This window comes from Littorina saxatilis, linkage group LG2 (assembly GCF_037325665.1).
Source record: "Littorina saxatilis isolate snail1 linkage group LG2, US_GU_Lsax_2.0, whole genome shotgun sequence".
NCBI lineage: Eukaryota > Metazoa > Mollusca > Gastropoda > Littorinimorpha > Littorinidae > Littorina > Littorina saxatilis.
This window is the reverse complement of record NC_090246.1, coordinates 22,761,338-22,878,837: the sequence shown is the minus strand read 5'-3', so window position 1 is coordinate 22,878,837 and position 117,500 is coordinate 22,761,338. Positions and strand designations below refer to the sequence as shown.

The 117,500-nt window shown below is 41.1% G+C and overlaps 2 protein-coding genes and 1 long non-coding RNA gene across 4 annotated transcripts; 1 reads left to right on the top strand and 2 right to left on the bottom strand.

Moving 5' to 3' along the window:
- Nucleotides 1-6,365: 6,365 nt before the first annotated feature.
- On the bottom strand, nt 6,366-8,966 carry LOC138955935 (beta-1,3-galactosyltransferase 1-like). Its single transcript, XM_070327432.1, has one exon. The coding sequence runs from the start codon at nt 7,595-7,597 to the stop codon at nt 6,425-6,427; it is 1,173 nt and encodes a 390-aa protein (XP_070183533.1). The 5' UTR covers nt 7,598-8,966; the 3' UTR covers nt 6,366-6,424.
- A 13,112-nt stretch (nt 8,967-22,078) lies between these two features.
- Nucleotides 22,079-92,082, top strand: LOC138958508 (SEC14-like protein 1). 2 transcript variants are annotated; one of them, XM_070329678.1, is made up of 16 exons: nt 22,079-22,240; nt 23,049-23,198; nt 24,066-24,197; nt 44,812-44,940; nt 64,442-64,691; nt 71,486-71,631; nt 72,359-72,548; nt 74,271-74,359; nt 75,895-75,965; nt 76,812-77,118; nt 77,613-77,753; nt 78,741-78,989; nt 79,728-79,873; nt 80,495-80,605; nt 85,282-85,302; nt 91,171-92,082. In XM_070329678.1, exons 1-16 carry the CDS (start codon nt 22,178-22,180, stop codon nt 91,184-91,186), a joined length of 2,211 nt encoding a protein of 736 aa, XP_070185779.1. In that variant the 5' UTR covers nt 22,079-22,177; the 3' UTR covers nt 91,187-92,082. The 2 variants fall into 2 exon arrangements, with proteins under 2 accessions (XP_070185779.1, XP_070185780.1); XM_070329679.1 differs by lacking the exon at nt 85,282-85,302.
- Nucleotides 92,083-113,015: 20,933 nt separating this feature from the next.
- LOC138958507 (uncharacterized) lies at nt 113,016-115,480 on the bottom strand. Its single transcript, XR_011453425.1, has 2 exons — nt 114,263-115,480; nt 113,016-113,579 (listed from the first exon to the last, which is right to left on the bottom strand). It is a non-coding gene; the product is annotated as an uncharacterized lncRNA (long non-coding RNA).
- Between the last annotated feature and the right edge of the window lie 2,020 nt (nt 115,481-117,500).

Genomic DNA, 117,500 nt, shown 5'->3' with positions numbered 1-117,500 from the left:
CCTCCCATACAATGTTTTTTCGTTTATTTTTTATTTTTAAGAAAAACAAACCAAAAACAAAGAATAACAAACAAACTGCATGCAAATGAAATAAACTCACCTTTCATATTCATCACATTGCACAGATCAAGAGGACTGAAATCCATGGGTTCGAACACAATCCCCACTGCTTTCGCCGGTTCTGTCATCACAATTTCTCATAGGACTTCTGTTCTCGGTTTTAAAAAAAAGAAGAAAGAGTGTGAATGTCTGTAGTAAATTTAGATAGTGGATAAGCAACTGTAAACTGTCTTATAGAAATCTGAATGTATCCCAACAGTAAAACTGAAAGACTCCGTAAAGCTGTTTCTTCTGCTTCGTAAGGCCGTGATTGTTTATTCCAACAGAATCTGCTTCAACTGACTCGCCTCCAATGATCGCTGGATACAAAGTGACTTTCCATTAGTCAACATGATTTTCGACACCTGCAACACTCTAAACATGTTATTATAAATAAATTAAATAAATAAATACGAGAATTTATATCGCGCACATATCTCACCACAAGGCGACTCAAGGCGCACAGTACGAAATATGAGAGAGCCCTGAAATGCCGCCGCTCGGCGCAGAAGGGACAGCACTCTATATTTCGGGGGAAGCGGCATGCTGGGTATTTTCGTGTTTCTATAACCCACCGAACTCTGACATGGATTACAGGATCTTTTCCGTGCGCACTTGGTCTTGTGCTTGCGTGTACACACGAAGGGGGTTAAGTCACTAGCACATAAGTTGACCTGGGAGATCGGAAAAATCTCCACTTTTAACCCACCAGGCGGCAGCGACCGGGATTCGAACACACGACCTTCCGATTAGGAGGCCGACGTCTTACCACCACTACGCCACTGCGCCCGTCGCCTCTAATGATCGTTGGATACAAACTGACTTTCTGTTAGTCAACATGATTTTTTTTAATCTGCAAAACTCTACACATGTTAAACCGCACGGTAACAACTCAAGTTTTCTCTCACGTTTTGTCACCAAGGCAGTGTTTTGTGTGTGCTTTTCCCCCGATGGAATCTGCTTCACTGTTTGTCTCCGCCACCAATGCTATTAGCCACTGGTCACTTACTGTCAGCACAACTCTTCGTCAGTCTACCGCCCACTAATGTGCCGTGTTAATGGATACTAATCGAGATATGCAAAGAAACCAGCGCGAAGGGATGACCAGACATGACGAAGGCTGTGACTGAGACAGAGATCAATGCATGATTGTCTTGTATTAAGCATGGGGGTCGGGGCAAATAGCCTTTTGTACTGGGGACAAAAATAGCAAATTATCTTAACACTGAGGTATGACCTGTGCTTGATCATGTGCTGACGATGGCAGTCTGGTCTGGCTTTGAACGTGAGATAGTGCAGTTAGATTATCTGCTCTTCTTTGCGTGACGGAGTGTGTGAATATCATCGAAACGGTTGCTTTTCTGCGGGTGAATACATGGAATAGAAGGACGATTCAGGGACCTGCTTCATCTTTCTTTTTATATTTAGTCAAGTTTTGACTAAATATTTTAACATCGAGGGGGAATCGAAACGAGGGTCGTGGTGTATGTGCGTGCGTGTGTGTGTGCGTGTGTGTGTGTGTGTGTCTGTGTGTGTGTGTAGAGCGATTCAGACTAAACTACTGGACCGATCTTTATGAAATTTGACATGAGAGTTCCTGGGTATGAAATCCCCGAACGTTTTTTTCATTTTTTGGATAAATGTCTTTGATGACGTCATATCCGGCTTTTCGTGAAAGTTGAGGCGGCACTGTCACGCCCTCATTTTTCAACCAAATTGGTTGAAATTTTGGTCAAGTAATCTTCGACAAAGCCCGGACTTCGGTATTGCATTTCAGCTTGGTGGCTTAAAAATTAATTAATGACTTTGGTCATTAAAAATCTGAAAATTGTAAAAAAAAATAAAAAGTTATAAAACGATCCACATTTACGTTTATCTTATTTTCCATCATTTGCTGATTCCAAAAACATATAAATATGTTATATTCGGATTAAAAACAAGCTCTGAAAATTAAATATATAAAAATTATTATCAAAATTAAATTGTCCAAATCAATTTAAAAACACTTTCATCTTATTCCTTGTCGGTTCCTGATTCCAAAAACATATAGATATGATATGTTTGGATTAAAAACACGCTCAGAAAGTTAAAACAAAGAGAGGTACAGAAAAGCGTGCTATCCTTCTTAGCGCAACTACTACCCCGCTCTTCTTGTCAATTTCACTGCCTTTGCCATGAGCGGTGGACTGACGATGCTACGAGTATACGGTCTTGCTGAAAAATGGCATTGCGTTCAGTTTCATTCTGTGAGTTCGACAGCTACTTGACTAAATATTGTATTTTCGCCTTACGCGACTTGTTATATTTAGTCAAGTTTTGACTAAATATTTTAACATCGAGGGGGAATCGAAACGAGGGTCGTGGTGTATGTGCGTGTGTGTGTGTGTGTGTGTGTGTCTGTGTGTGTGTGTGTGTGTGTAGAGCGATTCAGACTAAACTACTGGACCGATCTTTATGAAATTTGACATGAGAGTTCCTGGGTATGAAATCCCCGAACGTTTTTTTCATTTTTTGGATAAATGTCTTTGATGACGTCATATCCGGCTTTTCGTGAAAGTTGAGGCAGCACTGTCACGCCCTCATTTTTCAACCAAATTGGTTGAAATTTTGGTCAAGAAATCTTCGACGAAGCCCGGACTTCGGTATTGCATTTCAGCTTGGTGGCTTAAAAATTAATTAATGACTTTGGTCATTAAAAATCTGAAAATTGTAAAAAAAAATAAAAATTTATAAAACGATCCAAATTTACGTTTAGCTTATTCTCCATCATTTGCTGATTCCAAAAACATATAAATATGTTATATTTGGATTAAAAACAAGCTCTGAAAATTAAATATATAAAAATTATTATCAAAATTAAATTGTCCAAATCAATTTAAAAACACTTTCATCTTATTCCTTGTCGGTTCCTGATTCCAAAAACATATAGATATGATATGTTTGGATTAAAAACACGCTCAGAAAGTTAAAACAAAGAGAGGTGCAGAAAAGCGTGCTATCCTTCTTAGCGCAACTACTACCCCGCTCTTCTTGTCAATTTCACTGCCTTTGCCATGAGCGGTGGACTGACGATGCTACGAGTATACGGTCTTGCTGAAAAATGGCATTGCGTTCAGTTTCATTCTGTGAGTTCGACAGCTACTTGACTAAATATTGTATTTTCGCCTTACGCGACTTGTTCTTCTTACCATTATTATCAGTAGCAGTAGTAGTAGTCGTCGTAGTAGTCGTCATCGTCGTCGTCGACATGGTAGTAGTAGTCGTAGTCGTCGTCGTCGTCGTCGTCGTCGTCGACATGGTATTAGAAGAAGTAGTAGAAGTCATTGTCCAAAGGAAAACTGTGAGTATGTGATTACTGATGTCAAGCGATCCTGCCAATAAATGAACGCGTAAGCCCCGGTACCACACTCACACACACACACACACACACACACACACACACACACACACACACACACATAACAAAACCTTGTGTGCGTATGTGTTTTCTGCGTGTGTGTGTTTGTTAGTGGTATTGTGTGTAAATGTGTGCATGTGCGCGTGTGTGTTTAATTTTGCTCTGCTTGTTTTTCTTTCACTCAAGTGAACGTTGCGGGATTTGTGTTATAGGCATGACCACTCGCAATCACACCCACACCCCCCCCCCACACACACGAGCTATCCCACCATAAACACATACACACACACTCACAGCACGCACACACACACACACACACACACACACACACACACACCCCAACTCTGTGTTTCTGTCCACGTCTGTGTGTGTCTGCGTTAGTGTGTGTGTGTTTGTTTGTGTGTGTGTGCGTGTGTGTGTGCGGTGTGCGTGTGTGTGTGCGAGTGTGTGTATGTGTGTGTGTGCGAGTGTGTGTGTTTGTGTGTGTGTGTGTGTGTGTGTGTGTTTGTGTGTGTTTGTGTGTGTGTGTGTGTGATTGCGAGTGGGTCATGCTATATATATATATATAAAAAAAAAAGCAGCGTTCAATTAAGAAAACTGATACAAACAAGCAGATCTGATATTGCTGTTTTATATTCAGAGTAAAGAGAACCAAAAATTCAAAATACTGTAAGAAAACACACGCACCCACACACACACACACACACACACACACATACACACACACACACACACACACACACATACACACACATGCTTGACGCACGCACGCACATACACAAGCTCTCTCTCTCTCTCTCTCTCTGTCTCTGTCTCTCTCTCGCTCTCTCTCTCTCTCTCTCTCTCTCTCTCTCTCTCTCTCTCGTTTCCTCTCTCTCTCTCTCTCCATTGACAGACATACTGATACCCTGCAAGGATTGTATGAATGAACCACGTTTTGCTTAAACATAACTTTGTTGAATGTTGTTCGAGAAGCAGCAGTATAATCATCATAAGAAGGCCAAAGATAAGAAGAAACAAGTCGCGTAAGGCGAAAATACAATATTTAGTCAAGTAGCTGTCGAACTCACAGAATGAAACTGAACGCAATGCAACGCAGCAAGACCGTATACTCGTGGTCCACCGCTCACGGCATAGGCAGTGAAATTGACAAGAAGAGCGGGGTAGTGGTTACGCTATGCTGCATAGCACGCTTTTCTGTACCTCTCTTCGTTTTAACTTTCTGAGCGTGTTTTTAATCCAAACATATCATATCTATATGTTTTTGGAATCAGGAACCGACAAGGAATAAGATGAAAGTGTTTTTAAAACGATTTCGAAAAAAAAATTTTGATAATAATTTTTATATATTTAATTTTCAGAGCTTGTTTTTAATCCGAATATAACATATTTATATGTTTTTGGAATCAGCAAATGATGGAGAATAAGATAAACGTAAATTTGGATCGTTTTATAAATTTTTATTTTTTTTTACAATTTTCAGATTTTTAATGACCAAAGTCATTAATTAATTTTTAAGCCACCAAGCTGAAATGCAATACCGAACCCCGGGCTTCGTCGAAGATTACTTGACCAAAATTTCAACCAATTTGGTTGAAAAATGAGGGCGTGACAGTGCCGCCTCAACTTTCACGAAAAGCCGGATATGACGTCATCAAAGACATTTATCAAAAAAATGAAAAAAACGTTCCGAGATTTCATACCCAGGAACTCTCATGTCAAATTTCATAAAGATCGGTCCAGTAGTTTAGTCTGAATCGCTCTACACACACACACACACACACAGACACACACACAGACACACACACACACGCACACACGCACATACACCACGACCCTCGTTTCGATTCCCCCTCGATGTTAAAATATTTAGTCAAAACTTGACTAAATATAAAAAAACCAATCATTAGCTGCGAATATATCACAAGGTTTAAAAAAAACAAAAAAAAAACAAGTCGCGTAAAGCGAAATTACAACATTTAGTCAAGTAGCTGTCGAACTCACAGAATGAAACTGAACGCAATGCAACGCAGCAAGACCGTATACTCGTAGCATCGTCAGTCCACCGCTCATGGCAAAGGCAGTGAAACTGACAAGAAGAGCGGAGTAGTAGTTGCGCTGAGAAGGATAGCACGCTTTTCTGTACCTCTCTTCGTTTTAACTTTCTGAGCGTGTTTTCAATCCAAACATATCATATCTATATGTTTTTGGAATCAGGAACCGACAAGGAATAAGATGAAAGTGTTTTTAAATTGATTTCGAAAATTTAATTTTGATAATAATGTTTATATATTTAATTTTCAGAGCTTGGTTTTAATCGAAATATAAGATATTTATATGTTTTTGGAATCAGCAAATGATGGAGAATAAGATGAACGTAAATTTGGATAGTTTTATAAAAAAAAAATTTGTTACAATTTTCAGATTTTTAACGACCAAAGTCATTAATTAGCCACCAAGCTGAAATGCAATACCGAAGTCCGGGCTTCGTCGAACATTACTTGACCAACATTTCAACCAATTTGGTTAAAAAATGAGGGCGTGACAGTGCCGCCTCAACTTTCACGAAAAGCCGGATATGACGTCATCAAAGACATTTATCAAAAAAATGAAAAAAAATGTATGGGGATATCATACCCAGGAACTCTCATGTCAAATTTCATAAAGATCGGTCCAGTAGTTTGGTCTGAATCGCTCTACACGCACGCACGCACACACACACACACACATACACACACACACACACACACATCACACACACACACACACACACACACACATACACACACACACACACATACACCACGACCCTCGTCTCGATTCCCCCCTCTATGTTAAAACATTTAGTCATAACTTGACTAAATTTAAAAAAGTAACAAAGAAAAACGAACAAAACAAATAACCAACAAAAATAACAGGGTAACATCCTTATCCACACTTGGTCCAGTTTCCAGTCCGCAGAATGGCGTGAATTCCGGAGTACATGTTGTAGAACTGTTTTGACGTCATATTGACGGCGCTCAGCCGACGTCCCGTCACGACGTCACAAAACGAAGGACGTTTTGACGTCCAGAAGGCGAACCCTGGGTGTGACACATGGACCACTCCAGCTGCCCTGGCCAGAATCCCTGTGATGAAGACGTCCTCCAAATGAAGATAATCCGCCTTCAGGCTCGCCGCAAGAATGGATTCAGCGGCTGCTCTCGTCATGACGTAAGCACCACCGAACACGTAAGTGGGGTAAACGTCACTTGGGTAGTCCAGCTCGGAAACAAACCACTTATCCCCGTCCTCTCGCACCACTGGGGAATCCACGCACACGGCGCCTATGACGTAGCTGCGTGTAGCGTCACTGATGACGTTGTTGCTGCGCCGCAGCTCGTGCAGAATGTAAGGCAGGTTGAGGTAAGTGTCGTCATCCGTCTTCATGACGTAGCGCGCTGACCTCACGTGTTGTAATGCCCAGGACATTGCTGCCAGCACTTTGTACGATAAGTTTTCGTACGTGTCCATGTAGTCTGTGATTACGACGTCATTGTGTAAGGCTTGCTCGCGCTCTATGATGTCATCCCAGGCTTCGTCGTGCCCCACGAAGAACCGCACCACAACCTGGGTTTTGTCCAGTTCAAAGTCCCACGTCTTTCTAATCGCCAGACGCAGCTCCGTATTGTCAGGCTTGGAGCACACCATGACCACCAAACACGGCAAAGAAGTTCCGTTCGGCCTGGCAGCCCCCCAAGAAGGAGCAACCCCCGAGTAAACTCCCTTGGCTATGGCCGGAAGTGACGCAGCAGCAGCATAACGACCCCTGGGCACGTGCAACACGTAGTGAGAGTTATCGTTATTGATTTTCGTGTCAGCGCGAGCCACGTGACTCCCGGGGCGCTCTTTGGAGGCTGTCCAAAATGTGTCGGAGCGACGAGAGAGGGCTGACCCCGGGTCACGGGAGTGAGGAAGAGGAGGGGGATTGTTCTTGCGGTTCAAAGAGTGGTTCGCACGCTGGGCGGTGCGGAACTCGTACATTAGCTTTACGATGGAGGCGAGCAAGACTACCACACACAGAGTGTAGATCTTCCGTCGCAGTCTCGCTAGGCACGGCATCGTTGTAATCCTATAACCGTTGGTCACTTTTAACACTCTGTTTTGTCTTTTACCTTCACTACTTTGATGTCAGCCCATCTGCAGTTCAACACAGCGCCTATACAGTTCAACACCAAACCCGGCACAGGCTAATGCTGCCCGCAAAGACGGTTTTTTGTTTTGTTTTTGTTTGTTTGTTTGTCTTACATCCTCAGTTTTGACATTAACTGCACTGAGATACGTGAAACCACACACCTGAAAAACACAATTTAAGTGCTCGTTGCCTGAGTTGGTATTACGGAAATGTAGTATTCACACAATGGCACAACACATTCCAAACATAGTGTCCTGGTGGTCCTTCAGTCGACGATCACGTAATGATTGTTCAAACCCTCTTTTTCATCAAGAGCATGACCGGTACAAGAGAAAAAACTCGGCATTCTTGACGAGATGTTTTAGCCTATATTGCAAGTAGTGCGTTTAAAATTCAAAATCTGACAGGATGGAAAATGTTCATTGTCCAGTTTTTGCTTGCTGCATGCAACAATCCCAGGGAGAAGGGTTACACAATAATCTTTACCACTGGAGTCAGCATAAAGTCAGTCACACGCGTCACACATTCTAAGGTCATCGATGGACTACAAAACCGTCAGAGAGCCAAACTAACAGATACGCATTCAGTCTTCACCCGCACTGAGGAATGTCGTTGTTGGCGGCAGTTGGCAAAACGTCAACACTTCTTTCAATTCGCCGAAAACTCTGCCGTCATTTCGGGCGAACTTCTTTTACGGTGGTGATAGAGGGGACAACAATCAATGCTTTAAGCTTCGGAAAACTACCAACACTTCCATGTCCATTTTGGTTAATTTTCAACACACACACAATCTTAGCAACATCCCTGCTTGACGACAAGTCAATGGCACACTAGCCGCAACACTGAACCAAGTGCAAGAGGCAGAGTTTTGACCCCATCGGTGACGTACGAGTGCAGTCAACTGACATTATATATTATTCCATAGCACACAGAGACGTATGCTGTGTCCTAAATTGTTCTTTATTTGCAATTCAGCCTTGTTCGTGGCTCTAACACCGACAATGCGGAAAACATTACAAAAAGCGTGCTGGGTCGCCGCCAGTCTTGGATATAGTGCTATTGCATGAATCATCAATGTGATGTAAAAAAAAATAGTGGCACATTTAGTCGCGAATTGCCGGAAACACTCCTGGTACAAAAGACATCTACCACCAATGCAAGTTCTTGTATTCTTTTTGTTTTCTCCGTATGGATATCTGATTGGTTTCTGAGATTTGATGATACTGACTGATAAGTTCACCGTCAACAAGAGACTTACAGAAGCTTGCGTTTGTCTGTAACAACTATGTCTATTGGTTACATGTTGATGCTTCTCGAATTCTTTTTTATATGCAGACCAGTTACATTTCTTAATTACTAAAACTGTCCCTAACGTAATACTTAGCTAGAGTTGCGATAGGATGGCGCAAATTCAAATTTTGTTGATGTTGTAGATTCACTTTACAAAAGATAACATAATGCTACGAATTGCAATAGCATAATTATAACACAAACAAAATCATTGATTCTTTGTAACTCCGCCTGACACAGTAACATAAATCAGAAAATTATATGCATAATGTACATTATTCTTACAAGTAATCAAGTCAGTGCAGTACACTACAAACTGATAAACAAGTCTCTTTCAAAAGCTTTTGAATGTTTGGTTGTTGTTGTTTGTGTGTCACGGAGTGCTCAACAGAAGATTTTTTTTCGAATTTAACTTTACTTTTGATTCTTTTTTGGGTGTTAATTTGAAATTGAACGATACGCACATAATCTCTCACACCAACCTGTGATAGCGTTTGTCAGTCCTTGTTGTCAAAGTTTCACTGAGAATGATCTGTTATTCAAAATATTCATGTCCACAGCGAAACCAACGACCATACGACTTCAATTTTCTTAAGGCAAGTTCGATTAATTTTGTACTCTCATCAGCACTGCCATAACCACACGCAACAAAACTGGCCAAACCTCTGTCTTCCTCTGCGGCCACGATCCATTTGAAGTCCACGGTCATATTCCTGACTATTACCCCGACAACACGCAACAAGCTTTGCGGGCCCGGGCCGGCGACTAGTGTCGGCTTTCTGTGTTCGGCATTGCCGGATTATTGGGCAGTTTTATTCATGACGACTTCGACCCCTGTGAGACAGACTTGGTGGATAGCTGCGCCATACTCACAGCTCAAGCGGCTAGTCTGTTTTAACAGAAGACGTGGATCTGACGTGGACTTGTCGGAGAGTGCTTACATCGATGTCGTGTCCGTCTGTGATTTGCTGAGTAAAGCCACTGACTTTGAGTTTAGTGTGCGAAGTTGATTCTCTCTAGGTCCGCGGCCAGCACAAAGCAAAACATGCAGCATGCAAGCATACGTCCCTTGAACATGAACAAATATTTACGGCATGAATTGAATTTCCAATACAAAATTGGGCTTTTCTGTTTACTCAACAACACAAAAAGAAACAAAATCAACTGGCATGGTGCTCTCTACCTGCACACTCTGGTAACTTACAACAGCTTCCTAAATATGTTTTTATTTTTTATTCATAGTTAAAATGTAAAGCGCGGAGAGCACAGTTTACTGTGGTTCGCGCTATATTATAAGCTCTCATTATTATTATTATTATTATTATTATTATTATTATTATTATTATTATTATTATTATTAAATTTGGGACACACAGACTTAAATATTGCCTTCTGGGTGACTTTAAAGCCAATTCTCTATCAGTATAGGCCACGCACGCGCATACAGACTTCCGGGGGACGTCAGTTGAAGGTCCACGTCAGGCTGAAGGATTCACCTAAAACTCTTCAATTTCCATCACTCCGACCCATGGCGCCGCTTTCTGGCATTGGCCACAAAACACATTTCCATGAATCAATTGGCCGGCGAGTCGGGGCAAGATTCTTCCATTGCAATTCCACGGCAGACTTCGAGATTGGGATCCATTTTCTTTCCGCTTTGCGCTACTCTATGGTACTTCTGTCCGTCACTGTTCTACTGAGCGGTACTTTGTGCTTGAATAAGGTTCCCGTTTCAAGATCGATTTGTTATACACCGACTCAGGCTCCCAGCAAAACTTCTTTTGTGTTCTATGGAAAAGGCAGCCAATAAAAGACATGCCTTTCTGTACAGAAAAGTATTGTAAAGTGTTAGCAAAAGCGGTTGATATGTCATCAATGTTACTTTGATCTATGGCGTTAACATTATACATGGAACATACTATAAGTTTCGCATTTCAGTACTTCAGTCACAGGACTTCCGAGCATACATCGACTGGTTTAGTGTCCTAGCTGTATGAAGGTGATACTACTGATTGTTAGGATTCTTCTTCTTAGAACAATGTCAGTTCAGTGTGTTCATTCCATTAAAAGACCTTTTCAGCCCTCAAGTCAAATACATATTATCACGTCGCTCTAGAGCTGATATAACTCGTGTAATGTAAAGACAGCTTGAATGTTGCACACACTTCATGTTCTAAACCCACTTGTTGCCAGGGAACAGAGTCATTCGATGAATAAAGATCTGGATTGGAATCGGGACACAACCGTTCCTTTGTTTAAAAATCAGGTAATACACTGCTTGACATTGTGCATATTCTAATTGCAGTCAGTCAAGGCAGTATTTGGAACACGCCATCAGAATCGAAGAAGCTCTCTCTGTCTGTCTGTCTGTGTCTCTGTCTGTCTGTGTCTGTGTCTCTCTGGCCCTCTGTCTCTCTGTGTGACCCTCTCTCTCTCTCTCTCTCTCTCTGATAAATAAAATAAGTTATTCCGGACATGGGACCTTCCTGTTCCTCCGCTGCAATGATCTTTGCCCTCTCATCCCGATCCTCGTCCTATACATGACCCCCCCCCCCCCACACACACACACACACCGTCAGTGTTCCTCCATCCTCCCAGCATATCCTTGAGTTGCTCCCTTATCGATCTGTAGCGAGATGAGGCTTGCATTCAAGGGAACAACTTCATCGCAGTAATAGTGTAAGCAATTCGCTAAACGCCCCTGGTGCCAACACTCGGGGAGCGTTGGCTGATGTAGTTATGCGTGTGTCGGGGATGAGGAGGTGTGTGAGTGTGTGTGTGTGTGTGTGTGTGTTAGAAAAGAGTGCAGGATTCCTACAAGGGACATAGAAAGAGATAAAGAAACACAGAGAGAGGGACAGACAGACACACTGAGACAGACAGACAGACACAGACAGATACTGAGAAGCACTGTGTTAATCAATAAGGAAAATAATCTTGAAGTCATAAACAAACTTGTGTGCGTTCAAATAATCATGCTATTGGCGAAATACTCGAAAGTAAATGCGTGGCTGCGCTCAAAACTGGTACCATGGTCCCTAGTGCCAAACAACAAGATTTCAAAATTCTGGCAATTTTCCCGCAAAGCTCCAGAACGATGTAAAGTTGATGCCTGTTGCACAAGCAAAAAAACACCCTAAACACTGTCAGGCAATCGATCCCTTTTGGGTGATGTGGGAAAGATAAGAAGGGATCTGCATTTAAAGGTACATTTCTTCCTGTCACATGTTCCCTTCCAAAGCAGGTTATGTCCTTCTTCTTCTTCTTCTTCTTCTTCTGCGTTCATGGGCGGAAACTCCCTCGTTCACTCGTGTTTTTTTGCACGAGTGAGCTTTTACGTGTATGACCAAAAACGGGCACACACGTAAAACCCCAGCCATTCAGGCAGTCATACGCCACTTTTGGGGGATGCATGCTTGGCATTTTCGTGTTTCTAAAACAAGAGTATCTTTAAACTTAACCACCTGGCTGCTACCTGTGCTGATTGGGATTTTATTATTGAATTATTTTACCAAGTCACACGTAACAATGTCAATCTGTTAAATGAATTCAGCAAAAACATTCCACTCTGCACAGAATGCATCAATGCTGTTGATTTTCGGTATGTTTCCAAGTGAAAGGTTGCTCTTATTCCCATGTAAAAGCCAGGTAGGTCTGTGACGGTGAACAAGATCATGTATGCTGGGAGGACCGCACCTTTAACTTTGACGCAGAATGGAAACCGATTCCCAGACCCACTCACTGCGGAGCTATGCTAATTGAGAAGACACCAGAAATATGCATGCACGTTCTGGGGTATAATTGCACAGTCGTTTATCTCCGCTCTTGGTGAGTCGGCACGTCCGTTACGACAACCGCCATCAGCGAAAGTGGAACGTACAGAGCTGCACAGCTAACTGAGGACAGAGTTCAAACTTATCTCATATACATTTTTGATCCCGTAGCAAATTGCAAGGGAATGGTGTTATTTTCGGTAGTATCTGTTGACGCCTTTTGCAGTTTCCACAGCTTCTGTATTGCAGTTTCCACAACTTCTGCATTGCAGTTTCCACAACTTCCATGTTGCAGTCCCCATAACTTCTGTTTTGCAGTTCCAACAACTTCCGTATTGCAGTTCCCACAACTTCTGTTTAGCAGTTCCCACAACTTCTGTATTGCAAATCCCACAACTTCCGTATTGCAGTTTCCACAACTTCCGTATTGCAGTTTCCACAACTTCCGTATTGCAGTTCCCACAACTTCCGTATTGCAGTTCCCACAACTTCCGTATTGCAGTTCTCACAACTTCCGTATTGCAGTTTCCACAACTTCCGTATTGCAGTTCCCACAACTTCCGTATTGCAGTTTCCACAACTTCTGTATTGCAGTTTCCACAACTTCCGTATTGCAGTTTCCACAACTTCCGTATTGCAGTTTCCACAACTTCCGTATTGCAGTTTCCACAACTTCTGTATTGCATTTCCCCGCACCGAACTGCTGTCTTGCAATTTTCCGGCACAAGTTCTGTATTGCAGTTCCCATACATTCTGTATTGTAGTTGTCAAAACGCCTTTATTGCAGTTCCCACAACTTGTCTATTGCTGTTTTCCGGCACAAGTCAGTTCTGTATTGTGGTTCCAAAAATGTCTGTATTGCAGTTCCCACATCTTCTGTAAAGAAGATCTCACAATTTCTCTATTGCAGTTCCCACAACTTCTGTATTGCAGTTTCTACAAGTTCTGTATTGCAGTTTCCCAGCACAAGTTCTGTATGGCAGTTCCTACAACTTCTGAATCTTAGTTTCCACAACTTCTCTTTTGCAATTTCTATTGCATTTTCACGGAACAGCAGCTTCTGTATCAGTGCAGTTTCCATAATTTCTGGATTGCAGTTTCCCAGCACAACCTAAATGTGTATTGCAGTTCCCACAACGTCTGGGGTGTCCCGTAAACTCTTTCGTCTGCAATGTTCAGAATGCTGATGAATTTTCACAAGATAAAGAGTGATTTCATGAAGATGAAGTTTAAGACCAAAGGAAGGGTTTAGGCGTTCTGCTGGCTCCCGTCCACTCTGTTAGCTATACTGCCAGGCTTCAGTTTACACACAGTACAAACACCCTTCCATTTGAACGCTCATCAAACGGGAACATCGTAGGTGCCCTACGTAAAGAGCGAGCGATTTTTAAAGAATTAATTTTGCAGATTGCACTTTTTGGACCCATCCTGAACTCAGGTCAAAAATGAGTTACTTCCCTTTGGGTCTCATTCTAAACTGGCGATAGCCGTGGACCGATGATTATCAGAATGTTTTTGGACCGTGGTGCGTTTTTGCGCTAGACCTAACTTTTAAAATCTAAATAATAAATTGACAGCTTGTTACACAAACATTCTTTAATCACAAAAGAAATATTTTTTCATCAAGACAAGATCAGTACAATTCGAAGTTGTGAAAGTTTAAAACAAGTCGCGTAAGGCGAAATGATAACATCAATAGTCAAGCTGTCGAACTCACAGAATGAAACTGAACGCACTGCTTTTTTCACCAAGACCACATACTCGTAGTTTCCTCAGTCCACCGTTCGTGGCAAAGGCAGTGAAATCGACAAGCCATGCAGAATAGTGCGGTAGTGGTCGCGCTGAGCAGGATAACACACTTTTCTGTATGTCTATTTTAGCTCACTGAGTTTGTTTTTAATCCAAACATATCATATCTATATGTTTTTGGAATCAGGGACCGACAAGGAATAAGATGAAATTGTTTTTAAATCGATTTTGGAAAATTAATTTTAATCATAATTTTTATATTTTTAATTTTCAGAGCTTGTTTGTAATCCAAATATAACATATGTATATGTTTTTGGAATCAGAAAATGATGAAGAATAAGATGAAATTATTTTTGGATCGTTTCAAAAAAAAAATTTTAATTACAAGTTTCCGATTTTAAATGACCAAACTCATTCATTATTTCCAGGAACTCTCATGTCAAATTTCATAAAGATCGGTCCAGTAGTTTAGTCTGAATCGCTCTACACACACACACACACACACACAGACAGACAGACAGACAGACAGACAGACAGACAGACAGACAGACAGACAGACACACACACACACACACACACACACACACACACACACACACACACACACACCACGACCCTCGTCTCGATTCCCCCTCTATGTTAAAACATTTAGTCAAAACTTGACTAAATGTAAACAAGTCGCGTAAGGCGAAATTACTATGTACATTTAGTCAAGCTGTGGAACTCACAGAATGAAACTGAACGTAGTCCGCCGCTAATGCAAAAGGCAGTGAAAGTGACGAGCCTGTTTGGCGCGGTAGCGGTTGAGCTGTGCTTCATTGCACGCTTTTCTGTACCTCTCTTCGTTTTAACTTTCTGAGCGTGTTTTTAATCCAAACATATCATATCTATATGTTTTTGGAATCAGGAACCGACAAGGAATAAGATAAAATTATTTTTAAGTTGATTTCGAAAATTTAATTTTGATCATAATTTTTATATTTTTAATTTTCAGAGCTTGTTTTTAATCCAAATATAACATATTTATATGTTTTTGGAATCAGAAAATGATGAAGAATAAGATGAACGTAAATTTGGATCGTTTTATACATTTTATTTTTATTTTTACAATTTTCAGATTTTTAATGACCAAAGTCATTATCTAATTTTTAAGCCACCAAGCTGAAATACAATACCGAAGTCCGGCCTTTGTCGAAGATTGCTTGACCAAACTTTCAATCAATTTGATTGAAAAATGAGGGTGTGACAGTGCCGCCTGAACTTTTACAAAAAGCCGGATATGACGTCATCAAAGGTATTTATCGAAAAAATGAAAAAAATGTCCGGGGATATCATTCTTAGAAACTCTCATGTAAAATTTCATAAAGATCGATCCAGTAGTTTGGTCTGAATCGCTCTACACACACACACGCACAGACAGACAGACAGACACACACACACACATACACCACGACCCTCGTCTCGATTCCCCCTCTACGTTAAAACATTTAGTCAAAACTTGACTAAATGTAAAAAGAAAAGCCCGGAAGCAGGGTCACGCAAGGGTCGTAGCAGACGACGGTTTATGCATATCGCCAGTTCCTCTCAACAGTCAAAAGCCATCGCTAGAGTTCTTGTGAACCACAGCCGTTTGTTTCGTGCATAAAAACGTGCTATTGCAGATAAGCTCACATCGAGTCGCATTCAAATTACTAACTGACGACTACATTGTGAAAAAGGGAAACTGGATCACACGAGTTCACGATGGCTCAGGGGTAAGATAAACCACGCAAAAATAAATTCTTTGAAAATTGTTCGCTCTTTACGGAGGGCACCTAGGATGTTCCCGTTTGGTGAGTGTTTAAATGAAAGGGTGTTTGTACTGTGTGTAAAAGCCTGACCGTATCTGTGATGGTTTACGGGAGGCTTACTGTGCCTTTAACCTTTTGGGGCACTAAATTTTAACGATCAAATTAGTACCTCGTTATCAAAGGATTAGGTCTCATTCTCCATGGGAAGTGAATGTTCTCTAAGCAATTATTTAACTTATTGTCTCCCAGGTACGGATATATCCGTACCCACTCATATGGCTCTATGTGACCTGGTCCAGATATATCTGTACACACAGTCACTTCAGTCGCTTCCTGTAACGTCGATCTAACGCCTGCATTCCAGCGTGTTGCTACACAGTTCCTACACAGTTACTACAATTCTGAGTGACCTGCTGCGGCACAGCTGGTCTCGGCCCGGCTAAAAAAAACTTGGTCAACATAGGTGGGGTAGAAAGTGTTAGGTCAACCTGCGAAAATGATGATATCGCACATTCATCTGATGAAACAAAGAGGGATTGTTCTTCAGTTCTGAATTCCAGTGTCACGTTTATAGGCGATGAAAAAAGAATCAAGCACCTTCCGACGCCAAACGGAGCTTTGCGCTTTCAAATGGGGCTTTGGAGGAGTTTGTTGTTGGCGGTGGTTTTTTTGTTTTTTTTTAGATTTTTGAACTCTCACAAGTTCAGATTAAAAAACCCGATAAAAAACACATCGAGACAAAAAGTCAAGTCAATGCAAAATCAAACAAGTCGCGTAAGGCGAAATTACTACATTTAGTCAAGCTGTGGAACTCACAGAATGAAACTGAACGCACTGCATTTTTTCACAATGACCGTAGTCTGCCGCTTGTGCAAAACGGAGTGAAACTGACTGACGAGCCTGTTTAGCGCGGCAGTGGTTTCGCTGTGCTGCGAGCACGCTTTTCTGTGCCTCTCTTCGTTTTAACTTTCTGAGCGTGTTTTTAATCCAAACATATTATATCTATATGTTTTTCGAATCAGGAACCGACAAGGAATAAGATGAAATTGTTTTTGAATCGATTTCGAAAATTTAATTTTGATCATAATTTTTATATTTTTAATTTTCAGAGCTTGTTTTTAATCCAAATATAACATATTTATATGTTTTTGGAATCAGAAAATGATGGAGAATAAGATGAACGTAAATTTGGATCGTTTTATATAAAAACATGTATTACAATTTTCAGATTTTTAATGACCATAGTCATTAATCAATTTTTAAGCCACCAAGCTGAAATGCAATACGGAAGTCCGGCCTTCGTCGAAGATTGCTTTACAAAAATGTCAATCAATTTGATTGAAAAACAAGAGGCGAAGCCTTCAAGGCTCACGTAAGAAATCGACAAACAGTAACACAAACTCAATCACTCCGTCACACACACACACACACACACACACACACACACACACACACACACACACACACACACACACACACACACACACAGTAAGCATAGGTGAAACTGTGCAAGAAAGCGAGACCCTGGATCTGCCAAGTAGTCTCGGCCCGCTCACAATAACAATGACCGAGACTTTCAGTAATTCCTTTGCGTGACGTCTAACCCTCTTACGTCATAATGTGACGTCTTCAAATAGTTTCTATCACACACGTCGAACACTTTTGACCGAGACTGACGTAATCCATAGACTCGGAAATGTTAAAGTTTCTATCACACACACACACACGCACGCACAGACAGACAAAGTTTATCATCGCATAGGCTACACTTACGTGAGCCAATGAGGGTGTGACAGTACCGCCTCAACTTTTACAAAAAGCCGGATATGACGCCATCAAAGACATTTATCCAAAGAATGAAAAAACGTGTCTGGGGATATCATACCCAGGAACTCTCATGTCAAATTTCATAAAGATCGGTCCAGTAGTTTACTCTGAATCGCTCTACACACACACACACAGTCACACACACACACACACACACACACACACACAGACAGACACACACACGCACGCACATACACCACGACCCTCGTCTCGATTCCCCCTCTACATTAAAACATTTAGTCAAAACTTGACTAAATGTAAAAACAAGAAAGGTAGGTTGTTGGAACGTTTGTTATTGACAAAACAATACATTCACAATTTATTGTGATACAATGTAAAAGTGGTCAAGAAAAATGACAAATCAGGAAGAATCGTGGAAGAAGAAACGTTACCCCTCATGCCGCTGCCAGACCATTACTTGCAAGATGAGTCTCAGATTAAAAAACAACAACAACATTAAAACAAGTCGCGTAAGGCGAAATTACTACATTTAGTCAAGCTGTGGAACTCACAGAATGAAACCGAATGTAGTCCGCCGCTAGTGCAAAAGGCAGTGAAAGTGACGAGCCTGTTTGGCGCGGCAGCGGTTGCGCTGTGCTTTAGAGCACGCTTTACTGTACCTCTCTTCGTTTTAACTTTCTGAGCGTGTTTTTAATCCAAACATATCATATCTATATGTTTTTGGAATCAGGAACCGACAAGGAATAAGATGAAGTAGTTTTTGAAACGATTTCGGAAATTTAATTTTAATCATAATTTTTATATTTTTAATTTTCAGAGCTTGTTTTTAATCCAAATATAACATATTTATATGTTTTTGGAATCAGAAAATGATGAAAAATAAGATGAACGTAAATTTGGATCGTTTTATAAAAAATTTTTTTTTTTACAATTTTGAGATTTTTAATGACCAAAGTCATTAATTAAATTTTAAGCCACCAAACTGAAATGCAATACCGAAGTCCGGCCTTCGTCGAAGATTGCTTGGCCAAAATTTCAATCAATTTGATTGAAAAATGAGGGTGTGACAGTGCCGCCTCAACTTTTACAAAAAGCCGGATATGACGTCATCAAAGACATTTATCGAAAAAAAAACGTCCGGGGATATCATTCCCAGGAACTCTCATGTCAAATTTCATAAAGATCGGTCCAGTAGTTTAGTCTGAATCGCTCTACACACACACACACACGCACACACACACACATACACCACGACCCTCGTCTCGATTCCCCCTCTATGTTAAAACATTTAGTCAAAACTTGACTAAATGTAAAAAAACGATCTGGATATCATACCGAATGCAGTGAACAAAAGAAAAATGTTCAAGGAATTTATGAGAAAGAAACCACGCATATTTACGCTGTCCTACTACAGCCATACTACCGACATCATATCTCCCTTTTCCCATCAGGAGGTACTGTCATGCAAGCGACCAAAGTGCTACTCTTGACTAACACACCGGCACACACACACGTACCCAAACACGCACGCACTCACGCACGCACTCGCACACGCACTGGCACGCACGCCCGCACTGGAACGCATGCACGCACACACTGACAGGCACACATCCGCACGCATATACACACACACACACATACGCGCGCGCGCGCAATTGAGTGACTTGAGCACTGTCCGCACATCTGCGCATCAAGGGGGACAACTACCTTCTGCAAAAAACACAGTTCTGTGCATCAAGGGGAGTAATCTGTTGAGACAATGTGATGTGCTTGATCTGATACTCCTGTCCCTTTATGGTTTACACAAGTGAGCTGCAATGGTCATAACTGCAACCAAACAAACACCTATACGTATTTCAACATTTTTTTAAAACAAAAGACAGGAAGATCTCACCTTTTAAACATCATCAAGTTAGGAAAAAAAACCCACCCGTAACAAAACAGAAATAGAGAATACTACATGGCTTGCTGTGTCGTACCAGATTTACACGAGTTTAAAATAAAAATATTGAACTGCGAGCGAAAGCGAGCTGTTCACTATTTGAAAAAGCAACGAATGTAAATCTGGTACGAAACAGCAAGCCATGTAGTATTCTGTTTATCCTACATACTGCACTTACGTGTATTTTACTGAAAATGTCACCCTGCAGTCGAGGCAGCTAAATTGAAGACGCTTGTTTTGGAACCTCGATATCTTCTAAAGCCTCGTGCAATCTATTACGTCAAAGCAAAGAAACGTCACTCTGAAAGTGTGGCGGGACGTGTTAGTTCTAAAGATTTATCGAGGGTAATTAGCGAGCGCAATTTTTGTTTCTATGATGACGTTTGTCTCGGTGACTTTGGCATCATAAGCAGTGGAAAAACAGGTCCCTGCCAGACTTGCTTGACATGAGCTCATTTTCATGATATTCACACGTGTGATTTTAACGATTATTATCTCACGGGTGTCTTTCTCACGTATCATGTAGGATAATCTATATATATATATATACGACTTGTGTCTGTCTGTGTGTCTGTTCGCGATGCACGGCCAAAGTTCTCGGTCGATCTTTTTCAAATTTGGAGACCGTATTCAGCTACACCCCGGACACAACCTCATCGATGAGATATTTCAACACGTGCTCTCAGCGCTGCGCGCTGAACCGATTTTGGTTTTTCTGTAGATCCACTATATCCATTCCCAGTAACTCTTCCTTATCTTCTCCAATGTTTTGTTTTGCGCGTTTATCTCCCTTCCTTCGTGTGGCGTCAATCCATATTCCCGTTACTACGTTACTATTTTTAGAAGGTCACTGCACGTTACTATTTTTAGATCTCCCTTCCTTTGTGTGGCGTCAATCCATATTCCCGTTACTACGTTACTTTTTTAAGAAGGTCACTGCACGTTACTATTTTTAGATCTCCCTTCCTTCGGGCGTACACCCGGCAAAGCCGGGTCCCAGGCGCAGCCTGGCGGTATTCGGCTCTACTTCTTCCCGGCGAAGCCGGTACCCGGCGAAGCGGGTAATCATCTAGTAGATAAATACATACGTCAGGTGTTGCGGCTTACATACAATGAAGCTTTACCTCGTATCAAAGCTACGTGATTGGAGATAACCTAAAAAGACAAGGACAGACTGCTAATTAACCTAAATTACTATGTCTGGACTTTCCAGATACTTGGCTGACCTCCAGCATGTTTGCATGGTGCCAGACTTTTATAGGTCTGATGGCAGTCGAACATGAGAGGTTGGATGACGGTGGGGAGAGGTGTTGGTCGATTGAGAGGAGGATGAGGGCCCCCCCGCCTGGCCGGTGGCTGTAGCACCGGTGCAGTGTCAGCGGCCAGTGTGTGTGAGGCTGAGGTGGTGTCAGTGGAGGGCGCGGGTAGGTGTACTGTGGGGTGGGGGGGGGGGGGGGGTGAGCTGATTAATCTTTTGTATCAACATTACTCAAAACATAGAACGCTGAAACTGAACAGCTCCCTCTAACATTTTAATCCTATAGTCGTGTAATTATAATAAACGAAAAGTGAACTATGTCAACTATAATCTGGGCGGCCCGGGTTTCGAGACCGATTTGCTTGAAACCGCGGCCGGGTGACACAATTCACACAAGGCCAAGGCTGCTACAGAAAGCACTTTGTTTTAAACTCAGGATGAGGAAGGTAAGGTGGCTCTGTTGCGTTTTCAACCAAAATATGAAAAACTGTCAAAATTCTGCACATGAAACAGTTCCCTCGCATCGTCTGCTACTGTGACACAGGGGGTGAAACTCTTGTATAAGAATATTCTTGGAAACAAGAGTTATGTCCCGCCGTGTAAGAATACAAATCTATCTGGCTGGAAATTAGTTTTTCTTTAAGTCCACTGTTTTCAAGTATATTATATTATCTTTTACTTACATCGCTTTGTTACATGCAAGTTCATTTCTGAGGTGAAAATTGTGTACAAAATTTGATTGGTCCCAATGTGAACACTCAAAATATCAGGGACTATTTTTTCTCGCTGAATGATTATTAAAGGATGCACTTCGGATGTCAGACGTGAGAAGACTTTGCCGGATCAACAAAAAGTCATGGACATTTTATAGCGGTAGTCAGATCTGGTGACAGGGAGTAACATATCAACTTACCAAGATGGTGCAGAAGTATCAGTCACCTGTGAGGGTGTACAAATATCCATTTGAGCTGGTCATGGCGGTAAGTTCCCACATTTGTTTTCATCTGTCATCAGCTGTCTTCTCTTTCCACTTCCAGTCGTGAAGTGATGGCAAGTTCGGTTTCTTCCCGGCCCCCAGAAGCCATGCGATCCAGTTGATTCCACATTGATCACAGGCATACATGTACATAACCTACCGATAGGTGTATGTGTGCCTATCATGATTCGCTCATCATTGTCAAAGTTTGGTTGTAATGCATGTCAAATTGCCCTATCAATGTTGTGGATTCACCTTAACTTCATTGACTGTCAATAGTGTCATGATCTTTTTTAAACGCAGTGTACTTGTAATCTGTGATGTCTATCATTTAAAAGTTAGTTTTGTAAAGATCGTTATGAATGGAAACATGTTGACTGACAATTTCGTTCAAGTTAAACAATACCCCCACCTCTGCCTGCTTTTGTCACATATGTCAGGGTCATGTCTTGGTCATGCGCATCAAATTTAGAATAGAGGGTAGGTCAAATATACAATGACCTCTATTTATCTTGAGACATCTTCGTCCTTCATCTCCCTTCACACTCAATCACTTATCACACTCAAACACATACACATGCACACACACACACACACACACACACACACACACACACACACACACACACAGTGACACACACACACTTGTACAGTACACACATACACACAGCACTCTCTTTGAAGAGAGTAAATGGTGTTATTACTATTCAAGGAACAGCTGGGATTACATACCAAATAAATAATGTACATCACTACATGTATGTCAAATTTATTAGGTATTTCAATAATAACAGTGTCTTGAATGTTTTCAGGCCTATGAAAAGCGGTTCCCCACCTGCAAAATGATCCCAGTTTTTCTGGGCAGTGAGAAAATGATGGAGGAGAAAAGTGAGGATGGAGCAACCCACACTGTGGAGCGCAGGTGTCGCCTGGCCGTTGACGCACCTTATCTTCTGAAAAAGGTGAGGGTTTGACTATTTTAACTTTTAAAGCAGTGTTGTTCCCAGACAGTTGGACCTGGATTTAAAATATGTATCGAAAATGCCCTGGCCGCAAACGATTGTTGTGTTAAAAGATATTCAGTGCGTCAAGACTATCACTGTATCAGACATTCGACCGATGTATGGTAACAACACTGAAAATCCAGTTGAATGGCTCTATAAAACAGTTCATTTATTTGCGTGGTGATGTGAACAAATTCTTTTTTTTTTAGTCAAAAGTAAGTTCAAATGACTTTCTTGTTTTAGGGCTACTGTTTGACTCAAACTTAAAGGTAGGATTTGATATATAATATACATGTATATATATAAATAATAAAATTTTTGGGACATAGAACATGTTACATCCTTGCATTACAGTTACAACTGTAGGATAGTCTTAGTAGCAAATCTGTGCATGCATATATATATATCAGCTAAATTCATGCAAAAGAAAAATTACATGTATAAACAAGAGATGTATGAACAGTATGATACTGGGCACATTTGTAGAAACTAGAAGACTGTAAGGAACAAAGAAGAACACAAACAGTCTTACGCACACAGGAAGTTGAATAACCCCAGAAATATTGGCCTGTACAACTAAACACAGGGATGCTGTAACTATTATTACCATGACTTTCAGTGCAGACATAGAAGAAGATAAACTTTTTCTTTTTTATCTGCCATATATGCATATATTTATACCAGTACCGTCTATTTTGGGTCAAAAAGAAGGATGCTGTCATTTTCTTCAATGTCTATGGTGCTATAGCAGCAGATAACTTGTTTCTAATTCATATTACTGTATTTGTTCCAGTTACTGATAATGATTCTTTGTTGTTGTTTCAGATTGTGGGCGTTGACTGTGTTTACTTCATTCAGAAGAATGAGCTTGATCGTCGGAATCGAACGCTGAAAATTTCAGCTCACAATGAGAGTTTCTCCTCCAGAGTTATTATCAACGAAAACTGTAACTACTCCGTAAGTTGATTTATGTTGAATTTCTTGTGTGCCAGGTGTCTTGTCAGTTTCAATGTGATTATTGGTCTATCTCCAATCATAACCAGAGCCGGGTTGACCTGCCTGAAGTTTCAAGGTCACAGTGACTGGGGTCAAGTTTGGGGGTTTAATTGATTACTTCTACAAGTTCTAGATATTAGGCCTAAAAAAAAAATAGGTGTGGTTACGGTAACCCGACCTACCCTATGTTTTAGGGCCGACCCTATAACTTTTTATTACATTTGTAAAAAAAATACAAAAAAAAACCCAAGTAAACGAGTGCAGAAAACGCAATGAAAGCGAAAGCGCCCGAGTCGCACACTTATTTCCCTGTCAAGTAGGTTTAATTTGTACACATTAGAAAAAAAATTTAAAAAAAAAGTGATTGCCTACCTACCTACCCTATTTTTTTTTGGCTATGTTACCGTAACCACACCTATTATTTTTTTTGGCCTTACTCAAGTCTGGTTGAACAGGGTCATATTTCAAGGTACCAGTACTGTCTATTTTGGGTCAAAAAGAAGGATGCTGTCATTTTCTCCAATGTCAATGGTGCTATAGCAGCAGATAACTTGTTTCTAATTCATATTACTGTATTTTAAGGGGGGTGAATCATATGAGCATTTGCTTTTTTTTATTTTATTTTTTTTTAAAGGAAAGCTATTTGACAAGTAAATCAAGAAACAAGTCGCGTAAGGCGAAAATACAATATTTAGTCAAGTAGCTGTCGAACTCACAGAATGAAACTGAACGCAGCAAGACCGTATACTCGTAGCATCGTCACTCCACCGCCCGTGGCAAAGGCAGTGCCCGTGGAATTGACAAGAAGAGCGGGGTATTCGTTGCGCTAAGAAGGATAGCACGCTTTTCTGTACCTCTCTTCGTTTTAACTTTCTGAGCGTGTTTTTAATCCAAACATATCATATCTATATATTTTTGGAATCAGGAACCGACAAGGAATACGATGAAAGTGTTTTTAAATTGATTTCGAAAAAAAAAATTTGATAATAATTTTTATATATTTAATTTTCAGAGCTTGTTTTTAATCCAAATATAACATATTGATATGTTTTTGGAATCAGCAAATGATGGAGAATAAGATAAACGTAAATTTGGATCGTTTTATAAATTTTTAATTTTTTTTACAATTTTCAGATTTTTAATGACCAAAGTCATTAATTAATTTTTAAGCCACCAAGCTGAAATGCAATACCGAACCCCGGGCTTCGTCGAAGAGTACTTGACCAAAATTTCAACCAATTTGGTTGAAAAATGAGGGCGTGACAGTGCCGCCTCAACTTTCACGAAAAGCCGGATATGACGTCATCAAAGACATTTATCAAAAAAATGAAAAAAACGTTCGGGGATTTCATACCCAGGAACTCATGTCAAATTTCATAAAGATCGGTCCAGTAGTTTAGTCTGAATCGCTCTACACACACACACACACAGACACACACACAGACACACACACGCACATACACCACGACCCTCGTTTCGATTCCCCCTCGATGTTAAAATATTTAGTCAAAACTTGACTAAATATAAAAAGCAGGGCTCAATTATGTTGTCACTAAATTGCAATGTTAAAACTTAAAGCCATAACGGTTGAAGAATGGTTTTTAATGTATTACAGTTCAATGCTGTTGTTCTCGAGTCTGTGTAACCAAGATACATTAACACAGGTATGAGCGGAGTTAGATATCAGGAAGCATGGCTTGATGTACTTTTGTATTTGCTGTGAGGATTATTTGCTGTCCTGCAATGAATGTAACAAATACAGCGGTAATATACAAGATGTTCCTGTGTAATCAATGATCACACTGGGTTAATCTTTACCCAGGTCGTGTTGCCCGGGTCAAACATATGATTATGGGTTGGAGGTGTTAAGGGTTGGTTGATTAGGCCTAAAAAAAAAATAGGTGTGGTTACGATAACCCGACCTACCCTATTTTTAGGGGCCGACCCTATAACTTTTTATTACATTTGTCAAAAAAACCAAGAAAACGGGTACGGAAAACGCAATGAAAGCGAAATCGCTCGAGTCGCACACTTATTTCCCTGTCAAGTAGGTTTAATTTGTACACATTAGAAAAAAAGTTTTAAAAAAAAGTGATTGCCTACCTTCCTACCTATTTTTTGGGGCTATGTTACCGTAACCACACCTATTTTTTGGGGGCCTTATTAAGATCAGCTGGTGTGCCCTTACTTGTAGTTTGGAATCTCTCCGTGTGATTGGTCCTGAATAGGCCTGTAACTGGAAGCAATTATTCAGCGTGTACCTAGCCGGTGCTGAGTAATTTTGTGTGCACCTGATCATTTTTGAATCCTTGCCAAATAGGGCATGAGTGCTTTCTGATCTTGTGTTTTCTTTGGCATGCTTTATTGTCGGGTCAAATTCAGTTAAAAAGGGCAGTCTCAATTGCCTCTAACACAAAGAAGGAAGGCGTATATAGTTCTTGGCATCACTTTCAGTTCCAACAGTGGACATAAAGCGTCTTTCTCAAACACACGCTTGGGTAAATGTCTAAAAAGAATACTATCATAAATACTGGACAAGAAACACATTATTTGTTGCTCAGGGTTTGTTTGTTAGTTTGCTTAACGCCCAGCCGACCACAAAGGGCCATATCAGGGCGGTGCTGCTTTGACATATATTGATATAATGTGCGCCACACACAAGACAGAAGTCGCAGCACAGGTTTCATGTCTCACCCAGTCACATTATTCTGACACCGGACCAACCAGTCCTAGCACTAACCCCATAATGCCAGACGCCAGGCCACTAGATTGCCAATTTTAAAGTCTTAGGTATGACCCGGCCGGGGTTCGAACCCACGACCTCCTGATCAGGGGGCGGACGCCTTACCACTAGGCCAACCGTGCCGGTTTGCTCAGGGTGAATGGTATTGGTGCCTAGCAACCTTTATAACACCTGGTGGCCACTGGTGACCAAGGGTCTCATCATTAGGTTTGTGATGGGACTAGACAGTGAATCCATGCATGGACAGTCTGACTGACAGGCAGGCACAGTTGTTGAAAAACACAAATGCACCTGCCGGGCGCTTCTCCACGACTCTGAGAAAATCAGGTCCTACAAAAGAAGTAATACTTTAGATTGGAGGTATTTGCGAAGGATAACAAGAAAATTGGTTGATTAAAATAAACATGGCCAAAGCAATGTTTTCATAAAAGAAGCGGTATTGTACAGGCACATGTTGAATTTGGGTTACATGTGTTGCAGAGTATTTGAAAATCCGTAGGCATAAAAACATGCAAAGAAGAGTGATACTGATAGGTCCCTGTTGTGAATATAGTCAAGTGCATAAATTGATTACTTATGTTTCACACTAGTTTTGCTGTTACAGCAGTCCCTCTCATGAACGGACACCCTTGGGCCAGTGCAAACCTGTCCGTACATTGCAGGTGGCCGGTCACGGGAGAGCCCCCCCCCCCCCCCCCCCCCATCACACACACTCAGGCACACTGACGGACTGAGTGAGTCTTTGCTACTGGTGAACGAGCTCTACTTGTCCTAAAACAATAAGGTCAAACTACTACAACTTATAACTGACAGGAAAAAAACTGTCCTGTAAAAATGACGTTAAATCAACGGTGTCAGAAAAAGAGAGATAAAAGAAATCCTCAAATTCCTGAGGATACACTCATACAGGCAACCCATGAAACCAGCCACGAACATACTCACCGAGGCACACATGCTTGTGCATATACTTTGCAAAAATATGAATTGAAAACCTGCATATGTAGTAATTTCTTTTGTGTGTGTGTGGCTTTATTGAATACTTCAGGCAGTGACTTTTCCCTGTCCAGTTTTCTCTTTTGTCTCTCTTACCCCTCGCTTACCCACCCCCCACCCCCTTACCCTCCACTCCAGCCCCGACAGCACAAATGTCTAATCTGCAAGGCAGAGTACACATTTTCTAAAAGGAAGACTACTCCTTTTCAATTATATCCAGAGATCTTCCAGCTGTCTCCACCATAAGCCAAGTGGTCGAGTCTTATTCCCCCTTTCCACACAACCGTTCTAGGTCCCGTTCCCGTACCGACCAAGGAACGGTGCGGGCACGGGAGGGATCGGGACAGAACCGCAATGAACGTAACTGATCGTTAACGGAACTGCTTTGAACGGTAGGGACGGCTGAGTTTGGGCTGCATGTTCAAATTTTTAGCCGTTCCTCTCCCGATCAGAATGAACGGTAATGGAACCTCAACGCAACGGAAACGGAACGCTTGGATCGTTAAAGAAACTTAACGCAACAGTAGCGCTCTCACACACTGAGTTGTCATACCTGCATTCCACACATCCGTTCTAGGTCCCGTTCCTTTACCGACCAAGGACGGCTGCCACTATGGTCAGACGCTGCTGAAAGATGCCAAAAAACGGCCGTTTGCGCAGCGTTCCATTGTTGTGGCAGCATTCCTTGGTTGGTACGGGAATGGGACCAGCTGTTGGCAGACATGACATTTATATAAATTTAACAACAGTTGGAGTCTTTCGCAATGTAAAATAAATATGTTAATGCAAACTAGCTGCATTTCAGCATGCTGGCCCCGTTCCAATTCTTGCAAATTACACAGCTGTTGTACTTGTAGTCTACATTTTAATGAGAATTTCTGTGTAACTACCTATAGTAATAGGATTTCTATAGGGCTCCAGGCCAGGGTTTGCTATATAATTATATATGTATAACATTAGTTTCTGGGAGAGGTTTGTGTTGTGAAGATTAAACTCGTTTTTAGACCGGGCAGTATACCATTAAGCTCATTTAAATGGAGTAACTGTTGTGAATACACTTAACTTAAATCAACAACAAGCACATCACACATAAAGACAACTAAGTAAAACATTCCTAGATCCTCTCACTGCCAAGGATTTTTCTTCGGGTTTTGTGTGAGGTTTTACGTGTTTCTGCCCTTGTTTCTGTTGTATGGGTTTATGTTTTTGCTGTACATGTTTATTTTACCTAAACCCTTTCAATTGTCTTCGTGACTTCTCAACTTAAAACTTAATTGTTTCGGAACGTAAGTAGCATTTCTTCTACTCTGCTAAGAGAGATATTCTCATGCTGTCAAGGAGTTCATGCATTATTGCTGGTAAACAGGTCTGTCGTTGATCTACTTGACCTTTGCCAAAATGTTTAGTCAATTCCTTTCTCTCTAAGTTCCACGTCCTCAGCAAAGATGAAGTACACTTACGTTTGGCGTAAGGGAGAGAAAAGCGACTGGTACTTGGTCCTAGCAATGCTGGGGTAGTGGTTAGTGTGCACAGAATGTCTAATTCCTGGACCATTGACATTCGAGTTTTGTTGACCTTAAAAGGGATATGTAATGTATTGTCCATAGAGGGCTAAGAACAATATGATCAATAATCACTGTGTCTTTTTTTTTTAACTGGACCAAAGGAAGAATGTATAATTAAAACACCCACAAGATATGATTTTTTTCCCTTGGCGCAATAAATAGTTGGTCCACTCTGCGTGATCGTGGTGGACTTTATAAAATACAAATGGAAACTCCTCTGTTGGTGGACAGAGTACCTTTTTATTCTCAAGAGTCGATCATATAAATTTAGCTTCAGAAGAAGAGTGTAAGTTGTCATTTTTATTTTCGTTTTTGTTGTTGTTGTTGTGCGTACGGCTTTAGACATTCCTACAAGCGGATCAGTGCCGATTGCACCATTCCAATACTTTCTGGCTCACAATCCGTCCTTATCTGACCTCAGTCCTCTCGGGGATACCAGTGTCACTGCGGGGTCAGTTGAGGCCAGTCTCTTTGTTAATTGGTATTCAGTTTCTCCATTTTAGACACGTGCCGCCGTGTGTGTGGATTGAAATCGTACGAAGAGCACAATGGGAGTTTTGCTTCAGGACGCGTGTGACAGCCCCTCCTTTGTACTTTTGTTCGCCAGTGACTTTGTTTTGCTCATTTGCAAATGGATGTTGCATAATTTTATTTTCTCTCTCGTTGAAACAATGCATATAATATATATATATGTCTCTATCCGTGACAAGCTTTTCTCTGTTTTGGTTTTGTTCAATGTTGATGTTGATGTTGATGCTAGCAGTGTAATACATTTTCCTATTGATTGTTAATACCTTTAGAGTGTAAGGAAAGAAGTATGCTTCTTGGGCCAGACTTTTCTGATTTATTCTTACAGATCTGGTCATGTTGATCTGCGTCTTTTGCAAGAAACCTTAGAAACCATATTTAAGAAAATTCTACATCAGCATTGCTTTCGCCATTTATTTCTGGAACAGCGCTCTAAAATAAGTTCGTTACGAATTCTTGTTATGCTTCCGTGTTGACCTTTTAAAGCTGTTTTTGGTTGTAGGAAAAGAAATAACACCAGCAATGAAGAATGCTATTGTTCCTTTTTACATTTAGTCAAGTTTTGACTAAATGTTTTAACGTAGAGGGGGGAATCGAGACGAGGGTCGTGGTGTATGTGCGTGCGTGTGTGTGTGTGGGTCTGTGTGTGTCTGTGTGTGTGTGTAGAGCGATTCATGACTACTGGACCGATCTTTATGAAATTTGACATGAAAGTTCCTGGGTATCATATCCCCATACGTTTTTTTCATTTTTTTGATAAATGTCTTTAATGACGTCATATCCGGCTTTTCGTGAAAGTTGAGGCGGCACTGTCACGCCCTCATTTTTCAACCAAATTGGTTGAAATTGTGGTCAAGTATTGTTCGACGAAGCCCGGACTTCGGTATTGCATTTCAGCGTGGTGGCTGAAAAATTAATTAATGACTTTGGTCATTAAAAATCTGAAAATTGTAAAAAAAAATATTTCTTTTATAAAACGATCCAAATTTACGTTCATCTTATTCTCCATCATTTGCTGATTCCAAAAACATATAAATATGTTATATTTGGATTAAAAACAAGCTCTGAAAATTAAATATATAAAAATTATTATCAAAATTAAATTATCGAAATCAATTTAAAAACACTTTCATCTTATTCCTTGTCGGTTCCTGATTCCAAAAACATATAGATAGGATATGTTTGGATTAAAAACACGCTCAGAAAGTTAAAACGAAGAGAGGTACAGAAAAGCGTGCTATCCTTCTCAGCGCAACTACTACCCCGCTCTTCTTGTCAATTTCACTGCCTTTGCCGTGAGCGGTGGACTGACGATGTTACGAGTATACGGTCTTGCTGCGTTGCATTGCGTTTAGTTTCATTCTGTGAGTTCGACAGCTACTTGACTAAATGTTGTATTTTCGCCTTACGCGACTTGTTTATGCATTAACTTTACCTCCATTCAACAACATCTTGAAAGCTGACATTTGTCATTTGAAAGGATTCCCGTAGGCGGCGGTGGTGGACTGGAAGCTTATAGCACACTGTGGCAACCTCGATAATTACAGACAGTGAAATGTGGCGAACAGGTATTATATTGATCCCCTAGAGTAAGCTCATTTTGAGATTAAACCCGCCGTGCCGAGCCGTTAAATTGAATTTTCAGGTGCCGGAATTCCTGCCAAAGACAAAGCCTCCTCGCGCACATCCGGGGAGGGGGGGGGGGGGGGGGGGGGGTAAAAAGTGCGGTGATAAAGTTTGGAGGTAGTTGACATCGCTTTTGACGTGTGCACACGGGGTTGACATCAGATCCGCTACAGTTGTCTTTTCTGCTTGAGCTCACGATGCATGTGATGCTGCTTTTGGTTTCAACAAGAATTAATTTTACTAAGTGATTTACCATGATAAGAGGTAATGGTTTCAAAAGGAGCACAAGCCGTGAAACACACTTGTGTGGGTGCTCTTATGGGCATAACAAAAAAGTTGGCAGGATTTAAAAAAATTCATTTCATACAACGATAATGAAAGCAAACAAAGAAGGTAGAGTTTTGAGTCATGGATCTGCAGTAGGTGACTTGCATTGGTCATACATGTACTAGGCGTCAGTTCCGTTTGTCCTTTGCAATCGCCGGCGATGCCTATCTTCATGTATTATGCATGGACGGCACGCGGGTGGTTCGCCCGTCTTCAGAGACTGCCGGTCCCATTCGGGTACATTCGAAAGTTTTGCAACGAGCACCTTCATAAATAGTGTTGCTCTACAAGCACCTGCCACTTTCACAGAAGTTGCTCACACATGCGTTGGGTTAGGGAAATATTGAGGAGCGTATGCCAGTCAATATCCAAAACAGGAGAAATGGGCAAGAAGTCATGGGCCAGCTGTTTGCACCAGGAAGAAAAAGAACGGTTTCCATCCTGTACTCGTCCCAAAACAAACAAACGCACACAACTAGACAGAAAGTATTCGGGCATATATCTTTGTGATGAGGTCAAGTAATGCATTCCACGAACGTATGAAACGAATAGCTTGATATGTACTGCGGTGAAATGGAAAAAAAAACCACAATCCCCAGAAAAACCAAACTAGCAAAATCGTTGTTTCTATCCCGAAAATAGACACAAACCCAGGACTCAAGTCGCTAAAAGATCTTACTCTTAGCCTTTATGAATTTAGTTTTCGAGAGTGTCTTTGTTTTCGGTTCGACTGTAGAGAAACCACCAAGCTCCTTGTTAAATTCGGTAGGTACATGAAATGATGAATGGACTGCCCTGTGCTACAGTCGAAGCTGCCGATTACGACCACCCAAGGGACCGACCAAAAGTGGTTGTTATTGACAGATGGTCGCTACAGAAAGATTAAGTAAGTATACATGCACGTCATAATGAATAAATCGTCCGGGGTCCTTTGAGGTGGTCGGTTTCGAGAGGTGGTCACAAGGGCATATTCGACTGTATAAAGTATTAGGTTTTAACATTAGTAACATCACAAAAATCTATACTCAAATGCACAGCTTGCTTTTTTTTTGGGGGGGGGGGGGGTAGTTGTAAAGCCATCACCAGTGGCCAACCATAAGTAGACTAGTTGCATGCCTCCAGGGGCAGGGAACCTTGCTGTGCTCATTTCAGCAGAAAGTTGTATTTGTGGAGAGAGTTTTCAGGAAGGAAGGCATGTGTACGCTAAGTGGCCCCGGCCCCATCAATCACTCCAGCTTTGGAATTGATGGCCACCGGCAGGGTAGGCAGAAAGAACAAGTCGCGTAAGGCGAAATAACAACATTTAGTCAAGCTGTCGAACTCACAGAATGAAACTGAACGCACTGCTTTTTTCACCAAGACCACATACTCGTAGTTTCCTCAGTCAACCGCTCGGCAGTGAAATCGACAAGCCATGCAGAATAGTGCGGTAGTGGTCGCGCTGAGCAGGATAACACGCTTTTCTGTATGTCTATTCTTTTTAGCTTACTGAGTTTGTTTTTAATCCAAACATATCACATTTATATGTTTTTTGGAATCAGGGACCGACAAGGAATAAGAAGAAATTGTTTTTAAATTGATTTTGGAAAATTAATTGTAATCATAATTTTCAAATTTTAAATTTTCAGAGCTTGTTTGTAATCCAAATATAACATATGTATATGTTTATGGAATCAGAAAATGATGAAGAATAAAATGAATTTGTTTTTGGATCGTTTAATAAAAAAATAATTTTAATTACAAGTTTCCGATTTTTAATGACCAAACTCATTCATTAGTTGTTAAGCCACCACGCTGAAATGCAATACCAAAGTCCGGCCTTCGTCGAAGATTGCTTTGCCAAAATTTCAATCAATTTGATTGAAAAATGAGGGTGTGACAGTGCCGCCTCAACTTTTACAAAAAGCCGGATATGACGTCATCAAAGCTATTTATCGAAAAAATGAAAACAACGTCCGGGGATATCATTCCCAGGAACTCTCATGTAAAATTTCATAAAGATCGCTCCAGTAGTTTAGTCTGAATCGCTCTACACACGCACAGACAGACAAACACACATACAGCACGACCCTCGTCTCGATTCCCCCTCTATGTTAAAACATTAAGTCAAAACTTGACCAAATGTAAAAAGTGGGCAGGGAAGGGATTGTGGAATGAATGATCGGGGGATAGGGATACTGGCTTTGGAGAGAGCTACCACCACATAGAACTTCTTTAGCTTGACCCTGGAAAGTGGAATTGTTTGGAAAGTCAGTTCGGAGAATAGTTTGTCATGCATGATGCACGGATGGCGGGAAGCGGTCATCCGTCCAGCATTTCGCTGGTTGAATGCTGACAATACCGGATGCTACATCTGTCCAGCATTTCGCATCCAAAACGAACAATCGCTACCCGACATATTCGATAAGTGTCTATCGAATAATCTACCCCATGAACAAGTGCATTTAAAATTCAGTAAACGCCTTCTTGGCGTCCACAGTAAAGCAATGAACTTGCCAACGCTAGCAGAGCTCGGGCAACTCCCTGTGGGTATAAAACTAATTGAACAAACAATAAACTTCTGGACCCACATCGTTGAGTCAGAAGAAAATTCATATTTACGACAGGCTTACGCTGACATGATCGACAGACCACAAGACAGCTCACCGCAATGGATACATTTCATTCGAGCAATCATAGGTAACCTCGGACTGGACCATAACTGGATACTTCAGTCAGCAGTCCAAAAGAATGCGCTGATGAAAACTCTACGACGAGGACTAGAATACGAATACGTACGATTTTGGCAAGGAAAGAAGACGGCTGAGGGCTCAAAACTGCAATACTACAACACAATTACTGACGGCGATTACGACTGTGAAGCATACTTGACATGTGTAACCAACCCCAAACACAGAAAAGCACTGTGTAGATTGCGTATTAGCGCTCACGATTTAAAAATCGAAAGGGGGAGATACACAAACACACCCAGAGAGGATAGAAAGTGCACCGTGTGTGGCGTAATTGAAGACGAGCTCCATTTCCTGGATAGTTGTACAAGATTTCATGATCTACGCTTGCAGCTTATGGAACATGCACGTGTTAATGCTCGAAATCCGAGTCAGCTGATGACGATGCAAGACGTATCGATACAGCAACAACTTGCTGAATTTGTATACAACTGCATGATTATACGCAATAATGACATAACTACAGATACATAACAATGTTGTAATCACTGCTCCATGGACGATATTTCTTCTTGTCTTTACAAATATCCACTTCGTGTCTGATAAACCCTTTACTGTGTTTTTATGACAATTAAATGAGTTCTGAGTTCTGAGTTCTGAGTTCTGAGTTCTGGTTGAAAGCTGACAATACCGGATGCTACATCCGTCCAGCATTTCGCTGGTTGAAAGCTGACAATACCGGATGCTACATCCGCAGACGATCAGACCAACTGTGCGATATTTTCTTTGTCATATTTTCCGTGCATTGACCGGAGGGAGTGATCGTATTCTCTGGACACTATCATTCATACTCGAAAACAAAATTTAATATTGGCTTTGATGACGACTAGCGCGATATATAAGTCGAGAGCGTATTTTGTGGAAAGCCGCAGGGAAAAGAAAAGAATGCCGAAGAAGCACAATATATCATCTTCCCAGACAAGAACGAACTAAAGATTGAGAAATAAAGGTGTCTGGGCTGAGAGAATGTGTGAAAGGGAAGAGAACCCGAGGGGGGGTGAGCGGCTAATTGGAAAGACGTCAAGTCCTTTTTGAATCAGGTCTTGGTACAAAGCGCCCGGTGCCGGACAGAAAGGCGATCGCGCTCTGCAAGTCTAATCAGTCTTCTCGCGTCTGTCCCGAGTCCCTATCTCTTGTCCCCGATCTCTTTGCTGTTTCTGACTTCCAACACCTTCGGTCAAGCTTCACAGGATGTCCAGGCCAGCGATACGGTGTTAGACATGATGAAGATATGGGGTCGTTGAACCTTTGGAAGTGGTCGGTCCTGTTCAAAGTTCAGAGATAGTTACAAAATGTGTGACGTATTTGGGTTTGTGCGGAATCCCTTAAATTAATTCAATTTTGTGTGTGTTTTCTGTTTTGTTAATACTGCAATGCTTACCAAACCTGAAAAAGAACCTTCAGGAGTAGATGGTCCTTCTGTTGAAGTTTGAAAGACATTTGCAAATGTTTTGTTGTTGTTGTTGTTGTTGTTGTTGTTGTTGTTGTTAGGATTTGAACCGAATGCTGGAAACTATTTGTATTCTCGATTTCTTTGATTTCTGACAACGAATGGGACGATTTATTCATTCTTGTATTGATATTGTCTCATTTGTGGTGCAGAATGCTTGACGTACTGTACATTCTGCAACCACAGTTAGTGATAGCAGACTAACAAAGCCATCTTTTATTCGCTCTGCGCGATCAAGGTTCTTGTCATCAAAATTCCGTGAGCCATTGGCACTTAGTAACGTAGTAACAGTTAAAAAAAAACCTGTCATAACTCGTTGTATGTTCGAAAAGAATCTTATATCTCTGTCTCTTTGTATCTGTCGTTTTGTCCCCCCCCCCCCCCCGTCTCTCTCTCTTTCTCTCTCTCTCTCTCTCTCTCTCTCTCTCTCTCTCTCTCTCACACACACACACGTACACACACACCGCGAATGCACGAATTATCGATGACCAGCAAGCTCGGGCAGCATCAGGTATCGGTCATGTAGAAATGTCAAGAACCTATTTCCTTATTCCCAGCAGTCCAGCTCCTCATTTCTATGACCTCTGACGCCGATCACTATGGCAATGCCCGCATTCTCGTCGATAATTTATCGATAGTTTCGAGGGGGTTGTATGCCGGTATTTTCGAGTACGTCAAAGGGAGCTTGTCAGCCGGAACTTAGAACATATATTTGTTCTTTTCACCAAACGCCGGGGACCAGTCTTGCGTGCAAAAAGCCCGGCCGCGTCTAGGCGTTAGCAGCGAACCATGTGTTTTTCCAGCGTCGCGGACGACGCTGGTATCTGTGGTTGGGAAGAACGTGCCTGTGGAGAATTAGTCTCCAAGCCAAAGCGCGCTGACTCTCCAATCCAAAACAATTTCAAAGCTGAAAAAAAATGTACAATTTACGCGAAACGATTAAACACAGCTTTCAGGTGGGTTTTTTAATCTAAGATGTACATAAATATACCACTCCGACCATAAGGAAAAGAAAAAAAGACACACAAAAAGAAAAAGACCGAGAGGAGCCGAGTCAATCCGAGACCAACCGAGAGGACGTGTTTCGCGCCGTTTCGACGTCGTTTGTTCAGATGCGGCCGGTTGGATCAGTTGCGGTCATACAGGGGCGCCTTGCACAAGAAAAGATCTTTAACAATCCCGATCATCATCATGGTACAATAATGTTTTGTGCGCCCCCATGTATGTGTTCTGTGCTAATAATGCACGGTTGTGAAATGTCCGTACACATTTTGTGGCACTATGTAATTGTTAGTGCATCCTCCTGCGGATGCTTCGTGCTAAAAATGCACTTCCATTAAAATATTGTACGCTCATGTCAGTAATATATTTTCAATTGTTTCTCTGTCAATTTCAAGTGTTTGTTTCCAATTACTTCAGTATCTCCCTGTTGCAATTCCAGGTGATTCATTATGCATGTGCCAATTTGAGGTGTTTAATTCTGATTCCTGTATTTACAGTGTAAAATTAAAACTATTGTTTTCAAACATTCCTATGACACCTGGTAATGGTTCTGTGGTTTTGTTTTTAATTTGTATTTTGTTTTTCTGCAATAAATATTTGAAATGGATCTGAGGCCGACTTACTACTTTTAGCACTCTTTTTCACCACATTCCCACGTACATATATTGCAATATCAACTCTTCCTTTCTACCTGTTTCAAACAAGCTCTATTTTTTAATTAAAAAGTTTTTACTAAATGTCTTAATATAGAGGGGGGAATCGAGACGAGGGTCTTGGTGTATGTGCGTGTGTGTGTGTGTGTGTGTGTGTGTGTGTGTGTGTGTGTGTGTGTGTGTGTGTGTGTGTGTGTGTGTCCGTGTGTGTGTGTGTGTAGAACGATTCAGACTAAACTACTGGACCGATCTTTATGAAATTTGACATGAGACTTCCTGGGAATGATATTCCAGGACGGTTTTTTTTGGTTTCAAGGTTTTTTTTTATAAACGTCTTTTATGACGTCATATCCGGCTTTTTTGTACAAGTTGAGGCTGCACTGTCACACCCTCATTTTTCAATCAAATTGATTGAAATTTTGGCCAAGCAATCTTCGACGAAGGCCGGACTTCCGTATTGCATTTCAGTTTGGTGGCTTAAAAATTAATTAATGACTTTGGTCATTAAAAATCTGAAAATTGTAAAAAAATAAATAAATTATAAAACGATCCAAATTTACGTTCATCTTATTCTTCATCCTTTTCTGATTCCAAAAACATATAAATATGTTATATTTGGATTAAAAACAAGCTCTGAAAATTAAAAATATAAAAATTATGATCAAAATTAAATTTCCGAAATCGTTTTAAAAACTATTTCATCTTATTCCTTGTCGGTTCCTGATTCCAAAAACATATAGATATGATATGTTTGGATTAAAAACACGCTCAGAAAGTTAAAACGAAGAGAGGTACAGTAAAGCGTGCTATGAAGCACAGCGCAACCGTTACCGCGCCAAACAGGCTCGTCACTTTCACTGCCTTTTGCACTAGCGGCGGACTACGTTCAGTTTCATTCTGTGAGTTCCACAGCTTGACTAAATGTAGTAATTTCGCCTTACGCGACTTGTTTTTTCTTGTGGCTGTTTGATCAATTCATAGCAAGCATTGACTAAAATAAACAATTTATATATCCAGCACAACATGCAATTCATTGACTTTTGACCCTAACCTTTTAACACTTCCCAAAATAAATCTTTGGTGGACATTGCATCGACGCTGTTCATTTTGAATGAACATTTTTCTTGTGTTTCCTTAGCTTTGCTTCGCTTGTGACGTTGACGATCGTATCTGTACATGTGTATATTGCTGCCTGTGTATACCAGAAGGTTGTGTAGCGATGATGTGGCAAGCTCCAACCCCCCCCCCCCCCTTTCCCTCCCTCCGATCCCCGCCAAGTGTACAATATTTGGGGTTGGGGGGGGGGGGGGATAAGAGATGGAAACTTTTACGAACTGTTCTGCGTGAAATAATCATTTACCTTTTGTGTAAGGCATAAACAAAACTTGGAAGGCAGATTTGGGGATAGCCGAATAGAGCAGAGTGTGTCTTCATATAAGAAGCGTGTTTAAAGTAATTGCATACGCATACAAGGGTGGACATATTATACGATCTGAATATTAAGCAAATGGTATTTGGAAAAGACGTATTCAAATCAAATGAAATGATCCCACAAGAGAGCGGACGAAGCTCCTGTGACGTTGACGCTAATAATATCCCTCATATCAACATAAAATAGTTAACATGTCTCTCCACTCAGTGACATCTATGCAAATGATATTACAGCGTCAAAAAGGGAAAGCGTCCGAGGAGAAAGCGACAGTGACACTACCTGTGCTTATTCAAACTCTGTAATAAGACTTCGACACAGTTAAATGTGACACGATTCAAAGTTCATCGCAGGTAATGACCGCGCCGGTATATAACGTGTCACGCGCTGTAAATACGGCTTCAGGCCCGCCTCCACCGGGTTAATGGAATGTTTCCCGTTTGGTATTGTTGACAACGCATACGTCGATGTTTGTACCTGAGGTCAGGTAGCTTCGGTGTATCAAAAGGATGGCATATAATTATGCCCGGGGTCAGTGTTAATTGTGAGCTACTTTGACCGCAACACGTGTGTGTGTGTGTGTGTGTGTGTGTGTGTGTGTGTGTGTGTGTACAAAAGTGTGTTTGTATGTGTTGTGTTAAAAATAGTACCCGTGTAAACGATTTATTCACGAGGTCTGGGATCTTGGGACATGACCACTGAGCTGACGTGACTGGCCGCAGAGTGGTACTTTGCCATATTCGTTACTGTATTGTGCTTTGTCAGCAGATGCGAATTATGTTACGTACGAATGTAGTTTTAAGTAAACCGCTGACGCTTGGCACTTCCAAGAATGTGTGGTACTACCGTTAGTGGTATTCCTACACGCGCTTCTTGACCAAAGATGATGAGCGAATTCGCTGGCTTGTTAAAGGCACAGTACGCCTCCCGTAAACCATCACAGATACTGTCAGGCTTTTACACACAGTACAAACACCCTTCCATTTGAACGCTCACCGAACGGGAACATCCAAGGTGCCCTACGTAAAGAGCGAGCAATTTTCAAAGAATTAATTTTGCGGATTGTCTGATAACAAAATCGGACCGTAGTGCGTTTTGGCGCTAGACCTAACTTTTAAAATCTAAATAAGAAATTGACAGCTTGTTACACACAACATTCTTAAATCACAAAAGAATTCTTTTTTTTTCATCAAGACAAGATCAGTACAATTCGAAGTTTAGAAAGTTTGAAAAAAGAAAAGCCCAGAAGCAGGGTCACACAAGGTCGTGGTTCTCGTAGCAGACGACGGTTTATGCCTATCGCCAGTTCCTCTGAACAGTCAAAAGCCATCGCTAGAGTTCTTGTGAATCACAGCCGTTTGTTTCGTTTAGATTCAGAGGTACATAATAACGTGCTATTGCAGATAAGCTTACAGCGAGTCGCATTCACATTACAAACTGACGACAACATTGTGAAACAAGTCGGGTAAGGCGAAATTACTACATTTAGTCAAGCTGTCGAACTCACGGAATGAAACTGAACGCACTGTAGTTTTTCCCCAAGACAGTACAGCTTCGTCAATCCCCGCGAGAAGGAAATCGCTCACCTTCCACGTGCAAAACGCAGTGAAATTAACACGCCAGAATAGCGCGGTAGCGTATTGTGCTAAGCAGGAAAGCGCGCTTTTCTGTATTCTTGTTAACTTTCGGAGCTTGTTTTGAATACAACCTATCATATCTATATGTTTTTGGAATCAGGAAATGATAAAGAATAAGATGAAATTATTTTTGGATCGATTTCTTAAATTTTTATCGTAAGACTAATTAATCTATTTTCGTTAATTGTGATCATATTTTAAGAGTAAACATGACATAATATGCATATATTTTTAGATTCAGAATATGATGAAGAATACGATGCAATCAATTTTAAGTCTGTTTGCAAAAATTCGATTTTAATGACAACTTTAATGAGCAAACTCATTATATAATTTTTAAGCCTCCAAGCTGAAATGCAATACCAAACCCCGGCCTTCGTGGAAGATTACTTGACCAAAATTTCAACCAATTTGGTTGAAAAATGAGAGCGTGACAGTGCCGCCTCAACTTTCACGAAAAGCTGGATATGACGTCATCAAAGCTATTTATCAAAAAAATGAAAAAAACATCTGGAGATACCATACTCAGGATCTCTCATGTCAAGTTTCATGAAGATCGGTCCAGTAGTTTTCTCTGAATCGCTCTACACACACACACAAACACACACACACACACACACAGACACACATACACAGATACACCACGACCCTCGTCTCGATTCCCCCCCTCTACGTTAAAACATTTAGTCAAAACTTGACTAAATGTAAAAAGGAAACTGGATCACACGGGTTCACGATGGCTCAGGGGTAAGATAAACCACGCAAAAATAAATTCTTTGAAAATTGCTCGCTCTTTTCGGAGGGCACCTAGGATGTTCTCAAGCGGTGAGTGTTTAAATGAAAGGGTGTTTGTACTGTGTATTACAGCCTGACAGTATCTGTGATGGTTTACGGGAGGCTTATTGTGCCTTTAAGTAAACCGCTGACGCTTGGCACTTTCAAGAATGTGTGGTACTACCGGTAATGGTATTCATACACGCGCTTCTTGACCAATGATGAAGAGCGAATTCGCTGGTTTGATAAGTATCTAGCATTGCCAAGAATTCCGTTTGTAACGATTTCGAGAGACGGGTGGATTTCTTGCTTTATTTTGTGCAAGAAACCACCGTATTGTGTTGAGCAACAACGATAATTAATTACACGACTAACACATTTACCTACTGCGTTTCGTAATGTTCTGTTACAAAGTACTCAACGAAGTTAAGCTCCATTTAACGATTTTTGCATTGCGTATATATATAGTTGGTACCAAGGGAACTTAACGACCGGCTTGCTCTGCAGAATTTCCTTGTGACATTTTGTAATGATGCAATTAAGTCATACAGCTAGCTGTAGTCCTCAATGAGTACTTCACGATTAAGTGTTTACTTTTCTGACTTACTGCACGTAATAAGTAATCAGGAAGTTTCAGGAAGATAGAATGTGGCTTGTGACATCTATCTGATAAACAGCCACCGACAAATCCAGCTAACGATCCATGCGAGCTGCCAACAAGCCCATCACAACAGCAGACGACTGTTACCAAGAACTTGCGTTAACGGTTATGTGAATATAAGCTGACCGTGGCTACTGTCGTTTGGACAGCGTCATGTTATGTTGCCTTACACGCTGAGTTATGCCCACGTGTGAATCAGTGGCCTTAGGAACGCTGTGACCTGACTAGGTGACCGTCTCCATTTAGTCACACCATAAGTCCTATATGAGCGAAAGTTAGGATAGAAGTACATGGTTTTTCTGTGTAGAGAATTTGAAATGTTGGACATTAGCTAGTCAAGAGAAAGTTTACGTATCTCATCTGTAGAGCATGATAAAAGAAGGTTTAGCGCTTCTCCTGCGAATGGTGTGTGCCTGGTCTGCGTTTATCGATACACACTTTTGCCCAAATTATTGTCTGTTCTTAACTTGTAACATTTATCCCAATATTTTCAAAACATGTGCATGCCATTTGTACCCCATCTCAGCCCCTCCAGTCTAAATACGCAAACGCATTACGAAAGCTGTTCGTGCATATGTTAGATTTTAGTTCTTCTTTCTTTTTTATGTTTTTTATGTTTAGTTTACCTGTCGTTCTCCTTTGGCTTCTTCGTGCCTCCCGTCAATCCTTGTTTCTTTTTTTTTTAGAGTCTGTGAATCAATTTGCTGTTGCATCAAATGGGTGAAGAAGACGGCTTCGCGAGGTGGAAGTTGATATGGCTTGAACGGAGCTAGCAGATCTAGTAAAGACGCTCATCCATCTTCTCTACGTGATTTTTCTCAAAGACTGTTCTGTCTAGCCATCTGTGAAAATGCCCCTGCCTCTATCTCCACACCCCCTCTCTGCCCATCCCTCCCCCTACCACCATCGTCGATCCCATTTCGCCTGCAAGGAACGACGAAAATCTCCGGACTTTCTTGCACTTTCCATTTTTTTGTCCAAGGAAGGAAATTAACGGGAAAACGATCAGCATCCTATTCTGGCTGGGAATTTGTCGTCCTTGGCCGTTTAGCGAGAGGGCAAGCATAAACTTCTCCCCTCTTTGTATGTTTTGTGCCATTTTCACACCATATGCTCTCTGTCTGCAACCCCCCCCCCCCCCCCCTGCATTCACCAACGATCGCCTTTCAGCGATCATTTTTGACTGTGACGCCAACTGTGTACTTTGAGGTTACAATGTTGTAAATAAGGACGGGAGTTTGACCTTCTGTTCCGACATCAGAGATGTGATTTTCATGCGTTGACCAGAGCAACCCGTCATGAAGATAGAGGAATTTTTTGTTTAAATGTTTGGGTAATACGTAGAGGCGTCAATGGTTCTTTGATTGTTATAGATCTATAGGGTAAAATCCACACGCCGAGTCTCATTTGATATATTAATATTCACCAATAGCTCGCGGATCATGAAAATTGCGAGCTTCAGCGGGGTAGTGGGATAGTGAGAGATATATATAAGTGTCACTTTCTTGAAGAATGTCCCTTATGCGAATGCTGGTCAAGGCCAGCGATACCAGTAAATGGGGTTACTGTTACACAGAGTAAAGTAGCACTTTGTGCACGTGCCGGCGGTTGAGGAGGTGCATTTTTTGATTGAAAACATTTTGTTTTTAACTGACAAAGAATAGCTCTCTCTGGTCAGCGTCAGTCAAGAATGCAGGATTCTGGGAAAGGAAAGCTCATGACAGAGTGTTATATTTGTTTTCAGGCCAAAAAGTTTTCATTTGTTTAGGATTAGGCCAGCGTGTCATGTCTTTCAAGAACCAGGCTAAGTAAGATCTTGAACAAATGATCGTCAAGAATCGATACTGGAATCTGCCTTCCCGATTTGTGTGTTTGGATGAGATAAACACTACAGATCGAATATATTAATTTTCAATACTTTCAAATAATTTAAAAGAAAAAAACTTCAATTTCTTAGAGTTATTTCGTAATGGGAATAATTCCGACAATATGAAATCCTGAATTTTCCAGAGTGTTGCTGACTGCAATGATGATATCGTTTGTGTTTTCACATATGTCTTTCTGTCGACTATCTTTTTGTTTATATCTCCATCCCCATCATGATTTTCAGTTTGCTTTTCTGTGGGAATGATGCTCTTAAATAAAGAGTCATCACATCGAGCGGACACTGTTGCAAATACAATGCAATGTCTGCAAGAGATGAAAAGGTTCTTCTTTCGAAAACATGTACATCGGAGCTTATTGTTCACTGTGATGTTCACATTTTGCCTCACCCTAAAAAAAATAACAGGGGATAAAGACACTGAAAAAGTTATTTCGGGGAAGCATATTTGCCTGCATGTATTTGTATCAGAGACTTAAAAGCTTTCAACAGTATCCGTGTATATCTGATAATGTTTATGTTTGTGCAGCAGGTAGACAACTGATATCATTGTTCTGTCATTTCCTTTTGCTTCAGGTTCACGCGGAGAACCCGAGCTGGACGTGCTTCGAGCAGGATGCCAGCTTGGACATCAAGCATTTCTTTGGCTTTGAAAGCACAGTGGAGAAAATTGCCATGAAGCAGTACACGCAGAACATCAAAAAGGTCAGTATATACATATATATATATATATGTATATACGGCTTGTGTGTGTCTGTCTGTCTGTCTGTCTGTCTGTCTGTCTGTCTGTCTGTTCGCCATGCACGGCCAAAGTTCTCGATGGATGTGCTTCAAATTTGGTGGGCATATTCAGGTAGACCTCGGACACAATCTGGTCGATGAAAATTTTCAACACGTGCTCTCAGCGCGCAGCGCTGAACCGATTTTAGTTTTTCTGTACATCCATTCCCAGTAACTCTTCCTTATCTTCTCCAGTGTTTTGCGCGTTTATCTCCCTTCCTTCGTGTGGCGTCAATCGCGTATGGTGCGCCACGTACCCGGCGAAGCTGGCGTACGGTGCACCACTCACCCGGCAAAGCCGGGTATTCAGCTCTACTTCTTCCTGGCGAAGCCATGTATCCCGGCGAAGCCGGTACCCGGCGAAACGGGTAATCATCTAGTATATATATGAGGCTGTGCCAAAAGGTGCTCTGTCAGAGGGGGACATTTTATAAGAAAATAAAAGTAACAGTATCATTTCAACACTTACACAATGTGAAAGAATAGTCATTTGGACATACAATTCCAGTCTTAAAAAGATAACTCAGTAAAGCGACTTTGAGAAAATGATGTGTAATCGTAATTTTTGGGAATCTGTCGGATGTAACAATGGACATGAAAGACAAGTAAAATTAGTTGTAAACCTATATCATTTGAGCAAATTTTTACTTGTATCATTTATATAACCATGTAGCAGGTGTTTAAACTAAAATGTACTGATTGCTGATAGAAACTGAACACAATATAGTGCAATGATGATGTCATGTGTTGCATCCGACAGATAGCAATTACTAGCAGTTTGAATTCAAGAACAGCAAAGCACAGTTTTGATCAAAAACCAAGTTTATTCATTTGGTGAAGTCCTTTCATTGCTGTCAGAAACAATAACATTGATCATGCCTGGAGAAAAGATTGCCAGCCATACCATTCATCTGTCGGAGGTAACATATTTTTAGAATGGACACAAATGATGATGTCATGTGTTGCATCCGACAGTAAATGTAAATTTAGCAGTTTTGCCAGAGTAATGGTGGGAATCGCAAACTTAGCCCGTTTGTGGAAAGAAAGGGACATTTTGATCCGTTTTTAGCTCATATCGTGCTGACTGATGAAGGCCAGAGCCAAACGTTCCCACATGACACGAGCGAAGCCGTGTCAAAGTTTCGGTTGACAGTTTGATATCTGTGTCAGGAGTTTCGATCGACGCCTGACTTAACACTTTTGAGGCAGTCTTTGTTATTTTTGAGTTTGTTTCCTGCATATGATAGCCGTGTAAACTGTTTAACACGGTTCCAAAGGTTATTTTAGGTTTCGAACTTTCACTCAGTATTTTTTGTTTTTCGGGTTGAACTTTCTGTTGACCGCAACTTACAAGAAAAAGCTGACATGGAACTGATACTTACCGCTGCGTGTTATCGACGCCATCTTGGAGGGAAAAGTGCGCGAAAGGCATTGTGGGAAGGAATGTCTTTTTACTGCGATGCGACAAACATCCGGTAGAAGTAAAATCGCGGCCAGAATTATTAAATGTTCGATCGAAACACTCTGACATGACGAAGTTACTCCGTAAAAAACATGCCTGATATAAAATATATACAACAATCAGTGCTGTTTTCACCGTTGCTAAACGTCAAACTAAGATTGCAGCACTTGTTTCTGTGTTCTTCTAGAGAGATTTCTGGAGCAAATCACTGCCGTCAACCTTTTCTGCTGGTGTGACATCTGACATGATAGGTTACGATCGTAACAGCTTTTAAAAAAACCGTTTTTCACACATTTCGGGAAGAATTTTGTTCTGCTTTTTACATTGATTAAAAAGCTGAATCTCTCCTCTTTCACCCATCTACAAAAAAATGACTCTCAACTTGAAAGATAAAAAACAAAAAATCGTTGTTTGTGGGTCCCCTAAAATGTCCCCACTTCCGGATCAACATTCGGACCTGGATCTTGTAATTATTTTGTATTTTAACCCTTTCAAAGGCCAACATGCACCTTAATGTTGTGCATGTTGTATCTTTGATATACTTTTAAGCTAAGTGAGGCTAAATCAGGAAAAATGTATGATTACAAAACAAAATATCAATGTGCAAATTTGACAGGGGTCTCCCAGAGCACCTTTTGGCACAGCCTCATATATGCTAGAGGAATACCCGGCTTCGCCGGGGTGAATCGCGAGACAGAGACAGACAGCGTGGCCAAATGTAACCGAGTGCCGAAACACCACAATCATATTTGAAGTCCGAAGTCCACTCAAACGGGATTGAGAATAACTGTTATGGCTTCTGGAAGGAAGGCCTGAATATTCAGTCACACAGATAGATAAAAGATAACGTCACTCTGTAAAAACATTGGCGACATTTGTCTTAGATTAAAAACACACACAGGCGCGCACACAAACTTTCCCTTTATGTACAGTGGTTCATCACCCACCCACCCCCTGCACACTCTCGCTCATCTACCACACCAATGCCGCCAGACCACATCACAAACAGAACTCTACAATCCACAGGTGTTGCCCACACGCACACACAAACACACACCCACAGAGAAGCCGTATATATATATATATCCCATGACCTCCCTTCTTTGTCTCTGTTACTTCAGTATGGGTATATATGTTGTATTTTTATAGCTCAATAAATACATCATGGACTCAAAAAAATATATGATAGTGCAGATTCCGATTTGGGCGAAGAACTACTTTGCTCCCGACCTTTGACCTCGCGCCGAACAATGTGACACATTTGTATGAAGTTCCAAAATCGTATTGCACGGCTCAGAAAACCATATCAGTTGCACGCAAAAATGAATCTCAGAACTGATCTGATGTATGAGATGCAATAAGCAAACGTTTCTTTCATTATGAAAGCAATGCAGGTCGAAAAAAACGAACATTCAACTTACAAGATAACCAGATGCTAGCGAACCAAAACAAAAACACGAGTACTCTCCCTTGCTTCGTTAGCAGACGACTTTTGAGACCGTCCTTACCTGGCACGGTTGGGCTTTGCTATCAATCTATCGGCTGTTTCACGTGTTTCGCGAGCAAGTCTACTCTTTTGCCTGGCTCTGCAGTAAGTCCACATTGGCGATGAAGGTATCCGAGAACTTAACATGTGTGTATTTTTCCGTAATCCAGTCATATTCCTTCAAAATGCAATCAATCGGCGGTGACAGACGTGTCGGTCGCGTTTTCCTCACACCCATACCAGTTTAAGTTCATCCATGCAAACACACTCGCAAAACAGTTTATCACGTAGATACATTTCAAATAGGGAGCAAATGGTTAAATCTAAACCTACATATTTGTTCCCTAAAATTTGCTTCTCTGTCAATAAGCCTAATTACACACATTCGAGAAAAACAACGTGGAATCGATTCTGAATCGAGTAAGCCAAATGGGTACCAAACCCGTTTCGCCCGTTCTGCCGACCTGAAACGCAAAACAAAAGAATTGTGCGCTTCAACTAAATTAATTTCTATACGACTTCATTACTTTCTTGCAACTTATGAACCTTTACTTAAAGCTTTTAAATGGTCTGAAAGTAGTGTTACCGCGTACTTATCGATGCACTCATTCGTTTTATTTTTTCAGCGACGGTCACTTAGTTTAAGGTTGCAAAAGGGCTAAGTCTCGCTGGCCAGAGGCTCGTGTCTCCCGATGATATTCATCCGCTGGGTCTTGACTGAAATACAAGCCATATAAAAAACCACTCGTGTTGTAACCTATACGTATATCTATATCTATAAATATATAGAGATAGGTGACAGTGTATTTTTCGCGTGGCTATAAATTGATTCGACCTTTTCACTTTGACAGTAAGATCAACTTAAGGGCGCAAGGGAAGCGTTCTGGACAGCGCAGTGACATTCTAAAAATAGTAACGTAGTAACGGGAATATGGATTGAAGCCACACGAAGGAAGGGAGATAAACGCAAAACACTGGAGAAGATAAGGAAGAGTTACTGGGAATGGTGAAATGAACAGAAAAACCAAAATCGGTTCAGCGCTGCGCGCTGAGAGCACGTGTGGAAATATCTCATCGATGATATTGTGTCCGGGGTGTAGCTGAATACGGTGTCCAAATTTGAAAAAGATCCACCGAGAACTTAGGCGTTGTGATGTGGTCTAGCGGCTTTGGTGTGTCGGTATGGGGGCCCGGGTAGCTCAGGTGGAACCAAAATCGGTTCAGCGCTGCGCGCTGAGAGCACGTGTTGAAATATCTCATCGATGAGGTTGTGTCCGGGGTCTCTCTGAATAAGCCCACCAAATTTGAAGCAGATCCATCGAGAACCTTGGCCGCGCACAGACACACAGATACACAGACACACAGACACTAGTCGTATATATATATATATATATGTATATGGCTGGTGATAGCGGCTACCTGCTTAAAGGTGTTAAGTCCAACCTGTCTATAACGACAACCCAAGGGACCGATCGTAAAAGTGGTTGTTGTGGAAAGATGAACTATATGGAGAAAGAGTCGTCTTGGATTTTGGGGGGTGGTCGTTGATAGCAGGTGGTCGCAGGGGCAGGTTTGACTGTACCGTCCTTCCCGTGTAAACCATCACATGCACCATCACAGACCTGAAAGGCGTTTCATTCGGACTCTCGCCTCCTAGCTCCGTGAGATATTCTCGCCTGAAAGAAACACGCGTCTGGTCCATGCCCAAAGCTACCTAGGCTAGCGTTCGAGGCGAGAATCCTAGCGTCACTCGCGGGCAAGATGTGCCCAAGAAACGGTACTTCCTCGCCCCACTCGCCAATCTCGCCTATTCTCGCCTGTAAGTAACAGGGGACTGTTGGGACTTTGATATTGCACAAGAGCATCCTTACACTTGAATATCCACATCCTACTTTCTCCCTGTGCAGATCAGTGGCAGTTTTGTGATTGAACAATTTTGCAGATCGACGCTGTTGTCCGTTACGAAATAAATGACATTATAAAATTCACACCCTGCATAGAAAGCAGGTTAGGGGAGAGAATTTACCCGATGCTCCCCAGCATGTCGTGGGGGGCGACTAACGGATTCTGTTTCTTCTTTTACCCTTGTTAAGTGTTTCTTGTATAGAATATAGTCAATGCTTGTACAGAGTTTAGTCAAGTAGTATGTAAGAAATGTTAAGTCCTTTGTACTGGAAACTTGCATTCTCCCAGAAAGGTAATATATTGTACTACGTTGCAAGCCCCTGGAGCAATTTTTTGATTAGTGCTTTTGTGAACAAGAAACAATTAACAAGTGGCTCTATCCCATCTCCCCCCCCCCCCCCCCCCCCCCCCTTCCCTGTCGCGATATAACCTTCGTGGTTGAAAACGACGTTAAACACCAAATAAAGAAAGTTGATTTGGGGGCTAAGAAACTTACTATGTGTTTAAGTTATATTAGAACGTCACAAATGCTTGTCAGTTTTGTGTTTAAAATGAATCTGTGTAAGAGAAACCCTGTTATAATCTTTTATATTAAAATTATTAATCTGTAGACTGACGGCCTGATAAGCTGAATTTTCACATTTCAGCAAGTAAATTACCAGACATTTCCGGCCTGGATTTGCCCAAGCCGCATGATCGGCGCTTACGTGCAGTCAGATCATCAAACGTGTCTGTGAATTGCAAGCACAAAGGGAACGCATAAAACATTGGGAGTTAAATAAGGAAACAGAGATCATCAGAAGATAATGAATATGTTGATAGTGTAATTTAGGGGGATTGTGCCCTGCAGGAGACTAGCTGCTCGTTGAAAAGGTCGGCAGGAAGAATAACACCCTGAATGGGAGCGCTTCTTATGTTAGCGGAATAGACAGACATAAAGTATGAGAAATGTCAAGGACTGGTACAACAAAGCGCTGTAGGCCTATATTGCCAGGAGGTGGTAGACTGATTTTACTAGAAAGGTCGCTTACACAGCTACAAGCCGCCTATTCATTTTGGTGCTTTTATACATTACTTGTATGGAGATCATTAGTTTTTCATTAATGTGGTGGAATCTGATTGCATGAATTCTGCTGTGTCTTTTTTGTCGCCTTTGCTCGCCTGACCTAACTGTGTATCTCGCAGCTTTGATGTCCTGATCAAAGTCTGTTTTGATACCATGTACGTTTTTGTATTGCAAAATTAACTTACAGCTAGGGTAGGAGGGGGTTAGGGGAGGGGCAAACCAGGGAATATTAATCCCTTGTGTCCTTATACGTTTTCTCTTCTTATTTCTGTTTTCTTAATTGAGATAAATCCTATGTTTCTTTTTTACGAAATAAATGGCCATTTTACACACAACAATTAATACTTTGACATCTCCTGGGCGGGGGGGGGGGGGGGGGGGAAGAAGGAAGCTTGGACAAAGCATGGATGCAAATTGCTATTACGAGGCAACGGTTGCCATGGGGATTAAGTTCACTCAGTTCGGAAAGACTGAGCTTACAGTTGGGATTTCACAAACTGATGACCAATCGAGTAGGTATTGATTTTAATTTGTCCTTCAGTGCTCAGATGTTTGGAAGTACTCTCTGCAGGCAGGAGAAATTACTTCAGACAGGTCCTCTCGGTTGTATTCCTTGATGCTCATCGCCCTTTTCAAAGCAGGTGTAATTCCCATCTGGTGAGAGCGATAATCCAAGGATTGTGTCCGCTTCCGGTGCAACTTTGAAGCTTGTGAAAATAGATCCGGCATAGAACTTGCGTCTCTGTGTTGCTATGGGAACGATGCCACAGACACTGATCAATACGTAACACAAATTGCCTATGATGTTGCACTTTTTTGGTTTTAATTTTTTTATATTTATTTTTAAGCAATATTGTCTCTTGATATTTTGTTCTAAGTTCTGTTTTTCGTTATTGCCTAGCAGTTTATCGCATTATTTATTCAAGCGGACTCCACGTGCATTGGAAGCAAGCAGTTCTTGAAATAAGTAAGGTTTGTGTATGTCTGTGTGGTACGTAATGTATAGCTTCTCTGTTCGTGTCGACCTATTCATTAATTCCATTTGTCTTGTACAAGCTCAACATAACGACATCCGTCTTCGGCTAAATACCTGACTAATCAATATTCAGTCATTCGAAGGGTGAACAAGGTAAAGCTCATGAACACTAAGGCACTGTTGCTAATGTGGGCGTCTGAGGTTTTTATGGATGACACAAAATTTTACTGTTCACATGCTTTTGCTTGCAGTATTATGACGGTATTCATAATGGGAATTCAGACAAACCTGCCAAAGCGACCAACTCTTGATAACAACAACCTGTCTATTACAAATCAAATGGATCTCCCTGATGATTTTTTTTACCTGTATAATTCACCTTTCAGTAGCGACCACTTGTGTATCGCTGGTCGGTCGCTTGGGTGGTCGATATGGACGGATTCGAATGTACATTGGCTGTATTTGACAGGGAAATTTGTGTTCAAAACGCGTTTGTAACTTTGTGGTGGTGTAATAGTAGTAATCATTATTGCTAATAGTGTTTGGTGCGTGGATGATAGTCATGATTCTTTCCTGTTCTGAACGTGGAGTTTCTGGAAAAAAAGTTCATTGTTATTGCCAATATGCATTTGTGATGGTGTAATAATAGTATTCATTTAATGATAATGATTATGCTAATGTGTTTTTTTTATTGCCTGGTACATTGTTTGGATTCTGTGTTGCTCTTGGCACGGAAGTGTATGACGTACCAGTGTGCGATTGTTGTGCTATTACAACGGTGTGTGGAAAGCCAGCAGTGCAACCAATGCAGAGAAGGCTGTGGTTTTAGCTTGCATACAATAACTTGAATAAGTTCAACCGCTAAAACGAATTTCAGATCAGTTCCTATTTGTGTGGTGTGTATTTAGGAGGTAATGCGACTCCTCCTCTATTATTTCGATCCGTAATTTGTGTGTGTGTGTGTGTATGTGTGAGTGTGTGTGGTTTGTGTCTGAGAAACTGACGTGCCTTTATTGCTCAATGGCATGCTTTATGAAGGATTCTGATGATAGAGTACTTTCTCATTAAAGGAGAAATTACTATGCCGAAAATGGAGTCAAAACATAATACTTCACAACTTAATGTGAAGGGCACAAGGTTTAATGAAGCAAGCAGCACTTGCATCCTGAACTCAGGTCAAAATGAGTTCGGCTCATTCTCTCCCTGACAGGATGCCTTGAGTTTGAAGCCGATTTTTTTTTTAACATATTTAGAGCTTTTTGTAATGTATTATTGATATAAGCAGATTCGCGATCGTCGATAATGATTTTTCATGGTGTTTTGTAATTTTTAAATTACAAAGGAATTGATATGTAAGACAGTTTCAAGCGAGCTATTTTTCGCGGCTGTATTTACTGTGCAAACAACTCTAAATATGGCAAAAGTGTCACGTGATAATCAACCGTTTGGTTTCGGCGTTCACTGGAGCAGACGATTTTTTTCTGTAACCAGTTGACAGTGATGAAACCATATATTACGGTCTCCTTTCGGCAGCAGTCCCAAAATTTCGACTTGTTTTGACCTTAGAACGATTTCTTTATCATAACTGTGAAGAACAGAACGGAGATCACCGTCGAAGTCGGCCAATCTGCAATCATTTTCGTCTCGCGAACACTGATCTCAAATTTAGATCAGTGCTCGCGAAAACCATATGGGAGATAACTCTGTATTTTTGTTTTGATAGATTCGCGTAGGACTGTAGCGTCCGGTCAGGGTCAGGGAGAGAATGAGCCGAACTCATTTTGACCTGAGTTCAGGATGGCAGCACTTGTTCTGAAGACTGCTGATCAAACTTAAACAGAGTTTAAACTGACGTGATTAATTACAGTGTTTTTACAGTGAGAGTGGGATCCCTCTTTTTAGAAAATTGGCAGAGGAGGTAGAAGGGGTGTTGGAATTAGCCTCATATGGAATAACAGGTTTGCCTTCTCTTTTGTTGTGGGTTTGTGGGGTTTTCAGACCGTGAATGTATTTGAACGCAGTTTCTCTTTGGGCTGTCTTTATTCCTGGCAGAGTAAATGAATTTATTGCTACCACATTACATAATTATTGCGACAGCGAGGTTTACTACATGGGTGCGTACCTATTTTGAGGAAAACGGCCTTCCATTCTAGGGTTCAGGAGTTGGGGCCAGACGAGGGACTTGGTGGCTATCCAAATTGGCTGCTGGACACATCCATGTGGCCGCCTTCTCATGGGAACTCAGTATTGAACAAGAAAATTGGTTGATTAAAATCAACAATGGCCGAAGCTGTGTTTTCAAAAAAGAAGCGGTATTGTACGGACAGGAGCGGCCATCAATAATGTCTTTGTCTATGTCATCGTTTTCGTCCTTAGACATTCTAGTTACTTGTATCTTTGTGTGACTGATAAGACACGCTAGTATAACATCCAAGAAATTGAGTACAGTTTGTCGCTTAGGCAAATGTGTGTGAACACCCCTCTCTCTCTCTCTCTCTCTCTCTCTCTCTCTCTCTCTCTCTCTCTCTCTCTCTCTCTTTCTCTTTCTCTCTCTCTCTCTCTCTCTCTCTCTCTCTCTCTCTCTCTCTCTCTCTCTCTCTCTGTCTCTGTTTGTGTGTCTGTCTCTCTGCCTGTTTGTCTCTATCATCTCTGTCTCTGTGTCTGCGTGTGTTGATTTGACAAGTGGTCAGATGGTCAGTCAATGTTGGCATTCCTGCTTAGGGGGTAACACAGGCACATGGAAACAGGCGTCAGCGCTGCGTTTTAGTTCACATAATTGTAGAGCACGATTGTACAACGATTTTTTGTCAGTGCCTGTAGCGGGTAGTGATGGCTGGTGTTCCAAGACACTGATGGTATCAAACACGTGTTTCTTCAATAGAAGCTGTAGCCGTCCAGATAACTTACAGGTACCCAGATCGGGGGGAGGGGGGGGGGGGAGGGGCAGTGGGTGTGGCTTTCATTATTTTTACATTTAGTCAAGTTTTGACTAAATGTTTTAACATAGAGGGGGGAATCGAGACGAGGGTCGTGGTGTATGTGTGTGTGTGTGTGTGTAGAGCGATTCAGAGTAAACTACTGGACCAATCTTTATGACATTTTTCGTGAGAGTTCCTGGGTATGATATCCCCAGACGTTTTTTTCATTTTTTCGATAAATGTCTTTGATGACGTCATATCCGGCATTTTGTAAAAGTTGAGGCAGCACTGTCACACCCTCATTTTTCAATCAAATTGATTGAAATTTTGGCAAAGCAATCTTCGACGAAGGCCGGACTTTGGTATTGCATTTCAGCTTGGAGGCTTAAAATTTAATTAATGACTTTGGTCATTAAAAATCTGAAAATTGTAATTAAAATTATTTTTTTATAAAACGATCCAAAATTACGTTTATCGTATTCTTCATTATTTTCTGATTCCAAAAACATATAAATATGGTATATTCGGATGGTCTCTGAAAATTAAAAATATAAAAATTATGATCAAAATTAAATTTCCGAAATCGATTTAAAAACAATTTCATCTTATTCCTTGTCCGTTCCTGATTCCAAAAACATATAGATATGATATGTTTGGATTAAAAACACGTTCAGAGAGTTAAAAAGAATAGAGATATAGAAAAGCGTGCTATCCTCCTCAGCGCAACCGCTACCGCGCTTTTCTGGATTGTTAATTTCACTGCCTTTGCCACGAGCGGTGGACAGACGATGCTACGAGTGTACGGTCTTGCAGAATAAATGCAATGCGTTCAGTTTCATTCTGTGAGTTCGACTGAGCTTGACTAAATGTTGTATTTTCGCCTTACGCGACTTGTTTGTACCTTACGTAGAGTTCTGTTCGATGCTTGAACGTTTGAGGGCTGAGTTTATCAATAATTACAATACCTTGATGTTGAGTCAGGGTAGATATGCTAAGTTGCAGATAAAGGAATAGAAGGAACGAATTTTAAGGGATGGGTGAGCCATAACAGTGATACTCTTTGATTTATAATGTTGAGTTGTTGCTCTCTGGGTAAGACAGTATTGGAAGAAAGTAAGGGAATCGAAGCTGATAGATCTTTGACCAAGCGTTTCGCTTTCTGGTAATCGTAAATTTTTATACAAAATGGGGTCCTTTCTGTTTTTGCACGTCTGGCAGAAATTGCACAAAATTTGGTCTTGGAAATGTGAAAAGTGTTACAATTGTACCCTCTTATATTCCTCCAAAAGTGGCGTATGGCTACATAAATGGCGGGGTAAACACGGTCATACACGTAAAACTCCACTCGTGCAAAAACACGAGTGTACGTGGGAGTTTCAGCCCACGAACGCAGAAGAAGAAGAAGAAGTACCCTCTTATCGTGAGAAGAAAATACGCCACATTATATTACACTGGCCAGACAACATTCGTGCTATATAATCCTGCGATTCTTATCAGTTTCGAGAGTGAAAAAAACACCGTAACAAGGCAGCTGGACTTCTTGGTTTTGATGCCTGTGCTATTACAGACTCCACAAAGGAAGCAGCAAATTGACAATATGTTAGACAAGTATGAGGGCCGTGACTAGCGAGGAAGACAACACTTTCAAGATGTTTGAGTGCTTAACAAGCTCTGCTTGCCGCATCCACCTGAATCGATTGCCTTTGCGGGATTAGCTCTTAATAAATAGAGTGGGTTTGGGCCTTGTCTCTATCGCTCATTTTCCATCCTCGGCCATCGCAGAAGTTTTCATCAGCAAAGTTCCAGTGTGTTTCTGTCCAGTCTCTTTTGTTGTGCGACAGGATCCATTAACGCAAATACGTACATTGCTGACGGATAATGGACATGGCTGTATAGAAGTATCTACCAGCTTAATCCTTCTTCCCCCCCCCCCCCCATCCCTAACCTCGTGTGTGTGTGTGTGCTCGCAGACGCTCTCTCTGTCTCCTCTCTCTCTGTCTCCTCTCTCTCTGTCTCCTCTCTCTCTGTCTGTCTGTCTGTCTGTCTGTCTGTCTCTCTCTCAGAGAGCCTGATTGATATTCCAAATTACTCTGTTTTACGACGCGATAGTGCACAAACTGGCCAAACAGGTATTGCTCTGTATGTCCATCGGTCTATTGCTGGCATTGTGAAGCGAAGGGCCGATCTTGAAGATGAAAATGTGGAATGTTTGTGGGTGGAGTTGAAAAATGGTAAATCCTCGCCTTTGTTAATATGTTATATATATCGGAATCCTGCTGAAACAACAAGTTGGAATGATGATTTTGTTTTAATGATGGACAGAGCAAAACGTCGTGATGAGAATGTACTATTGCTTGGCGATTTTAACATTAATTTACAGAGACCCCAAACAACTTGGGGCTCAACCACTGCTCTATTTGGTCTTCACCAGATAGTTAAAACCCCTACAAGAGAAACCAATAATTCATCTACCCTTATTGATCACATTTATACTGATGATAAGACCACTGTTTCAAATGTACAAGTAGTACACTCCACTTTCAGTGATCATTATTCTGTTTTTTGCTCGATTGTTCTGAGATTGCCCAAATCACAGCATAAAGGTCATACAACTATCGAATACAGAAGTTTTAAATACTTTGACGAGTCTGCCTTTTTCTGTGATCTTAATCGAGCGCCATTTCAAAGCGTATTTAATTGCAGTAACGCAGATGATGCTTGCAATCTTTTCCATGAGATTTTGTGTTCCATTATTGATAAACACGCTCCACTACGTCAGCATAGGGTGAAACATCCCCACCTGCCCCCTTGGTTGACATCGGACATTATTGAGGCTATGGCGTTGCGTGATTTCTTTAAAGAACATAACCTGAAAAGCGAGTACAAATTACAAAGGAATGAAGTTTTGAAAACGGTAAGGCAAGCAAAAGCAGATTATTTTAATAAATTGCTTTCTGATAAGAGAGATACTTCTACAATTTGGCGAGCAATGAATGAAGTTCTTGATAAATCTCGAAAGAGATCGACCAATTCTCCGTCACAAATAACTCCAGAAGATTTTAATCAACACTTTATTTCGCTCGCAGAGAAACTGAAAGCCTGTCTCAAGCAGAATGAGTCCCTTGATATTGATGTCTCTCTAGAAAAATTAAAAACATTTTGTGGACGAAAGTTGACTCAAAACGAATCGTTTTCTATTCCACCCATTACTGTCCACGAGGTTGGAAAACTGATAGAACAGATGGCGAATAAAAAGTCAATGGGTCCCGATAAGATTCCTGTCCGGTTGCTCAAACTTGCTTTACCATACATAATTGATTCACTGACTTATGTCTACAACCTTGGCATACAACAAAACGTTTTTCCCTCTATTTTAAAATGTGCCAAGGTAGTGCCACTCCCAAAAAGCAAGGATCTTACGGACCCTAACAACTTTCGACCAATTTCCCTCTTACCTGTTTTATCTAAGCCTTTGGAGAAGCATATTCAGAAATGTTTACTGGAATATATGGAACGAATGAATTTGTTTCATCCATTTCAGTCTGGATTTCGCTCTAAGCATTCATGCCACACTGCTCTCAGCTCTTTATGTGAAACTTGGTTATCAGCTATGAATGAGTCCGAAGTAACAGGAGCGTTATTCCTGGACTTTAAAAAAGCATTTGACCTTGTAGACCACTCCTTATTATTAAAGAAATTACAATGCTACTTAAAAGATGACTCTGCTTGTGCCTTCTTCGAATCATATCTTTCAAAACGGAAACAATATGTATTCATCAACTGTAAAACTTCGTCGAATGATTCTGTCAAAAGTGGTGTGCCTCAAGGGTCTGTATTAGGACCTATATTGTTCTGTATTTATATAAATGATTTACCTCTTCATGTGTCAGATGAGAAAGTAAGATGTGAGTTCTTTGCAGATGATTCATCAATCCACACCAGTCAGAAGTCTTTGGTAGCCGTCAACCAATCTCTTCAAAAAAGTATAGATGAGATGACAGAATGGTGCACCACTAATGCAATGGTTATTCACCCTGTTAAGACGAAAAGTATGGTGATTACAACTAGACAAAAACACCAATTAAAACCCTTACAACTTCAACTGTCAATTGATTCAACTCCAGTGCAACAAGTTAAAGAGCATAAATTATTAGGGGTTACCGTTGATCAAGAATTGAAATGGCAAACTCACTTGAGTAAAATTTGCAAATTAGTATCTAAAAATTTGTACTTATTGTCTAAATTAAGACATTATGCCGATGTGGAAGCACTCAAGTTGTTTTATTACGCTCACATAATGCCCCATATCAACTTTGCTTCAACACTTTGGGATAACTGCAGTGATGTCCATCTCAAACGACTCAATTCTCTTCATCGCCGTGCTGCAAAACTAATTCTGCATGAGTCAAATAAGCCAACAGATGATAAATTAAAGCTCCTTAATTTCCTTCCCTTGAAAGATCAGTTGACGCTAAACAAGGCTGTCTTTATGTACAAAGTAATTAACAATAATGTTCCTGGATATTTAAAATCACATTTCAGACATGCCACAAAAAGATATGGGTCCCAGAACCTGATTCCCCCCATCCCTCGTCTAGACTTGTATAAGTCAAGTTTAGCCTTCTCAGGAGCGTCTCTATGGAATTCCATACCCCTACCCCTCCGAAATGCCTCTTCTGTGAAAACGTTTAGGCGCCAGTTTCATTCCCGCTTAATGGGTAAATAGAACACTTTTCATGTCTGATATTTTAGTGCTTTTTACATTTAGTCAAGTTATGTTTGTATTTTGATTTGTTCTTTATGTGTATGTATTGATAATGATATACATGCGAATGATTGGGACAATTCCTCCCCACATTTGTTTTCTCCCTTTTGTTATTAGTTGTTTTGGATGTTTATATGCAATGCATTATTGCAACTATGCTGCAATTTCCAAACTATATTGTTTTTTCCCATTTTTGAATGTGTATACAAAACCATAACCCTTTTCTTATTCCTATTTACATTATGTACGTCTAGTCTGTAAGTAACAATAACCTTGTCAATTTTACTATCTATATTATGTGCGTCTGTATTAAGTGTTTGTATAAGGGACAGGTTGTAAGATTAGGCTTTGCCTAAAACCTCTATCCTTTGGTAATAAAGTTCAGTTTCAGTTTCAGTTTCAGTTTCTCTCTCTCTCTCTCTCTCTCTCTCTCTCTCTCTCTCTCTCTCTCTCTCTCTCTCTCTCTCTCTCTCTCTCTCTCTCTCTCTCTCTCTCTCTCTCTCTCTCTCTCTCCTGTATTCAGTAGAGGATGAACGGAACCTCTAGCTAGTTTTCTGTTTATTTTTTACTTCTTTTCTTCACTACCTGCGCTTTCATGCAAGGACAGTGGTACCTGCAAAGTGAAGCCACCTCCGATGAGAGGACACTTCCGAAGAAAACACTTTCGTCGGTTGTCCTGCTTTGTCTATTAAAGGCACAGTAAGCCTCCCGTAAACCATCACAGAGCTCCCCGAGCGTCTACATACAGTACAAGCATACTTCCATTTGAACGCTCACCGAACGGGAACATCCTGGCTGCTTTCTGTCGAGCGTGAGAAATTTTCAAAGAATTTATTTTCGTGGACTTGGTCCAACAACAATGGCGCCTCGTTTTGGTGCTGGACGGCTGTTATGATACCGGAAATCACGCCCGGACAGTAAGCCTCCCGTAAACCATCCCAGATACTGTCAGGCTTTTACACACAGTACAAACACCCTTCCATTAGAACGCTCACCAAACGGGAACATCCTAGGTGCCCTACGTAAAGAGCGAGCAATTTTTAAAGAATTAATTTTGCAGATTGTCTCGAACACTTTTTGGGCCCATCCTGAACTCAGGTCAAACATGAGTTACTTCTCTTCGGGTCTCATTCTATCGATGTAAACTGGCGATAGCCGTGAATCGATGATTATCAAAATGTTTTTGGACCGTGGTGCGTTTTTGCGCTAGACCTAACTTTTAAAATCTAAATAATAAATTGACAGCTTGTTACACAAACATTCTTTAATCATAAAAGAATTCTTTTTTCATCAAGACAAGATCAGTACAATTCGAAGTTGTGAAAGTTTGAAAAAAGAAAAGCCCGGAAGCAGGGTCACGCAAGGGTCGTAGCAGACGACGGTTTATCAGTGCATATCGCCGTTCCTCTCAACAGTCAAAAGCCATCGCTAGAGTTCTTGTGAACCACAGCCGTTTGTTTCGTGCATAAAAACTCGACTCGCATTCAAATGACTAACTGACGACTACATTGTGAAAAAGGGAAACTGGATCACACGGGTTCACGATGGCTCAGGGGTAAGATAAACCACGCAAAAATAAATTCTTTGAAAATTGCTCGCTCTTTACGTAGGCCACCTAGGATGTTCCCGTTTGGTGAGCGTTCAAATGGAAGGGTGTTTGTACTGTGTGTAAAAGCCTGACCGTATCTGTGATGGTTTACGGGAGGCTTACTGTGCCTTTAACATGCCCAAAATGTACTGGTTGCGACAGACCACCTGCAGTGCAGGGACACTTTTGGTTGGTCCCAAGAGGGGCTTTTCATCGCAGGTACCACTGTAGTGGTTTGCGGTGCAGTGGTACATGGTGTGACCCCTTTCTTGGGGGAGGGGGGGGGGGCATCTTTACTCATATTGCCAATGCTTTACTTCTTCAGTTTCAGAGTGTTCTGCTATGTATTCATGTCTGCATTGCGAAGTAGACATATCGACTTTACCTGCAGGCAGCAATCTGTTTGATGTTTCTGGAGTACAGGAAGGCTAAATGGGTACATTTCAAAGGCCCAGGGGGGAGGGGGGGGGGTGTAGGAGTAGATTATTTTGCTTTTTTTGACAGGTGTGGTAACGCTCAACTGACGCAACAGTACATATTGAGGGGGGGGGGGGGGGGGAGGGGGGGTGGAGGAGTAGAGGACTTTTTAATTTATTTTTTTGTTTTTTTGACAGGTGTGGTAACGCTCAACTGACGTAACAGTACAGATTCTGTAATTGCATTTGAAAGACCGGTATGTAGCGCCGTTAGTTTAACACATATCATGGAATTCTGAGTCAAAGGTTTGGTAGAGGACATTTTTTCATTGTGTCATTTAGAGGCGTTGACGGACATCCTTTGTCTGAATACAGATGTACCAATAGCATAGGGTCGTGCGTACCACTGACGTGTTTCACTTGGGGAAAAAAGGTGCATCGACCGTTCATCATTAATTTTGTGGGGACAAAGCAATCAGATAATAGCAGAGGGCAGATGACTGCTATTTTTGATAGATTTATTTTCAGATGTAGCTTCCTTGTCGAATTTTGATGCCCATGTGCTTGAACCACATACGTCAGCACTATATGCTAATCCTCTTATTATCGGGGTTGCCTGAATGCTTTAGAACAGTGTTATTGGGTAAAGGCTGAAACTATAGCTTGAAGTCGTGGTTTAACAAAAATGTTGCTTTGCGAAAACTCGCTCTCTCTCTCGCTCTCTCTTTCACACACGCACACGCACAACTCAAACCCTTTCCTGCTGTCTTCACCTACCCTACTCAGCTCTAATGACAATTACCTGAAAACATTTCAATGCTAAATTGAAGCGTAGCTGGAAGGTTTCCCTCTCACGTGGAAGATGTGTGTGTGTCTCTCTCTCTCTCTCTGACTCTCTCTCTCTCTCTCTCTCTCTCTCTCTCTCTCTCTCTCTCTCTCTCTCTCTGTTATCGTAATTTTGTATGTAGATGTCTGCATTGATGTATCTGTTATCCACTTTTGAGAAAAATATGCACTGTTTTGAGTTTACTGAATGTAAAAATTATTCAATATTTTTGCTTTTGCTCACACCCCTTCACTAGGGGCAATGGCCTATGTGAATAAACCATCCGAATCCGAATCCGAATCTCTCTCTCTCTCTAAGCACGACGCTCCCTCTATCTTCTCCCCCACTAGCCCTGCCCTTGGAGTTTGCAGTGGCCAGATGAAAAGTGGTGTAAGTAATGGGCGTGGAGAGGAGGAGCGGGCGGTCGGCCTGTACGTGTAAACTATTGATCACACCGTTTGTGTGTGGGAGTTGACAGACACGATACACGAGCGTTGAGAGAACGTCCGTTTGTCCCCAACTGCCCTTCCCTCCCTCACACCCTCTCCTCCCCGATGGAGGACGAGCCAAGCGCTGGCCATAGCACATCGGCACGCCACTGGAATGCTGATTAGGGATTATTTTAGTGCGCAATTCCAGTATCGGCAGAGCCCATCAAGGGCGGGCAAGTGCCTGTGATGGCATCCCTACTTGATCGGTTTTTGATGGAATGGAATCTAGCCTTGAAGACGTCGTATTTTGTGCTTTCGTTACAGTTTCCTATTCTTATGTTTTGTGAAGAGGGGGGGGGGGGGGGGGGGGGGGTGGGGGAGGGGGGGATGTAGGAAAGAGTGAAGGTGGGGGGGGGGGGGGGGGGGGGGGGGGGGGGGGGGGGGGGGGGGGGGGGGGGTAGTGTCTGAATATGCCAAATGGCCTTCTGTTGCTGCTGAGTTCTTAACCCAAAATGTAATTTCGCGGTTAGGCTTAATATAAGTCTGGGGAGTGTCTGGTAACAGTGTGAGGGTCACCTTAGTCACAGGCTTATAACTCAAACAGTTTTCGCTCTTTTCTGAAACGGTTTTCACCACTGGATAGAGCATAAAAAAACTCTTTAGATAAATGTAAAAATATGAAAATCATGCAAAGGTGACATGTGACTCATTCCGTGGTGGAGGGTCACAAATGTTACATTCTTTACTTCCTTAATCTATTACGTGTGTTTTGCAGTTTTAGTCTGCTCATTTGTTGTTTGTCTTAAAATTCTAGCGCAATTAACTTAATTTTGTTCATGTTTATGTGGCTCACTGTTCTTCCCTTGTTTTGATAGTCATACTCCGGCTTTGGAAAGGGGTATAGTGTCCTTGAACCTGAATTAATAGTTTTACTATCATAGTTGACTTCAGTTTACACTAAACATGCGAGGGCGGGGATGTAGCTCAGTCGGTAGTGCGCTGGATTTGTATCCAGTTGGCCGCTGTCAGCGTGAGTTCGTCCCCACGTTCGGCGAGAGATTTATTTCTCAGAGTCAACTTTGTGTGCAGACTCTCCTCGGTGTCCGAACACCCCCGTGTGTACACGCAAAGCACAAGACCAAGTGCGAACGAAAAAGATCCTGTAATCCATGTCAGAGTTTGGTGGGTTATAGAAACACGAAAATACCCAGCATGCTTCCTCCGAAAGTGGCGTATGGCTGCCTAAATGGCGGGGTAAAAACGGCCATACACGTAAAAGCCGTGGGAGTTTCAGCCCATGAACGAACAAACAAACAAACTAAACATGCACATGCCCCCTGATGCCCCTAGGAGGTTCGAACGCTTTGCGCCCTCAACTAGACGCTTTGGGTCTCAAACATAATTGTCCCTAAAAGAAATTTGGAACACACACCCCCCCCCCCCCCCCCCTTAAAAATGATGTGATCCGCCCCTGCACACACACAACCTCTCCCCCAATCCCCTCCCCCATCTCCTCCCTTTCTCTCTCAGTTTTAACTTGAAAATCAATTCACTTGACAGTTCACTCCCTGTTTTCTATCTTGACAGGGCAAAGAGGTGATCGAGTACTACATCAATGAACTCATCAGCGAGGGCACCACCTACATCCCTCCGTGGTCGGATCTCAACCCCAAAGCTTCGCTGACGCAGTTGACTCAGGACGATGCACCCTCACAGGATTCGGGGCGACACAGTCGCTCAAACAGCGTGGCCAGTACTCACAGTCAGAACAGCCTGGTGCTGGGAGCCACAGCAGCCTCCATTCATAACACTTCAGCACCTGAAGTACACGAATCAGGTATAGAAGGAAGTGATAAGAATGTGCTTGTTTTGTTCACTTCTACATACTGTGCTCACTAAGACCTATGTTCCATAAGACATACAAATTAAAAAATAAATCTGAGAAAAACTTGGTCTTTGGCAGGAGACAGTGTCTTCAAATCGTAAGAGTCTTAAAATAGAAGAAACTATACATATTTTGGGAAATAAGATCTAAAACAGGGTTTTAAAGTAGCGGGGGTCTTAAAACCACTTTTAGAACAGAGGTTTCATTATACCTGCAGTGTACTTAGACACCTCTGGTGAAAGGACAAGTACCTCCCAGGAGAGGACACCTTCTGTTGTCCCTTTTTCTATATACCAAACAGAAGTTTAACCCTATTTAAAGGACACCTACATTGCAGGGATAGTTTAGCTGGTCCCAAGGGTGCACTCTCGTTTCAGTGACAGTTGTAACTTGTATACTCTTAAACAATGTCACATTTGAGGCAGATGGATGCTGGGTATATTATGTGGTGAATATTAAATATTTCATTTCAATATAGGCAGGCTACTTTCTGGCACCTGTATCAAAGTTCAAATTGCCAGTGAGTTTCCAGGATCAACAATTTTTTGTGGCTAGGCCAGAATGAAACACTGTAGCAAAATAATTGAAATTGAATTGAAATTGAATGCATCTATAGACAAAGGTGTTACCATGCGTGCGTACATGGTTGTGGTGTTCATAAAATGAATACTAAACTCTGCTCTAGTTCACATTAAAAACATATAACGTACATGACTGTATTAATTTAATAACAATAGGAACTGACACCACTGCAGGAAACAGCTGGGTGTGTGAATTATGGCTGCGCTTGGTGTAAAGAAACCGGACACTGTTCTGTATTCTGTTTGCCATTGTCCGCTGCAGTCAGTCTATTGGCAGTGTTTACAATCAGAACAATCTGGTGCCTGAAACAGTAGCTGTTCACACACACACAACAGCTGGGTGTATTAAGTGCAGTCGTCAGCTGATAGTCATAGTCTTATGTATCACAGTGATTGTGTGTGTGTGTGTGTGGAAGTGTCACCCACTTGCACAAACCTTACTGGGATACCTGTCCATGCAGTAGGTAGAGACAGACATTTGGCTGTTTTGCCTATGCAGTGAAACGTCTGTCTAAGACAGATCTTTTTAAGGCCTCCTTCATTTGAAACAGTGCTCACACTAACCATTTTCTAAATCTGTATTTATTTGCAAGTGCGAATCCTGCTACTCACAGAAATTAACCGGTCACATTGCTTTAGAGGTCTCGGGGCATTGTAAAAACACAAAATAAAGGGAAACCTAGACTGGTACCTTTGTTGAAAGGACCACTCAACAACAATTATGTCTGTACATTGCAAGTGGCCTTTAATTCATGACAGGTGCATGTTGCTCAATTGGACAACACACAGTGTCCTTTATTGGGAGATGGAATCTCGATCATGGGAGGAGGGGTCTTCCATTATAGTCACCACTGTATTGTGATTGCTTTTATTGCTGTTCTGTAATAAGTATGTATTCAGAAGGGAAAATGTCAGGATTATGCAAGCTTCAGACCTAACAATAGTGATTATGAAAACGCAAAAGAAATAAAAACTGGGGTAATATGACAGAGTTGGAACATGACTCTGTCGGCATGAAACACTAGGATATGAGTGCATGTGACCCACACAAACTAATGGTAAATGGTGATCATTGCATTTGAGAGCATTTTGTTGTCAGAGTCTCAAATAACAGACAGTAAAGTTGTGTTTAGGTATGGGATTCTCATCTATGGTATTGTCAGTTTTAGAGGCACATAACCCTAGACGGTTTGAAATTGCATGAACTGTTATGACATGCATGAAGGAGGAAGCTGCAGTGCTTCATTTAAAAAAAAATATTGACTTAACCAGTAAAGATGTGTCATTTAGTAGTTTTTTTCTGGCTAAAGTTAATAGCATCACATAATGGAACAAATTAATTTTTAGCACAAAGCCAGAGACTAGATTAAAAAAATAAATTAAAAAAATTCAGCCCTGTTTAGCATCTCTGTTCTTATGAGCTGGATGCCAGGAAGCAGTGGTCAGGAAATGACCACTTTAAGTTTGCATATTCAGGTGCACAGAAGGCCTGTGCTTCTGCATTTATGTGTCATAAGTACCACATTATTTTGTTTCACATTGTATAAGTAAAACCAGGGCTGGGCACAAAGTATGTTTGACTTTCACAGCTATAGATCCCAAATAGCTTTCCACATAGAGCCACTTTACGCCACACAGTTTTGAGCAAAATCCACTTGCCTGATGCAAAATATACAAGTGCAATTAGCCCTGTCAAATGCCCTAAATCCCAATTCCCCCCCCCCCCCCTCCCCCCCACACACACAGCAGCTTGTTGTCATGAGGAGGAGTGTGCCTCAAATCAAACAAGTGTGTGTCAGACTGCCATGTTACCTCTATAGTTTATGTCAGTCAGACAGCATCCACTGGTGTGTGGGCTGTCATCTGTTAAACTTACAGACAGGGTGGGGGGGGGGGGGGGGTGGGGGGGGGGGGAGCTTGCCCGAGTAGCCTATTGAGCACTGAACATCTGTTCATGGCAGTAGTGTGTACAAGGGTAAAACTGCTGAGTTGTGGAGGAGTGGAGACATTCTGAGCTGTGGAGGAGTGAATGGATAGCTGCATGAGTACAGAGAAAAACCTTTTTAAGACCCCCATTTGAAGCCCCCCACCCCCCTTTTTTTTTTTAATGTATTTTCTTTCACAGATTTTCTGTTTATAACCTGAGAAACTGTACCACTATTATGTAATACTCCTTCCCTGTAAAGACATGATTTTCTCAGATCTGTTATGGTCATCACAGAGGGGTTCCACTGTGACTGTATACATCTACAGGAGCAGGATATAGGGGTTCAGTGGACCTCCCCTTTTGAGACCCCCACCCCACCCCCTCCTAATTAAAGACTTTCCACCTTTTAAGACGGGTTGCTTTTTTGAGTCTAAATTCTTTTCACAATGAACACCTGTAAATGTAGCTAGATTTTCAGGCTCCCCTTCTTTTCACAATAAACACCTGTAAATGTAGCTAGATTTTCAGGCTCCCCTTCTTTTCACAATGAACACCTGTAAATGTAGCTAGATTTTCAGGCTCCCCTTCTTTTGACAATGAACACCTGTAAATGTAGCTAGATTTTCAGGCTCCCCTTCTTTTCACAAAGACCTGAATTTATTAGATTTTTGGATGTCTTAAAAGTGGGGTAACACTGTAGTAATAATGTCAGACTAATTGATTTATACATGTTGTATATTATATTTGTAACTGAGTGCACGCAGCACAAGAATGAACTTTGGGGGCAAAGCCAATCAAACAGGAGAGAGGTTTTAGAGCACAGTTTTTGAGGCTAGTAACTATGCTCTAAAACCTCTCTCCTGTTTACATGTTGTATATTATATTTGTAACTGAGTGCACGCAGCACAAGAATGAACTTTGGAGGCAAAGCCAATCAAACAGGAGAGAGGTTTTAGAGCATAATTACTAGCCTCAAAAACTGAGCGCAAAGTTAAAGGTTCACAAGGGCATACCAGGAGACTAAAGCAGCCGGAACCCATCACAAACATCTACAATTGACAGGTGTCTAACCGGCAACGTAAAAGAAATGTCGAGCTATACTATAAATAGCCAACGCTCAAGGCCGGCAGACATCGCTGTGGTGAAAGGGAGACAACTGTGTCACCATGTCACATATCGATCATATCGTTCAATCATGGTGAAAGTTAAATACGCACATGTACATGTAAATGTTGCAGTGCTGGTTATGGAATAAAAGGACAGCTTGACTGATTGATCGATCATTGAATCGTGATTCTGATTTGAAAATAGCATCCAAATATAAAGGTTGGAAATACAAGGCTTTATTAAGCTTTTAAATTTATTTTTTTCCAAGATTTGCATCATACTATGGAGACATTGGACTTACTTAGGGCATCGAGGAAATACCACTTAGACTTATAGTGGAATATGATTTTTTTTATTTTTGAAAGGACATTGAGATATACACTTAGCTACATTTAGGTCAAAAGTTTTGCAGTACTGTGGAATCCCTATTTTAAGACCCTTCTTTAATAGACTTTCTACCCCCTCCCCCCCCCCCCCCCCCGCGGGTTAGGGGGAGTCCCATATTGGTTGGGACCAGAAAGAATTTACCCGATGCTCCCCAGCATGTCGTAAGAGGCGACTAACGGATTCTGTTTCTCCTTATACCCTTGTTAAGTGTTTCTTGTATAGAATATAGTCAATGTTTGTAAAGATTTTAGTCAAGCAGTATGTAAGAAATGCTAAGTCCTCTGTACTGGAAACTTGCATTCTCCCAGTAAGGTAATTTATTACCAATTGAGTGCCCCATATGGCTTTTTGACCAATCAGGACGAATTCTAGGTGACCCTCTAAATGTTATAACGTTCAGACAGGGACCCTTTTTGTTTATCACGCTAAAAATTAACAAGACAAAGTAAAAATGTAATTCAACAATATCAGCGTGATTTATTCTAAAGAATAACACATCAAATGCTGTCAGGTAATACTCTCTTTATCTAAAAAATACCGAAAAGTGAGTTTTGTCGGTGGGTGCGTAACGGAACAGCAAGGCACCGCCCGTCGTGTGAGTGTGCAATGCCGACGAAATCTAAATGATCAAAGTTCGGAAAAATCAAGTGAAATTGCGCCACTCGCTTTACATCAAATGTATCTTTACGTCATTTCCCATCCGTCTGGAGTCGGTTCTAAATCTGTCGCTCTCTGTTCAACGAGAAAAAGCGAAGCAACCGAAACGCATGTTCAACATGGTTTATCTTGTGAGTTGTGTGTCAAAGGCATTTGATCTATGAATATTCATCACGTCAGGTGTGTTACTCTGATTGGCTGACTCAGGTCACGAGAATTCTTTGACTGACAGGCATAATCAAGTAGAAGCGCTCAAGTTCCCATTGCGGCTGTTCTGTCAAATTCGCGGGGTCGCTTCGAAATTTCTTTTGGTCGAATTAAACGGTAATAAAACCGTTATTTCTAATATGCTGACTGTTAGCAAATGATAACAGACATGTCTCACAAACGACATCAGCATTCGCCTAAAAGGCTCATGCTTGATATCTTTTTTCTCGACATGTCTTGTTATCATTTGCTAACAGTCAGCATATTAGAAATAACTCATAATATTGTACTACGTTGCAAGCCCCTGGAGCAAATTTTTGATTAGTGCTTTTATGAACAAGAAACAATTGACAAGTGGCTCTATCCCATCTCCCCCCTTTCCCCGTCGCGATATAACCTTCGTGGTTGAAAACGACGACGTTAAACACCAAATAAAGAAAGAAAGAAAAGGGGGGGTTCTATTTTGTATACTGCTATCTTCTTCTTCTTCTGCGTTCGATGAAATATACTGCTATCAATTTGAACCACTTGGTTGCAGTGTCACGTTCACAGAAGAATTGCAGATAGATTACTTCTCACGACAAAGCATGTTCAGCAGTATAGTAGACGTAAGAGTTATAAAAATGTTGTTGTCTTGTCACACAAATCTGTTTTATCAGGATGTACAATTCATCAATCCTATTTTTGGCCCACTTATAGTCATGTGAGTGAGGGGTGCTGAGCTTCCTTGTTTTTAGACAGTGCATGACTTGGACAAGGAAATAAACTGAAATAAACAAAAAGAAATGAATAAATAAGAGATACTTCTGGGTGTAGGTTAAATGGATGGCATCCATTGCCTTATTATTTACAGTGTAAGCTGATTTGATGTAAATGCACACAGCTAATATCTTTTACCTTTTGTTCAAACTTACCAGTTCAAATTTTGACTCAACTTGAGTGATCAAGAGAGTCTAATATAACATTGTAATGAGTAGTGTTAGGCCCTTTTGTGTGTGAGGCCCTTATGGTGTGTGTGTGTGTGTGTGTGTGTGTGTGTGTGTGTGTGTGTGTGTGTGTGTGTGTGTGTACATTGTATGTATGTGTGTGTGTGTGTGTGTGTGTGTGTGTGTGTGTGTTCCACTTGATGTCTGGCAATTTGACAAAATTGTTGCTCATCATATTCTTGGAGTATTTTCTTGATATGGTAGGGTGAAGTAAAGCTAGCTAAAGGGAAGCAACTGCATGAAAATTGGAGAATTAGAATCAAGTAACAGGCCCTGGGGTTAAAAAAAAAAATGACAGAAGCATATATACATGTATACACACAGTGAGAGACATGTGTGTCAGTATGATGCTCAGAATTTTCTGAAAAAAACTCATGACCAGAAAGGTTTTATGGGCTTTGTATATTTTTATGAGTCATAACATCTGTTTGAACTTCAGGGACATCATAGTTCCACTGTAGCAGGTGTTGTTGGCGTCATCCACTGGCAGTGGTGGTAAGAGAAATTCAAGTTTTACGCCCTCACGGCAGAGCCATTAGGGACATGTTCCTGGGATTAACCTCGACTTTCAATGAGATACACAAGTGTATGCGTGTTTAGGTGGTAACAGCCATCTGCACTTGAGGAAAAATGACAGGTCTTTTGCGTGCCACTGTGGTGATACGGGGGTGAGACATGGATACTGTCTCTGGGTCTGCACATAAAGTTGACCCGTGTCAGGCCCGGCCCGGATTCGAACCTGCGACCCTAGGATCACAAGTCCAGTGCTCTACCACCTGAGCTACCTTGGCCCCTGTATGAGCCACTGAATTTGAATACGTCATAATTATGTTTCTGTTGATGGTGGCTATGGAAGTCCACATTTTTAAGACTTTTTGCCGTTTGTTTTTTCAGAGGGTGCAACAGCGTTGCCTGACTGCCCGAGCCCTGGCAAGCTGGACGACGACTACATCGCTCGCTTCCTGGGTCACCTGACTCCCGTGGAGGAGAGCTGTCTGGTGCAGCTCAGGCAGTGGCTCTCGCACACACACAAGGGAAAGGTAGGCCTCCCCTCTTGTCTAGCGATATACTTCACTTGCTGTACAGTGGAACTCTGCTTTTGAGACCTCTAAAAATGTGAGAAATCAGGTCTTTAAGAGGAGGGAGTTGGTATGTGGAATGTTGCAAATCAATCAATCAATCAATCAATATGAGGCTTATATCGCGCGTATTCCGTGGGTACAGTTCTTAGCGCAGGGATTTAAAAAAATTTTTAAATTTTTTATTTTATGCAATTTATATCGCGCACATATTCAAGGCGCAGGGATTTAAATGTTTTAGTGTGATGCGAGATGTCTTGGTTTTGTGTCTGGTGTTCGCAAGAAGTTTATCAGTGTCAAAAATATATTTGATGGAAAGCATGTGGTACATTGCAACTCCCATTTTTTTTTTAAACCCGACCACTGTCTTGACCCTCCTCTCAAAGCCTCCCCCCCCCTATAAACTTCTTACAAACTTCTTTTTACTTCTTCATCAACAGTAAAACAGATGATAAACTTCTTGCAAACGGATAAAAAAAAAAATTTTTTTTAAAAGCCTAACAAATCACACGTTTAGCGTACACATGTGGAAATGCCTTCGGTGTTATTAGCAATCATGATACAGATTTGCTCAGACATGCATGTATCACTGCTTAGACATTGAGCTTGCTTAGTGTCTCATTTTAGCAGTTAAACTGTGGTTAAGACTTGCATGGACTCACACATGACGTGACACTCTTTTTGACAGATTCCCAAGGATGCTCACATTTTGCGGTTCCTTCGAGCGCGTGAATTCAACATTGAGAAGGCGCGGGAGATGCTGGTTCATTCTCTGGCCTGGCGCAAACTGCACAACATCGACCATCTGCTGGAATCCTACAAGACTCCTGAGACCATGGAAAAATACTACCCTGGTGGCTGGCACTACTTTGACAGAGGTCAGTATGGGCAGGGAACCAGGGCTGAGCTGCACGAACCGAAAGTGGGTGCCACCCAAACGAGAGAAAACAAACCGCAGGTTCTGATTGGTTGAAATCACAACACATCTCAGTTTCAACCAATCCAGCACTGCGGGTGGCTCCAGTTTGGGTGGCAACTTTGTCGTGCACCACAGTTTCAACCAATCCAACACTGCGGGTGGCTCCGTGAGGGTGGTAACTTTGTCGTTCCCCTCAGTTTCAACCAATCCAACACTGCGGGTGGCTCCGTGAGGGTGGTAACTTTGTCGTTCCCCTCAGTTTCAACCAATCCAACACTGCGGGTGGCTCCCGTTTGGGTGGTAACTTTGTCGTGCACCTCAGTTTCAACCAATCCAACACTGCGGGTGGCTCCCGTGTGGGTGGTAACTTTGTCGTGCACCTCAGTTTCAACCAATCCAACACTGCGGGTGGCTCCGTGTGGGTGGTAACTTTGTCGTTCCCCTCGGTTTCAACCAATTCAACACTGCGGGTGGCTCCGTGTGGGTGGTAACTTTGTCGTGCCCCTCAGTTTCAACCAATCCAACACTGCGGGTGGCTCCGTGTGGGTGGTAACTTTGTCCTGCCCCTCAGTTTCAACCAATCCAACACTGCGGGTGGCTCCGTGTGGGTGGTAACTTTGTCGTGCACCTCAGTTTCAACCAATCCCACAATGCGGGTGGCTCCCGTGTGGGTGCTAACTTGTTTGTGCACCTCAGTTTCAACCAATCCAACACTGCGGGTGGCTCCGTGTGGGTGGTAACTTTGTCGTGCCCCTCGGTTTCAACCAATTCAACACTGCGGGTGGCTCCGTGTGGGTGGTAACTTTGTCGTGCCCCTCAGTTTCAACCAATCCAACACTGCGGGTGGCTCCGTGTGGGTGGTAACTTTGTCCTGCCCCTCAGTTTCAACCAATCCAACACTGCGGGTGGCTCCGTGTGGGTGGTAACTTTGTCGTGCACCTCAGTTTCAACCAATCCAACACTGCGGGTGGCTCCCGTGTGGGTGGTAACTTTGTCGTTCCCCTCAGCCCTGGGAACTGTTACTGTGGTACCTCCCTTTCAAGACCACACTAAAATGAAGTCTTTAAAGGGAGGTAGTCTTAAAATGGAGATAAATTTGTAGATGTTACGGACAGAAAATCTGAGAAAGCAGGGTCATAAAACGTGGGCAGTCTTGAAAGGGGGGGGGGGGGGGGGGGCTTTGAGGGTTTGCGGGGAGGAGGGGAGAGACTGCTCTTAAAAGGGGGAGTTGCAATGTACATACCACATGCTTTCCATCAAATGTATTTTTGACTGACACTGACCTTACACTTGCCAGCTGAAGAGGGTAACCTGTTAGCATTACCTTTTGTGGTAATTCAAGATTGCCACTCTCATTTAAATCTCTTAAATAGTGTTTTGATCTGCTTTTAGAGAAATAGAAAGGAAGTTTCATCATGCATTTTACAAAGGTTGTATTTGTCAATGTGTTTTTTGTTAAAGGCGTGCAGATTCAAGATGATGGAGGTTCTGTTTTCAAAGTTGAGGATTTTCTTGTCAGATTTTCGTCTCTGAAATATGAATAGTTATTCCTGGAATTGAAATCTGATGTGCAGTGTTTCTGTACGTTTTAGTTTGTGTAGCATATCAGACCATACCACCCAGTTGGATAATTTTTATGCAAAGATTAATTTTGAAGCGATTTGGTTACTATTTTGTCCAGAGGGGCGACCCCTGTACATACTACGACTTGGTCAGATGGACGTCAAGGGACTGATGAGATCTGTGGGAGAAGAGGCCATCCTGAAACATGTGAGTCAGTCTTCTATTGTTAAACTATTGATCTGATCCTTTGGGGGGAGTTTTTGGAGAATTTGACAAATCTGACGAATTTGGGGAATGCACTGTACCTTAATCTAGACGCCCACGGCTAGAAAACGCACCGCTAGTATGGTAATTAAGTAAATCAAAGTGGGTGAATGAGCTTTAGAGCGCCGCCTCTCTCTGGTGCAGGAGACAAAAAGTAGTGCAGATGTGCTGCCTGTTGGCAGGACAGATAGCTCTCTCTATGGCGCAGCACCTTTGTTACACTATCAAGTAGATAAAATGTAGCTCAGGGTAGATAATCCATTCAAACGCTCCACAGAGTACTCTTTCGTTACTTATTTTACAAAATTGTATTAACTTCTTATTAAGTTTTTAAAACACTTTCTTTTTGGCAAAGTGAAGACAATCCTGCGGGGTAGCATTATTTGTAATGCAGAATCTTATGGTGTAACTTGGGAAGCAATCTGATGACTTTTTTTTCCTTAGATATTATGCCTTTTAGATATTATGCCTTTTAGATATTATGCCTTTTATTATGCCGTGAAACATGTCTGTTCAGTCAGCTAATCTTCATTCACTACTGTAAGGTTACGTTGATGAATGTCTCAAAGGTTATGTTGGTAAACATGTGCATCTATTTTGTCTTTTTACATTTAGTCAAGTTTTGACTAAATGTTTTAACATAGAGGGGGAATCGAGACGAGGGTCGTGGTGTATGTGTGTCTGTGTGTTTGTGTGTGTGTCTGTGCGTGTGTGTGTGTAGAGCGATTCAGAGTAAACTACTCGACCGATCTTTATGAAATTGTACATTAGAGTTCCTGGGAATGATATACCCAGACGTTTTTTTCATTTTTTGGATAAATGTCTTTTATGACGTCATATCCGGCTTTTTGTAAAAGTTGAGGCGGCACTGTCACACCTTCATTTTTCAATCAAATTGATTGAAATTTTGGCCAAGCAATCTTCGACGAAGGCCGGACTTTGGTATTGCATTTCAGCATGGAGGCTTAAAAATTAATTGATGACTTTGGTCATTAAAAATCTGAAAATTGTAATTAAAATTATTTTTTTATAAAACGATCCAAAATTACTTTTATTTTATTCTTCATCATGTTCTGATTCCAAAAACATATAAATATGTTATATTCGGATTAAAAACAAGCTCTGAAAATTAAAAATATAAAAATTATGATTAAAATAAAATGTCCGAAATCGTTTTAAAAACAATTTCATCTTATTCCTTGTCGGTTCCTGATTCCAAAAACATATAGATATGATATGTTTGGATTAAAAACACGCTCAGAAAGTTAAAACGAAGAGAGGTACAGTAAAGCGTGCTATGCAGCACAGCGCAACCGCTACCGCGCTAAACAGGCTCGTCACTTTTACTGCCTTTTGCACTAGCGGCGGACTACGGTCATTGTGAAAAAATGCAGTGCGTTCAGTTTCATTCTGTGAGTTCCACAGCTTGACTAAATGTAGTAATTTCGCCTTACGCGACTTGTTTCTTTCTTTGGCAGGTATTGGCAAAGAATGAGGAGGGTTTGATGCTTGCAGCTGAAGCCACCAATAAAAGGGGATATCCTGTTAGGTGAGATTGTGTAATTCTTTGGTGTGTTTGTGTTTCCAAGTTGTCATGACGTTGTTACACAGTGTAGGACCGCCACACCTTAGATCTGTTAACATAAAGTACAACTTTTTTTTCCAGCAACATGTCTACATAGCAGAGACTGAGTTAAAAGACAACTACTCGGCAACCTAGAAACAAGATCTGGTTATATCAAAATACGACAATTGTCCTTAGGACAAAATTGTTATTAAGTTGTGGCTGACTGTGATTCCAGTCTTTTCAGTTAGTTTGTTCGTTCATGGGCTGAAACTCCCACGGCTTTTACGTGTATGACCGTTTTTACCCCGCCATTTAGGCAGCCATACGCCGCTTTCGGAGGAAGCATGCTGGGTATTTTCGTGTTTCTATAACCCACCGAACTCTGACATGGATTACAGGATCTGTTTCGTGTGCACTTGGTCTTGTGCTTGCGTGCACACACGGGGGTGTTCGGACACCGAGGAGAGTCTGCACACAAAGTTGACTCTGAGAAATAAATCTCTCGCCGAACGTGGGGACGAACTCACGCTGACAGCGGCCCACTGGATAAAAATCCAGCGCGCTACCGACTGAGCTACATCCCCGCCCAGTCTTTTTAGTGACTCTATTGTTAATTTGGCAAATCGATAAATAAAAAGACCCCAAAATACTGTACATACGTGAGAATAAAATTTGGTTAAATTTAAATTGTAACTTCATCGTTTTTGTTCACACATGAGAACAGAATTTTAGGTCTTTTTATTTCTCGCTGTCACAATTAATTGTTCTTCTCCTTGAAGGAGTTTGACCAGCATATCAGTGTCAACTGTCCATTCCACTTTTTTTTAGTGCTTGCACCTGCATTGTGGACCTGGACGGCCTGAGCATGCGGCACCTGTGGCGTCCAGGTATCCGCGCCTTGCTCCGCATCATCGAGACAGTGGAGGCCAACTACCCAGAGACCATGGGCCGGCTTCTCATTGTGCGCGCCCCTCGTGTCTTCCCTGTGCTGTGGACGCTGGTGTCCCCGTTCATTGACGAGAACACGCGGCACAAGTTCATGATTTATGGTGGCAAGGACTATCTGGGTGCTGGGGGTTTGGTGGAGTTTGTGGAGAAACAGTACATACCAGACTTTCTGGGAGGGGACTGCTATGTGAGTTTTGCTTCTTTTAATGGTTTGATAGCATTACTGCAGGTTAGAGCAAGACATTTCTTTTTCAGTGTCTCGCTATGTGGCCAGTGACAGTTGCTAAAAATATGGAGCAGAAAGTAGGTAAAAGGTAACATTGTGAAACTTCTGGCATCTTTTCATATGAGGTATAGTGTAAAACATGGATAGAAAAAAACTGAGGATTATGGGGGAACATTTGTAAAATGTAAAATACACACATATGCTCGTTTGTCCCTTCCATGAAGACTGAGAAAGGATTGTTTTTGTACTGGTATACAGTGGAACCCCCCTTTTAGGACCCCGCTCCTCTTAAGACCTTGATTTTTTAGTTCTTCTGTTCATAAATTTTGTAAATATACCCCCTATTATAAGACTTCCTTCTTTTTAAGACCTGATTTTCTCAGATATTTGGAGGTCTTAAAGGAAGTGTTCCACTGTGTATACATTCAAGTGATGTTGAGTGTGTACCTGTGCAGTGTGACGTGCCAGAGGGGGGCCTGGTGCCCAAGTCACTGTACCAGGAGGAGTTGATAGATCGCTCGCCGGACGAGCAGTCAGCCCTCAGCCCCAGCAGTCTCTATCAGACGGCGCATGTGGTCAGAGAGTTCCCCCACGAGGTAACACAAGTTTCTCCACATTCATAAGTTTATCTTGTTGTGCTCCTTTATTATATCATACATTACATGGCTTTGTTAACTTGTATCTGAATAAAATACTCCAGTACTAAATTTCTCCAATGCTTTTATTATTGCTAAAAAGTTCCAGAAGAGAATAGAGGTCGTGCTGAAAATTTTGTTTGTTGCTTTATCATGTGTTCAAAGGGCAGTAACTGCAATGAATGTGTGACTGTGTTGTTGGTTGTGTTCATCGCTGTGAGCTCTCAGGAGAATAAATGATTTATAAGTCTTCATTATTACAGAGCTGCCGACTGCTACGTTTTAACAAAAATTGCTATGCTTTTACGTAAAGATTAGAATTGCCACGCTCTAACGAAATAACCTCAGGCATGTAAAAATTTGCCCTTTTTTGTGAGTCTTGGTACTCAGTTCTGATTCTCACTCCGTGTAGGTGTTAGAATTTGTGTCAGAGAACATTTTCAACACTGAAAAGTGGCACCGCACTCTATATTGGTCATTATGTTTCCTTTTTTCCCAAATAAACTTTTTAAGAATGTATATATTCTTGCGCGAAAAAGCTTGCATGTGGATGTGCAAATACATTTTAAACAATGCTACACTAAAACACCATTTGCTACACTGAAAATAAAAAATTAAAAAATTGCTGCACTTGAAGTTTGACAAGGGTTGGCAGGACTGTCAGGCCCCCCAAAAAATAGGTCTGTTTACGGTAACATAGGCCAAAAAAATAGGGTCGGTAGGTCGGGATTTGTTTTTTTTTTGTATTTGTTTTTTTTCCAAAAAAACATATTTTTACGTAATTTTTCTTTTTTTTTTTTTTTTTCCCAAATGGCAAAAAAAAATCTAGGGTCGCGCGAAAAAAATAGGGTCAGCCGGGTTACCATAAACAGACTATTTTTTTTTTTTTTGCCTTAATATTACCATTATGTTTGTGCTATGAATTCATCGTTTGTACTACGCGTGCAGGTGTTGATACAAGTTCCCCAGAAGGGCTCGGTCATCACCTGGGACTTTGACATCCTGAAGGGCGACGTGACCTTCACCGTGTTCCGCTGCAAGCAATCCATCCGTGAAGACCCCGTGCACCAGCACCACGTCAGCGGGGCCACGGGGGGCATCGGGTCCGTGCAATACATCAACAAGACCATGACCGTCGGCGTTGACATCAGCATTGTGGAACCGCCACATATATGTCGTGATGGTGACAGCGTTCAGGTGTGACATAATATGTCATTTCATTTCATGCTTTATTCAGACCTGGGAACCCATATGATTTCACTGTATTTTGTACGCTTGATTGTCTAAAATATGATCAGTACGGTCGGTGGAAAAAAGATTAGATCAACAAAATTTATAGACTACCTTTCTTCACAAGGGTATCTCGATGCCAATCCAGTATTTTGGATGTTCGAATGATGTGTGGAGGACACTCATTTTTTTGAAAATACGTCGAGTTTCGTTTTGAAAACTCCAAGTGCAGAACAGGGGTTCCCAGGTCTGTTTATCATCCCATTGCTTCGAAATTCGGTCAACTTGTCCCCAGTGGGGAAGCGAGCAGCAGCAAGAGTGCACTACCCAGGTGTATGCACCATTCTGTTGCTGCTGGCTTTCCACTGGGAGGAAGTGGCCAGAATTTTCCAGCGATGGGAGAATAAACTAATGAAAATAAAGATAAGAAATGACTAAGACAGTTCAAGGGAGGTAAACAAGACTGGACTTGTAATTTCTGACTTTTATTTTCCTTGAAAGCCTCTCAGTCGTGCAGGCATACACACACTCACACTCAAATTCACAGTCACACACACACACACACACACACACACACACACACACACACACACACACACACACACCATGTTTCAGCCATTGGACACCTATAATTATATGTTTCATATATTTTATGGTATTTGTTGTGCAGTTGTTTATTAATATTCTTTTACTTGTTCCACACAGGGATCCCATGTGACCAGTCAGTCAGGAAGTTACGTTTTGCAGTGGAAGTATTTCGACTCTGCCAAAGCGTCGTTCGACTTCCCGCTGTCCTCGCACAAATCCAAAGTCATGTACTGCACTGAGCTGCTTCCATCAGCAGCATTCAGGTATATGGGAGGCGTGCGTGTGTCTGTGTCTGTGTGACTGTATGTGTGCGTGTGTGTCTCTGTGTCTGTCTCTGTCTGTGTGTGTGTGTGTTAGAAATAACTAAATTTAGCAGTCCCTGAAAAATGGACAAGTCTTTTATCGTTGTATCATTTGCACCATGTTTATAGCTGCTGACAAACAGGTACAGAAATATCTGTTCATGGCCAAGTCACTTTTCTGGAATAAATTCAACATACAGAAATAAAAAAAAATTCAGCAGAGTCTCATTAAAATGTAAACATATGTTTTCATCAGTGTCTTATCACATCCTGAACAAGATACACAAGTCATTTTAATGGTTCTAAAATGATGACCGTTTTGCTTTGAGATACCCACAAATTACAGTGTACAGTTGTGGCACATCTGATCTGATGGAAATTTTGTTCTTAGTTTACAGCTAGGGTAAAAAGAGGATGCAAAGACGTTTGTTGATTTCAATGCGTTTAATTCTCCAAGGTGCAAGTAGACTTGTTCTGCAAGTAACTCTAACTGTTGTCTGTTTATAGATAGCTTACACCCCCTCGTTTCTTAAAACCTGGAGTAAAAAATAGTTAAAACCATTTTGATTTCCTTTTTTTCAGGGGATCCATGAGCAGTCTTCAGTCCTGTCAGAGCGGATTTTCGTCGTTAAGCATCGGGACTTCCCACAGCGGCCAGTCACTTCATTCAGGGAAGGGGTCGTGTCCGTCAAGGTGAAAATAATATTCGCTTCTGTTCTGTATTCGGTGTTTATGCTGACTGACTCATCTCTGGATGCCCTGTATCTGTAGCGAGTTAGTTAATGAGATACAATACCGATACAAGGACGGCCTGACGGGTTGAAAACGACGTTAAACACCAAATAAAAAAAGAAAGAAACGGCCTGACGGTGGGTGACCTAAAGAGTATTATTCCTCTGTTGAAATGACTTCGTCACAGAGTCGAACTTTATTCTTGACATTTTTGTGTCATTTCCTCGGGAGACATATCAAAGAAGTGAAAGAGCTTTCACCTGATGCCCTTTATGACATCTTCTCAAACTTTGCTTCATTTTTGACGCTAGAGATTTCACTTTGAATGAGGGTGGGGTGTCAAAAAAAGACGTCTTGATTTTGATCGATGTTGTATCTCAATCAATGTAATTATTTTGGTGTTCATGCCCTGTGTTGGTAACTGGTCAGCTAGCCGTGTTTGTTTGCTTGGTGAATGTGTTTGTCTCAATTGTAACGTGTCTGCATGCCTGCTGCTTTTTTTCTTTTGGAGGACAGCAAGGCAGTTTATCTGTGAGTAGCTATAATCCTGCTTTGAGTAACTTGAACTTTCTTGTTGTATTTTCATTTGCTTTTGACTAGAGTGTATACATGTCTTTATTTACTGTATTTTTGGGCCTACAAAGTGCATCTGTTTTACTACAATTCAACCCCTTCGCCTTTTTTTGCCACGAGTGCCTTAATTTCTGTTGCTGAATTACATTTTGTAACCTGGGTAACATCACTTCCACATCAACTCTGCTAACATGAACCGAGAACTATCGCATATGAAAGCGCAAATGGAAATATAAATTCAGCAACAGTAATATAGTATAGATACAGAACTCGACACTACTTAAATGTTGTACTGTAATAGCAAAGCTTTCTGATAAGCGATTTATTTGCAGTTTTATCTCTAAATGAGGGGCCCAGCTAATACGATGTCTCACCTTGTAGGCCGTAAAAATACTGCTCTTGTCATTGTTTTGCTAGCCCATTCTAACATATCAGAATGGAAAAATATAATAACAAGCAAGAATAAACGGCTCTCACTGACATACAAATACATACATTGTACTCCAGCCCATTTACACACACACAACTTGTAAGAGGGAAAGGCAATTCTCCTGCTCAGATTCAACTACCCACCCACTTACACACACAACTTGTAAGAGGGAAAGGCAATTCTCCTGCTCAGATTCAACTACCCACCCACTTACACACAAAGGTGTAAGATGGAAGAAAAAGAAGAAGAAAAAACACGAAACACAACCTCTAGTAAGATTCAACCAACAACCTACCCACTTTCACATGAAGATAATGGAGACACAAAAAAAACAATACATTTTTGACTCACATGCGAAGCAAAAGTGAGTCTATGTACTCACCCGAGTCGTCCGTCCGTCCGTCCGGCCGTCCGGAAAACTTTAACGTTGGATATTTCTTGGACACTATTCAGTCTATCAGTACCAAATTTGGCAAGATGGTGTATGATGACAAGGCCCCAAAAAACATACATAGCATCTTGACCTTGCTTCAAGGTCAAGGTCGCAGTGGCCATAAATGTTGTCTAAAAAACAGCTATTTTTTACATTTTTCCCATTTTCTCTGAAGTTTTTGAGATTGAATACCTCACCTATATATGATATATAGGGCAAAGTAAGCCCCATCTTTTGATACCAGTTTGGTTTACCTTGCTTCAAGGTCAAGGTCACAGGAGCTCTTCAAAGTTGGATTGTATACATATTTTGAAGTGACCTTGACCCTGAACTATGGAAGATAACTGTTTCAAACTTAAAAATTATGTGGGGCACATGTTATGCTTTCATCATGAGACACATTTGGTCACATATGATCAAGGTCAAGGTCACTTTGACCCTTATGAAATGTGACCAAAATAAGGTAGTGAACCACTAAAAGTGACCATATCTCATGGTAGAAAGGGCCAATAAGCACCATTGTACTTCCTATGTCTTGAATTAACAGCTTTGTGTTGCATGACCTTGGATGACCTTGACCTTGGGTCAAGGTCACATGTATTTTGGTAGGAAAAATGTGTAAAGCAGTTCTTAGTGTATGATGTCATTGCTAGGTTTAGTTATTTGTATTTATTTAGTTGTTTAGTAAAGGTCAAGGTCAAGCATGTGAGTCGTATGGGCTTTGCCCTTCTTGTTAATTTAAAAAAAAAGGTTATCCCAAGCAGGGATTGAACCCAGGAGCCACCGATTTAGGTAGCCTAATCATCCCGCTGAACCGATTATGCCATTGTTGGAAAAAGTGACATTGGAACTGGAAGGGAAGTATCAAATGTAAAATGCATGAATGTGTTGCTGCTGTAGGACTGCTGTTAAAAACGTATGTGATCGATATCTGCTATTTATACTCAACATATCGTGACTTAAATGTTACCATAACCCTCACAACGAGTGGCAAGAGCAAGAATACACAAAATATTGGAAGGATTCGTTCAGAAATGGCTGTTTGTATAACGTTGACAAAAGGGACACACACACACACACACACACACACACACACACACACACACACACACACACACACTCACACACACACACACACACACACACTCACACACACACAGAATGTCAAATATATATTAGACTGTCTTCTCTTGAATAGCTTCATTGACTCATCTGAGTTATGAAACATAAAAATAACAAAGAAGTGGAACATCCCTTTCGACACCTTTGTTAACTGTTTATATAGAAAAACTTTCAGTTTTAAAAAGAGCCTAGAACTCTGTATCTAATCCTTGCATCATTTCAAAAAGCCTTTTAGACGTAGCTTTGTTAGTACAGTGGAACCCCCCTTTTAAGACCTTCGAAAATCTGAGAAAATTAGGTCTTAAAAAGGAGGGATTCTGAAAATAGGGGTAAATTTAGAGAGGTTATGAACAGGAAGTCTGAGAAAACTGGGTCTTAAAAGGGGGGCAGTCTTAAATTGGGGGGTCTTAAAAGGGGGGTTCCACTGTACAGTTGCTTTCATCATCGTGATGCACGGTCATGATGTGTGTTTTGTCCATTTTTTTGCTGCTAGTTCTCAGGGGACGGGTCACAGTTGGATCCAAAAACTGCCTTGTACATACCTCTAGTTCTGAGAATTCGTGTTTCTCCTCCATGGATCAGCAAAGCGCTGATCATCCTAACCAGAAGTCACTGGGGTCATCCTGTATGATAGGTTGATGCACAGACTGGAAAGTAATTTGTTTGATTTGACCGAAACCATGCATTATCTCATTTATGAAAATTGAATTTCGTTAATAATTCTGTTATTTGTCCCAAATTTGTTTTTTTGTTTTTCTCATGTTCAGTTTTTTTGTAGTTTTTTTATTTATATATTTTTTTGGTTATTTGCCGAACTTTTTGCTTGCTTTTTTTAATATATTTTTTTAATATATTTTGTTTAGGTTATTTGCGGAACTTTTTGCTTGCTTTTGTTTTTGTTAGTTTGTTATTTTTTCCTGCTACATTGTGTTGCTTGAAATCAATATCAGCACAGACTATCTTGTAGTACAAATGTATATAGGTGTACTACCATTAAACTGTGTTTATCTTGTGTATTTATTTGTTCTTCGCAGGCAATAGATACCTCAAATTACCTATCCAGTTCTTTTGCTTCAATGCTTTTCTGTGTCTGTGGGTGTGTGTATAATGTATACATCTGCGTGTATGTCTGTTTGTGTGTTTCCTTCATTTGCCTGGTTAATGTGTAATGCTTTCGTTTTCTGTTTAAATGTAGGAATTATTGTTCTTGATTGCTTTGTATGAATTTTGTTTTGTTTTTGTTCCTTTGGTACATGTATGTTTAGTTGGAAGTGGTGATTAGAGCATAGCATGTTTCACACTAAGGCCTAAAAAAAAAATAGGTGTGGTTACGGTAACCCGACCTACCCTATTTTTAGGGGCCGACCCTATAACTTTTTATTACATTTGTCAACAAAAAAACAAAACAAAAAACAGTGCAGAAAACGCAATGAAAGCGAAAGTGCTCGAGTCGCACACTTATTTCCCTGTCAAGTAGGTTTAATTTGTACACATTAGAAAAAAAAGTTTAAAAGAAAAAGTGATTGCCTACCTTCCTACCCTATTTTTTTTGGCTATGTTACCTTAACCACACCTATTTTTTTGTTGTTGCCTAATATGGAATGCAATCACTTGTTGGTGTATGAGCTATATAGTGTGTCCAACAGTCTGCAGTGCTAGTGGTTATGCTTTTTTCTTGAATGCATGTTTGTGCAGACTGAATACCAGTTGTCTCTTTATTTTTGTCTGTTTACTATTCTTTGTGTTCGGAAATGACTTCTAACCTAGTACTGTGAATGTGCAGAACAACAAATTTATTTGTAATTGTATCTTAAGTATTCTATGTGATTATTTTACTATAATACAAATCTGCTTGATTTTGATGTACTATCTATTTTAGCAGAACAAGAGTACATTGCTTATGTTGTTCGTGTATTATAGTCTCTTCATATGAATAGGCAAAGCAACTGCTACAAGTTAATGTCTATATGACTGTATAATTTATACAAAAGTTATTGTGATGAAATACTGCTTTGGCAGCAACGATTTTTTGTTTTCATTTACATTTAATGTCTATGGTCTCCTTTGTCTTGATTATAGATATGGGCACCTGGGTTTTCTGTAAGTGGCGCGTGGTTGTTGTTATGGCCGAAATCCATTTCTAGAAGTGGTGCACAACAATGTATCTACTACTAATGAAATAGCAATGCAGAAGCTTTTTGTTGCGGCATGTAGCTCATGTTTTTGTGCAGAACTTTGCAGTGCATTTGGCCTTTTTTTTTAATTTTTTTTTTTTTATACATTTCTTTTGTTGTATGTTTTTTTTTTTGCTAGCAGTAGACTTTGCAATAAGTTATATAAACCATTGCTAGATGTGTACTGGTTTTATTATTTACCATGTAGATTTTAGAAGAACAGGCAAAGCTAGCACAGCTGTTCAAAAGGCTTCATTTCTGCTACTCTAGCTGCAGGCTATTTTTAGCACCCATCCTTTCCCCACAGCAGAGATAACACAGCAGCGAGCTTAACAGTGTGCTGGCTGCAGCTGTTGGTAGCCAAGCTATTCCCTCTGCTGGGCTATTTTTAACTTACAGTAAAACACAAGCTAGGATCAGCCGTGAAAGGAATTATACATTTTATGTTTTGCCTCTTTTCAGCATTTAGACAGATTTTTTGAATACTTAAATTAGTCTCCTTTGTTTTGCTTTGATGGAAGAAAGGGCATTTTTTTTATTCTTTGTCATATGTTGAACATAGTTTTTTATAACCTGATGAGCTTAAATGATGGCTGAAAATCAAAATTCACACTACAGCATTTTTGTGTAATGCTCGCTGAATGTTTAAAACGAGTGGAATTGTATGTATCTGCACACATGTTTGAAAAATGGTTTTGATATCAACTTCAAGTATTTATGGTGAGACCCTAGCTGTCAGAATTTATAAATGAAGTACTACATGCATCACATGCGCCAAGACGATGACAAATATTTTGTTTTCCCTTTAATACAACTTTCACCCAAACTTTCAATGACTCTTTAGGCTGATATATCAGCATTTAACTCAAATTTGAGCTGATAGAGATGGTAAGTTTGAGTTCTATGTGATTGTCAGATGTTGTCTCTCTTTGACTTTTCAGAAGCACAATAGATGTCACAGATTATGTCATTCAGTTATTTATTTTGTTCTCTAACTGCAGTTTGTTTTGTTCTTTTAATCATGTTCTGTGCGTTATCAGGCACATTTGAAGGGTTCTAATAATTTGATGGATGTACTGTGTACAATTTGAATGGCTTTTGTTGTTAATCTTAAAGGCACAGTAAGCCTCCCGTAAACCATCACAGATACTGTCAGGCTTTTACACACAGTACTTTAACACCATTTCATTTAAACACTCGCCGCTTGAGAACATTCTAGGTGCCCTCCGTAAAGAGCGAGCAATTTTCAAAAAAATTATTTTTGCGTGGTTTATCTTACCTCTGAGCCATCGTGAACCCGTGTAATCCAGTTTCCCTTTTTTCACAATTTAGCCGCCAGTTTGTCATTTCAATGCAAATCTCTGTAAGCTTATCTGCAATAGCACGTTATTGTGTACCTTTGAATCTGAAATGCAACATTGAAACGGCTGCGAACTAGAGCAGTGCCAGTGGCGGTTAACAGTTCAGAGGAACTGGCGCCAGGCAGCGTCGTCTGCTACGAGAACCACGACCTTGCGTGACCCTGCTTCCGGGCTATCTTTTTTTAAACTTTCAAAACTTCGTATTGTTCTGATCGTGTCTTGATGAAAAAAGATTTCTTTTATGATTTAAGAATGTTTGTGTAACAAGCTGTCTATTTATTATTTAGATTTCAAAAGTTAGGTCAGAAGCGCAAAAAAGCACCGTCCGATTGTCTCACAGACAATCCGCACAATTAATTCTTTGAAAATTGCTAGCTCTTTACGTAGGGCACCTAGGATGTTCCCGTTCGGTGAGCGTTCAAATGGAAGGGTGTTTGTACTGTGTGTAAAAGCCTGACAGTATCTGTGATGGTTTACGGGAGGCTCAATACTGTGCCTTTAAGTTCTGCCCATGCTCTAGCTATATTTCATTCACAATGTTAACAAATGAAAAATAAAGGGCTTGTGAAATGTCACTATTGTTTACTTTATTTATACTTTTTATTTGAGGAACTATGCAGTTCACAGAAAAAACCTTCAGCGGTACTTTGCCCTATCACCAAACTATAAACAAGTGAAATCTTTAAATGAGGAATTATACTCAGGAAAGTACAACAGTTTTAAAACAGAAAAGTTCTGAAAAAAAGCACAAATCGTACAGCAAACTAACATGTTTATAAAACTACTTTAGTGCCAAATGTGGATTAAAAGCCTGAAAAATCATCTGAACTGCTAGATTAGGAAGACTTAATGCTCATTTGTACCAAAAGACCACTAAACTGCTTAGAAACAAAGAACTGCAGTGAATTTCAGTATTGAAATGTCAATTTTTACTCAAGTACAAATAAGTGCTCGAATCTCTTGCGCACAAAACAACATGTACATTTCTTAGCACAATATTTTGTCAGCACTTTTTTTGTTGCTGTCTTATGTTATCGTTAATTTTAGCTAACTGTTTGAAAATGTAAATCAACAGCTCGCTTGTTTACTGTTAAGTTACATGTAGCTAAACTGCCTGTGAGGTCCCAGGCCTTAGCTTATACTGTAATTAGATTGAAAAGTAGTATATTGTAGTACCAAAAACTATATAATCAACCCATTATATGCATACATTACTTAAAGCCATATGTACTCGATGACTATACACGCTAATTGCTTTACAGTAAAACCTGAGTCTAGCGGACCCTTGTTGTAACGGCCACCTGATACATACGGACAGTTTATCATGGCACGAACACGATTTCAACAATAACTAACCTTTAACGGGCGGACACCTGCCACTTACGGACGCGGACACGATTTTTCGGACCGTAGGAAGTGTAAACACTGTCACAAACGGACACAACGTACAAAAAAACGCAACTTCGAAAACTCGACTGTTATGCAGACAGTGCTCGGCAGCCGTAGCCGTAGCACAAATGGTTGTTGATTGGTTGTCCTGTCCCTTTTCTGACCAATCAGTGGCTTGTTTAGATGGAGACCCACTTTCGCTCACTCACTTTCGCTTTTCCGCATTGTGGATACAGTCACAACCAAAAGCAACAGTAGACTACTGTGTTTGAAAATGGAATCTCCAGCAGGAAAAAGAAAAGCGTTGACTTTAGAGCAGCGTGTCGCTGCCTTGAAAAAACTAGATAGCGGCCAATCATGCCAAGATGTGGCGAAGGAGATGGGATGTGGTAAAACACAGATCGCGAGGATCAAATCGGAAAAAGAAGACGTGATGATCTCTCTCTCTTTGTAAGCAATCGTTCGAAGGAAACAATAGTTAACACAGCTAAATTTTTGTTCCATGCATTTATGCTGAGACTAGAAAAACTGAATGAAACAAGAGCTGACCCAATTTGGTCGAGACACACTGCAGAATTTCCCGTTGAATGACTGATGAAGAGTCAGCTATTTTTAGCTTTGTGACGTCCGACTTGCGCAAGTTTGATGCACAGTGTGTGTAGGGAACGGGTTAGGTGGGGGGGGGGGGGGGGGGGGGGGGGGGGGTGGGTGGGGGGATGTTGTTGTTGTTGTTGTTGTTTGCTACATGTATCATTTGTTTACTCACATTTTCAGTGAGTCTCATGTTCAATCCAATAAATACATACTACAGGACTGACAAAAAGTGTCTTGTTCATTTTACGTGCTCTTTGTAAAATATTGCCCCGGCCCCTCCACCTGTGAAGAAGGGACACCTGTCTAATAGGGACACTATTACCATTCCCCAAGGGTGTCCGTTAGAGACAGGTTTTACTGTACCAACAGCTGGAGACATGCTAAATTAAGTTCCCTGCAAAATATTGTGGTCTAGTACCCCTTCAATGTTGAGATATGTTAATTTTCATTTTGATCTGGATCGTCCTATTTATAGATTTGCCAACAGAGGTAGCGTTGACGCAAGGGAAATAACTCCGCGTCTTTGTTTACATCCAAAGTTTTTGAGACTCTAAAACAAGCTGTAATGCATGTATATGGTCCGCGCATGGCGACATATCGTCATTACATGGTCTTATGGTGCGTTTGACATCGATTATGGGCAAACTACACTTTGTAAACACGGGAGCGCGTACATATGCCTTTAACAAAAGCTTAAATGGAAACCCCCTTCTGCCATACAGCCTTCACCACTAACCTATAGGGAGAGGGAAAAACATGTTCTGCTGATGTAACCAGAAAGCCTCCGTGACCCCTACACTTTTACTAACCACATTATATGCAGTCACATTACATAACGAATGCGTAGAGTTGTAAGTTGGAACAGTTTCCTTGGACACAGCATGTGGAAGTTCCCCTTTAACTTTACCTACTTTAAGTCATCATGTCATATTATAGGCATGAGATTATATCTGTGCATAAGTTTCAGTTTGAAGCCACTGAGTTTTGTTTGTTTGTGTGCGTCATGAACTGATCTTAGCAAAGAAAAAACTCATTCCAGTCATGCAAACGTGACCACCGCTGACGATGTGTTTGACTCACAGTCAACTCCCAAATATACGCATTTTTGTGCAGTTTTGTGTTTTTTCAAGGCAAAATTGCATGCACATACATTTTTCATTTAGCCGTTTTGACCGTTTATGATTAATTCTGATCTAAAATAAATTCATTAGAGTAACCAGAAGAGGTTCAAAATCCAGAATCAGAAAGAAAACAGAAATGACCAGGGAACACAAAAATCACTTTTTTCACTGTGGTGTCTGCCCTTAACGCCCAGCCGACCACGAAGGGCCATATCAGGGCGGTGCTGCTTTGACATATAACGTGCGCCACACACAAGACAGAAGTCGCAGCACAGGAAGCCACTGAGTTCATGAGCTTTCTTTACAGAGCTCTCTGAGATCAACCCGGTTTCATCAGAATGCTGTCTGTTTAGCCTAACAGAAAAATAATAACGCACAACAAAACCCGATGAAAAAGTGTTTTGAGGGTACCAGCTTGAACACCTACCTGCGAGGAGATCTGATCATCTGAAAGCTAACTGAGGATTGCAAAATGGCAGACTACTTTTCCAAGAGGAAACATGGCATTAAGGAACAGTGCAGCGCATTCCTAAAGGACTGATATTGAAATGTGTGGTTTCAGTACTTGAGGGAATAAATTAGTGTTTGGATGTACAGAAATTATTTTAGCAAATACATGTAGTGTACTTAATGTAGCAGCTCCTTTTGTTTCCATCTTTTCTGTTTGAATGTATCCAGGCTACTAACAATTATTTCAGAGCAGTTTCATTTTTTTGGCCTTGCATGTTTGTAGGACATACCATTACTTTCGCTTGCAGACTTCATCGAAAGTTGAAATAACACCCATATTGAAGTACCAGTACTAAATAACTGCCTCTGGATCGACCAAAAAGATTACGAGTTTATTATGTTACTCGAATTTGTACATGCTGTTTTTTACATTTCTGTTTTCTCTCCAATATTAAAGGTTTTGAGGATTGTTTAAGGGTGTTTAACTTTTAAGGAAACAGTAGGTTGTTGGCAATTTTATCTTGTATACTTTATCACTTTTTGTCATGCAAGTATGTCATCTCCATCAGAAATCTGTTGAAAACAATTGTAGAAAGTAATTGCTGTTTATATATTTTGCCGCCAGTATTTTGGCCTGGACATGAAGTAACACTCAATTTGTGTTGTCTTACTTTGTCTTAAAAATAAAGATCTTTTTATTTTGGTAGTAAGCTCGGCCATGCGCACACACGTTTCTAATATATGTATATGTATATGTATCATCCTATTTAACATCTTGTAACTTCAATATTACGTCACGCTATTTGTAGGTTAATCAATAATGTATCAACTTCCTTGCAAGACTTTATTGACTCTCTCTTTTGTTTGCTTAACTTTCAGACCTCCTCCAAGATGATAGCAGGATTTCTCTCTTCCAGAGGGACAGAGAGTAGTGATGCGGCGCCTGTGAAAGACAGAACTCTGTTGAAGCAGAATGAGAAGGCCATTGTGAGACATGCAGGGCATTGGTGGCAGATATGCAGTGACAGAAATAATATGTATTGCGACAAAGATCGCGGAGGATGTGAACAGTACTCTTCCTGGCAGAAGAGCTTTGCGACGCAAGCACAACATGCTGTGAAACTGAAATATAATCAGAGAAATCATGAGAACCCACATGGATTTACGTAAAGCAGAAACTATGTTCAGTGCTGAGTGCTGCTTCGAATCTCTAGAGTCGAGCGTGTCAGATTAGAATCTAGGTTAAAGATACGTTGCTTCTTGTGTAAACTATCATGTTCACCACAAAAGACCTGTTCAGGCTTTTTACACGGGATATAAATTATAACCCTGGCAATTTCCTTCAACTTAAAAATAAAAAATAAAAAAAAATAAAAATGTGAACAATCAACAGCATAATTACTTTCTGTGCACTGTGGGGGGGATTTGTTGTTGAATTAATTTTGTAAGTGACGCTATCTCTATCAATCTACTTCATTAATTCAGCAAAATATTCTCACTCTGCACAGCTAGAATACGTACAGCCACGTAAGCTATTGATTTTTGGTTTTTGTCCAGGTGAATAAAGCCTGTGGCGGTGAACACGGTCGTGTATGTGGGAAGTGCAGTACCTGTAAATATTCCATTGCCTGTGTGGTTTACCTCTACAGTCACAGCAAAATAGTAGATAGATCCACCTTTTTTACATTTAGTCAAGTTTTTTTCTTTCCTCTTTTTATTGAAAAGTTTGGTATACATTTTTCTAATTTTGATGACACTTCGTGCCATTGGCAATTTAAATTACCTTTTGGAAATAATTATGGGCTGCTTTTCTTTTTTTCTTCTTTTTTTTTTTTTTGGGGGGGGGGGGGGGGTGGATGTTTGGATGCACAGATTACAGCAGCTGCTGAGCAGAAGTTACGAAAAACGGTTCATTGTTATGTCAAAGATTAATTTGTTTGAAGGGATAATATAACAATGAATATGTACTTAGACACCAGTACCAGAAACATGTGACAAACAATAAAAACACATATTGTTCGTCATGTGTTTCTGATACTGGGACCGGCACGGTTGGCCTATTGGTAAGGCGTCCGCCCCGTGATCGGGAGGTCGTGGGTTCAAACCCCGGCCGGGTCATACCTAAGACTTTAAAATTGGCAATCTAGTGGCTGCTCCGCCTGGCGTCTGGCATTATGGGGTTAGTGCTAGGACTGGTTGGTCCGGTGTCAGAATAATGTGACTGGGTGAGACATGAAGCCTGTGCTGCGACTTCAGTCTTGTGTGTGGCGCACGTTAAATGTCAAAGCAGCACCGCCCTGATATGGCCCTTCGTGGTCGGCTGGGCGTTTAGCAAACAAACAAACAAACAAACAAACAAACTGATACTGGGTGAGTACATTTTCATTGTTATCTTGTTCTTCTCACCTGCAGTCTCTTGTTCCTGTTTTGTTTCAAAGGGAGAACAAGTATTGAAAATCAAATTATTTGTGCATTGCAGATTTGGTTTGGTTTAAGCGTGTTTATTCAAATTCTCATACACACGTTTCAAACAATAACAACATTGAGAACGTTAACAAGCAGATTGCTTATGGACAGTTTTGGTTTCTCTCCAGATTTGTCACAGATTTGTAAAACGCAATGATAAGCACTTTTCCGTGAATTTGCAAATTTGCTGAGAAATATAAAAATGAGAAACCTGTAAATGAACTCAGACTTCTGTCTGATTGCACCAATTTCAATGTAAATTTCAAATTTGTCTGGACAGCCATAGATTTTCAGGGAATTTGCTTATTTTTATCTGGAGCCTTGGAAATTATCTCTTTAAATGAAGGTTATACATTGTATCTCTGTAACTTACAGGAAAAGTTCTGGTTAATACAGATTTTAATATATACTGCTTATAGAAGTTGTTATACAAGGAAGGGCTGTGTGACTAAAAGGATAACTGACTGAACTGACTGACACTTTTGTTTCTCTTTAAGAATCAAAGAATGGATCAACTGTTTTTAGATTCACTGATTTATGTGCAGTTCGCAATATTTGCTTGAAACTCAGTTTGTATACCTGTGATAATATTGTCATTAAGGTTCTTCGGGATGCTTGCATTACATGAAACTAAATCTTCAGAAAAAGCCAAGAAATTGTCAATCCTTTCAGGGTTTTTTTCTGACAACAGTTATGTAGCACATTTGTGGTATACTAGATTTCGGTAAGGGTAGTAATATAAGTATTGGTCAACTGGCCTTGTGCCCTTGCAGTCATTTAAAGTGTTAATGCCTGTAGTCATTGTTACATTTCAAATTTTCACAAGCAGCTTCGGAGGGTGCTGCTTTTCCAAGACGTACTTCACCTAAGTAGTGAATTTATACTAATGGCAGCGCATGTTCCGTTAAAACAAAGTGAGTGTTTGTGCAATTCTTTTCTCATCTTCAAAACAAACTGATTCGATCCATCCCGGATCCCACATTAGACTGAAGCGATTAAATTTCTTTTTCATCCTGATTAAAACGTTTGCTGCAGAGACAGAAACTACCAATCTTATCAGCTCTTCGCTCACTTTATACTTTAGCTTGCTCAAAATCGTTTGCTCAGAGAATTAGAGTATAGAGAGACTCAAACACACACAGACTAATTATTTCTCTCTCTCTCTCTCTCTCTCTCTCTCTCTCTCTCTCTCTCTCTCTCTCTCTCTCTCTCTCTCTCTCTCTTATTCTTCCTTGCAAATAGTATGTTATGATACTACATAATTATGTGGTACTTTAAATGTTTCTTTTAAAAACTGTTAAATATCATTGAAAGGGTAGGTCAAAAGACATTGTTATGTGTTGCAATGACGACTTTCTTTTTATGATCACACAAAAGGCTCGAGAGATCTCCTGTAAACAACACAGTGTACATTTCAAACAGCGCTGAAATAACTCGGATTGTACATATGTACTCTATAATATTCCTGCGACTTATTAGAACTGTGCTTTGGAAGATATAAATGACCCCAGTAGGTTCTTGTGTGGGTTTGTTGTTGCTGTTTTTTGCAATGGAAGTACATGTATTGAATAGCTTATTAGGACAGCGCCAAGTTAATTACTATTACACGACAGACCTTACCGTAGAGACACATGCCGTGATTTCAGTTTGTGATCCATGACACACTGTTGTAGTAGTTTGGAGTATGCTAGCTTGGTTGTCGCTCTTACAATATCATGAACACACTAAGACATGGACACCTACACACTCGCTTTACTTTTCATTTTTCAGACCAAATTTTTCTTGGCAGAAGAACTGCGGAATGTTGTTGTGTATAGAGTATGTTCAGGGAAGTCAACGTTGATTGTATGTGTGTCAAGGCTATTGTTTTTTTCATATACTTGTAAAAGGTGAAAATAATCAGGTTGAGGTGTCGTTTGCTTTATGGTTAATCATCAAGAGAGAATCTGTTAACACTGTATCTTTGATTTAGGCTCGGTTCATATCTACAAATGCATACATAAATAGATTAACAAATTAAATAAAACATTGCAAAAATCCAGAGTATTATAACTACTAAATTAAAAAATGTTTAAGGCAGGTCAAATGGAGACAGGGACATTACTCTTCATACACAAAGGGAAGCCACTGAGTTGTGTCGCCATTTTTTTCTGGCAGGCTGGGAATTCGAACACATCGAACAGGGAACGCAGAAGAAGAAGAACACGTCGAACATTCGAATGACGTAAATAGAACAAACGTCACATTTTTCAGGCAGCGTAAGTGAATGACGTCAGAAAATGACGACACCGCCAGAAATAAAAACAATGCGACACGCCTCCCAACCACGAGGTCAAAAACACGTGGGCATCTAATGAAATCGGTACAAAGCCGTTCTCTTTGCCAGTGACATCGTAATAATCACCAAAGCTAACATTGAAGCTCCGGTAGCAGGTAAGAGAGTGTCTCCCAACCCGTGATGCTCACAGCGTGATTGCATCAGAATACCACATGTTAAAACCGGTGTTTGAACTAGAATAACAGCCAGTAGTATTAAGAACAAGTGTCTTGTGTATGCAGCCCTCTTTCTACTGTACGCTGGCAGCAGATAATACAATAATTGAAGTCCTTCGAGGCATAAGGGGCCCATAAGGCGAAAAATTGCTTTAATTCCACCCTCAAAAAGTCCCAGCCTTCAAACCGTAACAAATAACAGTACGCACTATTAAGCAAAATTATAAACCAAGCCTTGATTATTAATTTTTATTATTACACTTGTATCAAACAAGTGACCTCCACCTTTTGATTGGCGTTTTTATTACATTTGAATCGGACTTGTGGCCTTTCAAAGTTGCGGTGACCTTTGACTTTCAACAGAGGTCATATGTAACAGTGGTTTTTAAAAACATAATTTAGTTGGCTCATATATCTGAGACAAATGATCGGACAACAGCCCTTTACATTATCGTGACATATTTTTCTGAGGCACACTGGACAGTAATAGTGCAAAGGGTGGGGTTAATCAAGGGAGTGAACCCCCCCTAAAAACACCACCAACCTGTCGTTTTTTTTGTTTTTTTTAATGCCGTTTTGATCGCTCTTGCGTTTACAACCCATCTCATCAAATCGTAATTTATTTCCAGGCTACCAGCAATAAAATACCTCAACATGAGGAACAAATTTAAAATAAACTCTGGCAAAAGACGTGACGTCACAAAGTTTGAGTATGCGCAACATTTTTGTTTACCAGTGCACTTCGTTACCTGCCCATTGCTGCTTTGGGTGATATTTTTTAAATGACTATTCCTATGCAGATGTTTGTGTAATTGGCCGTTTTCAAAACATACCCATTTTTCGATTTTTCGGTCCAAAATTCAAAACGGGCACTGTCTTCCGAGACTCATAGCTCCGAAACGAACCCACTACCCTATATTTTTTTTATGCTGAATGCATAGCAGACAGATCGAACTTAAAAAATAACCAACTTTTGGGAGAAACCAAATTATATTTAACGGGTCCAGTGAACTACCTTAAAGAAAAGGCTTCATGATCCAGAAAAGTACATGTCATAATAACCGACTCGGATCTTACCCACGTGACGTCTTTGAAGCATGGATTCCCACCTCTAACCCTGATGACCCAAGTGTGTATATTTTACGGGATATCCTTTCCAGTAAAGCTAATGCTCATAATTCTCGTGAAAATGTCAAAATGTGCGCAGTAATTGCAGACATGGTATGGTGCAGTAATTATAGAGACTTCAGCTTTTTGCAATGCCATCAGTGCAATTTTCCTTTCCGTTGAGCCAGAATTAGAACTGTTGTTGAGCTAGGAACCGCTGTGACAGAAAGAAGCTAGTTCTCAACCCATTCTCAACCAAACTCAGTTCTCATTATAGAGTATGGAAAAGTTTAATTAATGTTGACACAGATAAAACTGACTGATGTTCACATTTCCATAAATGCACAGTTCTTGTCTTCTTCATATGTAGGTTTTGTTTCTTGTGTTTGCATTAAACGTCCTGGAACATTAATGCTAAGAACTTTCACTCCAGAAATGCACTGATGCTCTTTTTCCGCGCATGTGTAAGTTTTAAGTCTGGTGTTTGCATGACGACCTGAAGTGTTAAAGCTGAGGACTTGCACGATCTGCATGTGCACAGTTAGAAGGCATTGCCGCCTAGTAGATGTTCAGTACCGTATATTGTTTGATCTTCCCATAATCTTATATAGACTTATCCTGCAAGTTGACTCCAGAACACAAATATTGAATGGAGATTTTGTATGAATTGGTGCGTATACTGTTTGGTTTTAGACACTGCTGTCAGTACACTTTCTAACACATTGTTAATACCGTATTCACGTCCTTCACATAATCTGACGTAGACTAACACGTTACCAGATGCAGAACAAAACTGTTGAATGAAACTTCCACAGCTGCTAATGTTCACGATTTTTGATAATGTACACTCATACCGATTGTGGATCTTCTCAATCCTAGTTCCTACAATCCTACTCGCTAATGTTTCTTGGCAGTCACAGGTGTTATTTGCCTCACGTGACCCCCCGCGGGTTAGGGGGAGTCCGATATTGGTTGGGACGAGAAAGAATTTACCCGATGCTAACCAGCATGTCGTAAGAGGCGACTAACAGGTTCTGTTTCTCCTTTTACCCTTGTTAAGTGTTTCTTGTATAGAATATAGTCAATGTTTGTAAAGATTTTAGTCAAGCAGTATGTAAGAAATGTTACGTCCTTTGCACTGGAAACTTGCATTCTCCCAGTAAGGTCATATATTGTACTACGTTGCAAGCCCCTGGAGCAATTTTTTGATTAGTGCTTTTGTGAACAAGAAACAATTAACAAGTGGCTCTATCCCATCTCCCCCCTTTCCCCTATCCCATCTCCCCCCTTCCCCCGTCGCGATATAACCTTGAATGGTTGAAAACGACGTTAAACACCAAATAAAGAAAGATGCCTCACGTGTAATGTGTTTCTCACTCAGCAGCAATAAGATTTGAATTGAAGGTCAAACGGGTAGTGATTAACGTGTGTTTTAAAGAGAAGTCTAATCTGAACATATCTTTGCGTTTAGTCACAGTGGTCAAATGAAATTTTTTTTTCAGTATTGTATTCACAACCTTCGTTTTTAATCCGATGTGAACATACCCTTCAATAAACTATAGAACGAAAAAATTGAAATTACATCGAATGTTGGCCAGTCATTATCGGGTCACCTGGATCAAATGACATGCTTTGTAGGGAGAGGAGGGGAGGGGTGGTGTATCATTACTGCGAGGGTGTGAACATTACATTTTTTCTTAAAGAAAAGAAAATTTGAGCAAACAGTTGAGAATTTGTATAAGAAGGGAGTAGTCCCCCGGACACCAAAATCGTCTTCATCAATGTAGGGCAACAAGAATTCATGATATAAGATTTCATTTTTTTGAAGAAATCCTTTCAACTAGCTCATTATGTATGGAGAATTGATTACTGACGAACACGTGCCGGCACAAAGAATATATTCTGTTTCATCAGAGGAACAGATCTGAATTTTTTGTTTTTTGTTGGATTTTTATTTTATTTTATTTGTTGGTGGTAGGAGGGACTCCTCAAACAGATTCCCATAATGTTTGAATGATTCCAGTTAATTGGAACTGATGCGGACTCTAGGTTTGAACTGATGGTGCTAGTAACATAACATCAGACTTCATCATCACTGTGGCAGATGTATTTTTATTTTATGATCATACTACCAAAATGCAATGTATGTGTCAGCTAGTGCAGGATTTCAGCATTTGCATGTTTAATTCATTTAAAATACACCCCCGCCCTTTTTCGTGTAAGGCCAAAAAAAATAATAGGTGTGGTTACGGTAACATAGCCAAAAAAAAATAGGGTAGGAAGGTAGGCAGTCACGTTTTTTTTTTTTTAACTTTTTTTCTAATGTGTACAAATTAAACCTACTTGACAGGGAAATAAGTGTGCGACTCGGGCGCTTTCGCTTTCATTGCGTTTTCTGCACTCGTTTACTTGGTTTTTTTGGTATTTTTGTGACAAATGTAATAAAAAGTTATAGGGTCGGTCCCAAAAAATAGGGTAGGTCGGGTTACCGTAACCACACCTATTTTTTTTTAGGCCTAAACAATCATGTGCTCCACCGCCCACACATCTGCTCTAGCTTTTACATGGGACATGGGGGCCCGGGTAGCTCAGGTGGTAGAGCACTGGACTTGTGATCGAGATCGAGAGGTCGCTGGTTCGAATCCGGGCCGGGACGGACACGGGTCAACTTTATGTGCAGACCCAGAGACGGTATCCATCTCCCACCCCCGTGTCACCACAATGGCACGTTAAAGATCTTGGTCATTCTGCCATAAGTGCAGGTGGCTGAATACACCTAAACACGCAGACACCTGGGTAGCGCGACTCCGTTGCTGCTAGCTTTCCACTGGGAGGAAGCGACCCGAATTTCCCAGCGATGGGACAATAAAGTAATGAAGAGAAAAAAAAAAAAAAAAGTGCATGCTTCCCCTTAGACACATACTAAAAATCAACAGCCAAGGAGCTTCCTTTGCGGTGTTGGGATTTTTTCTGAATTAATTTGGCAGATTGACATGGGTGTCTAGATTACGGAAAAAAAGAGAAAATCCCACTTCTGCACAGAAAGCAGTCGGGCTGTGGATTTTTGATATGTGTCCAAGTGGAAGAATGTTATTAAACCAAGCAATTAAAAGCCTTGGCGGGTCTATGGAGACTTATATAGTGGGATCCACATGGGTGTGTCTTTAATGGACGGTAAGGCCAAAAAAAATAATAGGTGTGGTTACGGTAACATAGCCAAAAAAAATAGGGTAGGTAGGTAGGCAATCACTTTTTTTTTTTTTAACTTTTTTTTCTAATGTGTACAAATTAAACCTACTTGACAGGGAAATAAGTGTGCGACTCGGGCGCTTTCGCTTTCATTGCGTTTTTTGCACTCGTTTTTTTTTGGTTTTTTTTGACAAATGTAATAAAAAGTTATAGGATCGGCCCCTAAAAATAGGGTAGGTCGGGTTACCGTAACCACACCTATTTTTTTTTTAGGCCTAATCGAATGTTCAGAATGGAAGGTACATGTAGTATTTATTGTAGGTAAACAAATTGTATGTTTCACTGCGCCAATCCATTGCATCCTCAAGCCTCAGCGCTTTGTTACTGTAAATAGTATTGGTGTGTTTTCAATGTGATTTGAGATAGTATTACTGGTTATCATGGAATTTCTGCCTTGTCGTTTGATTTGTTCAGTGAATCCATTTGTTGCATAGTATGTCACATGAGTAATGTGCACAGAAGATCTCATCAACAGGATCCAGAATCTTTGTAGTTGTCAGTGAATCTCGTGCACTCTTGGAGGCCAAAATCAATCGGACGTTGATTGTAATAAACCCTTCTATTCTTAGGCCGGGGAGTTGGAGGGAGGGGTGGCGCAGATTTGTTTTATATATATATATATATATTTTTTTTTTAGCGATAGCAGCTAGTAGAAACCCCCCGCGGGTTAGGGGGAAGAATTTACCCGATGCTCCCCAGCATGTCATGAGAGGCGACTAACGGATTCTGTTTCTCCTTTTACCCTTGTTAAGTGTTTCTTGTATAGAATATAGTCAATGTTTGTAAAGATTTTAGTCAAGCAGAAATGTTAAGTCCTTTGTACTGGAAACTTGCATTCTCCCAGTAAGGTCATACATTGTACTGTTGCAAGCCCCTGGAGCAAATGTTTGATTAGTGCTTTTGTGAACAAGAAACAATTGACAAGTGGCTCTATCCCATTCCCCCCCCCCCCCCCCCCCCCCCCCCCCCCCTTTCCCTGTCGCGATATAACCTTGAACGGTTGAAAACGACGTTAAACACCAAATAAAGAAAGAAAGAAAGCTAGTAGAAGGGACTCAACCCCACATCCACCCCTACCCCGCCACCACTGCTCCGCCCCCCCCTCCACACACACACATCCCTTTTAAAACCCTCGCATTTGAGATCTTCCTCTCCTGTTTATAGCCTCTGTAAATTCGATTCACCTGCATTTTAAGACTCCCCCTGCTTTATAACCTGATTTTCTCAGATGTTTGGTGGTCTGAAAGGGAGGTGAAGAGTTTCGACTGTTGCAGCAAATTCAAACTATATATTGGCACTGGATTCCGAGGATCCCCTTCGAGAGAGAACTATACTGTGCTTCTCATGTTAGCATGAAGTCTTCCGAAATTATGGGACTGGAAGGTGCCAAAAGTGCAGGGAACATATACTTCATGCGAATGATCTATGTTTTACGGATGTGAAAGAAATCACTCCCACAGCGGTTGGCTGTCAATTTCAGATATCCCCCTGCTGTTACAAGGGTGTTTTACCACGGTGTGGATCCGTCATTACATCTGTATTTAATCAGGGCTTTGACCTGCTGTTACAGTCGTAATTAACCAGGGCTTGAGTCTGTTATTACAATTGTATTTTAGCATGGCATGGATTTGTTATTAGAGTCACCTTTTACTGGGTTTCACAGGTTATGTCATGAAACAAAATTGTGGGACTAAATGACCAAACAGCGACCAAAGGCTACGGAAGCGTGTTTAAATTCATGATTTGTAATCATGTTGTATGTGCATGCGAATGCGTATGGAAATGTGCCACATTTACTTAATTTTCCCTTATCTTGGTGTGGTGTGCGCGCACACGTGTATGAATGCTAATGTGTGTCTGTGTCTCAGTGTGTTACGCTTTTCCTATGAATCGTCTAGCCCAGATTTGCTTCCCCATCAAAGAAATCATTGCAACAAATCGTCCAAACGAAGTCCATCCATTGTGTGTGTCCATCCATGTACACGTACCTAACTGCGCACTTCGCTCTGTCCAGTCATAACTGTCAGTGTGTTTTATTCAACATCGCGGCATACCATGTGTACATGTATTTATATCTTCTGTGTGTTTTATGGCATACTCCAGATATACCCCCCTGTGAATGTGACGTCACAAACCGAAGAAGAAGAAAAAAAACAGTAAGATTTTGATTTTCATCCAGTTTGTTGACGAAGCTCACACGGGAATATTGCATGTTTTATCTTATGGCCCTGTCACACCCTGACGTATGAGCCAGCGTATGCCGACGTATGAAAAATCTGGCGAATACGTTATGGGTAAGTTTTGTATACGTTAAGAACACGCTGAAGTACGCTGGTATACGTCGTCGTACGGCGAGGTCCTCGACAAATTTTGAACATGCACAAAATTTCCGGACGTATGCCAGCGTATGGCTCATACGTCCCGCATACGCGGGCCATACGTTGTAGGTAAGTTATGCGATCGTTGACACACGTTACTAATACGTCGACGTACGTCGAGATAATTGTAAACGTACCCAAAACGTATCTCTAACCTATGAGTAACGTGCTTTGAACGTATGTCGAACGTATCTCCAACGCATATTGACGTATGTAGACGTTTTGAACGTGTTCCGGACGACCACAGAACGTACTGAACGTGTTTCTAACTTACAGCTACCTTACAAAAGCGTATTGGCAGCGTTTATGGGGCATTGGTATATACAGATGGGGTTCGCAGGTGGAAACCGCCAGTACGGCTCCTCAAGACTCCCTGGTGAGCAGATATAGATGTCCATGTAATCCGAGATCCGGCAAGGCTGAGACGAGAATATACCAACTAGCTGTCCTCCAACATCAGCATGACCTCATCGATTTGACACTGTAGGTGCGTGCCGGTAGACGAAGGAGAAGAAGAGGTGAACGGGGGAGAAGGAACTGGGTGAGACCATGGATCGGGAGGGGACGGCAGTTTGGCATGGTATGACCAGCTAATGGTGGAACTCCGAAGTGTTAGCTGAGACGATGCACAAGAGGCGTTGGAACCTGCATCATCTCCATCAGAGCGTGAGGGTGTGGGTGATGATGGATCCTCCTTGCGTTTACGTACACGCCCTCGGCCAGGAGACTTCTTGACAGCTTTCTTCGATGTTTTTTTCTTGGGCATGTCTAGTGCAGTTATGATTTGAATCGCCGAGTGGCACCCTTTTTTTTTATAGGCGGCTACGACACGTGATCGTCGGCGATACGCTGCATACGTTATGCATTCGTAATGCATACGTTAGACTATCGTTGGACATAAGTTGTGAACGCCGGCAACACGTTAAGCATTTGTTGGTATACGTTATCTATAAGTTATTGAAATCTTCTATATACGTTACTATCACGATATGTGTACGTCAAACTCGTTATGAATACGCTATGTATACGCCCAACTCGTTATAAATACGCCATGTATACGCCCAAAATTGAAAAAAACATGGATAGTTCAGCGTATGCCAGCGTTTTCGGGAAATTTTGATACGTCGGCGTACGCTGGCTAATACGTTAAGGTGTGACAGGGCCATTAGTTGCATACCATGTGTCTGTGAATGACCCAGTTACCTGTGTGCACGTGCTTCGATAAAATACATGACTGTGTTGTTTTCTCGATTGTTGATCAGTCGTGCTAGCTGCAGTGGCCTCACTTGTTGTTCACCACCCAAGAAAACCCCAATAAAGTGTTCACAGATCAAGAATTTATCATTTCTTTTGGTGTGAAAATGCGAGTTCTTGTGTGCAAGAACGCGATGGTGTGTTAGCTGCAGTGCCCCCACTTGTTCACCACCCAAGAAAACCCCAATAAAATGTTCACAGATCAAGAATGTATCATCTCTCTCTCTCTCTCTCTCTCTCTCTCTCTCTCTCTCTCTCTCTCTCTCTCTCTCTCTCTCCCTCTCTCTCTCCGCTCACACACACACACACACACACACACACACACGCACGCACGCACGTACGCACGCACGCACGCACGCACGCACGCACACAGTAGCAATTCACATAAATGTGTGTGAGTGTGTTTACAAAACACGAAGTTCGTGTATTTTCAACTTTTATTTACTGCACAAACACTTTACCAGAAAATAAAAGTTGAAAATACACGAACTTCGTGTTTTGTAAACACACTCACACACATTTTTGTGAATTGCTACTGTGTGCATGCGTGTGTGTGTGTGTGTGAGAGAGAGAGAGATCTCATAACAAAAAAACATATATATCAAATACAAAATTTAACAACGGATTTGTGCAGACACACACCTTTTGACATAAGGAGAAGACAAAACACACACACACACCCACACACAAGTTTGTTCTTAGTTGCCGCAGCCTTACACCCTATTCATCCCACTCGCACCTCCTTCACAAGCCAAGCTAAAAGCTTGAACACCAACTATAACACATACGTATTGCAGAGAATACGACCAAAGTAAACGAAGAAGAAGAAGAAAACCACTGTTCATGCTGTGTAAAAGGGTCAACAAGTAAAGTATCATGAACCTTAAAGCAGTAACACGTGCGAATAAATAATTTGTCCAGGTGTGTAATTTCCCAGAAGTATAGTATAGGTAATGCTCGACTGCTAACATCCTCTGTGAAAACAGACATCTTCACTTTGGTTGTTCTTGGGAAAAAAGAAAAAGTCAACATTAAAGAAAGTAGAGACCCTCGAGGCCAAAATGGTAGACCAATAGCTCCATGGCCTAGACTGAAGATTTCCAGATTCTTCTGTCAAAATCAAGTTTTGTAAATCACAGAAATCAGCATTTTGCAAAACCAGGTGGGAGGGGGCGGGGTGGGAAATTGGTTTCAAAGGGCACTTGCTACACGACCCAAAGAATATTCTCTGTTCTAAATTTGTAAAATAGACCCCCCCCCCCCCCCCCCTTTAAGTTCTTATCACGTTCTCCTCTTCTAAGACCTTACTTGCATGTTCAGATTTTCTGTTTGCAATGTCTACAAACTTACCTGCATTTTAAGACTCCTTACCCTTTAACTCATTGTCTCCCAGGTACGGATATATCCGTACCCACTCATATGACTGACTATATCTGACTTAGTACGGATATAGCCGTACACACTGTCACTTTAGTCGCTTCCTGTAACGTCGATCTGCATTGCAGCCTGTTGATACACAGTTTCTACAGAGTGACCTGCTGCAGCACAGCTGGTCTCGGCTAAATAAAACTTGGTCAACATAGGTGGGGTAGAAAATGTTAAGACATGAGTTTTTCAGGGGTTTTTTTCCCTCCCTTTTCTCAGGCCATATAAAAGGTAGGTTCCACGGTACATCAATAAAAGTGCAATCAGTATTCCCCGAAAGGTCAGTGGGATGGGCCGCGGGATGTTGAAGATAAAAACAAGTCGCGTGAGTCGAAATTACTACATTTAGTCAAGCTGTGGAACTCACAGAATGAAACTGAACGCACTGCATTTTTTCACAATGACCGTAGTCCGCCGCTTGTGCAAAACGGAGTGAAACTGACGAGCCTGTTCAGCGCGGTAGTGGTTTCGCTGTGCTGCATAGCACGCTTTTCTGTGTACCTCTCTTCGTTTTAACTTTCTGAGCGTGTTTTTAATCCAAACATATCATATCTATATGTTTTTGGAATCAAGAACCGACAAGGAATAAGATGAAATTGTTTTTAAATCGATTTCGGAAATTTAATTTTGATCATAATTTTTATATTTTTAATTGTCAGAGCTTGATTTTAATCCAAATATAACATATTTATATGTTTTTGGAATCAGGAAATGATGTAGAATAAGATGAACGTAAATTTGGATCGTTTTATATATATAAAAAATTATTACAATTTTTAGATTTTTAATGACCAAAGTCATTAATTAATTTTTAAGCCACGAAGCTGAAATGCAATACCGAATTCCGGCCTTCGTCGAAGATTGCTTTACAAAAATTTCAATCAATTTGATTGAAAAATGAGGGTGTGACAGTGCCGCCTCAACTTTTACAAAAAGCCGGATATGACGTCATCAAAGGTATTTATCGAAAAAATGAAACAAAAACCGTCCGGGGATATCATTCCCAGGAACTCTCATGTCAAATTTCATTAAGATCGGTCCAGTAGTTTGGTCTGAATCGCTCTACACACACATACGCACAGACAGACACACACACACACACACACAAACACACATACACCATGACCCTCGTCTCGATTCCCCCTCTATGTTAAAACATTTAGTCAAAACTTGACTAAATGTAAAAAGAAGGAATTCTACCTGCAACCCCTCCTATTAACACAGGAATCGAAGCGTTTCGTGGTACGACCAGACTGGAACAGCAGTGTCAATTCACTGTATACATTTGTCATGCCAGAGTGTTGAAACTGGTGAATTGGAAACATCATCGAACTTTCATTTTAGCACGAGTGTCTTCGAGTCAGATCATCGAATATTCATTTTAGCATGAGTGTCTTCGAGTCAGATCATCGAATATATTTATTTTAGCATGAGTGTCTTCGAGTCAGATCATCGAATATTCATTTTAGCATGAGTGTCCACGAGGCTGACTATAAACATTTCCCTCTTCTACCACCAATGTCAGAGCCTCCTTTTCCACCCCCACTATATATCACAACACCCCCTCCAATACCACCACCACCCCCCCCCCCCCCCCTGCAAGAACCCCCTCCCCTCCCCTCCCCTCCCCTCCCCTCCGACACTGTCACAGCGAGTGACAGGCACGGAGTGCGGAGAGTTACTTAGTCAGAACCACCTCCACCCACACTCTCACAGCCCCTTCCTTCACCAAAAAAGCTCCATCCTCCACCCCGTCACAGTAATGCCAAACATGGAGGATGGAGAGTTCCTTAGTCAGAACCACCTCCCCCACAACTCCCTCCTCCTCCACTCCCACCACCACAACTCCCTCCTCCTACACTCCCACTGTCACATGCACCTCCCCCACTGTCGCATCCCCCTCCCCCACTGTCACATGCACCTCCCCCACTGTCACATGCACCTCCCCCACTGTCACATGCACCTCCCCCACTGTCGCATCCCCCTCCCCCTGTGTCGTGGTGTCCGACGTCACTGTCGTGGTGACCACCGCCGTAGTCATCATTGGTCGAGAAGTAGCCGACGTCAGAATGTCCAGCATAGTACTTGCTGCCTGAAGAACTTCGTCCACCTCCACTCCCGCCTCCGTAGTGATGTTTTCCTGTACACACAAAAGCAAAACTGTGTAATTGTGTTTGTTTGTTTGTTTGTTTGTTTGTTTGTTTGTTTAACGCCCAGCCGACCACGAAGGGCCATATCAGGGCGGTGTTGCTTTGACATATAACGTGCGCCACACACAAGACAGAAGTCGCAGCACAGGCTTCATGTCTCACCCAGTCACATTATTCTGACACCGGACCAACCAGTCCTAGCACTAACCCCATAATGCCAGACGCCAGGCGGAGCAGCCACTAGATTGCCAATTTTAAAGTCTTAGGTATGACCCGGCCGGGGTTCGAACCCACGACCTCCCGATCACGGGGCGGACGCCTTACCACTAGGCCAACCGTGCCGGTAAACTGTGTAATACTTACGTGTGTTTACTTACGTAATTACACTCAATTAGGATGAAAATCGCTTGTTCATTTCAATGCTTGTTATTCTCTCAGGTGCCTGGAGATTGGTTCCGCATAACTATCAAAAGGAAAACTGTGTAATACAGGGTGACCCCCCAAAAAAGAGTACCCAAACAAAACGTCATAAATTGAACAAAAATAAAGCAATCTTCATAAAATTTATTTACACACACAAGTAGCCTCTGCATGATGTGCACAGAAAATTTTAGCGTTCTAGCTTGTCTTTCAGGAAAGTTATGCTCATTCTACAGAACATGCTCCAAATGGCCTCCGCGCCGATTCAGGCAAACTTGAACTCGCCGCGCAAAGTTATCAATCACCCGCGCACACTCCTGTTGCGAGATTCCGCGAATGGTTGTTGTGATGGCTCGCTTGAGTTCTGCGATTGTCTGTGGGTTGTTCCTGTAGACGTTGTCTTTCAGGAACCCCCAAAGATAGAAATCTGGGGGATTTAAATCCGGGGGAGGCCATTTGGAGCATGTTCTGTAGAATGAGCATAACTTTCCTGAAAGACAAGCTAGAACGCTAACATTTTCTGTTGAAATCATGCAGAGGCTACTTGTGTGTGTAAATAAATTTTATGAAGATTGCTTTATTTTTGTTCAATTTATGACGTTTTGTTTGGGTACTCTTTTACTTAAGTAATTACACTCAATAAGGATGAAAGTGGCTTGTTCATTTCAATGCTTGTTATCTATTCTCTCAGGTGCCAGGAGACTGGTTCCGCATAACTCTCACTTACTCCATTACACATGTCGTAGTATGCATTCGGGGCGCTTACTTCCTTTTGCTTATCAAATAATTGCACTCAAAACAAACAAGTGAACACTGAAACTACACAAGCAAACATTCAACACCTCGGCAACACTCTGGGAACATGCAGTACCAAGCACAGCAGTTTGAACTACAACCTAGTAGTAACAAACCAACAATATTAGCCTTTGTGTGTGTGTGTGTGTGCGTGTCCGCGATGCACGCCCAAGGTTCTCGATGGATCTGTTTCAAATTTGGTGGGCATGATTCAGGTAGACCCCGGACACAACCTGCTCGATGAGATATTTCAACACGTGCTCTCAGCGCGCAGCGCTGAACCGATTTTGGTTTTTCTCTGGATCCATTCCCAGTAACTCTTCCTTATCTTCTCCAGTGTTTTCAGCGTTTATCTCCCTTCCTTCGTGTGGCGTCAATCCATATTCCCGTTACTACGTTACTATTTTTAGAATGTCACTGCACTTACGAGAACGCTTTCATTGCACCCGTAAGTTGTCCTTACTGTAAAAGTGAAAAGGTCGAATCAATTTATAGCCACGCGAAAAATACACTGTCATCTATCTCTATATATTTATAGATATATAGATATACATATATATATATATATATATATATATATATACGGCTTCTCTGTGTGTGTGTGTTTGTGTGTGTGTGTGGGCAACACCTGTGGATTGTAGAGTTCTGTTTGTGATGTGGTCTGGCGGCTTTGGTGTGTCTGAGAGTTGAGGGACAGATCAAACAGTCACATCAGACTTTAGGTCTTCTGTGATTGAAATGGATTCAAGAGTAAATATAATGCAGTGGAACTGTCGTTCCCTTAACACTGCTCTACCGTACCTTATTAATTATCTTAACCAAAACAACATGTTCAATGTGTTATTGATACAGTCCCCACTCTGTCATGCGGGAAAACTCCCCTTCATATCTGGTTTCTTTTACCCACCCGTCACAGATTATCAGGTTGATGATACGAGCGGAGCACAAACTATCAAGTACACAGTAACCTATGTCAGAGACAATCTGAAGTACAATGTTCACCCAACCCCTGTTCCGGCTGACACAAAAATACATTCAAACCTAGTTGAACTTCTGCTGAATGATGGCCCATCCATCTTCCTATTAAACATATATAACAGAAACATTGCCAAAGGCCCGATCTTCAGCTGGCTCCCAGAGCTCGACGGAAGACGCACCTGGGTGATCGGAGGAGATGTTAATGGCCAAAAACCCCTGTGGGATGCCAAGTTCCCCGTTCAGACATGTGCCGTGGGAAAGAGCCTTGCCACCTATATAACGCAATCAAATGTGTACTTACTAAATGACGGATCAGCAACCAGAATACCCGATATTTCAAACCAACACCCCTCCGCCATTGACATAACCTTGGTTAGTCCCACTCTCGGATTAACAACGGACTGGTGCGTTGCGTCAGATAAATTAAAAAGCGACCACTTACCAATCATGATATCCATTATTGGGAAATCACCACACACAGAGCCAGGTCCAAAAGTCTTAAAATACAATTATAAAAAGGCAGACTGGGCAGTTTTCAAGGACGCTGTCACTAAGTCTGCAGATGCACATACCCTCTTGGATGGCAATCCAGAGTCCCAAGAAAGTATCGACAACAAATATAAACAGCTAAGATCAAACCTGCTGAATGCAATAGAATTGTCAATCCCCAAAACAAAACCTTTGATCGGACCCAGCAGAACTGATCAGAGCAAAGGTAAGCTCATGGTTTTAGATCATGTTTGAGACGAGGTATAGAATTAATGATCGATTGAATATTGAGTGTCAACGCCATGAAAACTCCTTTATTGATGCGCTTACATGCGTACGTGGTTACTGGTGCCCTTGAATACATACATTTTTATTAGGGCACTTGAACGCGTGTCTTTTGACGCGGCGCTTGAAAAACTGGTTCCGCACGGATCATGTAGAGCAATTTTATCATAACGTCGATATCTTGTAGAATGTTCAGTGCACTGACAAGGCTGAAGCAATATCTTTACTGTGCTAAACAATTGGCTTCGCTGAAACCCACTTTTAAAAAAGAAAAAAACCTTTTAACATTGAATTACAAGTATCATACCACAGATGCAAAAATGAAGATACTTACCTTTTTCTCCGCCGTCTGAAAAACAGTTGCCCATCGTGAAGTTAGCCTATGTTCCGAATCACACTTTCCTTTGTGTCACGGAAAGATGTGTTTGAATAGTGTGCAGAGTCTCTATTTGAATTCAACGTGTTCTCGGTGTTTGACTCGCCTTGACTTCCCAGCGTTGGAGTTGTAGCTTGTGATTAAACGAAGGAGAATCGCTGCGCTGTGAAATTCAAGAACAGTGTCCCTTATACTATATATCTCCGTTCGGCAGCAGTCCAGCATGTAGGTAAAGCATGATGTCCCTTGACCACGAACATAAAGTTTACGGAATAAATCGAATGCCAAAGTCAAAATGTGTGTACCTCAGTTTCAGCACTCACAAGGTTCATGTCGTCTGCAGTGTTTGCTTCCTTGCAACGACAGGGTAACCGTCTTTTCTTGAATTTCAAGTCACCAACAAAACATGAAGAGTTACCAGGAGCGGTTGCGTAATGTCTGGAACACACTGTGCCAGTCCACTCAGTTCTAACCCCAAGAAATATATTTCTTACCTGTAACGTGAACACTGAGAATCTGTTGTACTTGTGTACAGTACATATGCAACCGGGTGGCGGAGTGGTTGCGAAATGCCAACGGCAAAAGAGTTTATTTAACCTAGATAAGCCCATACAATGTCCCACATTTGGGACGTTGTTTAATCCACTTCTGCATTGAGGCGATAGTTGAGATTTCTGCTCTTTAACAAAGAAAAACCTTCGTGGGGTACATGAAAAGGAAGAAAATAAAGAGAGAGAAAAAGGAAAGAAAAGTCCTATTCAAACCCCGTCAAGTCTATGCAGTCACTGTGTGAGTCGTCCAGTGGCACAGTTTTTGACGTGACACACTTTTTTTGTGAATGCTCTGTTTGCCTCGCCTGTGCAAAACTTCTATTTATAGCATAAAAAGAAGGTTAGTTATTGGAACGTTTAATTTTTGACAAAACACGACAATCACAATTGTATCGACCCAAGCGGACAAATACGAGGGTCAACTGAAAAGTATCGGGCCTGACCGGGAAAGAGTTGACTTACGAGTCTAGAAAAAGTTAACGTTTGAACATTGTGCCTTCGGACCTCCACACACGTGTTCCATCTGTGCCTGAGATCCTTATTGCCGTTGCTGCAGAAGCCTTTGTATTGCAACCGTTGGAAGTCCTCAAAAGCAGTCATGACGTCATTGTCCGTTTCGTAGTGCACAACCCTGAGGTACTTCTTCGTGTTTGTAAACATATGATGGTTTGAGGATGGCATATCTGGCGAATACGGCGGATCCGGATGGTTAACGATCTCCAAGCCGCATTAATGATGTGTTGCCATGGAACCCAAAGACTTTCGGGCAAGGTCCTTGTCTTAACGGAGCAACATCCGTTTCCGGAGCGTTCCTCGGTGCTTAGCCTTGATATGCTCTCTTAGTTGACTCGGAAGTATGAAATAGAATTCACCGGTTACTGTCTCATCTTTTGGAACTAAGTCCAACAGGAAATACCCCTCTGCGTCCAATAAAACAGATGCCATCAACTGTTTAAGGGGAAATTACCATGATCTTCTTTAGGTGGGTATAACCTTGATGCCCCTACTGCATGAACGGTTGATTGGTTTCAAGCTGAAAGTGATGTACCCTAGTGTCATCATCAGAAACAAATCGGGACATAAAATAATTATTCTCGATCTGCCTCAAATAAGCGTAAAATGTCGCGTGCCATGTTCAATCTCAAGTGCTTCTGTTCTGGTACACGTAAAAGTTTGAGGATCTACCTTGCTTAAACTGTCTTCATGAAAAGTTTTCTGCACAGAATTCTAATTCTCCAAACTCTTTCATGTGAGATGCCAAGTGTGTCAACAATGTAATAGGTGCCCATTGGTTAATTTTGCATTACTAGCGCGCAGACAGCATCAACGGTTTCTTGAGTTGTGACCGTTGTTGGTTTTCCACATCGTTTGTCATCTTAAACGATTTTCCTTCCAAGCCTGAATTTCGCTGATCCCCGTATTACTGTGGTAATACGTCAGGTCATTATGAATTTCCAGTTGGCTAGATATTTTTCTTTGCAAATATTGGATCACTGAGTTTTGTTAGTTTTCTAAAATGTGGGGTTAACAGTGGGGTATGGTACTTTGAGAAACCAAGGCACAAAAACTAACCGGTGAAAATACGTATTATTTTGCATGTAGTTTTCATAAGAACCTTTCTTAATTCATGCCAAGTTTTGAATGTCTAAGTCAATTCCTTCTTGGTCGGGCTTGGTACTTCTCAGTTGGCCCTCGTAATTATAAGACACAGGAAAGAGAAACTGAGCTGAGTATGCTTTGGATGCGATCTTTGCGCAGATGTTTATTTTTGTTTTTGTTTTTTACCGGGATCTTGCCAGCAATAAAAAAATTACCGCGTATTCTAGGTACAGACGTAGATAGACAGGGAATCGAGACGATAATGGTTGTAGCGGTGGTGGTGGCGGTGGTTGTGGTGGTGGTGCGTGTGTGTGTGTGTGTGTGTGTGTGTGTGTGTGTGTGTGTATGTATGCGTGCGTGCGTGCGTGCGTGCGTGTGTAGAGCGATTCTGAGAAAGCTACCGCACACATCTTTATGAAACTTTACATTAGAATTCTTCCAGATATTTACCCGAAATAGCCTAAAACTTAATTAATTATTTTGTTCAGTAAATTTTAAAATATTCTTATCAAAATTAAAATGTTAATAACAGATTCAAAGCTGATTGCATTGAGTTCTGTATCAATTCCTGGATTAAAAAAAAATTATATATATATATATATACATGTATGTCATGTTCACTGGGGGGGGGGGGGAGGGGGCGTGGGGATGCGTTTGTGATGCTGTAGGGGAATATATATTAATGTATATTATCACACAAACGAAACACTCAATTTTGTTAAGATTTTATTTTCTGCTAAAAACATTGTAGGACAAATCCAAAATGGAATTCAGACGAAAAACAAATGTTAAACACAGCATTTCCAAAGGACATGCAGCAACACACACACGCGCACACACGCATGAATGCACGCACACACACTCAGACACACTCTTTAGTTTTCTCTCCTTGGATATGAGTCAGTCGTTGAATGAACGCATTTAGTGACCGAGCGGTGTGCGTCACTGAATTCTGTGGGTTCTCTCCACATTATCACTGACACAAATATTGTTTGCTTACTTTAACATCGCTGCTTGCTGTGCCTGCGCGCACTCTGATAGTTGTGTGTGTGTTTGTGCGTGTGATTTAGCTTTGCACTGTGTTAGCTTAAACGCCTTTTGTTCCTCGAGCCAAATAAGGCCTTGAACCTTGAGCAGCCACTGTCGTGTTGATCGCCACCTTTTCCGTGGTGACCACCGCCGTGGTCGTGGTGTTCCGAATGGTGTCCGGTGCCTGAATGACTCCAGCCGCCACCTCCCCTGCCTCCGCCACCGCCGCGGTGATGACGTGTTCCTGTGACCACAGAAGAAAGTGCAACACTGAAAGAGTCATCAACCAGAGATAAAAGTACTCTAAGTTTGGCAGACAAACAGATAGAGAGACAGGCAGACAGACAGACAGAGCGAAACCTATATAGCCTGTATATATATAGCCTATATATATATACACATATATATATATATATATCTATATATATATTATATATATATAACATCAGAAAATGTATAAATATATCATATAAATTAAATACGGTATGAGGGGTATAAAACAAACCGGTCAACACTGAGAACAACATAAAAAACAACCCAGTCAACACTGAAAACAACATCAAAACAACCCAGTCAACACTGAAAACTAGCCTACTTTAGTATTATATTGCTTTTTAGAGCTAGTTTATTGTGCTCCGTCTATTAATTTGATTGTATGCAGCATTTTTATATCTGTAAATTGCTGAATGAAACTGTTTAAACCAAACTCGTCAGACAGACAACCAATACTACTACATAACGCTGGTATCATACAACCACAACCATGATGAACCATCGCACAAGCTTTTGTGCTGCCAACATCCAACTATGACAAAAACAAAACACCTACGACATTGAATCGCAAGCCTACCACAGAACACCGAGATATATGCAACATAAACAAACGTACTATAACACGGGACCGCAGAGGAAGAAGAAGAAACAAACCTTGTGTTGAAAATAAGTGGCCCATCGTGAAGAAACGCTCTGAATTATAGTTTCCTTGCTGTATCCCGGACAGAACCTGTTTGAATTGACTGCTCAGAGTTTGACTGGACTTTTCTGCGTCGGAGTAACTTATGAACCGTGGACGAGAAGTTCTCTACTATAATAAAAAGAAAATTAAAAAAACATAAAAATAAAATTAAAAATAGGGTTGCGAAGTGTCCGCCATAAATAATGTACAATTTATACCCCGGTGTAACACGACATTTTTACTCCACGAAAAATTTACTCCGGAGTAAATATTTCGTACGAAATTCTTACTCCGAGTACACTTTTCGTACGAGAAAAGAACTCCCCAAGGCACGAAAAAATTACTCCCTCCACGAAATTTTTACTCCCCATTTTTTTTACTTCCAGTAAAAATCTCGTACGCAAAAATGGGATGCGGGTGAAGGGATAATGCCAATAAGTGATCTCGCGCACACGAATGTCGCGCTACCCTCCTTCCACCCCTTCCACCACCAAGACTAACAGGGGACAAGGGAGTAAAAATTGTGTACACCTGGCATGGGAAGTTAAATTGCTTGTGTTGGGGTGAAGTAATTTATTCGTTATTTATTCGTCAGGGGAGTAACATTTTTGTACGAAATGTTTACTTGGAACTCACCTGTCTTGGGGAGTAATTTTCTCGTGTAATGGGGGAGTGCTTTTTTCGTAAAGGGAGTAACTTTTTCGTACGAAATGTTTACTCCGGAGTAAAAATCTCGTGGGAGTAATTTTCTCGTGTTACACCGGCAAGCTTATTCACTGTGATACGTCAACAAGCTGGCACAGTTATATATGGGACAACACCAGTTGCGGATGAAAAAAAAAGTCTGACTGAGGGCCCAGCGGTCGTTCATCACAGCAGATAATTATCATAGAAATTGATGCCTTCCCGAGGAGAGTCACAGCAGTGCACTGCACTGTAACCGAGTGAGTGTGGTAAAAGCTACAAACGCAATACAGTGGAACCCCTCTTTAAGACCTCGAAAAATCTTAGAAAATCAGGTTATAATAAAGAAACTAAAAGGATGGGAGTTTTCAAATGGGGGTAAATTTACAGAGGTTATGAACGGAAAATCTGAGAAAACGGGGTCTTAAAATGGAGGGAGTCTTAAATTGGGGTGTCTTAAACGGGGGGTTCCACTGTAGTTTGGAATTGACAACCCCAAGCCAAAATCCAAAGTGTGTTTGTTTGTGTGTGTGTGTGTGTGTGTGTGTGTGTCGGGGGCGGGTTATATTATGACTCAGTGCCAACAGGTGCGCATGGATAGAGTTGCATAATTTCATTGCAAATTATAACAAGTCGCGTAAGGCGAAATTACTACATTTAGTCAAGCTGTGGAACTCACAGAATGAAACTGAACGTCCCAGTCCGCCGCTAGTGCAAAAGGCAGTGAAAGTGACGAGCCTGTTTGGCGCGGTAGCGATTGCGCTGTGCTTCATAGCACGCTTTACTGTACCTCTCTTCGTTTTAACTTTCTGAGCGTGTTTTTAATCCAAACATATCATATCTATATGTTTTTGGAATCAGGAACCGACAAGGAATAAGATGAAATAGTTTTTAAAACGATTTCGGAAATTTAATTTTGATCATAATTTTTATATTTTTAATTTTCAGAGCTTGTTTTTAATCCAAATATAACATATGTATATGTTTTTGGAATCAGAAAATGACGAAGAATAAAATGAAATTGTTTTTGGATCGTTTAATAAAAAAATAATTTTAATTACAAGTTTCCGATTTTTAATGACCAAACTCACTCATTAGTTTTTAAGCCACCAAGCTGAAATGCAATACCAAACCTCGGGCTTCGTCGAAGATTGCTTTGCCAAAATTTCAATCAATTTGATTGAAAAATGAGGGTGTGACAGTGCCGCCTCAACTTTTACAAAAAGCCGGATATGACGTCATCAAAGTTATTTATCGAAAAAATGAAAAAAACATCCGGGGATATCATACCCAGGAACTCTCATGTCAAATTTCATAAAGATCGGCCCAGTAGTTTAGTCTGAATCGCTCTACACACACACACACACACACACAGACAGACAGACTGACAGACACACACACACACACACACACACATACACCACGACCCTCGTCTCGATTCCCCCCTCTATGTTAAAACATTTAGTCAAAACTTGACTAAATGTAAAAATGTGCAAACATGTGGTGTTTTTGTGCTTGGAGGCTGCTTAAAAATGGTCAAAGAGACAGTACAGACAATTTCAGCTTTACGTGTAAAGCAAATCTCGAGTTTGCTTTACAAAAATGCTAGTTCAGTCCTGAAATCTGACAGGCTTGCAAAAACGGACAACTGCACAGAGACCCGTTTGACCAACATGCTGCTGTACATGCAGGCAGTAGAGAAAATTTAATTCAAACAGTGAAATATCACGGACAAATGAGTCCATTACAAAATGTGACAAGCGCAGACACTTCAAAAAGTAACCTGTGGTCGAAATCGTGAGTGAAGTTTGCGATGACGGACGTCAATGTTGTCGGCGTAATACTTCCTTCGAAACTTTCCTGGTTCAATGCGTCGTCTGCTACACTTGGAAAAGCCGGATGTCGACGTCATCGGGGAGACACGGGGAGACACGGAGGTCAAAGAAAGAAAACAATTTGTTTCAATCAAGCTGATCCTTTTTTGGTCAGAATATATTAGGTATCAGGGCCGGACCAAATGAGTTGTAAGGGGGGGGGGGGGGGTTCCTCCTTTTTGGGGGGGCAAATCAGCGAAGTGGCGAAGCCACAAGCGCGCGCCTGCAAAGCAGGCGCGCGAACTTAGGGGGTCCGGGGGCATGCTCCCCCGGAAAATGTTTGAAAAATGGTTAAAATCTGTGCAATCTGGTGCATTCTGGGCCTTGTTTTGAGGGTTAAGAGCAGCATTGTTTTGGTGCTAAAACTAGTAAAAGTCAAAGCAAGGTACATGCTTTTTCCAGGGGTGGGGTTCCGAAACCCCTGGAACCCCCCCCCTGGGTCCGGCCCTGGGTATGACTTTCTGATCAGAGAAATATGCATAATACTGAGCAAAATCTGATGTGCCGTTGCCATGGGAACGTTCCAATATGGCCGCCAAATATGACATCTTTAAACGCCTAAAACTGCGTAACCCCTAGGTGTAGCAACATTCTGATTGCAGTTTTTTGTGTTCACTGAGAAAAGAGCAAATTATTTTTTTACACGAGGGTT

What these genes read in the sequence shown, in the direction of transcription:
- LOC138958508 (XM_070329678.1), top strand. Translation starts at nt 22,178, where the DNA reads ATGGTGCAGAAGTATCAGTCACCTGTGAGGGTGTACAAATATCCATTT. An exon ending in CACCTTATCTTCTGAAAAAG is followed by an intron (nt 23,199 to 24,065) that starts GTGAGGGTTTGA and finishes TTGTTGTTTCAG; the next exon opens with ATTGTGGGCGTTGACTGTGT. An exon ending in CTTCCATCAGCAGCATTCAG is followed by an intron (nt 79,874 to 80,494) that starts GTATATGGGAGG and finishes CCTTTTTTTCAG; the next exon opens with GGGATCCATGAGCAGTCTTC.
- LOC138955935 (XM_070327432.1), bottom strand. Translation starts at nt 7,597, where the DNA reads ATGCCGTGCCTAGCGAGACTGCGACGGAAGATCTACACTCTGTGTGTG.